General features: G+C 40.0%; 2 protein-coding genes and 1 pseudogene across 6 annotated transcripts; 2 read left to right on the top strand and 1 right to left on the bottom strand.

Moving 5' to 3' along the window:
- Positions 1–1,098, top strand: part of LOC131487283 (bifunctional purine biosynthesis protein ATIC-like) — a 1,981-nt pseudogene extending 883 nt beyond the window's left edge.
- A 14,507-nt stretch (positions 1,099–15,605) lies between these two features.
- On the top strand, positions 15,606–31,108 carry PLEKHB1 (pleckstrin homology domain containing B1). 4 transcript variants are annotated; one of them, XM_058687834.1, is made up of 8 exons: positions 15,606–15,722; positions 18,426–18,501; positions 19,653–19,805; positions 20,386–20,488; positions 21,591–21,630; positions 24,254–24,358; positions 29,103–29,202; positions 29,774–31,108. In XM_058687834.1, exons 1-8 carry the CDS (start codon positions 15,705–15,707, stop codon positions 29,908–29,910), a joined length of 732 nt encoding a protein of 243 aa, XP_058543817.1. In that variant the 5' UTR covers positions 15,606–15,704; the 3' UTR covers positions 29,911–31,108. The 4 variants fall into 4 exon arrangements, with proteins under 4 accessions (XP_058543817.1, XP_058543819.1, XP_058543818.1 ...); XM_058687835.1 differs by lacking the exon at positions 15,606–15,722 and adding an exon at positions 17,041–17,189; XM_058687833.1 differs by lacking the exon at positions 15,606–15,722 and adding an exon at positions 18,266–18,285.
- Positions 31,109–41,934: 10,826 nt separating this feature from the next.
- On the bottom strand, positions 41,935–135,968 carry RAB6A (RAB6A, member RAS oncogene family). 2 transcript variants are annotated; one of them, XM_058687829.1, is made up of 8 exons: positions 135,310–135,968; positions 90,507–90,565; positions 81,794–81,847; positions 80,307–80,412; positions 78,217–78,328; positions 66,405–66,498; positions 45,447–45,513; positions 41,935–43,999 (listed from the first exon to the last, which is right to left on the bottom strand). In XM_058687829.1, exons 1-8 carry the CDS (start codon positions 135,377–135,379, stop codon positions 43,935–43,937), a joined length of 627 nt encoding a protein of 208 aa, XP_058543812.1. In that variant the 5' UTR covers positions 135,380–135,968; the 3' UTR covers positions 41,935–43,934. The 2 variants fall into 2 exon arrangements, with proteins under 2 accessions (XP_058543812.1, XP_058543811.1); XM_058687828.1 differs by lacking the exon at positions 80,307–80,412 and adding an exon at positions 80,135–80,240 and having other exon boundaries at positions 135,310–135,961.
- Positions 135,969–143,126: the final 7,158 nt, after the last annotated feature.

Below are 143,126 nucleotides of genomic sequence, written 5' to 3'. Positions count from 1 at the left end.
CCCTTACACTCTGGGGCGCCTGGGTGGCTCAGTCGGTTAAGCATCCGACTTCAGCTCAGGTCATGATCTCACAGTTTGTGGGTTCAAGCCCCGTGTTGGGCTCTGTGCTGACAGTGCGGAGCCTGCATGGGATTCTCTCTCTCTCTCGGTCTCTCTCTCTCTCAAAAATATTTTAAAAAACAACAACAACCCTTACGCTCATATCAACTGCATATGCAAGAGCAAGAGGGGCTGACGGGATGTCTTCATTTGGTGACTTTGTTGCATTATCTGATATTTGTGATGTCCCTACTGCCAAAATTATCTCCGGAGAGGTATCGGATGGTATTGTTGCCCTAGGATATGAAGATGAAGCTCTGAAAATACTTTCCGAAAAGAAAAGTGGGAACTACTGTGTTCTTCAGCTGGACCCGTCTCACAGTCCAGATGAAAACGAAGTTCCAACTCTCTTGGGTTTTCGTTTAAGTCAGAAGAGAAATAATGGCGTCATCGACAGGTCATTGTTTAGCAATGTTGTGATCAAGAATAAAGATTTGCCAGCGTCTGCGCTCAGAGACTTCATTGTAGCCACCAATGCTGTGAAGTACACACAGTCTAACTCCGTGTGCTATGCCAGGAATGGTCAGGTTATCGGTATTGGAGCAGGACAGCAGTCCCGAATACACTGCACGACCTTGCAGTGGATAAGGCAAACTATTGGTGGCTTAGACATTATCCACAAGTGTTTTCAATGAAGTTTAAAACTGGAGTGAAGAGAGCAGAAATCTCCAATGCCATTGATCAGTGTGTTACCAGAACCATAGGCGAGGATGAAGATTTGGTAAAGTGGAAGGTACTGTTTGAGGAAGTCCCTGAACTACTACTAACTGAAGCAGAGAAGAAGGAATGGGTTGAGAAACCTAATGAAGTTTCTATCAGCTCCGATGCCTTCTTTCCTTTCAGGGGTAACGTAGACAGAGCTAACAGGAGTGCTGTGGCATAGCTGCTCCTCCCGACTCCGCTGCTGACAAAGTTGTGATTGAGGCTTGTGATGAACTGGGAATCATTCTTGCACATACGAATCTTCGGCTCTTTCATCATTGATTTCATTGCACAGCATTTTATGGTTTGTTCCATAAATCGCATGTGACATTTTGACAAATACATTTTTAAAAAATTAAAATATTAAGTCTTAGTCAAAACAAATAAATAAACATTTAAAAAAATCCCTTCTTTTTTAATCACTCATGCCAGCCAAGTGTGTTCCTCCTCCATCTCAACATTACTGGAACAGGGCCCTTTCTACTGTGACTCTGGCGACAGGGCAGTGAGAAGTGCGTTCCAGGGGCTGCTTGTCCCCTACTCTCTGCCTGTATGGTTCCCCTTTTCATGTCCTATTTAATATCTGCCCTGCTGAGTAGGGCTAGTGGTAAGTGTCCCATAACCTTTTTGTATGACAAAATATCACACAAGGAGGAAACGGAAAGATAGCGACAGTAAAGCAGACATAACCTAAAATTGACCGATGTCACTATTTACAGATTGCAACCGGTTCTGTCCTCTGGACCAGCCTGCTCCTCAACTTGCATGTTGATTAAGCGCCAGGTGTGAGAGGTGAGAGTCAAGGTCTTTAGAGCAGTGGCCAGGTCTACTTATGGAGACCTCCCCAGTGGGCCCACTCCTCATGGCCCTTCTTTTACCAGGTCTTCTTTCAAGAAATCACCAGTTCCTTCCATCTCCCCAAAGAGTGAACATTTTTTTTTTATTTTATTTATTTTGAGAGAGAGAGGGTACATACAAGTGGGGGAGGGGCAGAGAGAGGAAGAGAGGATCCCAAGCAGGCTCGGGGCCAGGAGCCAGAGCCAGATGTGGGGCTCCATCCCATCAACCATGAGACCATGACCTGAGCCAGAACCAAGAGTCGGGAGTTTAACCGACTGAATCACCCAGGTGCCCCAAGAGTGAACTTTTAAAAACAGAAATCACATCACACCATTTCCTTGTCAGAAGCTCTCCACAGCTTTCTATGGGACTTGGTATGTGTTCGTTCCTTTCTGTTCACCTGGGTGGCAGGTACCCCAGAAATCTGAGGATCCGGGACGAGCCCCCAGTTTTTATTGAAGCCTCCTACACACCTCGCCTTCTCCCACAGGACCTGAGAGGAGGGAGAAGCTCCAGAGAAATGGGGCTTCATGGCTTCAGCCACGTAGACACGTCTAGTGTCCTCCCAAATACTGTGTTCTGAGAATTCCAAGGCCACAATCTTTAACACCGGTTGTTCTTTAGGAGGAACCTTCAGTTGCCCCTCCCCACTCCCCATCCTAACTATCTCCTCCCCATGAAGGACAGACTGCTAGTGGAAATCATCTACCAACCACAGGGCTAACTTTACAGGTACTACCCATGCTGGGGACGGTCAGGTCACGTTGGCTATAAGGAGTGCTCTAAAAATGCCAGCCCAGAACAGAGGCCAGTTTATCAGGTTCTGCACCTTGGCTTAAGCTTTGGAAAAGTCCTGCACTGACTGCACCCCGCCCCCCTCGTGCCCAGCTTCGGTGCAGTAACCAAATATGGCCACAAGAGGGAAGTAATGCATCTTCCCAACTGCAGGGGTTTGGCTTCCACCAGGAACAGCTCAGATGTGTTCACGCTGCTAAAGCAGAAGGGCCAGATGGAGATCTGCGGGTGTTCCTGTGAAGGCAGATAACCTGATGTGTCTTTAAAATGACATTCTTTAAATACTTGCTCAAATGTATTTCATGGGGAAGAAAAGAAACTGCTTTTCTAAATAAATAAAAAACTAAAAAATTATATATGTAAATACATATGTAAGTATGTAAATACAATATAGTTTTTTTAATGTTTATTTATTTACTTTTGAGAGAGACAGAGTGTGAGCCGGGGAGGGGCAGAGAGAGAGGGAGACACAGAATCTGAAGCAGGCTCCAGGCTCTGAATGTCAGCACACAGCCCAGTGCAGGGCTCGAGCTCACAAACTGTGAGATCGTGACCTAAGCCAAAGTCAGACGCTCAACTTACTGAGCCACCAGGTACCCCCAGTATGTAAATACAATATAAATAAACATATATACACATACTCCTTGTGGGTAGCAACTAGGAGGGTCATAAAGGAGACTGGTGGTGTTTCTTGATCTGCGTGCCAGTTACACAGGTAGGGTTCATTTTGTGAAAGTCCATCAAACTGTACTATGATTTGTGTACTTATCTGTAAGTATGCTGTGCCTCAAGAAAAGTTTATTAAAAAATCAATGGTCAGGGGCATCTGGGTGACTCCATCGGTTAAGCATCCAACTTCGGCTCAGGTCATGATCTCATAGTCCGGTTTAAGCCTTGAGTCAGGCACTCTGGTGACAGCTCAGAGCCTGGAGCCTGCTTTGGATTCTGTGTCTCCCTCTCTCTCTCTCTGCCCTCCTCAGCTCGCTCTGTTTCCATCTCTCTCTCTCTCAAAAATAAATAAACATTTTTAAAAAATCAACGATCAATTAAAAACTATACTCTTTATGTTCAAAATAAGAGGCTTATGCAAAAATGACAAAAAGTTTTTGAGAATTAATAGGTAATCTATTCACAAGTTTCAAAAATCAAATGATACCAAAGGGTGAATGAAAATCTCCCCTACTCCTGTTCTTTAGGCACTCAGTTCCCAGCTATAACACTTATCTATTATTGTGCAATAAATTGGTCCAAACTCAGTGGCTTAAAGCAACAACCACTGTATTTGCTCACGACTCTGTGGGTCAGTGATTTGGGCTGGACCCAGCTGGGCAGGGCTTCTGCTGGCCTTGCCTGGGGTGAATCATGCTGCTTCAGTTTTTTGGCTGATGGATTGAGGCTACAGGCCTAAGATGGCCTCACTCACAGGTGTGACTGTTCAGGCTGGCTGTCTGGGGGCCTCTCTTTCCCTGTGATCGCTCTCATCTTCAAGGAAGCTTCTTTGTGTGGTGGTAAGAATGGAAACTGCAAGGCTTCCTAGGCCCAGAGCTCTGACATCACTTCAGTGGCATTCTATTGGTTAAAGCAGGTAACCGGCCAGACAGCTTTGAGAGTGGGCAAAAACAGACTCCACCTCTTGATGGGAGAACAGCACAGTCACATTGCAAAAGGCCACACACACAAGGACTGGGAGGAATTTGTGACCATTTTTTTTGCAATCTACCACATCTCCCATGGAAATTCTTATATAGCCCTCTAGAAATATTTTGTCCGTGTTTAAACAAATGCATATGTACATAAGTATATGTGTTTAATATTTATGTAAAATTCATATATATGCAAATGCCTCCACTTCAAGTTAGACACCTAAGAGCCTTTCCTAAATTCTCCCTTTCCCTCAGGATCTACACCCAGTCCATCAACCAGCTAATTAAAAACTCCAAAGTGCATGCAAAATTTATCCACTTCTCGCCATCTTGTTCTAGTGCTTGTGAAAGCACCCTTGATTGTTGCTCGCATGACACTTGTGCTGATTCAGATCCTTGCACAGGCCACAGGGAGCTCCCAAGGGGTCAGGCCCTCCTCCTGTGGGCGTCATTCTGAACTTGATGGGCACTGAGTTCTTTGCATTCTCTCCTTGTGTTCAGTTACTGTTCTCGAAACATAAATATTTTCTATATGGAGAGGTGGAGTACAGAGCTCTAACTCCAGCCACGAGCTGTGGCAGAACCGTGCCCTGTGTTCTGGTATTGCTCGTGTGAGGGAACTGGGGCCTTGGTGTCTTTTCCTGCAGGCAGAGTTCACTCAGTAAGATTCCACCAACCAAGAATGTTGTAACAGTGTGACCTCACTGCTTCTGGGAGGGTCTAGCAAATTTTCCCACTTCCTCCCCAGAAACCAGATCAAGGGGTGTGAAGATGGGATGTCTTTTTCAAGACACCAGAGTCCAGTGTCATCCTTTACTTAGAATATTGGTATCTATTTACCCTACATTTACTTCATCAAAGGAGCCATTCAAGCGACTTCTTCCTAAATAAAGTTCTGTTCCCAGGAGTCTTGTTGTCTAAACCCAAATGTATTGGCTATTGTTCCCAGCAGCCCTTCCTCCCCTCCTACCCCTTCATTTTGGAAACAGAACTTGCCCTATATGGGCACATGACAGAAGCTGGGCCAGTCAGAATCCTTCCCTGGGATTTTTTCCTCCTGGAGCTGGCGGGTAGGAAAGAATGCAATAGACACAGAGCCTGGAGCAAAGAGTGAGAACGTACTTTTTGCTTAAGCTAGAGCCAGCTTTCTGCGTGTACAACCAGAAACTGCCTAATACAGGCCATTTCTGAAAGTTCCTCCTGACCAGGCACACTTATCTGTAAAGGACTAGGATGTATGCCATTTTTTATGACCAGAAGACAAATGTGTTAGAGTTCATATTGAAAGTACCCGTACCCCTACTGCTAAAGCATAACACTAAAATGTAATCCCCAAAATACTTTCTGTTATCATCAGGCTTTCTTCCCCTTTGGAAGTGGAATGGGTTGCCTAGACAGGATATGTGTGTAAAAGGGCCATGGTACAATGCATTGCAAGCCACTGCCTTGCACAGTCAGGTCTTAGGGATATTCAGTCTGACGGCACCAGGTCCATGAGTCCTAACCTCTGCACACTGTCTAACCAGTGTATTGGAAATGTCGATGGCAGGGAAAAATCCAACCAGACTGACCAAGGAAGTTGGTGCAGCCAAGATACACATCACTGGAATCAGCAACAGGGACAGATGTGGAAACTTCTGGAGTCCTTCAAAAGGCCCTCACTGAGGAGACATAGCTGTGGATGATGAGTCTGAGCGAGTACAGGTCCTACCAGGCCTTCTAGATTCTCAGCTGCCTCTCCTTTCCCTCACAACTGCATCCCAGCACTAACCCAATATCTGACACAAAGAAGCATTTGGTAAAACTTGGTTAAACTAATAGGTAAATCAGTAGCCCTCCTTTAATTCCTAGATAGGCCACATTTCTGAGAAGTAGCATACAAGCGCAAGGCTGGAGAGCCATATCCATGAAGAACATAAGACAACACACCTTTTTTGAAAAATTCAGTCATCCAAGTCCACTTCCTGCTGGTGCAGGTTCAAGGGTCCAAGGAGTATTGTGAGGGGTGAGCAATCAGAGGCTTCTGCAGGCTGGGTTTGGGGTTTCCTTGACAGCACAATTCCTTAAAAAATTTAGTAGACCTTTGGTCTATTTGGTTCTGGTCAGTTTCAGTGTGAGTAACCACAGCCAAAGACCTCATCTAGGCACGGTTTTCGAGCCTGAAGACTCTGATCTTTTCCTTATCACTCATTCCTCCAGCTGGATGATGGCTCTCTTCAGACCATTTGAAACAATACGCATGGGTGGGAAAGCACCATCCTTCCTTGCCAACAGGCTCACTGCTTTTCTGAAGAGGGTACTTGTCTTATCTCCTCCTAAAGCTGCCACTGTGCAGTTAACAAACTGAAGTGCTTCAGTGCAGAAGCAATTGGCTTTTTAAACTCTACAATACTCAAAATTAAAGGATTCTTGGTCCACCCAGATTATAGGTAATAGCAAAGTGTTCCTCCCTTAGTAAAGCTGTACAGAGTGGCTAGCTCTAGTTTGAGTTTCGTTATTTCTTTCTCTCCAGCAGGATTTTGCTAGAAGTAGCAAGAAAGAGCTGGAAAACATCAACATTCTAAATTTCCCTACCTTTCTACATTATTACAATGCATTGCCACAACCTCAGGTAGCCTATGATCTGCCTTTCAAGATGGGGTAGCTAGAATTTGAAGCTTACCACTCAATGAATCATCCCTTCCAGTATTCACAACCTGTGTAGTACCCTCCCTTGAAATCTGGGCTGGTCCTGTGACTAACTTTAAGGCCTTAAGAAGGTCTGGCAGCTTTCACTTTTGTCTACTTGGGATCCAGCTGCCATGTAAAGAAGCCCAAGCTAAGTCACATGGGTGGAGAAAGAGGTCACAGCCCTTCCAGCCATCCCACCCACACACATAAGTGAAGGCATCTTGGATATTCCCTCCCCAGCCACCATCTGACTCATCAAAGACCCTTGTGAGACCGGCAGAAGAGCCACCCAGTTGGAACCATCACCCTTCAATGCACAGAATTGTGAGAGGTAGTAAAATGTTCGTTGTCTTAACCCTTTAAGTTCGGGGATGGTTTGCCACACAGTAATAGGCAACTAACGCAATTTTTGGATCAAATGTTTTACTACTGTATAACAAGAGTCACAAGCTTTCCAGTCTGCAGTGCCTGAGTCCTTGCCATCTGCAACCCAATGCACTCATCAATTAAGCACCTCAGTTTTGTTACTTGCAGTGATCTATTTCTAGATACCAAATTCAACATTAATTAGAAATAGGTTTACCTATGACAGAAAAATTAACGTGATGGTGGCTTAAACTAAATAAAAATCTATTTCTCTCTCACATAGATTTAGTCCAGAGATAAGTAATCTAGAGCTGGCTTGACCCTCCACAATTTCAGGGACCCAGGCTCTTTTTCTCCTGTTCCACCATCCTCAACACATGACTTTCCTCTCATGGTCCAAGACGGCCACTCAAGCTTCAGCCATATGGCTGCCTTTCAATCAACAGAAGGTGAAAGGGACGAAGAAAGATATGTCTCTCCCTCAAAGGCCATTTCCTGAAGTTGCACAGGACACCTCTTATATCTCATTTGCCAGAACTTACTCACATGGCCACAATAAGTTGGAAGATAGGCTGAGAGAGGTGGTCCTAATTCCAAGTGGCTATGTGTCCCAATGTAAATCTAGGATTCTACTAAGGAAGGAGAAGAAGAGTGAATTTGGGGGATAAACTAGTAATCAGTGCTCTGATTACACTGGCTTTCTAGTCAATTCTGTTTTCTAGAGAGCAAGCCTCCTCCTCTGTTCTCATTTTTCATACTTCCTTTTGTCAACTCTGAAAGAAGAATAAAATGGAGAAAGAAAAGGGGGAGGTGAAGGGGAGGGGAGGGGAAAGGGATGGGGAGGGGAGCGGCAGGAGCAGGGGGAAGGAGGAGAAGGAGAACAAAGAAAGAGAAAGAGGATGAGAAGGGGGAAAGAAAGAAATTTGTTAGTGTTACAGTTGGAATTAAATTAAATTTACATAGTAATTTTGGAGAATTGACAATTTTATGAATTTCTATCTTCCTCTCCAAGAACATGGCATGTCTTTTCATTCATTCAAATCTCATTTTATATTTTTTAATACAATTTTATGGTTTTCTCTTTATAGATTCTATACTTTTCTTAAGTGTATTCTGAAGTATTTCATAGTTTTGGTTGCTCTAGAGGTAGTTTTCCTCCCAATTTTGTTTCTGAGTCCTCACTCGAAGAGTAGAAGAAAAGACTAACACCTTTGCGTCCAAGTATGAGACAGCAGCTTTTAGCAGTGGGTGCTCCCGCGGAGAACAACTGGAAAATCTAGATGAAATAGCCTCCCTGTCCACTCAAGAACAAATGTGTAAAGGGGGTGAAGAACTTCTCAACCAACCAGGCCTGGGCACTAAGCTTCCGGAGGAGGAGGGACCAGCGGAAAGGGGAGCCAAAACTCTGCTGCTGTTTTTTACACCTTGACATAAAGGTTTTTTTGTTCTTTTTTGTTTTAAGGTTTTATTTTTTATTTTTATTTTTTAATATTTATTTATTTTTGAGAGAGAGAGAAAGAGAGCATGAGCGGGGGAAGAACAGAGAGAGAGGGAGACACAGAATCCAAAGCAGGCTCCAGGCTCTGAGCTGTCAGCACACAGCCTGATGCGGGACTTGAACTCAAGAGCCATGAGATCATGACCTGAGCTAAAGTCAGACGCTTAACTGACTGAGCCATCCAGGCACCCCAGGGTTTTATTTTTTAAAGTAATCTCTACACCTAACGCGGGGCTCGAATTCACAACTCCAAGATCAGGAGTCATGCTCTTCTGAGTCAGCCAGGTGCCCCTCAACATAAAATGTTCTTAAAAAATATTTTTCTTTTTGCTTTCTATGTTTATCTTATATGCTGTCACTTTTTCCAATTCTCTCATTACTTCTAGTAGTTTTTACTAGAGTCTCTTATGTTTACTCGGTATATAATCTTAACAGTAAAGAGAATTTTATCTCTTTTTTTCTTAAGTTTATAAGCTATTTTACCATGAGGCTCTTGCTAAACCTGCATGGAATAACTGAATACTTGAAGAATGGAAAGAGTTGCTAAATACCTTGATAATGGAATCAAAAAGTTCACTAAAATGTTTTGAACTCCTTACTTGCAGGGCTTTCTATCCGCCCTTGTGTTAATCCTCATAACATGGCAGGAGGCAGGCTTTGCTCTCCCCGCTTACAGATGAGGAAAGGACACTCAGAGAGGTTAGCTAACCTGTTCAAAGTCTCTTACTGGGGGTGGCAGGGGGAATGGGGAGCCAGGGCAGGGCTGCCACCTCCTCCCCTTCTCTCCACCATCTGGCACTTGGTTCTGAAAGGAGTTTTAAGCTCTCCTAAGGGAACCATCTGCTGAGGCAACACAGTGAGTGTTATGTGTAAATCTGCAGGGAGAGCAAATGATGGCTTTGTCCCTCTTTCAACCGTTCACCCATTCATTCTCTTCATGAACATGTGTGGAGCACTGAGCACTTATTCTGTGCCAGGCCCTGCACTGGGCACTGGGGACACAGGGATGATTAGGCCCAGTGACTACAGGATGGGCAGCAAGAGAAAGTGCTTTCAGGCGGAGGGAGCAGTGTGCACAGAGAATAGAATGAGTCCTCCTGGGGGCCACAGTGGAAAAGGAAGCAGGAGAAAAGAAGGAGCCCTGCATAAGGTTGAGGGTATCAGGGTATTTGACACAGGGGTGTGCCCCCTTGACCCTCTCACTCTGGTCTGCCCAGTTGCCAGATAGGTTTGGTTCTGGAAGGAACCTTGCTCAGTGTTCTCCACAATGTGGCACAGCAGGACTCGGTGACAGCAGGGGGCTCTGTGCAGCCTTGGTGCCATGGAGGGGTTTCATCCTGCCTTGAATCTGCGCTGTTGGCAAACTGGGAGATGCTGTAGAGTTCTATGCAGAACGAGACCAGTGTCGCTCTCCCAGAGTCAAGGGAGAGAGTCATGTGTGCAGTGATGGTAGGTATGTTAACAGTTCTCTTGGTTTTAGGCAGAATTTTTCAGTCAATGAAAAAATTTTTTTTCTATACCAAGAGTCAAGGAGCATACCATTAACAATTCAGCATAGTTCTCATAAAGTGAAAGTTCCCGTCAGTTTCACCCTGAGGTGAAAGAAGATAAAAGCCCAGAAGTGACTGACAACCTGATACATCAAACCCCATGATTTGGATCATCTTCTGCTTAACAGCAAACCAGCCAGGAAAAGAAAATCCTCAATATTTAGATCAAGATAAGCCCATCTCTTTTTTCATGAGAAAGATCCAAAATCCATAAAAAAATCAAATCTGTGGGGTGCCTGGGTGGCTCGGTTGGTTGAGTGTCTGACTCTTGATTTCGGCTCAGGTCACGGTCCCAGGGTCATGGGATCGAGCCCCACGTGGGGCTCCACACTGAGTGTGGAGCCTGCTTGGCATTCTCACTCTCTCTGCCCTTCTCCCCTGCTCATGCTCTCTGTCTCTCTCTCAAATAAATAAAAAAAGAAAAAAAACCCCACAAATCCATAAAAAGAAACCAAATCTATAAAAGTACAAGTGGAAAAAGCAAAAGCAAATTTAAAACCATACGGGTAACAAAAGCACCTTTTGTTTAGGGGCTTCATACAGAACTCCATGGCCTGTGTGAAGAGTCAGATCAAGTCTCTGGAGGAATGTTGGCTAAAGATGAAAGACCTAACGGCTTCCCTTGGGGAAGGCAACATACATAATAAGTTGGAATCAGGAGGTGGAGACAGTATTTATGACCAGACAAGAAGAGCCAGGAGGACACTGGCTGATATTGAAAAGTCGAGTGCGCATTTAAAAATCCAAGATGGAGAGAGACATCAATTCTACATCAACACTGCTAAAGAAGGGAACAGAAAAGCCAACAGGACAGATCATCTTAAAAGCCTTCAGGCTGAGGGGCATCTGGGTGGTTCAGTCGGTTGAGCGTCCAGCTTCGGCTCAGGTCATGATCTCGCGGTCTGTGAGTTCGAGCCCCGCGTCGGGCTCTGTGCTGACAGCTCAGAGCCTGGAGCCTGCTTTGGATTCTGTGTCTCCCTCTCTCTTTGCCCCTCCCCTGTTCGCACTCTGCCTCTCTCTCTCTCTCAAAAGTAAATAAACATTAAAAATAATATTTTTAAGTAAAAATTAAAAAGTCTTCAGGTTGAACAAACCTCCACTGAAAAAGTACAGACCAAAATCTCCAGGGGAGAGGATGTGAAGTGATAAACTTTATCAAGAGAAAGAAATGGAGTCTCTTGCGAAATTATCTGTCCAGAAAGATTATCACTTGGAGCAAGAAAAGGAAAGTTCTGAAGCAAATGACAAGATGAGCATGCAAATGAAGAGCTGAAGACCTTCAGAGTGCAAGTCAAAGACCTTGAAGGGGCGCCTGGGTGGCTCAGTCAGTTGAGCGTCCGACTTTGGCTCAGGTCATGATCTTACAGCTCGTGAGTTCAAGCCCCGCGTCGGGCTCTGTGCTGACAGCTTGGAGACTGCTTCAAATTCTGTGTCTCCCTCTCTCTCTGCCCCTCCCCTGCTCATGCTCTGTCTCTCTCTCAGAAAGAAATAAACATTAAAAAAAGACCTTGAAGAAAATCTGGAAAGCATCATTTATCCTTTTATTGCCTTGAACTAAAAGATCATGACCATTGGACAAGAGCACAGGAGGCTGAAAGGAACCTTTTTATCTCAAGAAAAGAGATTGTAAACATGAAACAAAGAACAATGGGAGCCATAATTAAACTTGAGCTTCTAGATGATGATCCAGATGGAGCAGTTTTCAGGGAGCAGTTGCACTGTCCCCCATCTCTGGTATGGGGTGCTGTTTCTTCTGAGATAGGAGGGTCTCAGTTCCCCTTCTGTCAGACACATCTGGTGTTTTCAATAGATTCAAACGGGAAGTTCATGACAAGACATCTACCTCCCCCCTGTATCGGTAAGGGTTCTCCGGAGAAACAGAACCAGTAGGCTACATATTCATATATAAAGAGTTATCTCAAGGAATTGGCTTATGTGACAGTGCAGGCTGGCCAGTCTGACATCAGTAAGGCAGGCCAGCAGGCTGAAAACTCAGGCAGGGGCTGAGACTATAGTCTATAGACTGACTAGTCTTCTTCCTCAGGAAAATCTCGGTTTTGTTCTTAAGGCCCTTCAATTAATTGGATGATTATTGAGAATAACCTCCTTTACTTAAATTCAGCTGGTTGTAGAGGTTAACCACATCTACAAAATACCTTCACAGCAACACCTAGATTAGCTTTCGATGGAAAAGCTGGGTACTATAACCTAGCCAGGTTGACACAGAAAATTGATTCCCTATGCCCCAGGAAGCCTGGATACTGGTCATCCCTCACCCCATCCCAAACCCACGGCTTTCCACCAAGAAGTTGTGCTCTTTATACTCCCTCATGGGCTGGGTTTTTCTCTGGACACTCCCAACCAGGAAATGGAAGTATGTCACCTTCCGGGTCCATTGAGCCTCCACATAACCCTTCTACTCAAACTCCTGAAACACAAGAAGGGCCCTATACCATTTCACTTAATTTTCTTCAAAGTTATTTTTGAATTATCTATAACTTTTTAGCTTAAAAGCTTTTCACAACCCAACAATAAAAAACAAATAACCCAATTAAAAATGGACAAAAGATTAGAATAGGCATTTCTCCAAAGAAGATGTACAAATGGCTAATAAGCACATGAAAAGATGCTCAACATCATTGGCTATTTAAGGAAATGCAAATCAAAACCATAACAAGATAATACTTTTCACCTACTTAGGACAGCTATAATAAAAAAGATGGACAATGACAAAGTTGATGAGGATATGGAAAAATTGGAACTCTCATACACTGTTGGTGGGAAAGTAAAGCGGTGTAGCCCCTTTGAAAAACAGGTTGATAGCATGAAATGTTAAACATAGAGTTACCATATGATCCAGCAATATCACACCCAAAAGAAATAAAAACACATATCCACACAAAAGTTCTCACACACATGTTCATAGCAGCACTGTTTACAATAGCTAAAGAGTGGAAACCACCCAAATGTCTATCAACTGATGGATAAATAAAATATGGTATATCCATACAGTGGAATAGTATTTGTCAGTAAAAAGGAATGAAGTACCCTGGGATGCCTGGGTGGCTCAGTCGGTTAAGTGTCTGACTCTTGATTTCAGCTCAGGTCATAATCTCACAGTTCATGAAGCTGAGCCCCACATAGGGCTCTGTGCTGACAGCACGGAGCCTGCTTGGGATTCTCTCTCTCCCTCTCTCTCTCTCTGCCCCTTCCCTGTGTGCATGCTCTCTCTCTCTTAAAATAAGTAAATAAACTTAAAAAAAAAAAAAAGGATGAAATACACATACAGATACATGCCACAACGTGGACAAACCTTGAAAACATCATGTTAAGTGAAAGAATTCCATCACAAAAGGCCACATGTTGCATGATTCCACTCAAACAAAATGTCCAGAAGAGGCAAATCCATAGAGACCAAGTAGGTAGTGGTTGTTGCCAGGGGTTGGGGGAAAGGAATGACCACTAGAGGGTATAGAGTTTCTCTTTGGGGTGATGAAAATGTTCTGAAATTATTTAGCGATGGTGGTTGCACAAGTCTGCATATATTAGAACACTGAATTGTACACTTTTTTTTTAATGTTTATTTACTTTTGAGAGACAGAGAGTGACAGAGAATGAACAGGGGAGGGGCAGAGAGAGAGGGAAACACAGAATCCGAAGCAGAATCCAGGCTCTCAGCTGTCCGCACAGAGCCCGACGTGGGGCTCGAAACTACAAGCCGTGAGATCATGGCCTGAGCTGAAGTCTGACACTTAACTGACTGAGCTACCCAGATGCCTCTGAATTGTACACTTTAAAAGACTGAATTTTATGGTATATATGTCACTAGATTATTATGAAAAACCTTTCACATAACTTTTTACTTTCGATCAAATTGCACCTTAAAATAAATTTCAGAATTTTAAAACAGAGCTAGTGTGTTATTCGCATTATATCATACTGTCTTGAAAATATGAGTGGTAAATTTTAACTTGATGAGCTAGTTCACTATTCTCTAAACAATATATTATATGAACTGTTCACCCACTAGAGACATTTTAAATAGCCAAATACTTGTTCTCTGCCAATGGTTCTATGCACCACAGTTACAAGAGAAACCTGAAAGTTACTTGTTAGCTTGTTGGTCTCAATACATTTCAGTTGATTAAACAGTCTCTCAAAGCCAAGACTTTTGAGCTGGGACTCCTGCTATGCTTTCAGCATCTCTCACCTGTTGACCCACACTCTTTCCAACAGTCTACACAGCTCTGGAAATTAAATCTCAGCGGTAATCGTCATGGCTTCAGGGTCTATGAACTCCCAGGAATTACATGCAAAATGTGATATGTGTGTGCATTTTCTCCCGCGAGCAGAATCTACACCCTTTATCAGCTTCTCAAAGAGGGTCATTGACCAACATTTTAGACACATATGCCAGATGAGGCTGCATTTAGATTCTGTACAGGTACCCGTGGTTTTAGTTTGCCACTCACCATTCTCCTTTTTCTTGTCATAGCATCCCCTCTTTGGGAGGGTGGTGGAGGACTCGTCCCCCTGAATCACACACTGTTGCAGGAGAATCTTCCCTTTTCATATAGTTGCTAAATCCAGAGTATGTAATCTAGGAGCTGTCTGCCCTGTTCCCCCACTCCTCTATGAAGGACACTAAACAGCTCCTCACAGAGGGGAGCAAGGAGAGTTGGGGAGAGGGGCAGAATCCAGGTCTAGATTTCCTGAGGCCAGCTCCACCCTTTCCTTCCTTCCTTCCGTTCATCTTTCCTTTCTGCTTCTCCTTCCCTTCTCTACCACCTTTCTACCTTCCTTCCCTCTCTTCCTACGTTCTTCCTGCCTTCCTTTCTTCCTCCACTTCCTTCTCTTCCTTCCCCTCCTTGCCGTCTGTATTCCCTCCCTTACTCTCTCCCTTCCTTCCTTGCACTGTGAGGCGGATATTTAATTAGGAGAAGGCAGGGGTGGGACGTTTCAGGGTCAGAAAGGCACTGTGGTTTGGTAAAGCTGGTTCCTGGGGATGCACGGAGACGTAGGAGCTCAGCGGCTAATAGGATTGGTCATGGCGAATCCTTCAGCAAGGCGCGCACAGCACGAAGGGGCGAAGCGCCGGGGTGGCTCAAGGTCAGGATTACAGAAATTCAGAAGCGAGAGAAAGCTTAAAGAGCCAGGCTGTGCAGCCAGGGCTGGGGTGATGGCACTGTCCGGCCAGGCTGGAGAAAGCAGATTTAGCCACGCCCCGACCGTGGGAGGAGGCCCGGCCCGCCCCTGCTTCGGGAATCTTAGAGATACTAGGCCAAGACCACAACCAAATTACCGATGATTTGTTACCCAATGAGCTGAATGAAGGTCAGCAGCTGAGATCAGTCCGGGAGGTTGGGGAGTGACTGGAGAGGGAGGACGATTTTTCTCTAGGATCTGTATGCCTCCTCTTACCTCCCCCTTCCGGCTCCCACTTGGTAGCATCTTCCTGATCCCTTTATCTCTTAAGGCGCTCAGGAAAATGACCCCCTGCAGGAACCTTCTGGGAAATGCTGCCCTGGCCGCCCAGGAACCATGAGTCCTGCAGCCCCGGTAAGGAACAGGTCTCTGGGACAGGAAGAAGGGTCCAGGGCAGGGTGGGTGCCCCTCTCAGACAGGGTTTAGGACCAAGAGCCCTTCAGGCCCTGACATCCCTGTTCTCTGAATGACATCCTGGATCTGCTCTTAGTTGGGGTTTGGTGGGGTTAAGCTATTTAGGAAATGATCCTGGAAGAGGAGCCCAGGTTGTAGATACAGAAACAATATTCTTTCTCCAGTTGGGCCTCCTTCATTTTTGACTATGCCCTAGAGAGATCTTTTCTACCCACAAATCAAACCACCTAACTCTCCATCTTGAAACCCCCACCCCCAAAGCTCCAGTCACTATGTCATAATACCCAAGTAAGTCTTGAGCCTGTCATCCCAGGCTTCATGTTATGTCCTTGCAAAACCTGTAGCTTCATCCCTTTCCACTCCCCATGCCCTCCCCACCCCTGCACTGTACTTTCCAAACACACTGAAATACTGCATATTCTTTTGAACTTTCCTTTAAAAAAAATTTTTTTTAATGTTTATTCATTTTTGAGAGACAGAGAGAGACAGATAATGAGCTGAGGAGGGGCAGAGAGAGAGGGAGACACAGAATCCAAAGCAGGCTCCAGGCTCTGAGCTGTCAGGAGAACCCAACACAAGGCTTGAACCCATGAACCGTGAGATAGTGACCTGAGCTGAAGTTAGACATTTAACTGCCTGAGGCACCCAGCTGCCCCATCTTTTGAACTTTCTGATCAGTGCTCATATGATTCTCTTAGGTCTACCCCCTGGGAAACTACTCATCCCTCAAGAACCCTTTTTAGCCTCCTTGGGAGGCCTTCCTGAACCTCCTGGGCAAAGTCAGACTCTTTTCTCCCATTGTTAAATCATACCCTGTGCTCTACTTGTGTTTCCATTTAGTCTATCCCACCAGACTGGAAGCTGGGGAAGGAAGGAGGGAAGGCCTTGTCAGGTGCTCCTTTGTGCCCTCCACTAGCATCCAGAACAGTGCCAGGCACAAACCGAGTATTGAAAAAACGTGACAAGACTAGGAGCCTGGCTTACTTACTTACTACCTTACTTTTTTCTACAGAATGAGTTAATGATTCTTAGGAAATGTATTTCATGATAAATGAGCGCACAGATGTCTTGGCAAAATAAAATTGCAGGTGCATCTGCTCACCTGTGCTCCAGGTCAACACAGGGTTTCCACCCAGGACAGGCCTTGTGCAATCCAGCTCTAGGGCTTCAGACTACAAGTCCCAGAATGCCTCGTGATCGCGCATCTCTCCCCGCCCCATCCCCTCCCAGGAGATGGGGCGGGACCTGGGGGCGGGGCCCAGGGGCAGCCAGGCCCGGGGCGCAGCCCGGGTATTGAAATGCCCCAGGCTCTCTGGGGCACACAAAGCGCAGGCGCAGCAGGTTGGGTAACAGCAAGCATCAAGTAGCGGCCGTTTTGGCAGCAGCATCCGCCACAGGTGTAGACAGGTGGGTGCATCAAGGGGAGGCTGGAGAGGGAGTTTGCACCTGACCCTCTTTGTCTGACCAGTGTAGGGCTTGGAGAGGGGAGGGAGTGGCAGGAGAAGTAGGGACAAAGCCAGGCGTTCCAGCTTAGGTGTTCCAGCTCTTGCTACGTACGCAGCAACAGGTGTAAGCAGGTGGGGGAGGGGCAGAGCCACCTATTCGCAAGTAAGTCGCCCTCAGGAACAGAGGGAACCTGGATTCCAGTCCAAGCTCCATCACATACACGGACAAGTCGTTTGCTGTCCCTCAGTTTGTCCATCTGTAAAATAGGAGTCAAGATTCTACCCATCCAACAGAGTTACAGTGGGGACAAGGTGACGTGGTATAGTACATGCAGTGGTTTCAGAACTTGGCTGCACATTAGAATCATCTGGGATCTTTAAAAACTATCAGTGCTTGCCTCCCAGCCCCAGACCTTCTGATTTAATTGTTATGGGGTATGACCTGGGTATTGAGAGTTTTAAAAGCTCCTACTGTTGTAATGGTTAGAAGTTGGGACTGCTGGGTGTGAATGCTGGCTCCTCTGTTTACTAATCGAGGGGATCTGCATAAGTGGTTGAACTTCTCCAGGCCTGTTTTCTGGGAGTAACAAGGATTTTCATGAGGTTTCAATGAGATAATAGACAAAAGCACTGAGAAGCATATCCAGCATATAATGCTCAGTCAATAATAGAAGCTATTGAACTATTATTTTACACACTTTGTAAACAGCTCAGGTGAGATTCAAATGGGAGGGAAGCTTTTTTTTTTTTTTATCATGAAAGTCCCTCATTCATTGTCATGATTCTAATATTCTGTGCCGACAGCATTTCAAATTCCCAGGGTTTCCAACATTGTTAACTGTTCCCCACTCCAGCCTCTACTTGCCTCATAGACACAAATCTAGAAACAGAAGCCAGAGAGAAGGGACATGACAAAGGTTTTGGAGCTGAGATTGGAATCCAGGCTCCTGACCCCCACCCCCGCACAACGGGTGGCTGCCCTGCTGACCCCACGAGGACAGTGCTCCCATTATCTTTCTAGAGCAGAGAAGGAGAAGGAGACCAGCAGGCTTGCCCTTGTTTGTTTACTAACACTCTCTTAAACGTTTCCACGTTTCCTCGGTGGCTTCCCCAGGGAGGGCAGGGCTGGGGGCTTCTCTTTGGGGAGCTGCCCCGGAGCTGCTGATGAGGCTTGTGTGTCCTGTGAATCCTCCGACAGGTTCCACCTGACTCCACCCTGGAAAGTCCTTTTGAAGAAATGGCCCTGGTGAGGGGTGGCTGGCTGTGGAGACAGAGTAAGTAACCTTGGGCCAAATCCTTGTCCATTGTGTACCTTGTCCAGGGACAGGGGTGAAGGAAGTAGCTTGTTAGGTGTGCCACAGTGAACCCTTCTCCCAAGAAACAAGACCCTTTTTACCCTTTCTCTTTTGTTTATACTCTTTCCTCTGCTTGGAGTGTCCTTCCTATTCCTGACTGCTTGGAAAATGTCCCCTTCTGGGAGAAGCCTTCTCTGACTTTTCCTCTAACCTCCACTCCGCCTCTGCTGTAGCACCAAGCTGGGTTAGAGGCTCCCTACACTGTTCCCAGTGCGTTATGCATACCTCTGTTATAGCACGGATCCCCCTATAATGTAACTGCCTTCATCTATGGGTCTTACCACTCTCCCACTCCATACTGACCCCAGACTGTGAGCTCCTCGAGGGCATGGACTGGGTTTGATGCTCTGCATATCCACAGCACTAGCCCAGGGCTGGCCATGGAACGAGGCTCAGAATAATATGAAAACGCCTCTATGCTTTGGGATCTGTAAAGCCTTAAGAAGCTTCTTTATGACTTTGCCTTTTATGTTAAGATTTTCAGTCGTAAAATGTCCAAAGGTAGGGCTCAGGCTTCCAGACCCACCTCTGACCAGAATCATGATCTGAAGAAGAGCTCTCCTGGGTTAGGGGTTCTCCAACACCCCATGACCCATTCTCAGTTCATTCAATTCAGCAAACACTGAACCCAGGTCCTGCTGGGTGCCAAGTCCAGGGTGGGGAGCTGTGGACACCCCAGTCCGGTAGAAGAGGCTGACACTACAGAAACAACTGTCATACAAGTGCAAGATAAGGGATTAGATGGAGGCTCAGGGTAGGAAGAGGCCTTTGCCCTTGAAACTTGGGGCTTGGCCTTGGAAGCCCCCAAGAAAGGAATCTGGTCATTCATTTACCATTCAACACATTTATGGAGCCTCTGCTATGTGTTAGGCCCATAGGCACATAGGGAGGCACTGGGTGAGCAAGGCAGAAAGAGGTTCTGCCATCATTTCAGGGGGTAGATAGACAAGAAAGGCATGGTTATAACACTGGGGGCTGCGGGTGAGGGGATTCTGGGAGCCCGTCCAGGGCTCCTGCCCCCTAGCAGGCTCTGAAATCAGCCTGCCTAGCAAATGTGAACTATTGCACAGGCTCCATCCTCCGCCGCTGGAAGCGAAACTGGTTTGCCTTGTGGCTGGATGGGACCCTGGGCTACTACCATGATGAGACTGCACAGGACGAGGAGGATCGTGTGCTCATCCAGTTCAATGTCCGCAGCATAAAGATCGGCCAAGAGTGCCACGGTGAGAAGCCCTTTTCCCTCTGGCACTGTGACTATGTCCATGGCCCTCCCATTGTGTCTGTCTGATAACATCTGCATGAGGCTCTTGCCAGCTTCAGAGGGCTTCCATAGACATTGCTTCTGGGTCTCTCAACTCCAACTCATGTGGGTTTGAATTAAGATAGCGGTTCCTTATTGAGTTCCTACCCTGTGCTGGGCCTGGGTCCTGTGCTGGGGTCACAGAGGTAAGTCAGACAAGGTTCCTGCCCTCTGGGTGCTAGAAACTGGATAAAGATGAAAAGAGATAAGGAGGATCAGAGAGGTTAAGTGACTGGCCCAGAGTCACAGAGCAAATCTCCTCAACCAGGGCTCAGGCCACAGTTATAACAGGGTAACTGATAGATGTCTAACTATGGCAATAGGCAACGTGGAAAGGTTGAAAGGCTCTGAAGAGTAAAGCAGAATCCCAGAGAAAGTGTGTGAGATCAGAGGAGGTTGGCAATGGCCAATAAACAGGACCTGGAGGTCCGTCCCTATTCTTGTTTCTGGTTTACTGGGGCCTGTGCCCCGTGGAAACCCCATATGTTTGTGTCTGTCTCTAGATGTGCAGCCCCCAGAGGGCCGGAGCCGAGATGGCCTGCTGATTGTGAACCTCCGGGAGGGCTCCCGCCTGTATCTGTGCGCAGAGACCAAGGACGATGCCGTGTAAGTCCTCTCAGGAGAGGATAGGGAGAGATCTTGGGGAACATAACCGGATGCCTCCTCCTCACTGGGCCTTCTGATTCCCAAAGTGTAGGAAGAGGGGACAAAGATCAGTCAACAGGGAAGAGGTTGGGCAGAGTGGATTTGAATGGCTCGTGGTGATTGGTGTGGTACCCAGAAAAGTCCTCACATCACCCTGTGATGGAACCTGGGACTATGGAGGGAGGAGTGGGCACACTGGCCTCTCCTCAGGTGTGTGGTCCTTGATCATACAGGGTCGTGTATTTAGCAGGCTCTGAGATGAGCCCTCACTTGGGGGGTGATACAAAGGAACAGACAACCCTGTGGCATCCGTAAAGGACCTCCCTTCCCACTGCCTCCTGAGGAGATGCCTTAGTGGGTGGCCTTTGATCTGAGGTGGAGACCCTGCCCCGCCTCACAGAGGCAGCCCACTGTGTTGCAGAGACATGCCAGTGTCCGATGCAGATCCACCGTGTGAGGCCGGGTGTGTCTGCTTACTCACATTCTTTCCCTTCCTACCCTTGGGCTGAGGGGTCAGTAGGCCTTTGCATTGTAGGAGAGTGAAAGAGATGGGGTGTGTGGGAGTGGGGGAAGCTGAGCTCTGGCCCGACAAAGCACAGAGCCGCCTTGTCCACCCTAGCCAGGTGCCATGGCAACCAACAAAGGCCTGATTGTCCTGTGTCCACTCGGCCCTCACGGGGCTCTGGGGTCAGAGCGTTGGGGAACTGTGTGTGTGTAGGTTTGGGGTGTGGAGGTGAGCTGCAGCTAGAGAACCAGCCCAAGCATGCCAGAATCCGAAGGCCCCGAAGAGACCACCCAAACCCAGCTGTCTAGTGTCTAGACGGGGAAACTGGAAGAGGGGAAGACTGTGGACTAAGAATGAATTAGGAGGCTCCAGCTCAAACGAGGGCTCTGTCTGTGTGACTGGGGTGGGAGAGGGGTTTTGTCTACCCAAGGGGGTCAAGGGGACCTCCCCCCTTTACAGGAGACCGGGGCTGAGGCTGTGTTGAGGACGAAAGTCTTAACAGCTAGGGGCCCAATCTCCCAAACTCCCTCCTCAAGGTCTGATGGGTTTGCTTTGCAGAGCGTGGAAGACGGCGTTACTGGAGGCGAATTCTACCCCGGTGAGCCCCCCATTCCCTCCTTTTCCCCTCCCCACCCCTTCCTGCCATGGAATCATGGGTGACTCAGACTCGGTCTCCACCTGCCAGGAATTCTCAATTCCCATAAATGTGAGTGAATAGGCTTGTGTGGACTCAGAGACTGTGAGTCCAAGTGTAAAAGGACAGAAGACAGACAACTGGTGCTTGGAGAAGAGAGAGAGACTGTAGGGGGTGGCATGTAAGCTGGGGCAAAGGAACTATCTTTTATTGAGCAACTATTATGTGCTAGGTGTGACACAGGTGCGGTTCCACCTACTCCTGACAACAGTCCTGTGAGGCTGGGATTATTATTACCTCTCTGAAAAGGATAAGATTGAGCTTCATTCATCCACACAACAAATATTTACTGAGTTCCTACTATATTCAGGCACTCTGAAAAAGGGCAGGGATCAGAGGTGAACTAAGTAAAGAGATGTTGGCCCTGTTCTCCTGGGTTCAATCTAGTGGGCAGCCGGGTGTGAGGAAGCAACTACTCACACAGTTAATGATTCTATTGCAACGGTGGTAACTGCTTTGACAGAGATGTGCACCGTGCATTCAATGTGTGACCACCTTGGTGGCCTGGTCCAGATGGGAGTTCAGACAAGGCTAAAGATGAGACCCTGAAGGATAAACAGAAATTGACTGTGTAGAAGGGGTGGGGTGGGGTAAAGGGAACAGCTTTCCAGGCAGAGGAACTGCATGTGCAAAGGCCCTGAGAAAGGGTAAGACTTCAGTAAGTTTAAGAACAGAATGAAGGCTGGGGCAGCTGGAGCTTAGGAAGGGAGAGCAAAGGGAGTAGGAGGGTTGGCAGGGCCAGGCATTATGGGATGTGTTAAGATGTTGGTTTCTGCTAAGAACACCAGGAAGTCATTGAAAGCTTTTAAGCAGTGGGATGATATGAACAGATCAGACCAGATTTGTGTTTTAAAAATATAGTCTGGCTGGTCAGTACGGAATGGCCTGTAGAGGGTAAGAGTGGATGCCAGGAGACCAGTTAGAAGGCTGGGACAGAGTCCTGGTGACTGGCTGGAGGTCTGGTCTAAGGCCTTGCTAATGAGGATAAGACATATTTAGGAGGTAGAGTCAACAGAGCCTAGTGATTGATGGAGGTGTGGGTTTGAGGAGCTGCCCTAGGCCCCCAGCTCAATGATAGCCCAGCTTGGCCTTGACCCCATCTGTCTGACTCCACATTGTGTGCTTGCTCCTTCTATGTGTGGTGCAGTGGAGCCCAATCTCACTCAGAGAGACTCTGCTGGAAAGTAGCAGAGAAGACTGGATTGTATTTAGAACCCTTCTTAGACATGCACCTGCTGAGGGCTGAGCATTGTGCTCAGTACCTGCCATCAGTTATATCATTTAATCTTCCAACAGCTCCGGTAGGGCTGTACTTTTAGTTCCATTTTACAGATAGGGAAGTTGAGGTTCAGAGAGGAAGTGACTTGTCCAAAGCCTCATGGTCTTAAGTCAGCGGAAGAGCCTGTATTGGAGCCTAGGTCAGTGAGATTTGGAGGGAAGGGCATTACTGGTAGAAAGAACTGCATGAGCAGAGGTGAGGGGTGAGATGTGCACGTGTGTGTGTGTGTATGTGTGTGTAAGTGCCAGGAGTCTGTCCTGGCTGGACAATAATACATGGAGGGAAAGAAATGGGGGAAATGACTTCTGAGGAGCGTTGTGGGAAATGACAAAGGGCATTAAGAAGGGGGGACTTGGCCAGACTTTGGGGAGCAGATTCAGGCTTCTGGGTGGAGACTGGATTAGAAAAAGCTGGAAGTGAGGAGGCTGGAACAGTAGTCTACAAGGCGGAGACACCCCTGTTGGCTAACCTGGCTCTGAGCTCCAAATTCCCCATATGCAGAGCAAACGAGTCCCACCCAAAAGAGGCAGAAGGAGGTGAGGGCTGACCGTTCTGTTCTGCACTCTGTGACTCTATGAAGCTGCCTTGTCCCTCCTCTGCCTGTGCACCTTCCTGCTGCTCTGTTTACCATAGTCTCTGCTCTGACCCTCTACTCCCCCTCCCACTGTCCGCCGTCACACACACCTGTCTGATCCCAGGGCTTGCTTGAGTGGAATGTGTTTGTGCCTCAGTCTTTGTACCAGTGTCTGCCTGTCTCTGAGTGTTCATGCCTGTGTCCGTGACTTCTCTCTGTTCTGTGCCTATGTAGGAGTGACCTGCGCTTTGTCCCTCCATGTCCTGCAGATTTATACCCCACTCTGGACAGAGGCTCTTCCAGGGAATATAGGGCCAGGGTCACAGCCAAGGACAAGGCTGGGAGGCCAGTGAAGGGGAGGACAGGTGGGTGGGAGGGCAGATCAGAGTTGTTCTGTCCTTTCTGGAGACTGAGAGCCCCAGCAGCCTAAAACCGGTGAAGGTGGGCTAATTATGGAGGGACACTACTGATCCTTCTCTGGGTAACTTTGGCAAAGTGTCCCCCTCTGAGCCTCCCTCCATTACCATGGGCTGAGGAGGAAGAGGACCACTCTTTCCCCTGCCCAGCTGGCAGAGGGCTCAGGTTGGGCCTGTTAAAAACTGAGTTTCTCCAGATATAGAGGGCCACTGACACTTCCCTCCCTCCCCCTTCTTGGGTTTCTGTGGCTTGAGCAGGCCCCAACCGGAGCCACCGTCCCTCCCAGGAGCCGCCGGGTTTGCCCCAAGGTCAGGTGTGTGACCCGCTCGTGGAGCCCCTGTAAGGTTGAGAGGCGGATCTGGGTAAGTGCTGGCTCAGCCCTCCCTGCCTCCATTCTGGCCACAAAGATGTGCCTCCAAAACTGGGCCTAGTCACATCCCTTCTCTGCTCACAAACATTCCATGGCTACCTATCACTCACAGAACACCAACCACAGTCCCATTCTCAAGGATCCAGCCTGAGATCTCAAGGATCTCAAGTCCCATTCTCTCAGGATCCAGCCTGAGCCAATCTCACCTACCACATCCCCTCATCCCCTTTGCTGTAGCTGCTCCTCCAGCTTCCCAGCTGCACCAGACCTCTTGCCTCTTCCCAGACTTTGCACATGCCGTTCTCTCTGCCGTGAAGACTCTTAGTTTCCTTATTCCTCTGACAAACTGATGCTTAGCCTCTAAGAGCCACTTCAAAGGCTACCACCTCCTCAGGGAGGACTTCCCAGACCTCCAGGTATTGTCACTCCATTCACAGCCTGCTGCATTAATGCTTAGTATCATCTTATTAGGCCTCGTTTCAAGTCCCTTTATTTCGGTCTCTATTCTCCCATGAGACCTGGGACTTCCTCCAAGGCAAGGACTGGGTCTGATCAGCTCTGCCCCTATGGAGCCTGGCTCAGTGCTGGGTATACAGCAGGTGCTCAATGAGTACTCGGTGATAGGGACAGTCTGTTTTGTTTTTTTTTTTAATTTTTTTTTAACGTTTATTTTATTTTTGAGACAGAGAGAGACAGAGCATGAACGGGGGAGGGGCAGAGAGAGAGGGAGACACAGAATCCGAAACAGGCTCCGGGCTCTGAGCCATCAGCCCAGAGCCTGACACGGGGCTCGAACTCACGGACCGTGAGATCGTGACCTGAGCTAAAGTCGGACGCTCAACCGACTGAGCCACCCAGGCGCCCCAAGGGACAGTCTGTTTTGACCCTCCTTCTTCCCGGTGCACGGAGCTGGGGCACAAGTGGGCCTCAGGCAGTGTTCACCGAATGAGCGAATGAGTGAATGACTAAAGGGAGGAAGGAGGAGTGAAAAACCTCTGTTAATGGCATCACTATCACATATCATAATTTAGTCCACATCTGTCTCCCTTCCTCCTACCCCAGAATTTCTGGAAAGCAGGATTGGGGGATGAATCCTATCTCTGTCCCCAGTGCTCAGCAGGGCATGGGGTGGGTACAGTGGGGGCCTATCTTCGAGTGCTGGTGGTCTTATAGTCAACTGTGAACTCCTTTTCTAGTACAGTGGTGTTTGATGTGGCTGTGAGTTAGAATCACTTCAGGACTTAAAAAAAAAATCTAAACGTTCATATCCTACCTCTGGATGCTCTAATTTTGTAGGTCTGGAGTGGGGCCTTGGAAATCTGTGGTTTAAAAAAGTTATTCAGGTAATTCTGATGTCCAGAACCACTGAACCCAGAAGGCTAGGTCTACCTAGGTTCAGGTGCATAGATGTGGCTCAGTTGGATTCTCACTGTGCCTTGGGAGTGGGCATTGTAGGAAAGACATTGTAGGAAAGACTATCCCTATTAACAGATGTAAAAACTGAAGCTCTGAGAGGCTACATAACTTGACCGGGACACTTGATTCTTCAGTGGCAGGACTAGGATTCCCATCCCAGCATTCTGAGACATCCCCCCTACCCAAATGAGGATGTAAGTTTGTTTAAAGATTTTTTTAAAATGTTTATTTGAGAGAGAGAGAGAGAAAGAGAGAGAGAGAGAGAGAGAGAGAGAGAGAGAAAACACAAGTGGGGGAGGGACAGAAAGAGAGGGAGACACAGAATCCAAAGCAGACTCCAGGCTCTGAGCTGTTGGCACAGACCCAGATGCGGGGTTCAAACACACAAACAGTGGGATCATGACCTGAGCTGAAGCCAGACGCTTAACCGACTGAGCCGCCCAGGCACTCCAAAGATGTAAGTTTGTTTAAAGTGGGGATGCCTAAAAATGGGGTTTAAAAAGCTGTAAACCTTATAACAACAGCTTTTCTGAGGGAAGGGAACTTATTTGTATGTGGCCTCCTGATTGGCTGACCCTGCACTTGCAAAAGGGGCTGGGCTTGCAGAAAGGGAGAGGATCAGGGATCAAGCCCTTACGTTCTGTCCCTGAGGTCCCTGGAGGATCCCCTGCCTCGTTGCCAGGTGACCCATATGAGTTTACCTCTGGGCCTCCCAGAGCGAGAGGGTAGAAACAGGTGCCGCCAAGGGGCATGAGTTGGTGTTTTCCATTCTCTCTGAGGCCAGATGAGGCCACAGGCTCACTGTGCAGCTGCCGTGCAGATACAGGCTCTAGATCCTAAAGTCTCTACAAATAAAAATGGGGATCTGAGTGCTTGGATCTCTCTAGACCCTTCCAGGCATGGAGCTTAGATCCTGGCTACCCACCACCAGAAAGCTCTATTGGATCACTTTTAGGGAAGAGCACAGTGAGGGAAGTCACTTGAGACTGAGCATTGTTTGAGCCTACTGTGTTACCCTGGAACTGGTCATTGTCCCTAAATTGAGGCTGGACTTAGAGCTGGGTGACCTTAGTTCAGTCTGGCTCTGTATTTGACTCACTTGAGATAAATTCAGTACATTAGGCAGCTATCGTGTTCCAATGAGGCCTAATTAGACCCCCTTGTGGGTCTCAAGTCTGATGGGAGAGACACACTCACAGGGATACAAACAATGACACTGCAGAGTGACTGGTGCTATGATAAGGAGAGTCTAAGGGCTAAGTCTGTTCTCCCAACAGAACCTGAGGTTCAAGGAGAGTAATACTTGGGTTCAGTCTGAAAGATAAGTTAGGTAATTGAATGAAAAATGAAGAAAGGCATCCTCATCAAAGAGAAATGGCATGGAGGGGTGCCTGGGTGGCTCAGGAGGTTCAGGATCAGGCTTTGGCTCAGGTCGTGATCTCATGGTTTGTGAGTTCAAGCCCCGTGTCAGGTTCTGTGCTGACAGCTCAGAGCCTGGAGCCTGCTCTGGATTCTGTCTCCCTCTTTCTCTGCCCCTCCCCTGCTTGTGCTCTGCCTCCCTCTCTCAAAAATAAATAAACATTAAAAAAAAAAAAAAAAAAAGAAATGGCATGGGGATTTGAAATCACAGGTATGTATTTAGAGAAACCCCCTTTACAACCAAATTTCTTGAAAGGGATGTCATGACATGTTGATTCCATGCCTTATTTCTCAACCATTCTTCAACTCTCCATAGTCTGGATTCTCCCCCCAACCACTCCTCTGAAAAATGTTTTTTCAAGGTCATCCACAACTTCCAAGTTGCCAAATCAATGGCTTATTATTCTCTTGGCACTGGCCAAAAGGATGGACAGAAGAGCATAGTTAGAGGATAAAATCATGAGACATGGTGGCTGGTGTGATATGGAAGACAAGCATGTGAAGATGAGAGTGCCAATCTGATGCCTTGGTTTGAGTATGTGGTAGTGGCATTTAGAGAAAAGCGTTTGTGGAAGAGCAGGTTCAGGAGATAGAAAGGTGATGAAATCCCTTCGAGATAGGTGGAGTTTAAGACACCTGACTTCTAAGAGGAGTTGGACCATTCAGGGGTGACACCTAGTTTGAGAGAGATATAGAGTAGAAGAGGGCTAAGAAGAAGGAGCCAGGAGACTAGGGGATCTTGCTCCCTCTCTAGGTCTACTCCCTTATGGGTAAAATGAGGGGCATGGATTAGGAGTTTCTATTTAATTCAGCGTATATTTATTGGTTCTTGCTATTCACTAGATCCCGTATGTAACAGAAATTAATCAGAGTCCATGTCTATAAATAGCTCACATTTGGGGTATAGGCAGGAAAGTCCAGGAGGAAAGATAGCCCATAGAGAACTTAGGAAGAAAGAATTCTTTCTGAAACCAAAAGGGCTTCCTGGAGTGGATGATTTCTGAGTTAGGCTTTGAGGGGTTGATTCTAATGGAGAGACTGCTTTCCTCCCTCAGAGAGAGAAAAATGACCATTCTTCTCTGAGCCTCCCACCCCCAGTTCTGTGGTAATGTGGAGATAATAATGCCTGCAGTAAGGATTAGAGGAAGTAATACATATGAACACCTCCCTCAGAACCTGGTACATGGTGGATGCTTGATAATACTTTAGTTACTTTCCATCCATCCCCTCCTTTCTTTTCCTTCCTCCCCAACCTGCTTTTACTTCCGGGCCTGGGGGCTGGCCAGGTGCTCTACCCAGTGACTAGGAGAGTAGAAAAATCCATTGGCTTTCTCCAAATGGGACCATTGGAGAGCAGCTAGCAAATATTAGATTACATAGGGAAGTTGGGAGCCATGGGGAATTTAAAAATCTATATATTTTTAATGTTTATGTGGAGAGAGTGCATGAGCAGGGGAGGGGCAGAGAGAGAGAGACAGAGACAGAGACAGACAGAGAGAGAGAATCCCAGGCTGACAGCACAGATCCTGACTCGGGCTCGGGGCTCAAGCTCACAAATTATGAGATCATGACCTGTATGGAAATCAAGGGTCCCACACTTAAACAACTGTGCCACCAAGGTGCCCCGCTGTGGAGGATTTTTGACCAGGGGAGTGATAGGTAGGAGGGTAGGGTGAGAAAATGGGATCTGGATGTAAGGGCTACAGTTTTAGAGGACAAGGACCATGGACCATGTGGGGAGGCAGGGCCTTTCTCCAGGAGCTTGCTGGTTCCTGGGGATCCATTTCTAACCTTGAAGAAGTGGTTTTGTAGGCCCAGAAGAACCTAAGCAGGGTGTGGTGGGTAGGGGTCCAAACCTGGGCCAGGGAGTTTCTGGGCAGTAACCCAGTGGGGCTCCCCAGGTGCGTGTCTACAGCCCGTACCAGGACTACTATGAGGTGGTAACTCCCAATGCTCATGAAGCCACATACGTACGCAGCTACTACGGACCGCCCTATGCAGGTAAGTCTCCAGCCTGGCCTGCCCCCTGCCCAGATGCAGCCCCAGGCCCCTGCAGCTGGGACAGAAACCACTCTTGTGGGGACCACGGATTTTTCCGGGCGGTACCCACCACTGGGCCCTCCCCATCCCGAGACTCGGAATATCTCTTGAACCAGTGTACCTCCACACTCCAGAACTGACTTCACTTCTCTAGGCTGTCTGACCAGCAATACCCGTTTCTGAGCTGCTGGCGACCCCTGGTGGCTAACGCGGGAGCGGCCGCCTCCTTCCGCCCCAGGGGCTGGCGGTTGGGAACGCCCATCCTCTGGTGTGGCCTGGAGGTTCTTAGAGATACTGAGTTTCCTCGCTGTTCCACTCTAGCCCCATGGTCCCAGCAGATCCAAGGCCTGTAAGCCCTGGAGAAGGAGTGCAAGTCCTTTCCGCATCAAGGCCTCAGTTTCTCCGATTGAGGTGCAGAAGAGTGGGCTCAGCTCTTTACCCTGGGTTGGGCATGAGTCTAGTGGGAGGGGAGGAGTGAAGATCTCTCTGCTCCCTACTCTGAAGTTCCCGTCCCTCACCGCTCTCTCCACAGGCCCCGGCGTGACGCACGTAGTAGTGCGGGAGGATCCCTGCTACAGTGCGGGCGCTCCGCTGGCCATGGGCATGCTCGCGGGGGCCGCCACAGGTGCCGCGCTCGGCTCGCTCATGTGGTCTCCCTGTTGGTTCTGAGCCCTGGGACTGGGAGTGTGGACCCTGCGCCTAGACCAACAGACCCCTTTTCCTCCTTGACCCCACCCTCCACGATTTAAGTCCTGCTGTACTTTGGCTCCTTCTTCTCCACTAGTCCCCCTGGACTTGGATCATCCATATCCCACTCCCCCACTCTCACCCCTTGCGTTGCAAGAAGCTATCATCCCAGGCACAAACATAGCTCAAAATCCTTGTATCTATTGCCAGACACCCCAGACTTTTGTTATAGACACATATAGACATGGTTCCCTCCAATACACCAGGACACAGAAAACGACTCATGTGACTTAAAGTTCCCAGGTACTGGAGACCGAGGAGTCAGGTTTTTTCCTCCAGGACCTCCATGGTTGCTGGGAAAAACAGAAGTAAACACTTGACAGGACAGTTATCAATCCTTTGACACATGAGGGTAAAGAACAGAAGGTAGGCTAGGAGTAGGGTTGTTGCAAGAGTGCAGAGCAATGATTATCATGGACATGTCCAAGGAATTAAAAGTTCATTTAGGCTGGGGTGGGGACTGGGATAAGATCATGATGGCCCTCCAGGCTAAAGAGCTTGCTGGGTAAAGGGGAGATGTGAGCTTTTTGGAGGGAAGTTTCATGATTGCGCCTATAATGAATATATTGCCTGTTAATACTGACACATACTGAAATCCAAAACACTCTCTGAGGTTAGCCCCATCCTTCCCACTATCAGCTTCCAGGGTCCCCTGTTCCTTCAGTGCTCAGAAAACACTTGTTCCCCATGTTAGGGGTGCCTGGGGCAGCAATTGAGTTGAACCTGGGGTCCCCTTGCTGGGGGGCAGATAAGCTCTGTTCAGGACCTCCAGCCCTAGGATGGTGCTTCCATCAGGAAATGCATTCCTGGTCCCCAGGAACTTGGCCCTCAGACCATAACTGTGGCTGTCACCACCTTACGCTTTGTCTCTTCCTTCACTCTGGGGGAGATGGCAGTGTTCACCTCTAGGGCCTGATCCAGTGGGAAGCCCCATGTGTGCCTCCCTGTATGTGGCCCAGCACTCTCTCCATTTGGCTCCTTTACAATTTCCTCTCCCACCCTGTCCTAACAGAAGTGCTAACATTCCTACCCAGTAGCCAGAGTAGCCTGCTAAAGTCCCTTGTAGGTATGGGCTCTAGTGGCCCTGCTGCAGAGACTAATAAAGATATGGTTGGCTCTAGCCCTGGCTCTGGCTCTGGCTCTTTTGTCCACCTCCCCTCCCCGCCACAGTACTTGTCTCCCTGGGATTCAGCACCTACTTGTGCCTTCTTTGGTATAGTAAGAAGAGTGTGTGGATTCTGAGGGCAACTAGAACTGGAGACAGCATCTTAGCTGAGCAATTTGGGGCAATTCACTTAACCTGTCTGGATCTTGCTTTTCCCATCCATAAGGTGGTGGTAGGTTGAAGTTGGCCATGCCTGAGGGCTCATAAGGAGAGGCTGCCTCAGCATAAAAAGATGGTCAACATTGCTCCTCATCAGGGAAATACAAATCAAAACCACACTCAGATATCACCTCACGCCAGTCAGAGTGGCCAAAATGAACAAATCAGGAGACTATAGATGCTGGCGAGGATGTAGAGAAACAGGACCCTCTTGCACTGTTGGTGGGAATGCAAACTGGTGCAGCCACTCTGGAAAACAGTGTGGAGGTTCCTCAAAAAAATTAAAAATAGATCTACCCTATGACCCAGCAATAGCACTACTAGGAATTTACCCAAGGGATACAGGAGTGCTGACGCATAGGGGCACATGTACCCCAATGTTTATAGCAGCACTCTCAACAATAGCCAAATTATGGAAAGAGCCTAAATGTCCATCAACTGATGAATGGATAAAGAAATTGTGGTTTATATACACAATGGAATACTACATGGCAATGAGAAAGAATGAAGTATGGCCTTTTGTAGCAACGTGAATGGAACTGGAGAGTGTTATGCTAAGTGAAATAAGTCATACAGAGAAAGACACCATATGTTTTCACTGTTATGTGGATCCTAGGAAACTTAACAGAAGACCATGGGGGAGAGGAAGGAGAAAAAAAAAAAAAAAGGTTAGAGAGGGAGGGAGCCAAAACATAAGAGACTCTTAAAAACTGGGAATAAACTGAGGGTTGATGGGGGGTGGGAGGGAGGGTGTGGGGGGGTGGGTGATGGGTATTGAGGAGGGCACCTGTTGGGATGAACACTGGGTGTTGTATAGAAACCAATTTGACAATAAATTTCATATTAAAAAAAAATTAAATAACTATAAAAAAAAAAAAGATGCTGCCTCAGGGTGTCTGTCATCTGAACTAATGAGTGATCCAGGCTGTGCCCTGTCTGCTGAGAGTCCAGTGGTGTTGAGGTCTTTTCCAGTAGGTTCTTATCCTTCTAGAGTTGAATCAATGAGTTGGTCTCAGAAAGCAGGTGGTCAGGGAAGGAAACAACCATCTTGCATCAGACCTTTTGAGGCTGCAAGTGACAGAGACCCCCTGCTCAAACTGATTCAAGCTAAAGAAGGGAAAGCATTGGGTCATATAACTGAGAAATCCAGAAACTGCTTGGTGCAGAAATTCAGTGTCCCTTAGACTTTGTTTTCATCTTTATAGCCACTGGGCTTGCCCTTTCAGAGGCTTCAGTGATACTCAGCAGCTCCAGACCAAATGCCCTTCTGGGTTCAAGTCTAGCCAAGAGAGCTTTTCTTCTCCTCATAGTATGAATAAAAGTCCTGGGACTGAAGAGCATTATCCCAAATTGGGTCCTGTGGTCATCCATGAGTCCATGGTGATCTGGAAAAGATGGATCTAAAACAACAGGGCTTACAACAGGGGTGGAGTGGTGTCCCAAAGAACATTTAGGGCACTGTTGCCCAGAAGTAGGATGGATAAGTGGCAAAAACATCAGGTGTCTGCCCCAGCCACATTCCCAGAGACACCAACTTAGAAGGAGACATAAACAAACACCAGTGATTCAATGAGATGAGGTAAGTGAGGAACATGGTACAGTGCGAGCTCTGAGAAGAGGTATTCAACTCTGCCAAAGGAAGTGGGGAAAGATCTGGGGCAGGGATGAACCTTGAAGGCCAAGCAGGGAAGGGAGGGAGAGCTTTCCACACAAAGAACACATGGAAGAAATAGCATGAGCAATGGCCTCAGAGGACTTTGGTCTTGAGAGCACAATGAAGTTCAGCCTGATGTCACAGTCTATTTCATGGTGAGGAGGGATGGTAGATGAGGCAATATTATAGAGAACCTCCCACAGCTGGGTTAAGTGCTCTTCTCTGTGCCCCTACAGCCTCAGGACTACCATTTATCACCCTGATGAGACCTGGTTCTTTCCACTCACCCCATTGAACAGGGCAAGACAAATGGATGTTTCAGATGTAGTTTGCTTCAAAATCTCTCCACTAATAGGATTGTGGCATGAATTTTTTATCTTCCAGCTGTCCAGTAGACAATTGTTCACACATACATTAAAACAAACATTCTCAGAAAACAGTCTGACCTGGAGTTGACTTATGGACCATATCTGGCTCACACATTCTTTGTTTGGTCAGTACAGTGGTTTTAAAAAGTTTTCAATTAAGGGGTACCTGGATGGCTCAGTTGGTTGAGTCTCGGCTCAGGTCGTGATCTCGCGGTTCATGAGTTCGAGCCCTGCATCCGGCTCCCTGATGTCAGCGCAGAGCCCGCTTCAGATCCTCCGTCCCCCTCTCTCTCTCTGCCCCCTTCCCCGCTTGTGCTCTCTTGCTCTCAAAAATAAATAAACATTTAAAATAAAATTAAAAAGTTTTGAATTAAAATGTGATACCACTACACACCACCTAAAAGGCTAAAGGTGAAAAAGACTGACAACATTAAGCAAATGGAAATCTCACATGACTGTAAATTGGGACAACTGCTTTGGAAACTAATTGGTAAAGACAAATATATGCATACCTTATAACCCATCAATTATACTCCTAGGGTACACCAAGGAGAAATGCGTACATATGTTTACCAAAAAATAATAGGTATAAAAGTATCACAGAAGTAGTGGAAAAAACTTAAATTCTAGAATAGGTGGATCTATGGTATATTCCACTCACAAAATGGAATACTGTTCATTGAAAATTACCCATAAGTATATGTAAAATTGAGAGTGAATTAAAAAAATAAGGAGTGAAGGGAAAGTGGGAAAATAGAGTTATACTATGCAAAGTTTTCTGTACTTTATGGGAAGTAGTACAATATTGACTTAAGTGTATGCTGATAAGTCAAAGATGCACAAGGGAAGAAATAAGTGTTGGCGAGGTTGTGGAGAAAAAGGAACCCCTGTGCACTGCTGGTGGGAATGCAAACTGGTGCAGCCACTGTGGAAAATAGTTATGAGGTTCTTCAAAAAGTTAAAAATAGAAATACCCTATGACCCAGTAGGCCCACTATTGGCTATTTACCCAAAGAATACAAAAACACTAATTCAAAGGAATAGATGCACCCACCCCTATGTTTGTTGCAGCACTATTTACAATAGCCAAACTATGGACGCAGCTCAAGTGTCCATCGACAGATGAATGGATAAAGATGTGGTACATACACACAATGGAATATTACTCAGCTATAAAAAAGAATGAAATCTTGCCATTTGCAACAACATGAATGGAGCTAGAGAGTATACTGCTAAGTGAAATAAGTTGGCCAGAGAAAGACAAATAACATGATTTCACTCATATGTGGAATTCAAGAAACAAAACAAATGAACAAAGAAAAAAGACAAACCAAGAAGCAGACTCTTTAATTACAGAGAACAAACTGATGCTTACCAAAGGGGAGGTGGGTAGGAAGATGGGTGAAATAGGTAAGGGATTCAAGAGGACACTTATCAAGATGAGCACCGGGTGATGTATGGAATTGCTGAATCACTATATTGTACACCTGACACTGATATAACACTGTATTAACTATACCAGATTAAAAAAAAAAAAAAAACACTTGAAGAATTAACAATCAGTCCTTCTCAAACTTTTCTCAAAAAAAAAAAAAATTAAGAGGAAGCACTTCCTAACTCATTCCATGACAGCAGCATTACACTGATACCAAAGCCAAAGATAATACAAGAAAACTACAGACCAATATTGATTTTAAAATCCTCAAAAAACCACTAGCAAACTGAATTCAGCAGCATATTGAGAAGAATATACACAATGACCAGAAAATACACACAATGATTTATTCTCAGAATGCAAGGATGGTTCTACACATGAAAACTGATCAATATACTATACTAATTAGTAGAATAAAAGGGGAAAAAACCCATGATCTTCCTAATTGATGCAGAAAAAGCATTTGACAAAATTTAACACGTTTTTATGATAAAAACACTCAATAAACTAGGAATAGAATTTCCTTAACATGATAAATACTACATTTAAAAATCTATGGTAAATATACTCAATGGTAAAAGACTCAAAGGTTTCCCTTAAGATCCGAAAGAAGACAGAATGCCCACTTTTGTCACTTATATTCAACATATACTGGAAGTTGTAGCCAGAGGAATTAGTTTAGAAAAAAATAAAAGGCATCCATATTGGAATGGAAGTAAAATCAGCTGTTTACAGATATCTTATTGCCGTTGACCCTGAACAACACAGGTTTGAACTGGGTCCACTTATATGCAGATTTTTTTTTTCAAGAAATACAGTATGGTACTGTAAAGATACGTTCTCTTCTTTATGATTTTAAATCTTTTCTCTTGCTTACTTTATTGTAAGAATACAGTATATAATACAAATAACATACAAAATATGTGTTAATTGACTGTTTATGTTATTGGTATGGCTTCTGGTCAATAGTATTTGTAAAGTTTTGGGGGACTAAACAGTTATATGCAGGGGCACCAGGATGGTGTTCAGTCACTTGAATGGCAGGCTCTATTATTTTGGCTTAGGTCATGATCTCATGGTTCATGGGATCAAGCCCTGTGTTAGGCTGCACGCTGGCAGTGCCAGAGCCTGCTTGGGATTCTCTCTCTCTCTTTATGCCCCACCCTCTCATGCACTCTCTCTAAAAAATTAAACATTAAAAAAACAAAAAACCAGTTATACATTTGTTTTCATTTTAATTCTGGTATAGTTAACATACAGTGTAATATTAGTTTCAGATGTACGATATAGTGATTCAACAATTCCATACATCACCCAGTGCTCATCACAAATGCACTCCTTAATCCCCATCATCTATTTCACCCATTCCCTTACCCACCTCCCCTCTGGTAACCATCAGTTTGTTCTCTATAGTCTATTTTTGTTTTGTCTCATTTTTTTCCTCTTTGTTAGTTTTGTTTCTTAAATTCCACATATGAATGAAATCATACGTTATTTGTCTTTCTCTGACCGACTTATTTCACTTAGCAGTATACTCTCTCTAGCTCCATCCATGTTGTTGCAAATGGCAAGGTTTCATTCTTTTTTTAGAGCGGACTAATATTCCATTGTGTATATGTACCACATCTTTATCCATTCATCTGTTGATGGACACTTGAACTGCTTCCATAGTTTGGCTATTGTAAATAATACTGCAATAAACATAGGGGTGCATATATCCCTTTGAATTAGTGTTTTTGTATTCTTTGGCTAAATAGCTAGTATTGTGATTACTGGATTGTAGGGTAGTTTTATTTTTAACTTTTTGAAGAAACCTTTTACTGTTTTCCACAGTGGCTGCATCAATTTGCATCCTCCACAAAAGGGCTCCTTTTCCTCCACATCCTTGCCAACCCTTATTGTATCTTATATGCAGATTTTTGACTGCACAGGGTCAGTGCTCCTAACCCCAGCATTGTTCAAGGGTCAATTATATGTTAAAAACCCTAAACATTTCATACAAAAATCATTAGATCTAATAAATTTAGCAAAGTTGCAGGATACAAAATCAATGTAAAAATCAGTTGCATTTTATAAACTAGCACTGAACAATCCAAAAAAGAAATTAAGAAAAAAGATTCCACCTTCCATAGCATCAAAAAGAATAAAATATTTAGGAATAAACCTAACAACCAAGGAGGTGAAAGACTTGTATGCTGAAAACTAAGACATTGCTGACAGAAATTAAAGGCGTAAATAAATGCAATGTGCTTCAAAACTTACTACAAAGCTACAGTAATAAACACAGTAGAGTACTAGCATTAAGGAGAGACATACAGACCAATGGAATAGAATAAACAACCCAGAAATAAACTCTTACATATGGAGAATTGATTTTCAACAAGGGTGCGAAGACCATTCATTCAATGGGGGAAGGACAGTCTTTTTGACAAATGCTGCTGGGGAAAATATGTCCACATGCAAAAGAATGAAGCTTGGCCCTTATCATACACAGTATACAAAATTAACTCAAAATGGATCAAAGACTTAAACATCAGAGCTAAAACTATAAAACTCATTGAATAAAAACATAGGAGAAAATCTTTGTGATATTGGATTTGGCAATGATTTCTTACATATGACACCAAAAGCACAGGCCCAAAAAAAAAGGTAATTGAACTTCATCAAAATTTAAAACTTTTGGGCATCAAAGGACACAATAAGTGAACACGCAACCCACAGAATGAGAGGAAATAGTTGTAAATCCATGTATCTATTACAGGATTAATATCTAGAATATATAAAGAACTCCTGTAATTCAACAACACAATAAACAACTCCATTTAAAAATGGGCAAAGGACTTAAATAGACATTTCTCTAAATAAATTATATAAACAGCCAGTAAGCAAGATGTTTAACATTACTAGTCATTAGGGAAATGCAGATCAAAATCACCATGAGATAGGTACCACTATACACCCACAAGGATGGCTATTATCAGAAACATCAGAACATAAAAAGTGTTGATGAAGATGTGTAAAAATTGGAACCCTCATAGGGGCGCCTGGGTGGCGCAGTCGGTTAAGCGTCCGACTTCAGCCAGGTCACAATCTCGCGGTCCGTGAGTTCGAGCCCCGCGTCAGGCTCTGGGCTGATGGCTCGGAGCCTGGAGCCTGTTTCCGATTCTGTGTCTCCCTCTCTCTCTGCCCCTCCCCCGTTCATGCTCTGTCTCTCTCTGTCCCAAAAAAATAAATAAAAAACGTTGGAAAAAAAAAAAAATTGGAACCCTCATATAGTCATTGCTGCTGGGAATGTAAAATGGTGCGGCTGCTGTGGAAAGCAGTTTGGTATTTCCCCAAAACGTTAATATAGTTAAACAGAATTGTAAGACCCACCAATTCTACTCCCAGGTATACACTAAAAAGAACTGAAAACAGGGATTCAAACAGGTACTTATACACCAATTTTCTTGGCAGCATTATTTTAAATAGCCATGGGGCGCCTTGGTGGCTCAGTTGGGTTAAACATCCAACTCTTGATTTTGGCTCAGGTCATAATCCCAGGGTCTGGGATCGAGTCCTCTGTCAGGCTCCATGCTATGCATAGAGCCTGCTTAAGATTTTCTCTCCCTCTCTCTCCCCCCTTCTCCCCTGCTCACACACTCTTTCTCTCAAAAAATAAAATAAATAAAAATTGAAAATGCTAGGCTTATAAAAAAATAAAACGTAAAATAGCCAGGGGCGCCTGGGTGGCTCAGTCCATTAAGCAACCAACTTCAGTCAGGATCTCACGGTTCATGAGTTCAAGCCCCATGTAGGGCTCTGTGCTGACACTTCAGAGCCTGGAGCCTGCTTTGGATTCTGTGTCTCCCTCTTCCTCTGCCCCTCCCCCATTTACCCTGTCTCTCTCAAAAATAAACAAACATTAAAAAAATAAAATAGCCAAAAGGTGGGAACAATCCAAGTGTCCACCAACAGATGAATGAGTAAACAAAATGTGGTATATACATAACTTGGGCTTTTATTCAGCCATGAAAAGGAATAAAAGTCTGATACAAGCTACAACATGGGTGGACACTAGGACAAATATTGTATAATTCCACTTACACAGTTATCTAGAATAGGCAAATTTAGAGACAGAAAGCAGAATGGAAAAACTGAGAGTTGTTAAAATAGTTTGCATTCTAGGGGCCCCTGGGTGGCTCAGTTGGTTAAGTGTCTGACTTCAGCTCAGGTAATGATCTCACGGTTCCTGGGTTCAAGTCCTGTGTCAGGCTCTGTGCTGACAGCTCAGAGCCTAGAGCCTGCTTCAGGTTCTGTGTCTCCCTCTCTCTTTGCCCCTCCCTTGCTGACATTCTCTCTCTCTCAAAAATAAACATTAAAAAATTTTTTACTAACATTTTGCATAAAAGAAAACATAAAATATGTACTTTTTTTTCAACTTTTTTCACTTAGGCTATATTGAGATTTATCTATATTGTGGGTATCAAGTTTATTCTGCTTCACTGCATATTATATTACATAGTATGCATGTTTCATAATTTATTTATACGGTATATTCACCTCTTGATGGACATTTGGGTTGTTTCCAGTTCTTGGACATGTAAAGCTATGAATATTTGTGTGCAAGCCTTCATATAGACACATGGCTTTCATTTCTTGTGAGTAAATACTTGAGCATGAAATGGCTAAGTTAAATAAATGTTTAACTTCTTTAGAAACTGCCAGTTTTTCCAAAATCTCAGACTACAGTGTATGAGAGTTCCAATTGCTCATCTCCACCTACACTTGATATGGTGTCTTTTAAAGTTTTAGCCTTTCTAATATGTGTGTAGTGGTGTCTCGCTGTGGTTTTAATTTGCATTTCCCCAGTGACTAATGATGTCAAGCATTTTTCATGTCTTTTTTTTTTTTTTTGCCCTTTATATATCTTCTTTAGTGAAGCGTCTGGTCAAATCTTTCACCTTTTTATTGGCTTGCTTTCCTATTAAGAGAGTTCTTCATATATTCTGAATACTGGTCCTTTATGAAGCATGAATGAAATTCACAAGTATATTCTGTCTGTGGCTTGTTTTTTATTCAGTTCCTTGCAGTCTGTTTTACTGAGGACCTCGGTTCCTCACTGGCTGCTGGTTGGAGGCTGCTGTCAGCTCCTTACAAAGTGGGCCTCTCCATAGGAGCTCATAACAAACAGACTGCTGCACAGAGGCAAATGAGAGGAGTCAGAGAGATTGGCAAAAGTATTTTTCATAATCTAATCTTCAAAGTGGTATCTTATCACTTTTGCTGTATTCTGTTCCTTAGAAGCAACTTACCAGGTCCAGTCTATACTTAGAGGAAAAGGATCCTACAAAGGCATGAATACCAGGAGGCAGGGATCAGGAACTATTTTAGAAGCTGCATTCTATGCAGATGCTTATCATAAATACTGTCTTCATTTTCAGTACTTTAGTTCTTGCTTTTTTAGCTTTCTGGAATTGCTACTAGAAGTTGCTATGTGTACTATTATCCTCTTAATCTTTTCTATTTCTTTGCTTTCTAGTGAAGGAGTTCCTCAATTCAATGTTCTCACTAATCAGTGGAATGCAGTGTATGTACCATTTATCTAATGTGTTCCTTACTTCAACTATTTTTCACACTTAATAGTTGTATTTGGTTATTTTATGATTCTTGCTCCATATTGCTAGTATCTCCACTCTTCAATATTTATCACACCATTTTAGTCTTTTTGAGTATTTCTACTCCAGATGGTATTCACTTTTTCTAAACTTATTTATTTATTTATCTATCTATTTATTTATTTATTTTTAAGACAGAGAGAGAGAGTGTGAATGGGGTAGGGGCAGAGAGAGGGGACAGAGGATCTGAAGCAGGCTCTGCACTGACAGCAGAGAGCCTGACATGGGGCTCAAACTCACAAACCGTGAGATCATGACCTGAGCTGAAGGCAGATGCTTCACCGTCTTGATTCACCCAGGCGCCCCAGTATTCACTTTTTCTTTTGAGGCAGTTTCAGGTATCCAACTACTCTGGCTTGTGGCTCCAAATTCTCCTGGGGGTATGTGTTACAAGTCTGGGAAGGTATACTGGGCAAGGGACAAAGACCAGAATGTCGTGTTTAAGGGGAGGAGACAAACTGTGGGACAGAGTTCCAGGAACCACAAGACCATACATGTAGCTGCTCCCATTCAGTAACATCCCACTAAACCACACATTATTTCAGAGTCTTACCTTTAAACTAGTTTAGGAAGAAGCAGCTTTGCAGGGGGCAGTCACCTAGATTACAGCTCATTAATGCAAGTTTTGAAAGGGAAAGGCTAGAGAGTGAGTGAAAGGCCTAAGGCAGGCAGGTCATTCTCCACCTATTTTCATCAACTCCTCACTTAGTTTACACTGCCCTGATATTACCCCTGTGGACACCTGTACCCGTAGTCTGGCCTGTAGCCTCCCTTTCTGTAGTAAGGGAAATAGCTATCATTTGTGCCAAGGCAAGGGCCAGCTCTTTTTTCTGTAAAGGGCCAGACAGTAAATATTTTTGGCTTTTGGGGCCATTCTGCCACAACTACTCAACCCCACCTTTGCAGTGAATTCCAAAAAAAATTTAATTTAAAAACAGGTAGCAGGCTGCATGTGGTGGGAGGGCAGGAGTTTGCTGTCCCTGTCCCTAGGCAAAGGTGGGGTAAGGAGGAGTCAAAAGCAGAATGTAAATTACTTTTCTTAATATATTATTGCCTCTACCAGTGGCCCTGACTTTCAAGTTGTAGCTACTCACCCCCACTTGTAACAGCTGAAAAGTCTTCTGACTCCCTAGGCGTTTCTTAGTGCTGTTTTTTTATTTTTCTGGATTTCAAGTTCCCTTTATAATTCTAAGGAGGAAGTAAGAAATTCTTACTAACTTACTACCTTGGCAGGAATAGAAACCAAGTCAATAGTTGTTTTTGTTTGTGTTTTATTTATATATTTTTGGCAGCAAAATTGTTTATTAAAAAAAAAATCTAGACTATGAACACACTTCACTGCTTCAGTTGAAGAACCCCAGGCCAAATAAAAAGACCGATATTAAAAAGCAGCATAACTGATTACTGTTTTAAAGATACATAAAAAGAATCATACACTACAGTGTAGGAAGACAATCACCCCCATGTCAGAAATCACAACTTCTTCTAAATAAAGAATATGACCCATCTGCCATATTGAATTGATATTTATTTCAGGACATGCCATGTCAAAATAAAAACAAAAGAGTCAACCCTTGCCTTTAACAATAATATTGTATTATAAAAGCACTTTACAACTCCATCCCATCTTTGAGTATAAGTTACTGGTATGTGGGCTAATGATTATCTGAAAGCATTTCTCTATTCAGACCCATAATCCAAGTGCTCTCTGAATATTACAAGGTGACAATAAGTGGGAACTGGAGAAGGAAGAGGAAAGAGAGGGGAATAAGGTTCCCAGTTAAGGGTTTTGTTGCAATGAGGGGATGAGGAAGTATGAAGATATTTTTTGTTGTCTTTTCATCTTTATACTGTGTTAAGTAATGCTTACAACGTAAATTCAGCAGGCTTTTCCTGAGCTGTAACTCAGAAATTTTCGTCCTGCAAATAATGTATTTACAAATGTGTTTATTAACTTACACAGCAATCTCACAATAACTAGTAAAGATTAAAATGGTGCACTCCTAGTATATTTGTTTACAGTGTTTTAAGGGAAATATATATTGCCATGGTGATGAAGCTCTAAATAGATCAGACAAAACATCTAAAAACTGAAAGTAGTTTAAAAAAAAAGGCAAAGAAATAAATATCAACAAAGAAAAAAGATTAATTGTAGCTTAAATATAAAACTAAATCACTAGTTAATTAACCAAACTATACAGATCTAATAAAAAGCAAAACCAGCCTGAAAGACCCAACATTAAAAAAAAAAAATGCTAAAAAATAAGGCATAAATCTGCATAATATTAAGTTTTACTTCCATTCTCTCCTTTCCCTCTTCTATGTATGCTTTTCCAGATCTGCCGCTAGGGGCTTATAAGAAACCTGTTTCCATTTTCAATTTGACCTCAAATGTCCTGAGCAAAGTATTTGCTATTCTGTTGAGGATTCTTTTGTTGTTAAGCTTTAGATATCATTGTTTCTACAATGATAGCTTTAGATATCTTGTTTATCGTAGTTTTGATCACGGTACCAAGTTTAAATTCTTCCGCTGGTTCTTCTTAAAAGAATTTGATTTCTGTAGTGCCTTGCCTGCATAGCATTTTTTGAAACAAGAAAGAAAAACCCAAGAGAAATCTATTGCTTACAAAAGTTTTCTTCTTTTTTTAAACAAACAGAATAACTCTATGTTGAGAATTTTAAAATCCTGGGAGAAATAGTTCACTGGGAGAATTCAGTATTAAAAACATGTTCTGAAGCACTGTTAACTTTTCTCTCCCAGGGACTAACATGTGAAAGGGTCATTTGTTTTGGTCTGAAATACATTTTATGCTCATTTAATTTGTAAGTACTCACTGTGTTCATTAGGACTCATTTTGAAGATGCATCAGAACCCTTTTCTTATTCAAGCACTGCCTACCATGATAGTTGAGTTTTGACCTCAAATAAAGTCTAAATAATTTATATCAGCGCTCAAGAATAATTTTGGACATCTTGGCCCAAGGCCTAGAGCAAGTGGTATCACTAAATTTGAAGGATAACTCCATTGGGCTTGGTCTGACTCCTGCTTTGTCATACCTCATTTGTTTTGAGGGAGAGATGGTAAGAATAGGGAATGCAATAAGGGAGAGGTGAGAAAAGCAGAGAGAGATCAAGTAGGTAGGCAAGTGCTGCTGTGAACAACTGCTCCTTAACCTAGCCACAGACTGTTGGAATTTCCATCATTTTGAAGTACGTTATCCTAACATTGAAAAGGAAAAAAAAATTGAGAAAACGTATCTTTTAAAGTTATCACTGGAATATGTTGGAATCATTTGGCTTTTTGTAAAATATAAATAATGAAGACACTGACTTTTTTGTGCTTGTGAAGCTAATAGATCATCTCCACGAGACAGGCAGCAATGATGAATTGCAATACGTTATTACTGAAGGGAAAAGGTTCAAGCCAATATTCACACTGCAGTCAATGAAAGAGTAAGGGGGCCAAAGCAGTGAGCTTCTGAAGAAAAGTTGAAGATGCCATGGAAGATTAGCAGGAACAGCCTCCTTCACTGACTGGTTGCTCCTGAGGCTTTTCCAGTTTTATGTCAATCACTGAAACAAAAGTTAAGGAGCTATAAATGGGAAAGTACAATTCCAATTCTGCTGAACATTGACATCTCTTGCAAGCTCCTTCTATTCCTACTGGCTTCAGAACTGATACAGCCATTATTTTCTAGTATAGCTAGCTCACTATAACGAGATGCTCAAAGGGAATAAACTTGTTTATATCTACTATATGCAACAAGGGTCAGAATAAAGTTAAGCCCTATTCATAAGAATTTGTTTTAAGGATATTATAGGAGCAAGAAACCATGTAAAGATTATGTTCCTTATGAGATTATCTGAAACTCTGAAAATAGCTTACAAAAGAGTTCAGGGAGAGAATTTAATAAATAATGGGACTTCAACTCCATAGAACACATTATGCTATTAGAAGTAATAAAGGCTTAGGGGCACCTGGATGGCTCAGTCAGTTAAGCATCCGACTCTTGATTTTAGCTCAGGTCATGATCTCACGGTTCATGAGATCAATTCCCATGCCAGGCTCCATTGCTGATAGTAGAGCCTGCTTGGGATTCTCTCTCTCTCCCTCTCTCTCTGTCCCTTCCCCACTTGTGCATACTCTTTCTCAAAATAAATAAACTTAAAAAAAACAACAACCTTAAAAAAATAAAGGCTTAGAAAACATAAAACATCTAGCAGTGGGAAAAGCTGAACACAAAGTGCTATGAATTCTATGGCTTAATAAAATTGCATATGGAAAAACGCTAAATATAAAACAATTAAAATATTAAGATTCAAAATCCTTTGAAATAACTATTATTACATGTACTTCATTATGTCCTGTTTCTGAAAGCAGAGGCCACAATAACACTCAAGACTGAATTATTTCTTGCCTGTGCCAAGCAGAAAGCTCAAGAAAAAGCAAGGGAGGAAAATATGATATATACTGTAGGGAAAAGGCCCAGAGCCAATGGGACTCAAAATTAAGAGGCAGAGGGCGGTGATTCTAAGTTTCCTGCTCATTAAAAAGCAAGTAAACACAAACCCTCTCACTGATTAATTGCAGTGAGAAGCGGGCTACAAAGGATGCCCTTGAACCACCAGATCTCATGTGCTACAGAAAACCTTGGAGCTTCAGGGTCCCTAGGTGGCTCAGTCACTTAGGCATCTTGACTTCGACTCAGGTCATGATCTCACAGTTCGTGGGTTTGAGGCCTGCATCAGGCTCTAGGCTGACAGTTCACAGCCTGAAGCCTCCTTCAGATTCTGTGTCTCCCTCTCTGCCCCTCCTTTGCTCGCTTGCTCTCTCTCTCAAAAAATAATAAAATGTTAAAAAAATGTTAAAAAGAAAAAAAAAAGAAAATCTTGGAGCTTCTACATTCCTAAGTCATCAATTCCTGGTTGTAAACGGTGATGGCATATTCCTTAGCCAACCAAGTGGAGCTCTAAAGACTGATGTTAACAATACAATTTTCTGATGAAACAAAAAGGATACTGTCTTCTCTGCTTCTGTCCTGTGTGCTTTCCATTCCAGGCAAAGCTGCTGCAACACGTCGGAAGAGCTGTGGAAGAAAGAAATGTGATAATTGGAAGGGAAAATTTAGCAAATGGTATCAAGTGAAAGTGGATGACCACTGGATGGTGAATTAAAAGATATGGCTTCTGGGTTATTTCTCATTTAGACCTTAGCATAATGAAAACATATAAAAATGTCTATTTATTCTATAAATGAGTACTATGTGCGGTATCCCACATACAAAGAGATACAAAGATATGATCCTTACTTTCCAACTGGTGATATCAGACATGAACAAAGAGCTAAGAAGCAAGCAGCAAAAATGCCATTTGAGTCATAAAAACAAACTTCTATAACAACTCCGAGAAAGGATAGATTGCTCATTTAGGAAAACTGGATAGTGGTATTCCTGTCTTTTATAAAGGGTTAGCTTCTAAAGCCAGTGAATATATAGTAAAAGTCTAGTCAAAATTACCCTGGATAATTCCTTAGGAAAGCACTATGTTAGAGACTAACATACCACTTCTCATATCCAACACAGATGGCTTTTCTTCCATCACTAGAAAAAGCACCAGTGGAAGTGGTTGGCTTGTGTCTGAGGTATGATGTTATGAAAAATCTCTTCAAAACAATCACACTCAAGCCAATGAGGTGGTCACTTTGAGAGACATGTGGGAACAACAGATTCATACCTCCTATCATATGCCCAATACTAGGCATCAACTCATTGGGTAGAATGGCAGGTGAAACTGCCTGATTATTTCATTCTTTTTGGGGTTTTTTTTGGTACGCAGTGTAAAATTCCTAGAAGTTAAATACGCATGTGATATAACTCCCTTGTACAAAATACCTGCTTGCTTGAGGCATTGTCTCAGGTTCTTTGAGGACATAGAAATGAACAAAATGTAGTTTTTTAATTCAAGGAGCTCACAGTCTAGTGAAAGAGATAGATGCAAACAATTCTTTATGTCACAATGTGGTAAGTACTACAAACCAATGAAGTACAGGGAAACCTGGGTGGCTCAGTCAGTGCGTCTGACTTTTTTTTTTTTTTTTAATGTTTATTTATTTTGGGGAGAGAGCATGTGCGTACAGAGAGGGGTACAAAGGATCCAAAGGGAGCTCTGTGCTGACAGCAGATAGCAGAGAGAGCCCGATGTGGGGCTCGAACTCAAGAACCCCGAGATCATGACCTGAAGTCTGATGCTTAAAACTGACTAAACTACCTAGGCGCTCCAAGCGTCTGACTCTTGATTTCAGCTCGGGTCATGATCTCATGGTTCACAAGCCCACATTGGGATCCACACTGACAGTATGAAGCCCGCTTGAGATTCTTGCTCTCTTCCTCATTTTCTGCCCCTCCCCCATTTGTGGGTGCGCATGCGCATGCTCTCTCTCTCAAAAAGAAAAACAAAAAACAAAAAACAAAAAACAAAACCAAGGAAGTACAAAATGATATGAGAACACAGATATAAGAAAAGAAGGCTCTGGGGCGCCTGGGTTGCTCAGTCGGTTGAGCATTTGACTTCCGCCTGGGTCATGATCTCACGGTTTGTGGGTTTGGGCCCTGCATCGGGCTCTGTGCTGATAGCTCAGAGCCTGGAGCCTGCTTCAGGTTCTGTGTCTCCCTCTCTCTCTGCTCCTCCTCTGTTAGTGCTCTGTATCTCTCTGTCTCTCAAAAATGAATAAAAATATTAAAAAACATTAAAAAAAAAAAAAAAAAAAAAGAAGGCCCGTCTCAGGATACTGGGAAAAATCTTTAGGTGGTAACATTTCGGTTGGGATTTAAAGGCAGTTAAAAGTTTTTATTGGCCAGAGTGCCTAGGTGGCTCAGTTGGTTGAGTGTCTGACTCTTGATTTTGATTCAGGTCATGATCCCAGGGCTGTGGCACTTGCCCCTGCATGGGGCTCCATGCTAAGCATGCAGCCTGCTTAAGATTCTCTCTCCCTCTGCCCCTCTCCCTTGCTCTCTCTTAAAAAAAAAAAAAAAAAAAAAAAAATCACTTGGTTGTATTTCACTATGCCAAGTACTCAGAGTTTAAGTGTTCCACAAATGTTGCTGAATTAAAGTGAGAAGGAACAGAAACAATAGAAGGCCAGCAAAGGGATGAAAGACTGGAACTCTAATCTGTTTAGGGAAAGGAATACAGAAAAGGACAAAATTTTCATCTGTAGGCAACAGTCTGGTGGGATAGGATTAGGGAAGACTTGAGAAAAAGTATAATTGTTTTGGTTCTGTAAGGTTTAGTGGCATTTTAGAGATGTACTAAAGTAAGGGCTAGCCTCAATATTCCCACTTGTGCCTGAATCTACTGAAATCAGAAATGTGGGGACTATACATTATGGCTACACAGCTAAGTATGAAAATCACTGAGGCCAAGACTGAATATCACCATTATAGAATGAATTTCCAGGATGCACAGTTTGATCTAGCACCACATTTGTCTGCTGCTAGACAATCAAATCCGTGAACCATGTTCAGAGAAAAGCACAAGGTATATTCAAGAGTATTTAGGTAGTCCAGACTGGCTACAGCACAGAATATATAAAAGAATTAGAAAGAAGCTGTATATATTAAAGACCAGACTAAGAATGTTCTGGCAAGCATATTAACTTTGTCCTGCAGGTAAAAGTAGGCACTAAAAACTGCAGTTTGCATAAGGAATTTTATCAGGGGTTCTATTTATTTTACTATGGCTACAAAGATCTACAAAGCACATGTTGAAAGTGAAAGGGAGGAATGGCAAAACCCTGAAAGCTAAAAGTTCACGTGAAGTTCAAAGTTTCTATTGTGGGCAGGCCACTTAGGGGACAGGTCTTTTTTCTGTTCCTCAGTTTTCTCATCCGTAAAACGGGCTTAAAATAATAGTATACTTAACTGACTAGATTATTGTGGAAATTAAGGGAAATCATTAGGTAAATTGCTGAGAACCAATATGTTATACAGAAAATCTATAATAAACAGTAGCTCTATTTCTACTAGAGACTAGCCTAGCCCTGTGGGCTAGGGAAAAAAAATTTTTCCACATTATGAAATCTGGCAGTGAATTCTAGGACTACAGCAAAACACTAACAGGTGTAAAATTCTGCTTTAAGAAGCTATTTAAAACTGGTGGGAAAGGTGTGGGAGTTGGGAAAGACCTTCTGAAAATATCAGGGCAGAAATGAAATATTCTTACTTAGGAATATCTAGAAATCTTTCCTAAGATCTCATAGTTCGCTTCTGACATGAAATATTTATTAAACTGTTTATGTGTTCAAAATGTACAACCTTTTCAGCTCTTAAAGATGTCAGTTTATTACAGGCTAGCTTAAAAATGGATTTTTTGTGGGGGATGCCTGGGTGGCTCAGTCAGTTAAGGGTCTGACTTCAGCTCAGGTCATGATCTTGGAGTTTGCAAATTCGAGTCCTGCATCAAGCTCTCGACTGTCAGTGTGGAGCCTGCTTTGGATCCTCTGTACTCTTTCTCTCTGCCCCTCCCCAACTTGTGTACATGTTCTCTCTCAAAAATAAACAAACATTAAAAAAAAATCATTTAAAAAATGGATTTTTTTTGTGTGTGGAGGAGACATTGGGAAGGTTTATTTACTTTCTGTGTAAATGGAATAAAATGGTCTTTAAGTTTTGATGCTTAAAAGTACTTATCTAATGAGGTCTTTCAGAGAGGGTATTATTATATTCTTACCTGTCTACCTATTCTCATAATATAACACAGTTTTTAATGTGTTTCTAGAAAGAGTATAAAATTTGAGCCAAGAAACTATACTAACTTCCCCGTTATTATAGCTTTGTGACCTCAAGGATATTAATTTCTCTAATCCTTAGGTTCTTTCTAATAAAAACGGGGCTACAGTTGTGAAGTTCAACTTATTATTATACCTTTGAAAATAATTAGAAAAAAGTTATGTTAGGAATTTCCTTGAAAGGTTATGTGTGAAATCATTCCCTCTAGACCAGTGGTTCTTGATACCTACCATGCATCAGAATTACCTGGGAAACTAAAAAAAAAACCAGATGTTTGGGTCCTACCGCCAAAAATAGATTTAACTAATTTGGGGTTGGACTGGGCCCTTACCATTCATTAAAAGATCTCTGGATGATTCTAATGTGCAGCCATGGTTAAAGACCAATGCTGTAATACTAATTTGTAAGGAGTGTGAAGTAATCATCAAATAAAGCAAGAAAGAAGCTAATACTGAGTGGCTACTTTGTAGAATCTTCATGTTTTCTCATTTTAATATCTTCCTATGAGGAACATATTAGTGTCCTCATTTTATAGAAATCTAAGGCTGAAGAGAGAATTTACAATACACCAAATAAAATAGCAGAGCCAAGACTCCGAAATTCATATTTTTTCTACTACCTTATGTTGCCTAGTATAAATAGAAGTCTCTTCTATATGGAAAAGCATTGTAGAAAGGCCTGTGTGAAGAAACAGCTAACAATCCTGAGTAAGAGGAGTTTGCTTTGTGAAATACTATTATTACACACAAATCACAGACATAAAAACTTAATCCATTTTCAAGGACTTAAAATTTTTAGGGGTGCCCAGATGGCTCAGTCAGTTAAGCATCTGACTTAGGCTCAGGTCATGATCTCGCAGTCTGTGAGTTTGAGCCCCATATCAGGCTCTGTGCTGACAGCTCAGAGCCTGGAGCCTGCTTCAGATTCTGTGTCTCCCTCTCTCTCTGCCCCTCCCCTGCTCACTCTTGCTCAAAAATAAATACACAGTAAAAAAAAATTTCTTTTAATTTATCTATAGTTTTAACCAGTGTATTTGAAAATTTTAGTGTTCCCTCAAAATATTTCAATTAGATTAAAAGAATTGATGCCATTAACCTAAACTTAACTCAGGACATCCTTAAAATGAGCCAAGAAAAAGCTTTTTACAAAAGCAAAGTTCTATCCTTACAGAAATATATGTAAGACAGGAAGGAAAAAAACCTTAGAGGATTAAGTTGTCTTAAATAATCATTAAAGGAAAATCCATTTTTTAAATGTCAATGATATGCTAACAGAGCTCTTGCTTTATTAGGAATCACAGATGACTAAGCATGGGGCCTTCCTTGATCATCCTATCTGTATGTGATCTTATTCATTTCTTCAACAAATACACCTCCTTGTGCCAGAACTGATTTTACAACTCAATAATTACTGTGGATCTTACTGTCTCTGTAGCATTGGCTAGGCATTTATCATGTACTACTTACCCTTCACTATATAGTTTTCATGAGAATGTGACTCTTCTCAACTGTATTATAAGTTTTTTAGAAATCAAGAATCATATTTTACATAACTTTAAGTTCTCCAAGGAACCTACGATGGTCTTACATACTGTAGGTAATTGATACTTGTGGCTTAAGGTACATGATAAAAGTAGAAGATAAAAGTTCTGATCAAGAACTAAGGCAGACATGGAATAGACTGGTATAGAAAATACACTATCCCTACCAATGCTTAAAGTAAGGTAAATATAATTTACACACACACGTGCATGTGCGCAACCCCCCTGTACACATGCAAGCTTTCATTGATCTGTTAGCACTGATGCATATCAGCTATCACTAATTTTTCACGAAGTCCTTACTTTCTTTCATATAAGATGTTTTTCTTCTGACAAGCACTGATGAGTTTAGAAGTTAAAGATCAAGAAATACTTCAAAGTATTTTGCAGAAGTACTGCAAAATTATAGAATATAATAAGAATTATAGAATATAATAAGAAAGGTGACACCCACACACTTAATACTCCACTAAAAGAATGTACTAATTCTCAGATGAAAAGTCAGGTGAAGCCTTAAATAATTACTTTCTCATTACCATTTCCTTCAGCAATTTAAACACCATACCACTTTCATAAAAGAAAGCAATATTACTGCATTTTAAAAAACAGAAAAAAGAGGGATAAAATTTTTTTCATAGACTATCTTTTTATGAAATATTGAATGCAATGAAAAATATTACTTAAATATCTTATATAATACAAATCATTGTATGAGGTATTATTAGTTATTATAGTTCTAGCCCTGATAGTATTTTTATTAAAAAAAAAAAAACAACTATGACAATATTCTTTAAGACATAAACAGGATCTTAGAGTTGAATGCTTAAACCAGATTAAAGAGCAAAGGGCTGGGGCACCTGGGTGACTCAAGTCGGTTAAGTGGCCGACTCTGGCCCAGAGCATGATCTCACAGTTCCTAAGTTTGAACCCCACATCAGGCTCTGTGCTGGCAGCTCAGAGCCTCAAGCCTGCTTCGGATTCTGTGTATCCCTCTCTCTGCCCTTCTGCCACTCACGTGCTCTCTCTGTCAAAAATAAACATAAAAAAAAAAAAAAAAAAAAAGCAAAGGCTTATGCACAGAAGAGCAGTACTGTGCAGGAATAAATTTGCTTTATTTTAAGCCAGAATTCACAGGCATTAAGGCCCAATCACTTGAACCATGGTCAGACACTAATGATGCATTAATAAAATCTCTCCCAGAATTATTTATAATTTTTTTACATTTATGAGAGAGACAGACAGAGCACAAGTGGGGGAGGGGTAGAGAGGGAGGGAGAAAGGCAGAGAAAGAGAGAGAGAGAAACAGAATCTGAAGCAGGCTCCAGGCTCTGAGCTGTCAGCACAGAGCCTGACACAGGGCTCGAACTCACAAACCATGAGATCGTGAGCTGAGCTGAAGTTGGACACTTAACCAAATGAACCACCCAGGTGCCCAAATTATTTAAAAAGTAAATGGAGCAACAGAGAAAGCCCATTTTCAGCTTTTATTATGTATATTATAACCCAGTATATAAGGGAGTAGGGAGAAGGAATCCAATTAGCAGATGAGCAGAAAGCTAGAAAACATCTCTGTGCATGGAAAATACAACCAAGATGGTACCTTTAATACTGATAAACATATCCTCTATATGGTAAGACTACTACGTACCTTCCAGTGAAAACACATGATGATTTTGTCAAAATCAGTACAATGCACAATCATCAAAAGTAACTGTGCTTTTGAAAACATATACAGCTGAACAAACACACACAATGCTTACTCAACAGGCATGTAAGACTGTGATCCCCAGTGTTTTCCAAGATAGTGACTGAACTGTGAAATTTACCTGGTGAATTTCTGACCACCAGGACCAATTCTGAGTTGTGACTGACCTACAACAAAAACTCAGGAGTCTGAGATTATTTCTTCATAGTAATTTCTGCCAATATGTGTTACTTATTGAATATATAATTTAAGTAATAAATCTATTTATTTTGTTATTAGATAACATACAGAATTCAGGAATAAACTAGCTTTCCATGTTAAAAAAACAAAACAAAACTAAGCATGTACATGCTAAATAGTTGTTACAGTGATCAGATATATTAAGTTTTACCCCCATAAATTTAATATTAACTCCAGTTTTGGCAATAGCAGTCTAGCTTGTATAGGACTAACACTCTTGCAGATAGCAATTATTAACTCTGGAGAAACTATAAAAAAAAACCCAACTATTTAAAGGTTCTTAAGAGCAACAAAAAGCAGATACAAATTAGGGGGAATTCAACCCTGGGAAGAAGGGAACTCACATTCACTGGGTAGGATCCATGTTTATACAGGTTTTCCCAAGAGCTATTCCTACTGGGCATGTACAAAATGGGGTGGTGAGAGCTCATGCAGAAAACTAGAATTTTAAAGGTTTGAGGTGCCAGTGGACTGCTAGTGTGGCTGGACTGAGAAAAGAAATAACAAAAAGGAACAAGCCAAGAGGAGGAACCCTAAAGTCTACATATAAATTTCCTGCAGATCTCAGTTGACTCTTTAATGGTACATATGTAGGAGAGACTACAAGGAGTCCATCTGAAAACAACAGCTAGAAGGCAGGAAGAAATGAGCAGACTTTAGTTACTGCCTGCTTCAGGGATAAAGTTTAGAGTCTGAATCCCACAAAAACAGAAAAAGCTTGATAAATACTACAGGCTTTCTACAGATCCATCAAAGCAAAACATAACATTAAGATCCCACAAGTTCAAGGTGATCAGTCAGCAATTAAAACACTGCCATAATAAAACTCAGCATTTTGCAGAGAAAAGTAACAGAAAGCAGAGTCTCTATGTATTATACACAATGCTGAGCATACGACCAAAACTTACTAGACACATAAAGAAACAGGACAATTTAACCTAAAGGCAAGAGAAAAACTGCCAGTAGAAACAGACTCAGAGATGACTCATATGTTGGATTAGACAATAATTTCAAAGCAACTACTATAGGTATGTTCAAGGACTTGAAGGTAACAATGCCACAATTATCAAACATTGGGGTATTCCAAAAGAGATATAGAAATGTAAAGAAATAAAGGACAAATCTATGACTGAGTACGGAATCTGAAACGATAAATTCACTGGGTGCTGCTCAATAGCAGCAGCAAAAGGATTGGTGAACTTGAAGACACATCAAGAATATTATCCAAGCTGAAAGAGTAAAAACAAGATAAAAACAATGAGCAAATGGGGCGCCTGGGTGGCGCAGTCGGTTAAGTGTCCGACTTCAGCCAGGTCACGATCTCGCAGTCTGTGAGTTCGAGCCCCGCGTCAGGCTCTGGGCTGATGGCTCGGAGCCTGGAGCCTGTTTCCGATTCTGTGTCTCCCTCTCTCTCTGCCCCTCCCCCGTTCATGCTCTGTCTCTCTCTGTCCCAAAAATAAATAAAAAAAAAAACGTTGAAAAAAAAAAATTTAAAAAAAAAAAAAAAAAAAACAATGAGCAAAAGCCTCAGTGACCAGTGGGATGATATCAAGGCATTTAACAGATGTGCCATTGGAATTCCAGAAGAAGAGGAAAGAAGAAAATGGAGGAAAAATACTTAAAAATGACACATTACCTATAGAATTATTCTTAAAGTGGCCTTTTAGACTAAGTGAAAGCTGAGCAAATTCATCACCAGGAGACCTTAACAAAAAACAGTAAGGTTGGGGTGCCTGAGTTGGTTAAGCATCTGACTTCGGCTCAGGTCATGATCTCATGGTTCATGGGTTTGAGTCCCATGTCGGGCTCTGTGCTGACAGCTCAGAGCTTAGAGCCTCCTTTGAATTCTGTATCTCCTTCTCTCTCTCTGTCCCTCCCCTGCTTGTGCTCTGTCTCTCAAAAATAAATAAGTGTTAAAAAAAAGAAAACCCACAAAAACCATAAGGTTAAGTTTCCTTGATTTTGGCTCAGGTATGAACTCATGGATTATGACATCAATCCCCATGTTGGGCTCTGAAATGGCAGCGTAGAGCCTGCATGGGATTCTCTCTCCCTCTCTCTCTGCCCCTCCACTCACACTCTCTCAAAATAAATAAATAAACATTAAAAGAAAAAACAGTAAAGACAGTTATATATGCTAAAGGGAAGTGATACCAGGTGAAATTTCTATCTGTAAGAAGGAATGAGGAGCACTAGAAATGGTAAATATATGGGTAAACAGAAAAAGCTGTCCTTTTCTTCTCTTAATTACTGTTTATTTACTTAAAAATTTTTTAGGGGCGCCTGGGTGGCTCAGTCAGTTGAGCATCCGACTTCAGCTCAGGTCATGATCTCACAGCCTGTGAGTTCAAGCCCCTCGTCAGGCTCTGTGCTGACAGCTCAGAGCCTGGAGCTTGCTTCAGATTCTGTCTCCCTCACTCTCTGCCCCTCCCCTACTCATGCTCTGTCTCTATCTCAAAAATAAATAAACATTAAAAAAATTAAAAAATTTTTAGCGTTTTTATTTATTTTTGAGAGACAGAGAGACACAGAGTTCAAGAGGGGGAGGGGCAGAGAGAGAGAGGGAGACACAGAATCCCAAGCAGGCTCCATGCTCTGAGTGGTTACCACAGAGCCTGATGCGTGGCTGGAACCTACAAACTGTGAGATCATGACCTGAGCTGAAGTCAGACACTTAACCAACAGAGCCACCTAGATGCCCCTCTTAATTATCGTTTAAAACAAAAATTAAGACATTTATTATGGGGGCCATGATGTATGTAAATATAAAATGTGTGGTGGGGCGCCTGGGTGGCGCAGTCGGTTAAGCGTCCGACTTCAGCCAGGTCACGATCTCGCGGTCCGTGAGTTCGAGCCCCGCGTCGGGCTCTGGGCTGATGGCTCGGAGCCTGGAGCCTGTTTCCGATTCTGTGTCTCCCTCTCTCTCTGCCCCTCCCCCGTTCATGCTCTGTCTCTCTCTGTCCCAAAAATAAAAAATAAAAAACGTTGAAAAAAAAAAAATAATAAAAAATAAAAAATAAAATGTGTGGTGGGGTGCCTGGGTGGCTCAGTCGGTTAAGCGTCCGACTTCAGCTCAGGTCACGATCTCGCGGTCCGTGAGTTCGAGCCCCGCGATGGGCTCTGGGTTGATGGCTCAGAGCCTGGAGCCTGCTTCCGATTCTGTGTCTCCCTCTCTCTCTGCCCCTCCCCCGTTCATGCTCTGTCTCTGTCTCAAAAATAAATAAACGTTAAAAAAAAAAATTAAAATGTGTGGCAAGAATAACACAAAGGATAGGTGCATAGGTGCAAAGGATGTAATGGTATATACACTCTAGTATAATCCCTAATGCAACCACTAAAAAAAAGTTATGAAAGGTTTAGCTAAAAATAAAGAGGAATTAAATTACAATATAAAAATATTTGATTAAACTAAAAATGACAGAGGGGCAAGCAGATAACAAAGAGCAAATGACAGACATAAACCCAACTATTTATTAAATCTAAATAAACCAAATACTCCAATTAAAAAGTAGAGATTTTTCAGACTGGATTTTTTAAAAAAGTGAGATGCAACTATATGCCATTTAAAAGAAATCCACTTTACAAGGAAAAAGATATACCAAGCAAACAATAGCAATAAGAGAGCTACTGTGGCTATATTAAGATCAGATAAAAAATTGGAGACAAGGGAGTATTATCAGAGATAAAGAGGAACATTTGTGAAGACTTAAAAAGTCAAAGCATTAGGAAGACGATAATAATCCTAAATATGTATGCACCGAATAACAGAACTTCAAAACACATGAAATAAAAGCTGACAGAACTAAGTGGCAAAACAGGCAAATACAAATGTTGTACATTTAATACCTCCCCCTTCAGTAACTGATAGAACTACAGACAAAAATTAGTAAACTCTTCAAGATTTGAACAATGCTATCAACCATCTTGATATAACTGAGATCTAAAAACATTATACCTGACAACTGTACAGAAACATTATTTTCCAGTATACATGGAACCTTCACCAAGACAGGCCATATGGTAGGCCATAATACAAATATCAATAAATTATGAATGACTGAAATGTTACATAGTATATTCTCTGACCACAACAGAATTAAATCAGAAGCTGGAATAGTATAGGTATCTAGAAATGCTTCAAATTTTTGCAAATTAAATAACATATTTCTGTATCTTCATTGATGTAGTCATTACATCCACATATACACTTATCAAAATTCATCTAATTGTAAACTTAAGATATGTGTATTTCACTGTATACAAGTGTTTAGCTCAATAAAAAAATTAATGGGAAAAAAGTTTAATATATGTTTACCTGAATTCAAAAAAACTCAAGATGTAGGAGTATCTACATCTAAGTTGCAGTCAAAATACTGAATGAAGGACAATTTCTCATGTAACCTAGATTCTCTACACTTGTTCAGTCTATGAAAATTCTTAAGACAGAGTCAAGCTCATTAAGTAGATCTTTTTCTTATGGCATAATATGGCAGCTCTAAGCATCTGTTAAAAAAATACAGCATATTATTCTCTTACTCAATGAACATTTATTGAGTTCATTATGGTGGGAGACAGAATTGACAAAAAAACTTCTATATTAAAAGGAGTGCTACTTCAATTATTAGGAAAGGCATTTAATCTAAATTTGATTATGTCTGAACTGACTTTTTAAATTACAAATAGCAGGTAGAGAAGAAATAGTATTTTACAGAGGGACAGTAACATACAATGCAATATGGGAACACAGTAAACCCAGGAGACTTTGAGCAGTGTAGTATGGGTATATAGTGGCCAAAGATGAAGATAGCAATGTATACGGGGGCCAAGATTTTGAATAGCAGGGCATAGCATACTAAGGACTTTGCTTAAAATTCAGGATACAATTCATAAGTAACCTGTTCAAATGTGTATTTTTTTTTTAATTTTTATGTTTATTTCTGAGACAGAGAGAGACAGAGCATGAGTGGGGGAGGGGCAGAGAGAGAGGGAGACACAGAATCAGAAGCAGGCTCCAAGCTCTGAGCTGTCAGCACAGAGCCTGACACGGGGCTCGAACTCACAAACCGTGAGATCATGACTGGAGCCAAAGTCGGTTGCTCAACCGACTGAGCCACCCAGGCACCCCTCAAATGTGTATTTCAAAACGAAGACCGTGATAGCAGGATGGAGAGTAATCTCAAGTAGGGCAAGACTGAAGGCAGATGTCAGTTAATAAGCTATGGCAGCAGGCAAGGCAATAGACAACAGGGCCTTAATACAGGAGAATCAACAAGAGTAGGTATCTAAATGACTGCTTGTAAGACTTGAATACAAATGAGTCAAAAGAAATGAGTTTCTAGTTTCAAGAAGAATGCTGGTGCAATTTTGATTGGGATTGCATTGAATGTGTAGATAGCTTTGGGTAGTATTGACATTTTGACAATATTTATTCTTCCAATCCATGAGCAGGGAATGTCTTTCCATTTCTTTATATCTTCTTCAATTACCTGCATAAGCTTTCTATAGTTTTCAGCATACAGATCTTTTACATCTTTGGTTAGATTTATCCCTAGGTATTTTATGCTTCTTGGTGCAATTGTGAATGGGATCAGTTTCTTTATTTGTCTTTCTGTTGCTTCATTGTTAGTGTATAAGAATGCAACTGATTTCTGTACATTGATTTTGTATCCTGCAACTTTGCTGAATTCATGTATCAGTTCTAGCAGACTTTTGGTGGAGTCTATCGGATTTTCCATGTATAATATCATGTCATCTGCAAAAAGCGAAAGCTTGACTTCATCTTTGCCAATTTGGATGCCTTTGATTTCCTTTTGTTGTCTGATTGCTGATGCTAGAACTTCCAGCACTATATTAAACAACAGCGGTGAGAGTGGGCATCCCTGTCGTGTTCCTGATCTCAGGGAAAAAGCTCTCAGTTTTTCCCCATTGAGGATGATGTTAGCTGTGGGCTTTTCATAAATGGCTTTTATGATCTTTAAGTATGTTCCTTCTATCCCGACTTTCTCAAGGGTTTTTATTAAGAAAGGGTGCTGGATTTTGTCAAAGGCCTTTTCTGCATCGATTGACAGGATCATATGGTTCTTCTCTTTTTTTTTGTTAATGTGATGTATCACGTTGATCGATTTGCGAATGTTGAACCAGCCCTGCATCCCAGGAATGAATCCCACTTGATCATGGTGAATAATTCTTTTTATATGCAGTTGAATTCGATTTGCTAGTATCTTATTGAGAATTTTTGCATCCATATTCATCAGGGATATTGGCCTGTAGTTCTCTTTTTTTACTGGGTCTCTGTCTGGTTTAGGAATCAAAGTAATACTGGCTTCATAGAATGAGTCTGGAAGTTTTCCTTCCCTTTCTATTTCTTGGAATAGCTTGAGAAGGATAGGTATTATCTCTGATTTAAACGTCTGGTAGAACTCCCCTGGGAAGCCATCTGGTCCTGGACTCTTATTTGTTGGGAGATTTTTGATAACCGATTCAATTTCTTCACTGGTTATGGGTCTGTTCAAGCTTTCTATTTCCTCCTGATTGAGTTTTGGAAGAGTGTGGGTGTTTAGGAATTTGTCCATTTCTTCCAGGTTGTCCAATTTGTTGGCATATAATTTTTCATAGTATTCCCTGATAATTGTTTGTATCTCTGAGGGATTGGTTGTAATCATTCCATTTTCATTCATGATTTTATCTATTTGGGTCATCTCCCTTTTCTTTTTGAGAAGCCTGGCTAGAGGTTTGTCAATTTTGTTTATTTTTTCAAAAAACCAACTCTTGGTTTCGTTGATCTGCTCTACAGTTTTTTTAGATTCTATATTGTTTATTTCTGCTCTGATCTTTATGATTTCTCTTCTTCTGCTGGGTTTAGGCTGCCTTTGCTGTTCTGCTTCTATTTCCTTTAGGTGTGCTCCTAAAATTCATATGGAACCACAAAAGGCCCCGAATAGCCAAAGTAATTTTGAAGAAGAAGACCAAAGCAGGAGGCATCACAATCCCAGACTTTAGCCTCTACTACAAAGCTGTCATCATCAAGACAGCATGGTATTGGCATAAAAACAGACACATAGACCAATGGAATCGAATAGAAACCCCAGAACTAGACCCACAAACGTATGGCCAACTCATTTTTGACAAAGCAGGAAAGAACATCCAATGGAAAAAAGACAGTCTCTTTAACAAATGGTGCTGGGAGAACTGGACAGCAACATGCAGAAGGTTGAAACTAGACCACTTTCTCACACCATTCACAAAAATAAACTCAAAATGGATAAAGGACCTGAATGTGAGACAGGAAACCATCAAAACCTTAGAGGAGAAAGCAGGAAAAGACCTCTCTGACCTCAGCCGTAGCAATCTCTTACTCGGCACATCCCCAAAGGCAAGGGAATTAAAAGCAAAAGTGAATTACTGGGACCTTATGAAGATAAAAAGCTTCTGCACAGCAAAGGAAACAACCAACAAAACTAAAAGGCAACCAACGGAATGGGAAAAGATATTTGCAAATGACACATCGGACAAAGGGCTAGTATCCAAAATCTATAAAGAGCTCATCAAACTCCACACCCGAAAAACAAATAACCCAGTGAAGAAATGGGCAGAAAACATGAATAGACACTTCTCTAAAGAAGACATCCGGATGGCCAACAGGCACATGAAAAGATGTTCAACGTCGCTCCTCATCAGGGAAATACAAATCAAAACCACACTCAGGGGGCGCCTGGGTGGCGCAGTCGGTTAAGCGTCCGACTTCAGCCAGGTCACGATCTCGCGGTCCGTGAGTTCGAGCCCCGCATCAGGCTCTGGGCTGATGGCTCGGAGCCTGGAGCCTGTTTCCGATTCTGTGTCTCCCTCTCTCTCTGCCCCTCCCCCGTTCATGCTCTGTCTCTCTCTGTCCCAAAAATAAATAAAAAACGTTGAAAAAAAAATTTAAAAAAAAAAAAAAAAAAAAAAAAAAACCACACTCAGATACCACCTCACGCCAGTCAGAGTGGCCAAAATGAAGAAATCAGGAGACTATAGATGCTGGAGAGGATGTGGAGAGACGGGAACCCTCTTGCACTGTTGGTGGGAATGCAAATTGGTGCAGCCGCTCTGGAAAGCAGTGTGGAGGTTCCTCAGAAAATTAAAAATAGACCTACCCTATGACCCAGCAATAGCACTGCTAGGAATTTATCCAAGGGATACAGGAGTACTGATGCATAGGGGCACTTGTACCCCAATGTTTATAGCAGCACTCTCAACAATAGCCAAATTATGGAAAGAGCCTAAATGTCCATCAACTGATGAATGGATAAAGAAATTGTGGTTTATATACACAATGGAATACTACGTGGCAATGAGAAAAAATGAAATATGGCCTTTTGTAGCAACGTGGATGGAACTGGAGAGTGTGATGCTAAGTGAAATAAGCCATACAGAGAAAGACAGATACCATATGGTTTCACTCTTATGTGGATCCTGAGAAACATAACAGAAACCCATGGGGGAGGGGAAGGAAAAAAAAAAAAAAAAAAGAGGTTAGAGTGGGAGAGAGCCAAAGCATAAGAGACTGTTAAAAACTGAGAACAAGCTGAGGGTTGATGGGGGGTGGGAGGGAGGGCAGCGTGGGTGATGGGTATTGAGGAGGGCACCTTTTGGGATGAGCACTGGGTGTTGTATGGAAACCAATTTGACAGTAAATTTCATATATTAAAAAATAAATAAATAAAAAAAAAAGAAAAAAAAAGAAAATCCTAAAGATTGGAGAAAAAAAGCTTAAAATTAACAAATTCAATAAAGTTAGAAAATATAAAACCAAAAAAAAAAAAAAAATGAGTTTCACAGGTTTGTTCTCCTACTGCATGGAGACACATTTTGGCACCGGGATATGTATTTAATTCCTTATTTTGGCTGTACACAAGACAGGGCCTTTTAAGTGTAGGAAATCTGTCTTTTGTATCTAGCAAGGGTTAGAGAATCAATATTTGTCCTATCAAAATGAATACATTTGACATACTTGTTGAACCATCTCCATGGCTTAATAGATCTTCTTACAAAGTATAGTTTGCATGAGAAACTTCTTGAAATTCGTGTTAAAAATGTAGATTTTTAGGGCACTATCCTAGACTTACTGAATCAATACCCAGAAGTTGTGCCCCAGGAACCTGTTATTTTATATAGGTTTCCAGGAAACTACTATCCACATTAAAGTTTAAAACCATTAAGCAATTCTTTAATGGTAGGAGATCTTCCTGGGGACAATGTGCCATTCTAAAAACCTCTGTACTTTCTTACCTTTGTTTGGATATCAGGTATTCTACTCTCTACCAAAGATAATAGGATGGAGGAAAAACACATTCCTAATCTCAATAGTATGCTATATGAGTTTCAAAAATATCTGTCTTAGGGAAAACGTCACTAAGGTTTTTTCCCCTACTGCCAACATTTCCAAAGGCATGATAAACATTAGATTTGCAAAATAGGCACTGAACTCCAGCCACACAAAGTTTACTGCCCAAAGTCAGGAGTAAGCAGATTTGACTTAGGCTTTATTTTTTAAAAATCTGAATATTTCAGGGCTGTCTGGGTGGCTCAGTTGGTTAAGCATCTCACTCACTCTTGAATTTGGCTCAGGTCATGATCTCATGGTTTGTGAGTTTGAACCCCACATAGTGCTCTGTGCTGACAGTGCGGAGCCTCCTTGGTATTCTCTCTTTCCTTCTCCCTCTGGCCCTCCCCTGCCTTCACTCTCTCTCTCTCTCTCTCAAAATAAATAAAATTTAAAAAAAATTTTTTTTAAATATTTCCATATGGCCAATATATTAAGTGATATCAAAGGATATGTTTTTTGACTTTTAAACTTTGGGGTAGTTTGTGAGGGCAACCACAAGAAAAAAAACACATTTCTTCCATTTCTAGTCATTTAAATAATTAACACTTTAAATGATACCCTATTTGTTTAGTTTTAAGGTCCTTTATAAAAACGAATTCAAGGAAAAGACAACCCATTATAATGAGATGTATTTTTTAGCTAAAATTTAAAATCAACCAGTAATTTTCCCACATGACAGAAATATACTCCATATGATTAATCACTGACAAAGGGGAAGATCTGAACCTATTATTTAAATGTGCTTATTAACGTAAGATTCAAATTCATTTTTTGGTTTCATTGTCTTAATTGGTGGGGGAGAGGGAGAGTGGTTCCAGGATTTTTGTCTTAACTAAATTATGCAAGATTACAAAGCAAAGGTCTATAAATATTGAAATAAAATTCTATTACTATGGTAGTCCCTATAAAATGCAAAGTAATGGTTTTCATGAGTTAAGAAAGAAGCTACAAAAAAAAAAAAAAACAAAAACAAAAACCGAAGGCAGCTAGCTCTCTTCCAAATTTGAAAACATTAATTTAATCATATTTGTATTTAAAGACAATAAAATCAAGTCCCAGTAGAATTAGGCACTTCAGCAAGATCACACATTCAGGTATATCTAAATAAGGAGAAATAGGGGCACCTGCGTGGCTCCGTCAGTTGAGCATCTGACTCCTGATTTTGGCTCAGGTCATGACCTTGCGGTTTGTGGAATCGATCCCCAGGTCAGGCTCCTTACTGACAGTATGGAGCCTGCTTGGGATTCTCTCTCTCCCTCTCTTTCTCTCTGCCCCTTCCCTGTTCATGCTTGTGCATTCTTTCTCTCTTTCTCAAAATAAGTAAATAAACATTAAAATAAAACAAATAAATAAGGAGAAATAATAAAGTAGCAAATAGGTTTTGAATTCAGAGTAAGATTGTTTTGTAAAAGAATTCTCCCTTCGTTATCACTGGCTAGCTATATCTAGTGTTTGTATGGGTCAGGCTTTTAGAAAAAATTATGTGCCAAATGCTGAAAAAGTTCTAAAATCAAATTGAGGTAATGGTTGCACAATTCTATAAATTCCCTAAAAAACCCCCTAGATGTTCAACATCGTTCATCATCAAGGAAATACAAATCAAAACCACAATGAGATACCACCTCACACCTATTAAAATTAACTATTCTACAACCCAGCAACTGCACTACTAGGTATTTATTCAAAGGATACAACAATGCTAATTTGAAGGGGCACATGCACCTCAATGTTTATAGCAGCACTATCAACAATAGCCAAATTATACAAAGAGCCCAAATGTCCATCAATTGATAAATGGATAAAGAAGATGTGGTGTATGAGCACGTGTGCGCACGCGCGCACGCACACATACACAGGAATATTACTCGGCAATCAAAAAGAATGAAATCTTGCCATTTGCAACAACACGGATGGAACCAGAATGTATTATGCTAAGTAAAATAAGTCAGTCAGAGAAAGATAAATATATGGTTTCACTCATATGTGGAATTTAAGAAATAAAACAGATGAACACAGGGGAAGGGAAAGGAAAATAAGATAAAGAGAGGGAGGCAAACCATAAGAGACTCTTAAATACAGAGAACAAACAGGGTTGCTGGAGGGTTGCTGGGTGGAGGGATGGGCTAAATGAGTGGTGGGCATTAAGAAGGGCACTTGTTGAGATGAGCACTGGGTAAGTAAATGATGAATCACTAAATACTACTCCTGAAATCATTATTACACTATATGTTAACTAACTTGGATTTAAATAAAATTTTAAAAACTATTAGAAAAAAAAAGCAAGAAAACCCTGAGTTATTCATTTAAAACAAGTAATTCTGTGGTAAGGAAATTATGCTTCAATACAACTATTAACAAATAATGTGCTTATAAAATAGCAAATGAATGACATACCTCATTTTCTCAACATCCTGAGAGTTATCTAAACTTAGAAGCAATTAAATATCATCAAGATGCTAGCTGTCACTAGTGACCACTGTATGCTGAGGACTTTAGACCTCCATACCTATGAGACTTCTCAGGGTCAGGACTAGAGGGCCACAGCAATCCCTTTAGACATTAACCCAGCCTGAAAGATGTCCCAAAGGCCATACTTTGACATATAAGCAACTAGCTCATATCCTTATCAAAATGTCTGTAATAGAAAAAGCTAGATGAGGCTACCTACTGCTTTGTCCTAGAACAGTGACAGATGATAATAATTGTGCTAATTACTTCTATTACTCAAAAAATTTTTTGAAGTTTTATTTATTTTTGAGAAAGAAAGAGCATGAGTGGGGGAGGGGCAGAGACAGAGAGGGAGACAGAATCTCAAGCAGGCTCCAGGTTCTGTGCTGTCAGCACAGAGCCTGATGCAGGGCTCAAACCCACAGACTGCAAGATCATGACCTGAGTCGAAGTTGGATGCGTAACTGACTGAGCCAAACAGGCACCCAAATATTACTCAAAATGTTAAATTATCTGTGGTTCCAATGGGTTCATTTACTTATCATTTTCTTTCTTTTTTTTTTTTTTATAACATTTTTTAATGTTTATTTGTGTGAGAGAGAGAGAAACAGAGACAAAGCATGAGTGGGGGAGGGGGACAGAGAGAAAGGGAGACACAGAATCTGAAGCAGGCTCCAGGCTCTGAGCTGTCAGCACAGAGCCCAACATGGTGATGGAATCCATGAACCACGAGATCATGATCTGAGCTGAAGTCAGACACTTAACCAACTGAACCACCCAGGTGCCCCTACATATCATTTTCTAAATTCCATAGACATTGGTAGGCTCTGGGAGTACATAATTTTGATGGGAGAAATATTTCCAGTATAACATGGTAACTTCTATGACAGTGGTTTCACAAAGGTCAGGGGCCTGAGAAAACACAGAAAACTCATTTACTGCTAAACAGAATAGCATGTAGATACAGTATGGTAAAGAATGTCAGGAAAAAAAATGTCTTTGAAGAGCTGACATCTAAAATGAAACTTAAAAGGATGAATACGTTATCAGTCAAGAAAGAAACTGAACATTCTAATCAAAGAGAACACCATGAACAAAGATTTAGAGCCATGGAAGAGTATGCTACAAGGAGGGAATTAGTAACAGTTCAAAATTACTTAAATATATCTCAAGACAAGGAGAGATGGGAAAGAAAGTGTCAAAACTGAAAATAATATACAAAATTTTTCTTAAAGCTCAACTTATTCAGTTTATAGGATTTTATTTTAACCTACTGATCACCTAGAAATAAAAAAAATAATTTATTCGTTTGAAAATCCTATAAATCTGGGACCACTACTCTATATGATATGCAGCCCTAGAAAATTAAGCAGTTCAGTTTTTGGCTACTCCATCTTTTAGAGAAGTTTGATAATGTGAGGTCTCTTCATATTTTCCAGCTCCCCCAAAACACTGCTGTTATAAACACTGTTAAAACAGCAGCAGTTATTAAGGATAAAGTAACCAGAATATACTTTCACAACCACAAGCAAAATACCATTCTCATGGCATTTTCTCATGGTACTTTCTTTTGTCATTAAACTCTAAAATTTAAAAAAAAAAAAGTTTTACCTTGAAACAATGCAATAGGAGGCAGGGTATGGTTAAGTTTACAACCTTGCGATCATAATGAAATAGCTGTCCTGTGCACAATCTGAAAAGTTTGGCAAGCCTTTTCTCTTTTTCCAAAAACTGTGTCACATTTATCTTTTTTTCACTGTTTATCATGTTACTAGTTCATGAGGTCTGCTGTTACCAACCAAAAGAAAATCTTGCACTAGAGAATACTCCCACAATTATTTTATAACATCTCTTTTCAATTTGATAACCTCTATCCATACTCTAAGGACACTCACCTGTTTTACATTGTATCCTGCTTTTGCACTTGTTTCAATAAACATAACATTCAGCTCTTTGGCTTTCCTCTCTCCTTCCTCAATTGATACTTGCCTGTAAAACAAATTCAAAAAATAAATTCCTCTTTTTGCAAGATGGTATTGTAAAGAGTATAAACAAGATTCTGAAAATAACTTTTCTTTTTGTTAAGTTTATTTATTTGAGAGAGACAGCAAGAGTGGGGGACGGACAGAGAGAGAGCGAGACAGAGAATCACAAGCAGACTCCATGCCATCAGCATGGAGCCTGATGTAGGGCTCGAACCCATGAAACTGCAAGGTCATGACTTGAGCTGAAACCAACAGCTGGATGCTTAACCAACTGAACCACCAAGATGCCTATGAAAATAACTTTCCTCGTATGTGTGCTGGTTATACAGGTAAGAATAGTTTGAAAATTCATCAAGCTGCAGTACACTTAAAATTTGGGTACTTCTGTGTGTATGTTATACCTAACCAAAATTTTTTAAAAAGGCATTTTTTAATGATTTGCTTTTATTTGGCTGACCTCATCCTGTAATTTATTTTTAAAATCTTAATAGCCTGCTATTTTCTCTTAATATTAGATCATAAGCATTTAGTCTTATGATTAAAAACTTCATATAATTTTTTATTACTGGACAATTTGTCAATTTGCTACTATAATTTATGTAACCACCCCCAAACTGTTAAAAATGCTAAAAAATTTTTTTTCAAATTTCATACTACTGTGAAAAATGTTGCTATAAATATCTTTGTGCATAATATTTTATGCACTGTGGATCTTTTCTTTAGGATAGATTTTGTGGATTTCTCTAAGTGGAGTCAAAAGGCATGTATATTAAATTCTCTTGATACATTTTATAGGGCATTTGGTGACACATTATAATTAGCAGCAATGTGTCTCAAATTGTAATATGTTCTTTAAGTACAAGATTATGTCACTTATCTTGGTGTTCCTAGTGCCTAGCTGGCATATAGATATTTAATAAATATGCAAATATTCTAATTAAATGGATCTAAAATATCAGCTGACAAACTCAGCTTCCTACAACACAGAAAACCAAAGCAATGCAAGAGAATTTCCACAAGCTCTCACCACATCTATCCACCAATCTATGTTGTGTACACTTATATTCTACTTCTAGTCCTGCTACTATGGAGGAAACTGTCCTTACGCCCCAAACTTCACCTTTGTACTAGATTCCACTCTCTTCTTGCCTACAAGATATTATTCTATAAATTCTCCACTCTCTAGAAAAGTTAGGAAAGAAGAAAATGAGTATTCTAAGCAAAGAGAACAACAGCACAGAAATTCTTATATAGCAATCCACCTGTTAATAATGTTTTACTACATCTGCTTGTTTTATCCTCTCATTTCTATGTATTTATGTATGTGTGTGTGTGTGTGTGTGTGTGTGTGTGTGTGTGTGTGTGTGTATAAATTAAAAAAAACACACACTGGAGAGTAAGTTGACAATTTGCAGACCTTTAGCCCTGAATATATCAACGATGTGTTTTTTTTTTAATGTTTACTTATTTTGAGAGAGTGGGGGAGGGAGAGAATCCCAAGCAGGCTCCATGCTGTCAGGGCAGAGCCCAACATGGGGCTCAATCTCACATACCATGAGATCATGACCTGAACCAAAATCAAGTCAGATGCTTAACTGATTGAGCTATGTAGGTGTCCCAACAGTGTGCATTTCTTTAAAACACTTCTATCAGACGCCCTAAAATTTACTCTTTGGACCTCTTCTCTATTTATAATTACTCCCTTGGTGATCCCAAGCAGTATTATGGTTTTAAATACCCATCTACATGTTGATTAATCCCAAACTTATTTATCTAGCCTGGACTGCTGCTCTGAACTCCAGGCTCATATATCCAATTGCCTACCTGACATCTAATTACATATTAGAATATCTAATAGCAATTCTAAATTTAAAATGACCAAAACTGAAGTCATAATATTCCATCCTAAACCACCTCTTTATGAAGTGTCTCCCTATCTCAGTTAATGACAGTTAATCAGGCCAAGAATCTAGGCATCATTCTTGACTCCTCCTTTTCCCACACCCCATATTCTGTCCATCATTATGTATTCTATCCATTGCATGAGTATATCTTCAACAGTTCTATCTTCAAAATGTATCTGAATTTGACCACTGATCACTACACATGCTACCACTATCCTGGTCCAAGTCATCATCATTTCTTGCTTCGATTTCAGCCTGGATTACTCTCTTCACTTCTACTCTTACATATTTTCCACAGAACAAACAGTGATTTATGAAAAGTTACTCTTCTGCTTGAATCCTCCAATTTCTTTTTTTCTTTTTATGTTTATTTATTTCTGAGACAGAGAGAGACAGAGCATGAGTGGGGAGGGGCAGAGAGAGAGGGAGACACAGAATGTGAAGTAGGCTCCAGGCTCTGAGCTGTCAGCACAGAGCCTGATGCGGGGCTTGAACCCACAAACCATGAGATCATGACCTGAGCCGAAGTCAGTTGCTCAACTGACTGAGCCACCCAGGCACCCCATGAATCCTCCAATTTCATACAGAGTCTTTACTTTGCCCTACTTAACCTGGTCTTTATGGTCTTTTTCAAAAACTATTATTTTTTAACCTCATTGCCTACTACACTTTCCATTATTCTCCTCACCAGCTATATACGATTCCTTGCTGTTCTTCAAATAAACTAAATGTATTCCCAACTCAAGGATTTTGCACTTTCTGGGCCATCAGCTTAGAACCTTTTCCTCCTCAGGATATCTGCATAGTTGACTCCCTTGCTTCCTTAGCATATTTACTCAAAACTCACCATTTTCTCAATGAAGTCTTCCATTTCTATTCCATCTAATATTTTTTAATTTTTTTTTTCAATGTTTTTAATTTATTTTTGGGACAGAGAGAGACAGAGCATGAACGGGGGAGGGGCAGAGAGAGAGGGAGACACAGAATCGGAAACAGGCTCCAGGCTCTGAGCCATCAGCCCAGAGCCTGACGCGGGGCTCCAACTCACGGACCGCGAGATCGTGACCTGGCTGAAGTCGAACGCTTAACCGACTGCGCCACCCAGGCGCCCCTATTCCATCTAATATTTTAAACTCACACCTGACATTTCATATTTCTTTTCCCTGCTTTCTTTTGTACTTTTAGCATGTTATCATTATCAAACATACCATGCTTTTTTTTTTTTACACTATGTGTTTTTTTGACTTATTTATTTGCCTGGTTCATTTTCTGAAATAAAAGTTCCTTGAAGACTTGGCTTTTTTTGTTTACTATTCTACCCTAGAGTAGCATCTTCTGAAACATAAGTGGTACTCAATAAATACTTCTGAATGAATGATTATTATGAGTGAATGACTATCCTACATGTAAAGGATTCCAGAGAAATTCTTCCTAGTTTTAAAACTAGGAGTCACCCTAATCAAATGGTTGAAGGTCAGCTATAGCAATGGTCCCAACTGTGGTTTGATTTTGTCGGAATCATGGGAATGCAAGCTGGTGCAGCCACTCTGGAAATCAGTATGGAGGTTCCTCAAAAAACTAAAAACAGAACTACCCTACGACCCAGCAATTGCACTAGCAGGCATTTATCCACGGGATACAGGTGTGCTGTTTCGAAGGGACACACGCACCCCCATGTTTATAGCAGCACTATCAACAATAGCCAAAGTATGGAAAGAGCCTAAATGTCCATCGATGGATGAATCGATAAAGAAAATGTGGTATACATATACAATGATTTTGTCAGAATCAGCTAGAAGATTCATTAAAATACAGATTTAAGGATACCATTCTAAACTCATTGAATCACAGCATCTAAAAGTAGGATCTAAATGGATAGATCATCTAGACACACGGTCAATAAAGAAACAAGGGCCCTGAATGATACATTGGATCAGATGGACTTGACAGATATATTTAGAACTCTGCATCCCAAAGCAACAGAATATACTTTCTTCTCGAGTGCACATGGAACATTCTCCAAGATAGATCATATACTGGGTCACAAAACAGCCCTTCATAAGTTTACAAGAATTGAAATTATACCATGCATACTTTCAGACCACAATGCTATGAAGCTTGAAATCAACCACAGGAAAAAGTCTGGAAAACCTCCAAAAGCATGGAGGTTAAAGAACACCCTACTAACGAATGAGTGGGTCAACCAGGCAATTAGAGAAGAAATTAAAAAATATATGGAAACAAACGAAAATGAAAATACAACAATCCAAACGCTTTGGGACGCAGCGAAGGCAGTCCTGAGAGGAAAATACATTGCAATCCAGGCCTATCTCAAGAAACAAGAAAAATCCCAAATACAAAATCTAACAGCACACCTAAAGGAAATAGAAGCAGAACAGCAAAGGCAGCCTAAACCCAGCAGAAGAAGAGAAATCATAAAGATCAGAGCAGAAATAAACAATATAGAATCTAAAAAAACTGTAGAGCAGATCAACGAAACCAAGAGTTGGTTTTTTGAAAAAATAAACAAAATTGACAAACCTCTAGCCAGGCTTCTCAAAAAGAAAAGGGAGATGACCCAAATAGATAAAATCATGAATGAAAATGGAATGATTACAACCAATCCCTCAGAGATACAAACAATTATCAGGGAATACTATGAAAAATTATATGCCAACAAATTGGACAACCTGGAAGAAATGGACAAATTCCTAAACACCCACACTCTTCCAAAACTCAATCAGGAGGAAATAGAAAGCTTGAACAGACCCATAACCAGCGAAGAAATTGAATCGGTTATCAAAAATCTCCCAACAAATAAGAGTCCAGGACCAGATGGCTTCCCAGGGGAGTTCTACCAGACGTTTAAGGCAGAGATAATACCTATCCTTCTCAAGCTATTCCAAGAAATAGAAAGGGAAGGAAAACTTCCAGACTCATTCTATGAAGCCAGTATTACTTTGATTCCTAAACCAGACAGAGACCCAGTAAAAAAAGAGAACTACAGGCCAATATCCCTGATGAATATGGATGCAAAAATTCTCAATAAGATACTAGCAAATCGAATTCAACAGCATATAAAAAGAATTATTCACTATGATCAAGTGGGATTCATTCCTGGGATGCAGGGCTGGTTCAACATTCGCAAATCGATCAACGTGATATATCACATTAACAAAAAAAAAGAGAAGAACCATATGATCCTGTCAATCGATGCAGAAAAGGCCTTTGACAAAATCCAGCACCCTTTCTTAATAAAAACCCTTGAGAAAGTCGGGATAGAAGGAACATACTTAAAGATCATAAAAGCCATTTATGAAAAGCCCACAGCTAACATCATCCTCAATGGGGAAAAACTGAGAGCTTTTTCCCTGAGATCAGGAACACGACAGGGATGCCCACTCTCACCGCTGTTGTTTAATATAGTGCTGGAAGTTCTAGCATCAGCAATCAGACAACAAAAGGAAATCAAAGGCATCAAAATTGGCAAAGATGAAATCAAGCTTTCGCTTTTTGCAGATGACATGATATTATACATGGAAAATCCGATAGACTCCACCAAAAGTCTGCTAGAACTGATACATGAATTCAGCAAAGTTGCAGGATACAAAATCAATGTACAGAAATCAGTTGCATTCTTATACACTAACAATGAAGCAACAGAAAGACAAATAAAGAAACTGATCCCATTCACAATTGCACCAAGAAGCATAAAATACCTAGGGATAAATCTAACCAAAGATGTAAAAGATCTGTATGCTGAAAACTATAGAAAGCTTATGCAGGTAATTGAAGAAGATATAAAGAAATGGAAAGACATTCCCTGCTCATGGATTGGAAGAATAAATATTGTCAAAATGTCAATACTACCCAAAGCTATCTACACATTCAATGCAATCCCAATCAAAATTGCACCAGCATTCTTCTTGAAACTAGAACAAGCAATCCTAAAATTCATATGGAACCACAAAAGGCCCCGAATAGCCAAAGTAATTTTGAAGAAGAAGACCAAAGCAGGAGGCATCACAATCCCAGACTTTAGCCTCTACTACAAAGCTGTCATCATCAAGACAGCATGGTATTGGCATAAAAACAGACACATAGACCAATGGAATCGAATAGAAACCCCAGAACTAGACCCACAAACGTATGGCCAACTCATTTTTGACAAAGCAGGAAAGAACATCCAATGGAAAAAAGACAGTCTCTTTAACAAGTGGTGCTGGGAGAACTGGACAGCAACATGCAGAAGGTTGAAACTAGACCACTTTCTCACACCATTCACAAAAATAAACTCAAAATGGATAAAGGACCTGAATGTGAGACAGGAAACCATCAAAACCTTAGAGGAGAAAGCAGGAAAAGACCTCTCTGACCTCAGCCGTAGCAATCTCTTACTCGGCACATCCCCAAAGGCAAGGGAATTAAAAGCAAAAGTGAATTACTGGGACCTTATGAAGATAAAAAGCTTCTGCACAGCAAAGGAAACAACCAACAAAACTAAAAGGCAACCAACGGAATGGGAAAAGATATTTGCAAATGACACATCGGACAAAGGGCTAGTATCCAAAATCTATAAAGAGCTCATCAAACTCCACACCCGAAAAACAAATAACCCAGTGAAGAAATGGGCAGAAAACATGAATAGACACTTCTCTAAAGAAGACATCCGGATGGCCAACAGGCACATGAAAAGATGTTCAACGTCGCTCCTCATCAGGGAAATACAAATCAAAACCACACTCAGATACCACCTCACGCCAGTCAGAGTGGCCAAAATGAAGAAATCAGGAGACTATAGATGCTGGAGAGGATGTGGAGAGACGGGAACCCTCTTGCACTGTTGGTGGGAATGCAAATTGGTGCAGCCGCTCTGGAAAGCAGTGTGGAGGTTCCTCAGAAAATTAAAAATAGACCTACCCTATGACCCAGCAATAGCACTGCTAGGAATTTATCCAAGGGATACAGGAGTACTGATGCATAGGGGCACTTGTACCCCAATGTTTATAGCAGCACTCTCAACAATAGCCAAATTATGGAAAGAGCCTAAATGTCCATCAACTGATGAATGGATAAAGAAATTGTGGTTTATATACACAATGGAATACTACGTGGCAATGAGAAAAAATGAAATATGGCCTTTTGTAGCAACGTGGATGGAACTGGAGAGTGTGATGCTAAGTGAAATAAGCCATACAGAGAAAGACAGATACCATATGGTTTCACTCTTATGTGGATCCTGAGAAACGTAACAGAAAACCATGGGGGAGGGGAAGGGAAAAAAAAAAAAAAGAGGTTAGAGTGGGAGAGAGCCAAAGCATAAGAGACTGTTAAAAACTGAGAACAAACTGAGGGTTGATGGGGGGTGGGAGGGAGGGCAGGGTGGGTGATGGGTATTGAGGAGGGCACCTTTTGGGATGAGCACTGGGTGTTGTATGGAAACCAATTTGACAGTAAATTTCATATATTAAAAAATAAAAAAAAAAAAATAAATAAAAAAAAAAATAAAAAAAAAAATAAAAGTAGGATCTAAAACCCCCAAATTTAACCGCTGGAACAACTACAGCACCGTAAGTTAACTAAAATTTAAATAAAACAAAAAACAAAAAACAAAAATTGAAAAAGTTGACCATGATCCTTTATAGCCAGAATCTTAAAAGAGGGTCTAATAAGCCAATTTACCCACTGATTCTCAAAATTTAAACATCTGGGAATCACTGGGCTACAGGGGACAGAAAGTATTGAGCAACAGGGCGCTTATTTTGAAACACTGAAACAGATATACTCTGGTCTTTTCTACAAGTTTTTACACACAACAAATTGTAATTCTCAATGTGATAAAGACATTTAACTTTGAATCATTTTTATTAAAACTTTTTCTCCTAATTACCAAAGTAATTTTTAAAAAGGGCAATCATTAGGGGTGCCTGGGTGGCTCAGCTGGGTGATCACTGGACTTCGGCTCAGGTCATAGTCTTATGGTTCGTGAGCTCAAGACCTGCGTCGGGTTCTGGGCTGACAGTTCAAAGCCTGGAGCCTGCCTCAGATTCTGTGTCTCCCTCTCTCTCTGCCCCTCCTCCACTTGTTCTCTCTCTCTCTCAAAAATAAACGAACCTTTAAAAAAAAAAAGAAAGGGGCACTCATTAACATTAGAGTCCTCCATAATCCTACTCCTTCTCAAAGATGTAGAGACAGTTAAGTCCCATGTATGCTTATACAGATTTATTCTAAAAAATAAAAGAAATATATATATATATACATCTACCATCAATTTTCTTAAAAAATTTTTTTTAATGTTTATTTATTTTTGAGAGAGACAGAGACAGAATGCGAATGGGTTAGGGGCAGAGAGAGAGGGAGACACAGAATCCAAAGCAGGCTCCAGGCTCTGAGCTGTCAGCACAGAGCCTGACATGGGGCTTGAACTCACGAGTGAGATCATGACCTGAGCCGAAGTCGGGAAGCTCAACCGAAGTCGGAAGCTCAACCGACTAAGTCACCCAGGCACCCCTACCATTGATTTTTTTTTTTTAACACAAAGAATATCATGCTATACATACTGATCAAATCATTTTTTAAGCTTCATGTGTTAGACATCAATAAATTCCTCTCATTCTTTTTAGTAGCTACGTGTACTTCATTTATAAAATGCTACTGCTACTGGATGGACATTTAGATTGATTTTAATTTTTAATATTACAAATAATGTTGAAATAAACATTCTTTTTTTTTTTTAATGTTTATTTATTCTTGAGAAAGAGAGCGTGAACAGGGGAGGGGCAGAGAGAGAGGGAGACACAGAATCTGAAACAGGCTCCAGGCTCTGAGCTGTCAGCACACAGCCCAACGTGGGGCTCGAACCCACAAACTGTGAGATCATGACCTGAGCCGAAGTCGGACACTTAACTGACTGAGCCACCCAGGCACCCCTGAAATAAACATTCTTGTATGTTCATTTTTTCCCCCACATTTGTGCAGGTGTATCTGTGCAATTACTGGAGGTGGGTTTGAGTCAGTGAGTATTTTATTTATTTTTTTTAATTTTTTTTTTTTAACGTTTATTTATTTTTGGGACAGAGAGAAACAGAGCATGAACGGGGGAGGGGCAGAGAGAGAGGGAGACACAGAATCGGAAGCAGGCTCCAGGCTCTGAGCCATCAGCCCAGAGCCTGACGCAGGGCTCGAACTCACGAACCGTGAGATCGTGACCTGAGCCGAAGTCGGACGCTCAACCGACTGAGCCACCCAGGCGCCCAAGTCCATGAGTATTTTAAATTCTGATACTGTTAAACTGCTTCATCCCAATATATTAGTTACATTTTCAGTATATGAAGAGTTCTTGTTTATTAAATTCTTGTCAATACTATGTATTATCAATCTTCTGAATAACGGCTGATCTAACAGGTAAATATGATCTTCATATCGATAATATTCAGACTTAACCAATCTTTGTCTTTATGGCTTTAGGGTTTCATGTCATGATTCTAAGAAAAAATTTTTATTAAAAACAATATTTTTTATTTTTTAAATTTTTTTTATGTATATTTATTTTTGAGACAGAGAGAGACAGATCATGAGCAGGGGAGGGGCAGAGAGAGGGAGACATAGAATCCGAAGCAGGCTCCAGGCTCCGAGTTGTCAGCACAGAGCCTGACGCAGGGCTTGAACTCACAAACCATGAGATCATGACCTGAGCCGAAGTCAGACGCTCAACCGACTGAGCTACCCAGGCTCCCCTTATTAAAAACAATATTTTTTAATGTTTGTTTTTGAGACAGAGAGAGATAGAATGTGAGTGGGGGAGGGGCAAAGAGAGGGAGACACAGAATCTGAAGCAGGCTCCAGGCTCTGAGCTGTCAGTACAGAGCTCAATGTGGGGCTCAAACTATTGAACAGTGAGATCATGGCCTGAACCAAAGTTAGACACTTAACCCACTGAGCCACCCAGGCGCTCTTCATGTCATGCTTATAAAAGGTCACCCACTCACTACCAAAACATTTTTCTTCTAATTCTTTTTTAACAAACATTTAAATATTTTACTCATTTTAAAATTAATTTAGTGGAATGAACAAGGCTTTAATTTTTAAAAAATGTTAACAGTTGAAGGGTGATAGTCTGGCAAAAATTGCTGAGAAAGGCAGTAATTCCAAACCAATGGACATACATTACCTTGAAGAAAAAATTACTTCAAGTATAATATTCTAGCATTTGTGTACTCAACTGAAATATTACACAATAAAAGAATAGATGATATACTCATCCATTTGGCTAACTCTACCTGTTAAAACAAAACAATTCAGACACACAATTTTTCTATTTAAAAATTAAAGTATTGGCGGGGGGGCGCTCAGTCACTTAAGCATCCTTTTTTTTTTTTTTTAATTTTTTTTTTTAACGTTTATTTATTTTTGAGACAGAGAGAGACAGAGCATGAACGGGGGAGGGTCACAGAGAGAGGGAGACATAGAATCTGAAGCAGGCTCCAGGCTCTGAGCTGTCAGCACAGAGCCCAACGCGGGGCTCGAACCCACGGACCGTGAGATCATGACCTGAGCCGAAGTCGGACGCTCAACCAACTGAGCCACCCAGGCGCCCCTAAGCATCCAATTCTTGATTTCAGCTCAGGTCATGATCTCACAGTTCATGGGATCAAGCCCTGCATTGGGCTCCATGATGACAGTGTGGAACCTGCTTGGGATTTTCTCTCCCTCTTTCTCTCTGCCCCTGCCCTGCACACACGCGCACGCACTCTCTCTCTCTCTCTCAAAATAAACATTAAAAAAGAAAATAAAAGAACTAGAGACTCTCTACTAGAAGAATATATACCTATATCATCTTGAAATTCTCATAGTGTAGATAAATAAAATAGTGAAAATTTATGATGCCAATTGATGTCCAAACAATTATTTTCATAAAGGAAAGATGATTATACTCTGAGTTTACTTTTAAATCAAGAAAAACTTTTGTCAGTGTACTACCAATTCCAAATGAAGTACCATGGGAAGAAATGGGCTTAACATTTGCACAAGCCTTGGAACATATTGGATTTCTTTGCAACATTTTAATTAATAGTACAAATTCAATACCTGAATTTCAATATCCATCTCATGAATAAACAAACAGCAATAGTAAAAGCTTCTACTATTAAGTGAAATGGTCAAGACTATTTAAAGCAGAAAGACTATCCAGTAGATTGCTTAGGATGCTGAAGGCAGATATTCAAACCATGGGCTCTACAGTGAATGTTAATAATTTTGCATCCTGTGACTTGAATATGGCTTTGCTCATTTGACTAAGGTATTACAATCAAGCTATTCAGTTCAACTACACAGTCTGGTTCAACCATACAACTTATAAAAAGAAAAGAAAAACTACACCACTGAATTATAATGAATATTTATAAGAAGTCTACCAAAAGAGTGTGCATTTAATCATTATGAATAATTTTTAAAGATAGGATTTGTTTCTTCAAACATTTTGTCCTTTAACAGAATACTGCTCATGTTTATGAGGCCTAAAAAATGCAAAATAGTTACCAGCTTCGTGTGTAAACAATCTTTGTTTCCCCCCCACATGTAAACAATCTTGCACAAGAACTATTTACACATGGGCTTACACAAAACAAAAAAACTCATTTTCCTTTAAGGAAATGTTCAATGTTTACATTTATATTTCAGGTTCTCACACTGAAGAAAAGGGGGGTATAAACTTAAGAATTAAACATGTCTCCTTTCAAAACAATTCTTCAGTAATAAAAATAACAGGTTGTTTAAGGAAGAAATCAAACATTCAATACACATACAAAATCACTCTATACCTCTTGTCAGCAAGATCTGTTTTATTTCCTACTAGCATGATGATAACATCACTTCCTCTTTCTGTTCTGACATCATCAATCCATTTTGTAGTTTGCTGGAATGAGTTAACATCTGGTATAGGAGGGTGGACAGAGAGATTAGTGTTACCGCAAAGTCTCCCCAAGTGACAGACTAAAAAAACAAAAACAAACGAAAACAAACCCTGGAAGTTGGGGGGGGGGGGGTGGCACATTAGGACCCACTTTTAATGTGCCTGCAACATAACTCCATTTTATCTGAGTACAACTGTCAGTGACAAATCACAAAAATAAAGTCCTCAAGGTTCCTTTTATAGTATAAAAATTTTGAACATGACCAAATGAATGCAATGTACCATATATAATAAAAATTAAAAAAAAAAAATCTTTTTTAAAATTTAAGGACAGCTACGGCAGATAACATGGTGTCACATTGCCACAACATTTTTTTGATTACTTACACATACCCAACATGACAAAGAAAGCATCTCCAAAAGTATGTCAGCCAGTAAATCCCAACACATCCAGAAAATTTGTAAAGCTTTAAATAGCTTTAAACACCACTCTGTTTGCACTGCTTATTCAGTTTGTGATCACTTTAACTTGAAGTTTATTAGTTTAATGCACCAGAATCACTTGTAACAAAATCCATCTTTCCTAGCACCCAATTCTAAGTAGAATACTTAAACACTTTTTATAGCAGCTCCAGAAAACAGTTTACTAATATTTTAACCACATGTGCATTTTTAAAGAAAAAGACACCAGGTTTCACTTGATTTGGTTAAAGTAAGCACAAACATTTTAAAGCTGCAAAACTTGTCAATGCACAATGAACATACATTGTTTTAAACAAGTAGCAACCCAAAGTAAAGCTTCAAGAAAAGAAAGATTGCATATAGCACATACCCCACACCCCCCAAAGGTCTCTGAATGCAAACTTATAACTTATAATTCTGCCATTGCAATTATTAAGTAGTTATGACTTCTAGCAGATATACAAAAATGTATAGTATCACTAACGCAAATCAATAGTTTGTATATGTAACACTCTTTTTGAAATAAGTCTAAGATGGGACACTATTCTGGTTTTCCTACAAATTATGGACTACTATATGGAATGATGGCTTAATATTGCCTGATATATATAATAAACCAATTTACAAAGACAATTTTAATCAGAGAGCATTTCCCTGTCAGTCACCATGTTCTGTGGGAAATTTACAGGCACTTAAAATGCCAAAGACATTGTTCAGTCTTTAGGGAAAAGAAAAAGGAAGATCATCACTTGTTTTAGTCTCCTATTTAAAATTTCTTTTTGGAGAGAAATGAAAGTGTAATTTGTTAGCAAAAAAGTCAGTCACAGAATCCAGATGTGATTCAAATGAAAATGATTAATAGAAAACTGCACATTACATGTTTTCTCTGCCTTCTCTAGAGAGAGGATGGCTGGAAGTGGAAAGCAGAGAAAAGTTGGCTAGCAGAAGCTTTTAATAGCCTCAACAGAGAGCCTTGGAGAATCTGAAAATGTTGGCAAGAGGCTTAAATGCAGATTATTTTATTTTAGAGAAATCTGAGATCAAGTTAAATGAAAAAGGAGACATTCTTCCAACCATAATTATGGTGTGACTTAGGGATAACAGGATGCTAAGAAAGCCTTGGAGAGAATTCATGATTAGATCTGAAGGAAAATTTCCATGGCAAAAAAACCTGGCACAGTGGAAATAAAGCATATTGGTACATACACAAAAGCAAATATTTCTGACCTAGCTGGTCTATAAGGTTTGCTATGACAAAACTCATTTTACATGCTAGTATAGAAAACAAGCACAAGACAAGAACATGCATGCAGCTAAGCTAAAGGTTGAAAGAAGATTAGAAATGCATAATTCCCCCCACTCACTTGTGATATCATAAACAACAACTGCCACAGTGGAGTCACGAATGTAGCTAGGAATCAAGCTCCTGAACCGCTCTTGACCTGCTGTGTCCCATAATTGCAATCGTACCTAACAACAAAATCAGTCAAACAAGCAAGAAAAATAAGAAAGGTCAACCCGTTGCAAAATACCTACTTGTGATATCGTAAACTACTACGGCTGCAGCAGAATCACGGATGTAACTGGGAATGAGGCTACGGAAACGTTCCTGACCCGCAGTATCCCACAGCTGCAGCCTGATCTGTGGGATGGGAAAAAATAAATAAAAAAAAAAAAAAAAACCAAACTCATACCAAAAATAAAAAAGAAATAATGTTTTTAAAGGGGAGAAGGTGGGAAGGAGGTAAAAAGCAGACTCATGCAAAAGGTTGCAGGGATGTGAAGAATGAAAATAACACAAAACTCCTTTCCTTTTTCAAAAGAGAATAATATTAAAAATTTGCTCTGTAGGTACATGACTTAAAAATGGCAATAGGGGAATATTTCACAGAATCAGAAATACAGCTCCCTTTTTTTCACTCCCTATAACCTCTCTTTGAATCTTATGCCTTCCAGACAGCAAAAAGTAGATTCTGTTGACGTTCAGTGAGCATAAAAGGGAAAAATGAAAGTAAATGTCAACAAGCAGCCCTGGCTATCAGAGTAAAGGAGTGAGTGCTTCTCTGAAAGCCTCTCTGAAGTTAAAAGCATCTCTTTTCTATTGAGTCCAGAAATTGGGTCTTTGACTACTGTGCTTATGTTTCTCCCACATGTTTCTTCCCAGAACACTGTACATAACCCAACAAAAAAGGAAAAATATCTTTTTGCAACTCTACATAAAAATTTCTTTATTTTCTTACTTTTTCACATCTACATTTGAGGAAGAAAAGCCTGAAAACAAGTAGTACTGTACTATTATAAAGCAATTTCTAAGCTTTCAAAATTTAAGAAATGGCATGCTAAACATTAAAACATAAAAGAAAAACCCACACACTTCTAGGAAATAACATTAGAAGCACAATAATGTTTTTTTGGGTCTAGGTCCTGAAATAATGCATTTAAGACAGTCACTGCTTAGTTGATAGGAATCTCTTCCAGAGACAATAGGCTGGAATACACTGTGCTTAAAGGGAGCATTCCAAAAGACAGGTGTCTAAATCCAACAAATAAATACATATTACTTCTTCTATTCACAGTCACTTCGGTATACATCATATTCTGACAAATAAAATCTCGAAATTCACAAATGATGTGATATTCAAATGAAATATTTCTGAATGCTTCAAGAGTAGCACTCAAAAAGTCTTTAACAGCTCTAATTTCTTGATGAAAATACTCTTCATTATCTCAATGCTATCTGTTATCATTTTTCCAAATCAGGATGACATATTTTATTTAGCAAGCCTAGGGCCTTCAGGGCTTTCCAATAACTTGGCCTTCTCTCCCCTTTGCATTTTACTTGGGGATTAAGTCAGAATGCTAAGTACTACCACTCTGTAATAACAGTTTTTCTCAAAGCTTATACACTAACTTTGTCAACTTTACTAAGACCTTCTTACGATGACAATTACTGATTACAGCTCTGATCACAGTTTTCTATCCTGGAGTGCTGCAGAAAATTGCACACTGAAAACATTACTCACTGTTCGATCCTCCAAGTACATTGTTTTTGATAAAAAGTCAATACCAATTGTTGCCTGTAAAACAAAATAAAACAAAAAAATTAAATAATAATAATAGTTTAATGGCAGTCAGCAGTTTAGGGTTCAAATGATAATTATGACTTCTATAATTAGAAGAAATAATTAATAAACATATCATAGCTAAGTATAAATGACCAAAATTTTTAGTGATAATGGCTTCCACCACTGAACATGTGCTGTGTAGTAAGGGATTCTTTAAGGCCCTTTACATGACCATCTCTAATCCTCATACATCTCTGCAAGGGTAGCTATTGTCATCCCTATTTTAATCTTTTATAGTTAATAATATTGGGGTTCAGAGAAGTTAAAAAACTTGTCTAGGGAAACAAAGCTTTTGCTATGGAGCTGAGAGTAAAAGCCCAGCTTTTTCCAATATATAATGATTTATATATATTTATACTTATATACACACACACACACACACACATATATATATATATATAAAATTTTAAACTGTGGTAAAATACACATAACAAAATCAATCATCTTAACCATTTTTAAAAATACTACTTTTTGGGAGTAGTTTTAGGTTGACAGCAAAACTGAAAGGTACAGAGATTTTCCATATACCCCCACCCCCACATATGCATAAAACCCCCTACTATCAACATCCCCCACCAAAGCAGTACCATTGTTACAGCTGATGAACCTACTGACACCGATTTTATACATATACATAAGTATATATAAAATATAAACATTATATATTATACAAATAATATATATAAAATATATAAACTTAAAATTATATATACATATAATTACACACATACATATATATATACATATATATAATTTCTTTTAAGTTTATTTATATATTTTGAGATAGAAAGCACAAATGCGCCGGGGGGGGGGGGGAGGTGGGCAGCAGAGAGAGAGAGAGAGAGAGAGAGAGAGAGAGAGAGAGAGAGAGAAGAGAGAGAGAATGAGAGAATGAATCCCAAGCAGACTCTGCACTGTCAGAGCAGAGCCTGATGCAGGACTCAAACACACAAACCGTGAAATCATGACCTGAGCCTAAGTAGGACACTTAAAAGACTGAGCCACCCAGGCGTCCCTGACACTCATGTATTTTTTTAAGACAGATTTTACTTCTAAATTGTGGTAAAATACGTATCATAAAATGTGACATTTTGACCATGTTAAGTGTACAATTCCACGGCAGTGAATGCATCCACAATGATGTACCACTGTCAACACTATCTGTTTTTAACACTTTTTTATAACCCCAAACAAAAACTCTGTGCCCATTAAGCAATAACTTATTATAATGTATGGATATATCAAAATTTCTTTATCCATTCATCTACTGTCGGACATGGGTTGTTTCCATCCTTTGGCTACTGTGAGTTCCTATTTTCAATTCCTCAGTATATATTTAACAGTGGAATTGCTAAGCCATATGACAATTCTATTTAAACTTTGTGAGGAAATGCTAGACTGTCTTCCCACAGTAGGAGCATCATTTTAAATTTCCAATAGCAATGTATGAAGATTCCAATGTTTCCACATCCTTGTCAGCATCTGTTAGTTTCTCTTTTTAAATATATAATACTCAACCTAGAAGGTAGGAAATGGAATCTTTTTGTGGTTTTGATTGACAGTTCTCTAGTGACTAATAATGTTGAGCATCTTTTCATGTGCTTACTGGTCATATGTACATCCTCTCTGAAGAAATGTCTATTCAAGTCCCTTGCCCATTTTTATTTTTATTTTTTTTTTACATTTATTTATTTTTGAGAGACAGAGCACAAGTGGAAGAGGGGCAGAGAGACAAGACACAGAATCCGAAGCAGGCTCCAGGCTCTGAGCTGTCAGCACAGAGCCCAACGTGGGGCTCCAATTCACAAACCATGAAATCATGACCTGAGCTGAAGTCCGATGCCCAACCAATTGAGCCACCCAGGTGCCCCTCCCTTGCCCATTTTAAAATTAAGTGTGTCATTTTATTATTGATTTATAGTTCTTTATATATTTTAGATATCAAGGCCTTATCAGATATGTAATTTTCAAATATTTCCTCCCATTCTATAGGTTGGGCCTGGTGCTTTAATTGAAAACCAGTTGTCAATAGATATATGCATTTATTCATGAACTCTTAATTCTATTCCACTGGCCTATATGTCTATCTTTATTTTGATTACTGTAGCTTTGCAGTAAATTTTGAAATTGGGGGTGGGGGAGCCTGGGTGGCTCAGTTGGTTAAGCACCAACTTTGGCTCACGTCATGATCTCACAGCTCATGAGCCTGCTTTGGATTCTGTGTCTCCCTCTCTCTCTCTGCCCCTTCCCTGCTTCCACTCTGTCTCTCTGTCTCTCTCTCTCAAAAATAAAATAACTGTTAAAAATTTTTTTTGAAATCAGTATTAGTCTTCCAATTATTATTTTCCTTTTTCAAGACTATTTTGGCTTCTGTAAATTAGAATTGACTCTTTCATTTCTACACAAATGGCAGTAGAAATCTGACAGGGATTGCACTGATTCTGTAGACTGCTTTGAGTAGTTAGTATTGACATCTTAATATTAAGTCTTGCAATCCCTTTGCCTGGGATGTCTCTCCACTTACTTAAGTCATCTTTAACGTGTGTGTGTGTGTGTGTGTGTGTGTGTGTGTGTGCAGTGCTTTGTAGATTTCAATTATATACTGACTTTTATTAAGAAAGCAAACAAGCATACAAGCAAGCAAGCAAGCAAGCTAGCGTTCTCCTTTATCCTAAACTATGTGACTACATATTACAAGTATATCTCTCTCTATATATAATTCCATCATATGACATTTAATCTGAAAATGTGTATCCTATTCTGTTATAGGCTGGGAATAATGGGCTTATAAATTCGAATTATTGTGCAAAAGCATCTAATTGACAAACCTGAAAAATATACAGGAATGGTATAGGGCTACATTTAAGAAATCTCATTAGTAGAACCTCATTTAATCAGATAATGTGGTAGAGGCAGCTAATTGTCTAGACAAAGATCCCATTTTCCCCTTCTTCCTTATTAAAAAAATCAAACATTTATTTAAATCCATACTTTTCCCATTAAAAAGACTACATTTTCCAGTCTTCTTTGTGCTTTAAATGGGGTTGACTCAGTTGAGAGGTGCACTGTTGGTATTTTTCCTTTTCTCCTTCTTCCTGCCTGGATATGGATACCACACCCAGAACTCCAGGAACCATTCAGTAACCATGAAGCAACCTTCACAAGGAAGTCATATATGAATGAGATCTGATTAAATTTAGAAGGCATCTTAGTCCCAGAGGACCATGGAGCTGCCACACAAGCCCGGGACTACTTTACCTCTAAACTTCTTTTACATGAAAAAAATTCTCATATCACTTACTAATGTTATTTTATGTTTATTATAAACAGCCAAAAGTAATTTTAATAGCTACAAACAAAAATATGCATTCTCAGATCTCACAGTCAACACATATAAATGTTTTTAAAATTAGTACAAAGTAAGACTTTATGATAAAATGTATAATAATCCCCTCCTTCCACTGCACTGTCCTAGTTTTGGGACATCATTCATACACTGAACTCATAAAGGTCAAAATTAACCTGAAAAGCATAGCCTGTTCCTGCCTGCTCTTCTTTTCAGTTAATTTTATTCCAAGCAGAGCTACAATGGCAAAGAAGTCGATCAGCCACAGGAATTAAGCCAACAGCAGGAAAAATAGAAAGAATGGCTAGGAAACTAAACATTATCAGCTATTCTAGGATCTTAAATGTTACTGATGTGGAACTAATTCAAACTTTCATAAAAGAGGGATGAGACATCAGTGCTGCCTCTTGCTCATCTTCTTTATAGAAATGCAGAAGGCAATAATTGTAGAAGAAACCAAAGGTTAGAGAAAATTCTCCCACATATCTTAATTTATAGCTTCACATTATTTTGTGTTAATTAATTCACTGGGTAAGGAAAGTCTACTTTGTAAAAGACAAAAAATTAAACTGAGTACTTTTATTGTGGGAGCACACAATTCAAGATTGAATAATGACTTACCTAAATACATCAGCATCAAGATAATAATGATAACTGTAGTTTGGATATTTATACTTGGATGCTCTCCACTCAGAACAGTGTTTATTTGCCCCAATAGCAATTTTATAAAATACTGCAGATGTAAACTACTATTTTGTCTGACTTCTTTCCTACATAACTGTTTATCACCTTTTCTGATGCCATACACAGTCGAGACCCCTCAACATCATGATTTTAAGGAACATGAGTTTTCCTACACAAAAGTAATTAAGTAAGGAAAACAAGTTTTCCTCTGTACCAAGCAATGATAATCAGCTTCCTTTGTGGTCCAAACAAAGTTCTGTTGCCTAGCTGCTGCTTTCCCTAGCAGGAGAAGATAAATCAAGAGTAAGTGTTGAGAAAGACAAAGACTAGAATAAAGAAAGAAAAGAGTGGACAAGTTAAAGAAGAGTCTATCTAACATTGACTAATAGAGATAAGTAAAAACAATGAAGAAAGGCAAAGGATCCCAGAAGCAAGACACTGATATGGGTTCCATTTTAGAAAGGTAACCATCCCATTACTACACATGTTTATGTATATTTATGTATGTGTATATTTATGTATGTATGTATACTTTTCTCTTAGATATCTTTGTGCCACATTACTTAGAACAGAAACTATGTAGAATCTATTTCAGAAATGAGTCGCTATAATAGGCATAAAATTTTACTTATGCAAGGTGAACAAATTCTAGAGATCATTGTGCATATATTTAATACTGTATTGTATACTTAAAAATCTGATTAGGAGGTAGATTTTATATTAAGTGTTCTTAGCACAGTTTGAAAAAGAAAGGAACTGTTCTCCCCCTACCTCCCATAAAATGACAATACTTCTGATAGGAGAAAAAAGAGTCCTTAAAAATTAAAGAAAATTTAAAAATAAGAAATCAAACACTGGATGAGAAAAGTAGTCCCATTAGTGGGGCGGGGGGGTGGGGGTTGGGTGCAGATTTTATTTCCATATAACAAAGTATAATTTTGTGTAGAATAATTTAAAGCTTTAACTTAAAGAGGTTAAGGATGTATTTGATCACCACCATCTTCCTAGAAAAACTCACTTAAGCTGTTTTAAACATTTCAGTATTTTAAACTATACAACCCTGAATTTATGGGTTTTTTTTTTCCAATTAAGACAAATACTTTATTCAAATCCATCAGAGAAATGGACAGCGTGGGTTGTAACAAAGCATTATGCTTTAAAGCACAGATCAGTAATTGTATATAAAGAGTATACACTGCTACATACAAATTAAATTGATCAGAGCACAACTTTAAAGCAGCACCTTTGTGATATTTTTAACTTTAGTACTCCTCTCCTCCTTCATGTTCTCCTTCAACTGAATCCACACCAACCTCTTCATATCCTTCTCAAGGGCAGCCATGTCCTCAGAGGCTTCAGAAAACTCTTCTTCATCCATGCCCTCACCCACATACCAGTGAACAAAGGCATGCTTAGCACACATCAGGACATCAGGTCCAGGTGAGCCCAGGCCTCAGCAATGGCTGTGGTGTTGCTCAGCATGGCTGTACTTTGGCCAGGTCTCCACCAGACACCACAATGGGAGACTGATAATTAATGCCAACTTTGAAGCCAGTGGGGCACCAGTCCATAAACTGAATGGTACCCTTGGTCTTGATGGTGGAAATGGCAGCACTGACATCTTTGGAAACCATGTTGCCACAGTACAACATGCAGCAAGCCATGTATTTTTTTTTATTTCTTTTAAATGTTTATTTTTGAGAGAGAGAGAGGACGAGTGGGGGAGGGCAGAGAGGGAGACAAAGAATCTAAAGTGGGCTCCAGGCTCTGAGCTGTCTGCACAGTGACTGATGCGGGGCTCAAACCCCCAAACCGTGAGATCATGGCCTGAGCTGAAGTTGGACACTTAATAAACTGAGCCACCCAGGTGCACAGCAAGCCATGTATTTACCATGGTGAGAATCATATTTCACCATCTGGCTGGCTGGCTCAAAGCATGCATTAATGATCTCTGCTACAGAAAGCTGTTCATGGTAGCCTTTCTCAGCAGAGATAACAGGAACATATGTGGCCAGAGAGAAGTGGATGTGGGGATAAGGCACCAGGATAGTCTGGAATTCTGTCAGATCGACATTCAGGGCTCCATCGAATCTGAGGGAAGCAGTGATGGAGAACACAATTTGACCTATCAACCTATTTAGTTTAGTGTTGGCTGGGCATTCAATATTGAGGTTTCCACAACAGATAGCATAGATGGCCTCATTGTCTACCATGAAGGTGAATTTATGTTGATTGCCACTTTGTAACAGCCTTTGGAATAAGAAACCCTCTAAATTCAAAGTAATCTCAGAAGTTAGTCTGAGCAATATAATCTTTCTCAAATAAACGAATGAATCTAAAACAGAAATAAACAAAAAAAGAAAAATCTGTGGGTTTATAACTGGATAAAGAAAATAAGTGGTGAATAAGAAGAGCAACTTTAAGAGAATCAATTCCAGATGCTCTACTTAAAAAGAACAGGTTTTTTTCTTTTTCACTTTGACATACTGCCCAAATTTTAGTCAATTAAGGACTCTTTTGGCCAGTTTCCTTCTTTTTAAATGAAATGAATTCAGTGCAAAGGAATCATACAGAGAACGTGAATTATTAACTAAAGTTTATCATTTTTGTAAAATAAAACTTAACTTAAACTAAGTTTGATACATACATTACACATGGCTCCTATAAGCCCAATAATAAATTTCTAGCAATGAGACTAGCTCTTTAATTAGTCATTTCAGAAGTCTTTCTGATGTGTGTGTGATGGGGTGTATATAGGGAATCTTCAAATGATTCAATGAAGAACTCTTCACCTGATAACTAAATTGGCAGCTAACTACAGAAGGTCAATTCTTCATATTCAAAGATAATACTTAATATATTGTCAAGCTGATTTCATTAAATAAGGACCTAGGGTACTACATTGTCCAAATTTTCCTGTTAGAGCTAAACTAAAAGAATATCTAGGACTGTACTTAATTGTTATAAAAACCTGTAACTCACATTGTTAATAAACGTCTCCTGTTAATGCCAAAGCACAATATTTTAGCTTCATTAGCAACAACTTTTCCACAAAGAACCAAAATCCTTCCCTATCTGTCAAATTCTATCAATATCACTATATTTATGTCAACATCACTACCCTTATATATGTCTGATTGAACAGCAACCTGAAGAAACAGCAATAGCACTTTAATATATGCTTGAAAGATCTACTTAATTTCACTGAGGCCATGAGTGTAACAAAATCCTTTAGAAACACCCAGAGAACTCTAAATAGGCTCTAGCTAGTGAGTCTTTAGCCCAAGACTCTGACCCTAGTTCAGATTTTTTAGCCTATGGTATTTGGGTCTACTCCCAAACAGTTAAGCTTACACTTTTCAGGAATTTTCCACATATGGCTCAATGACATCAATATTTTTGTTAGTCTCTAAGACTTGTATTTGTAGTTTTTCTGATGAGAAGAGACAGAGCATTGCTCAGAATCAAGATACTGTACAAAAGACAAGGTCATCTAGGTAAGGCCTATAAGCCATAGAGTTGTAGGGACCCAGAAAATTGGGGATATATGATATAAAGGAGTCCAAAAGAAACTGAAGCACTCTTGTTGATTGAGCTATTTTTCATTTTTAAACTCGCTTTTCTCAGGTCTTATGAAGTAGCTAAACCATTCCTGAGATATTCAAAAGAATAATAAAATATATACAGTACATATTAACTGGTTTTTTATTTAAGAGACTTTTCTAAAATGTCAGATTTATGGATGAGTCATTTCTGTTCTATGATATTTATGGTTGTTAATAAAATGCTTAATTAAAAACAAATTCCTTCTTAGGATGATGGAAATGTTCTTAATCTTGACTGTGGTGGTAGCTTCATAGGTATACACATCTATCAAAACATGTCAAAATATAAAGAGTTAATTCTTTACTACTATGAGATTTTAACAGTTCTGTATGTTTGGGATAACAGTTCTTTACCATGTGTCCTTTGCTTGTTTTAGGTTTAGTTTACTTTTCTAATTTCTTAAAGTAGAAGGTTAAATTACTGATTTAATGTACTTCTTCTTTTCCTTACAGCACTGCTTTAGCTGTATCATATAAATTTTGGTATGTTGTGGTTTCGGGTTTTTTTTTCCATTTGTCTCAAAGTATTTTCTAATTTCTTTTGTGATTTTTTTTCTTTGACTCACTGGTTATTTGGGAATTTGCTATTTAATTTCCACATATTTGTGGATTTCCAAAATCTCCTTCTGTTAATGATTTCTAATTACACTACTCATTTATTCTTGACTTTAAGTGTAGATCAAAAGGTCAGATAATCCTAGGCTTGAACCACATAACAGAGTATCTACAATCACTCCTACCTCTGTCCCAAATGGTAATTACCAATAATCTTTTGGAAAGGACTTTGGAAGAGGAGATAAAGAAATCAAGTGAAAAGACTGAGGACAATGAGCAAAATCAGTTATACTCTGTATTTATAAAGCATTTTACAGATTACAGAAAGTGCTTTTATGTAAATGTGAACTTTTAAAAAGTCCTTAAATATTACTTCTAACACAAAATAGAGACAATCAGTAAGTTGGCAAAAATAAAATACCTGGTAGGTGTTGTCAAAACTGTCATACATGAATCTGGTGATCAAGGATGTCTTTCCAACTGAAATGAAAAGGAAAAAGATTCACTTAGTTAACATATTACACTGGGTTCTCAAGCCATTCTTCTACAGAGGACTGCAATTACAGTCAGTGGGAAATATCTGCAATGGTTCTACTAATAATAATTTTAAGATATATAGCCCCTATTTGTTGAAACACCTTTCTCTAATAACAGATAACAATCTCTCAAATTAGGAGCACAGGTAAAGAGTATATAGTTAAGAATTGAGGAAAATGAAAAGATGGAGGAAAACAATCAATTATGTTGACATTTCTAATTCACAAAAGGGCAAGCAGATATTCACTTGGGCCCTAACAAACAGAACTAGGATTAGACTCTGAAGAAATTATAATTCACTTACTGGACAGTAACCTGGAAAAATTGAGGTTCACATTCACTTCATTTAATGAATCAAACTCCTGAGAATATAAAGACTAAAGATGGAGAATCCTAGGAGAAATAGGAGGGCCACAAGAACTACAATGTTTTAAGAGTAACAAAGAAGTGACAAGGAAAACTGTATTGAAACTCATCTCAGGATCACATCTCTCCACTTCTCTGGCAAGGCAATCCCAAAAATTCATAATACTACTTTGTGCTGGTATTTTCAGGTTAATCCACAGGAAAGTGTCACTAAATAAAAAATAGTGGAATACTGGCAATTTCCTTACCAATGGGCATACTCTCCAAGGGCAAGAGCCATATCTAATTTTCCTATTTTTCCAGTAGCTTGACACAGATCCAACAAATACTAAATTAATACAAGTAAGTGTATTAATTATGTCAATTAAAGAGTGCAAATAAGTATCTCAAATGCTCCCCCAAATGTAAAAGAGGTGTGATCCTGGCCTCTATATTATATTCTCTAATCTTATATCATATGAAAACCTGAGGAGAAAAAATGGGCCAAAGAAGGAAGAATCCCACTAAATCATGTACCCCAAATGTCTTATTTCAGAAAGCCTAAAACAGCATGTTGAAGAGAAAAGCTATAGCTAGTCCCCAGACCCTAGTCAAAAGCAAATTGATGTTTGAGAAGAAGTCTCTTTATAAAGCAACAGTGGAACTATGTACTTCTTCATTAGTAAATAGTACATATAGTTTCCATTTTTTAAAAAAAAAACACCCACCACCTCTTTCACATAAAAGAGTAAAATGTATATTTGTAAAGCAGGCAGCACAGAAAATAACAAGAACAAAGTGAAAATTATGTATATCATACCACCCATATACAACTAATGTTAGTATATGTTTTTCTGAAATATTTTTTATATTTAAAAATACATACTTAAAGGTAAATGCTAGAACCATTCAAAGGAAAGCCAGAAACAATATACACAGTACTATTTTGAACACTGATTGGACTCTATAAAGTAAATGTAGGGCACCTGGGTGGCTCAGTTGGTTGAGTGCCTGACTCTTGATTTCAGCTTAGGTCATCATCTCATGGTTCATGAGATCAAGCCCCATATTGGGCTCCAAACAGAACCTGCTGGGGATTCTCCCTCCCTCTCTTTCTACCCCTCTCCACCCCCTCAAAATAAGTAAGTAAACTTAAAAAAACAAAAAAAGGTAACATGGCCATAATGGCAGAAGAAATTATGTTGCACTACCTACCCAGCCTCCAGGTTTTAAAGAACCTGAACACAGACCATAAGAAAATACAAAATGAAAGATACTATATCCTTGAATGAAAAATAGCAAAGTGAGGTTTTCCAGTCTGTAATTTTTTGCGTGAAACACGACCATACTCAGGTTTCTGGCAGCCCACAACCTAACTGACTTGAGTTGGAGGACAAAGTTCAGGGCACAGAACAATTAGAAAGATTAGGGAAAGGAAGCTACAAAGAAAGTGAATTGGAAAATCTGCATTTAAAACATAAAACATCTCCAAATCCTTAGCTGATTTCCTAAACTACCTATTAGGATTGATGGGAAGACTTCAGGATTCCCAGTGAAAAGTAGCAGCTGGGTTTTGAAACAATTGAGCTACTACAGGACACGGGGAGTTTAGAGTTTGAATCAAGCCAAGGTAACTGCCTTCTCAGCCACAAAAAACTCTTTGGAGGAACAACAAAATCCAGAGTCTCTGTATACTTTCTCCAACATGTCTACTATATAATAAAAAAAATAGTAAATGCAAAGAAATAAAAACACATAATTCATACTCAAAAAAAGAAAGAAAGAAAACAGGCTCCAATCCAAGATGACCCAGATGTTACAGTTAGAAAACAAGGATTTAAGGCTGCGATTATAGATATATTCTCTGTGCCCCCATATACAATATATACACACACACACACACACATATACTGAATGACCTGAGCCGAATATATATTTGAACATGTACACACACACACATACACACACACACACACACACACACACACACACACACACACAAAGGGACAGAGAGAGAATCTTAAGCAGGCTCCATGCTCATCACTGAACCCAACTTCCTATGACCCTGGGATCATGACCAGAGCCAAAATTAAGAGACGAATGCTCAACTGAATGAGCCACCCAGGCGCCCCAAACTCTTTTTTTTTTTTTTTAAAGTGACTCTTGATTTTGGCTCAGGTCTGATCTCGTGGTTCATGGGTTTGAGCCCTGCATCAGGCTCTATGCTCACAGTGCAGAGCCTGCTTAGGATTCTCTGTCTCCCTCTCTCTCTGCTCTTCACCCCCGGCTCAAAAAAAAAATAGACATTTTTTTTTTTAAGTGACAAAGAAGACTTTGCAACTCATGACATGAGATGAGCATAACCCTAACAAAGACATTACAATAAAGTGAACATTATGGATCAATTATCTCTCATCAACACAGACTCAAAATTCCTTAACAAAGTATTAGCAAATCAAATCCCTGTATATATAAAAATATCTTCATAAGTAGGTGGGGATTATCCCAGGAATAAAAGGTTAGATCATACAAAATAAATAAAATAATGTAATCCAGAATATTAACAGAATAAAAGAAATCCGTAAGTTTATCTCAATATATATATAAACATAGTATATGACAAAATTCAACAGATTCATGATGAAAACTCTAAGGAAACTAGTAAACCCGAAATGGAAGGAAAATGTAGCAATCAGATAAACAGTATGTACAATGAAATCTATAGTCACCATTGTAATGGTAAACTAAACGGTTTCCTCCAAAGAATGGGGGGGGGGGGGGGAAGCAAGGATGTCCAACCCACCACTTCTTTTTTACTTTTTACTTTTGTTTTTAGAGGGAGAGAGTGTGTGTGTAAGTGAGTGGGGGTGAGGGGCAGAGATACAGGAAGAGAGACTCTTAGGCTCTCAGTGCAGAACCCAACTCAGGGCTCAATTCCATGACCCTGGGATCATGACCTGAGCCAAAATCTAGAGTTGGACGCTCACCTGACTGAGCCACCCTGATGCCCTCAATCCACCACTTCTATTCAGTATGGTATTGGTGGTCTTAGCCAGTGCAATACTGATAAGAAAAATAAATAAAAGGCACACAAAACAATGTTCTCTTTTACTGATGACACGACTTCTCATGTAGAAGAATCCTAAGAAACGAAATTTTTAAAATCTACTAGGACTATAAACAAACAAAAATCTACTAGAACTAGTATATTTGGCAAGGTCTCAGTACAGAAGGTCGATATACAAAAATCAACTGTGTTTCTAAATACCAGAAGCAAACAAAACCAAAAATGTTAAATTCCACATATGGTGAATAAACTTAACAAGATGTGTAAGAACTCTACATTGAAACCAAAACACTCTATATTTAAGAATATTAAGAAAATCTAAATAAATATAAAAATATACCATATACTAAATTAAGAGGAATCAATATTAAGATACCAATTTTCTCCAATTTACACGTTAAACATAATCTCAATCATAATCCCAACAGCCTTTAAAAAATGGAAAATGAGAAGCTGATTCTAAAGTTTACAAGAAAATGCAAAGGATCTAAAATAGTTAAAACAATCTTGAAAACAGTGAGCAACTAGGCTGTTGAATAACCACCTCTATCTCTGTGAGACCAAAACTTTTTCTCCTACCCAATGTCCCTAACAAAAGGAACTGAAAATCAACAATTTTAATTTTCTTCCACATTAGCATCTCAAGGATATTATAAGAAAATTAACAATTTATTTTAAATCTTAAACAACTTTCCAATATGAAATTAACATTTTATTCCCAAGCAAACATCTCCACTATAATGACACTGTTGTATCACAAGGAATTTTAGATAACAAATGTTTTCATCCTAATCCTTAACCTTTCCAAAATTTGGTAGAGATCTAATTTTTTTCTGCCAACTCTTGTTTAAGGAAAAGATTTAATTTTGCTAGCAACAGAGAAAAGTAGCACTGGGATGAAACTAATGAAACACAGTTAATGCGAAAAAGTGAAATTTTCTAAGTGATACGTTAGGAAAGAAGATTTCAGAGAAATCTCAAGGTGGCTCTATTTCTTTCCTACCAACCCTTACAAAAATACTCTTCATTGATGAAAGCCATACCTTCAATTAATCCTAATTCTGCAAATTTGTCTCTAAAACTGTCATTAGATCTAAGGTCTAAGTAAGTTTATTTTATAGACATAATTTAAGATGAATTTAGGAACGTGTGGGTAAAAGGTCTTTTTTTTTTTAAAGGGGGATTTAAAAACTTAAATGAAGGGTCTCTATGGAGCAAGCAAAAATAAAACAGTGCTCTCAATATATACTAAAAAAAGAGGCATTTATACTTAGTCCAGGGCTCTTTTTTCATTATGTTATTTATACCGTGCCAGACACTGCACAATGTTTCAGGACCATTTTTTCAATCTCAAAGCCATTTAAACAGCCACTGCAGCCTTAAGAAGACTATTCCACTTTTTAGAATGTTCTTTCTTATAAAAAGAGCAAATCAATTCCAAAAATCAGTAACCCCAGTCTAATCATAACAAAAAGATCAAATTCCAGCAGAGGAGCATCTCACAAAATACTTGACCAGTACTCCTCCAACTGTCAAGTTTATTAAAATAAAAAATCTGGGGCGTCTGGGTGGCTCAGTCGGTTAAGCGGCCGACTTCAGCTCAGGTCATGATTTTGCAGTCCGTGAGTTCAAGCCCTGCGTCAGGCTCTGTGCTGACAGCTCAGAGCCTGGAGCCTGTTTCAGATTCTTTGTCTCCCTCTCTCTGACCCTCCCCCGTTCATGCTCTGTCTCTCTCTGTCTCAAAAATAAATAAACGTTAAAAAAATAATAATAAAATAAAATAAAATAAAATAAAATAAAATAAAATAAAATATCTGATGGGTGCCTGGGTGGCTCTGTCGGTTAAGTTTCCAACTTCAGCTCAGGTCATGATCTCACAGTTTGTGAGTTGGAGCCCCCCCACCGGGTTCTCTACTGATAGCGCAGAGCTTGCTTTGGATCCTCTTTCTCTCTGCCCTTCCCCTGCTCACGCTCTCTCTCTCTCTCAAAAATCAACATTAAAAAAAAAAAAGTCTGAGAAACTGTTACAGCCAAGAGGAGCCTAAAGAGACATGAAAACTAATGTAATAGGATATCTGACAGAATCCTGGAACAGATAAAGGACACTGGGGAAAAAAGTAAGAAAACCTAAATAAATTATGGATTTTACATAATAATAATAATGTATAATATTGGTTCATTACTTATGAAAAATGTACCATATTAATGAAAGATGTCAATAATAGGAGAAACTGGGTACAGGTTTATGGGAACTATAGTTATCTTCTCAGTTTTTCTGTAAATCTAAAACTATTCTAAAAATTATAGCTTATTTTAAAATTGTTTAATTCGTTATTCATTTATCCTTAAAACAAAATAAAGCAAACAAAAAAGGTAGATAAGTGGTTTCTTAGGGCTAGTAGGTAAAGTATAGAATCTTTCATGCATGATGGAGATGTTCTTTATTTTGTGATTATTGCACTGTCAAGCCTCAAAGAATTGTAGTTTTTAAGAGCGTGAGAGTATGAGTGGGGGAGGGGCAGAGGAAGAAGGAAGGAGAATCTTTTTTTTTAAGTTTATTTATTTATTTTGAGAGAGAGAGTGAGTGAACACATGCAAGGTTGAGGGACAGGTGGGGGGGGAGGAGAGAGGGGGAGAAGGAGAGAGAGGGAAAGAAAAAGAAAAAGAGGGAGAGAGAGGGAAGGGGGGGAGAGAGAGAGAAAGAGAGAGAGAGAGAGAATGAATGAATGAATGAATGAATCTTAAGCAGGCTCCATATCCAGAGAGCCCAATGCGGGGCTCAATCTCACGAAACAGGACATCATGACCTGAGCCAAAACCAAGAGTCAGACACTTAACTGACTGAGACACCCAGTTGCCCCTTTTTTTGTTCAAATATTTACTTAGAGAGAGAGAGAGAGAGAGAGAGAGAGAGAGAGAGAGAGAGAAAACACATGAGCCAGCGGGGGAGGGGCAAAGAGACGGAGAGAGAAAATCCCAAGCAGGATCGGCAAAACCTGACGTGGGGCTCAATCTCAACCCCACTAGATCAAGACCTGAGCCAAAATCTAGAGTAGGGCACTTAACCAACTGAGCCACCCAGGTGCCCCTGAAGTGCAGTTTATTGTTTATAAATTAGACAACAGCCTTCCTCAGTAAAACTAATAAGGAAAAATAATTTGTCACAAAGCAGCCTCAATAAAACAAACTGCAAAAGTTTCATTTAAGTGAAGTTTCAAGCAATCGGTAGATTTCTCAAAGATTCAATATTCTAGGACAGTGGGCTCCTAAGTATTCTGACTATAAAAGCACATTAACATATACATTTAAAATTCCAATCCAGTATACAATTACATTACTGAAGTAAAAGTTTTATGAAACTGTATGGACTATGCATTCTGATATTTTCTCTCCATTGTTTTGTAGGCTAATTGCCAGAACTATTGATAGGATGATTAGATTTCTGGGGCTGGCTTTAAAATATTCCTATGTAGGGGCTCCTGGGTGGCTCAGTTAGTTGAGCGTCCAGCTTCGGCTCAGGTCATGATCTCACGGTTTGTGAGTTTGAGCCCCACATCGGGCTCTGTGCTGACAGCTCAGAGCCTGGAGCCTGTTTTGGATTCTGTGTCTCCCTCTCTCTCTGCTCCTTCCCCTTGTGCTCTGTCTCTCTCTGTCTCTCTCAAAAATAAACATTAAAAAAGATTTTAAAATATTCCTATGGACATCAGTCTTCTGCCCAAACTCAAAAGAAATGAGGTCGGTATTTTTATCAAGTATGATGTTATTTGTAGGGTATTTTGGGGGAAGGGGGTTCCTGGTAAATATCCTTTATCAGATTTAGGATGTTCACTTCTGTTCTTAATTAAAAGCATACTGAGGGGCGCCTAGGTGGCTCAGTTGGTTGAGTGTCTGATTTCGGCTCAGGTCATGATCTCACAGTTCAAGCCCCACATCAGGCTTTGTGCTGACAGCTCAGAGCCTGGAGCCTGCTTCGGATTCTGTGTCTCCCTCTCTCTCTCTGCCCCTTCCCCACTAGTGCTCTGTCTCTCTCTCAAAAATAAACATTAAAAAATGTTTTAAGTGTAACTAATTACAAATAGGTTTTTAATTTTGTGATATGCTTTTTCTACATCTACTGAAATGACTATATGGTTTTACTCCTTTAAGTTAATGGAATGAATTAGAATAGCTGACTTTCAAATATGAAATCAATCATGCCTATATAACTGATTTATTTTTTTTAAAGTGATGAGATTATTAAAAAGGAAAATTACAGGCCAATATCATTCATGACCAAAGATACAAAATAATCTACAAAATTTTTAAATAAGTAAATTTAGCAACAAGGCCCTGCATACAAAGTCATTATACAAAAATCAACTGTATTTCTACACACTAGCCACAAATGAAAACTGAAATTTAAAAATACTATTTATGCAGTACCAAAAACAAGATACCTAGGTATCTAATAAAATATGCAAGATTTCTACACTGAAAATTGTGAAACACTGCTGAGAGAACTTAAGGAAGAACTAAATAGATGGAGAAATATACCATGTCCAAGGATTGGAAAACTCAGTATTGTCTCAATATTGTTAAATTCAATGCAATCCCAGGGCGCCTGGGTGGCTCAGTCAGTTAAGCATCTGAATCTGGCTCAGGTCATGATCTCGCAGTCCATGAGTTCCAGCCCTGCACTGGCTCTGTGCTGACAGCTTAGAGCCTGGAGCCTGCTTGGGATTCTGCGTCTCCCCTTCCCTCTGCTCCTACCCCGCTCATGCTTGCTTGCTTGCTCTCTCTCTCTCTCTCAAAAATAAATAAACATAGGGGCGCCTGGGTGGCGCAGTCGGTTAAGCGTCCGACTTCAGCCAGGTCACGATCTCGCGGTCCGTGAGTTCGAGCCCCGCGTCAGGCTCTGGGCTGATGGCTCGGAGCCTGGAGCCTGTTTCCGATTCTGTGTCTCCCTCTCTCTCTGCCCCTCCCCCGTTCATGCTCTGTCTCTCTCTGTCCCAAAAATAAATAAAAAATGTTGAAAAAAAAAATTTAAAAAAAAATAAAACTCCTGCTTAGCTTTAAAAAAAAAAATAAATAAATAAATAAATAAATAAACATAAAAAAATAAAAATAAAAAAATAAATTCAATGCAATCCCAATTTAAAGAGCAGGGTCTAGGTTAGTTTGGTATAAATTGACAAAGTGATTCAAAAACTTATTCATAAAAGCAAATAACTTAGAAGAGCCAAGACAATCTTTTTTTTTTTTCTAATTTAAATCTAAGTTAGCTAACATACAGTGTTATAATGATTTCAGGAATAGAATTTAGTGATTCATCACTTACATATAACACCTAGCGCTCATCCCAACAAGTGTCCTCCTTAATGCCCCTTGCCCATTTAGCCCATGCCCCCACCCAACACCTGACCAGCAACCCTCAGTTTGTTCTCTGTATTTAAGAGTCTCTTATGGTTTGTCTCCCTGTTTTTGTATTATTTTTGCTTCCCTTCCCTTATTTTCATCTGTTTTGTATCTTAAATTTCACATATGAGTGAAATCATAGGGTATTATCATTCTCTTATTTTGCTTAGCATAATACACTCTAGCTCCATCCACATTGCTGCAAATGGCAAGATTTCATTCTTTTTCATTGCGGAGTAATATTCCATCGTATATATATACACATCTTCTTTATCTATCCGTCAATGGACATTTCGGCTCTCTCCACAGTTTGGCTGTTGTAGACAGTGCTGCTATAAACATTGGGGTGCATGTGCCCCTTCAAATCAGCACTCCTGTATCCTTTGGATAAATACTAATTGTTTTTATTGTTGGATCACAGGATAGTTCTATTTTTAATTTTTTGAGGAACCTCCATACTGTTGTCCAGAGTGGCTGCACTAGTTTGCATTCTTACCAACAGTGCAAAAGGGTTCCTCTTTCTCCACGTCCTCAAGGACATGTTGCTGTGCCAAGACAATCGTGAAGAGTAACACTGAGGAATCTACGCTACCAGAGGAACCTACACTACCAGATTTCAAGATTTACTATAAAGCTATAGTTATAAATAAGACAATATGATATTAATGTACACACAAACAGGCCAATAGAGTACGGTCCAGAAATGAACCCACATAAGTATGGCTACTTAATTTATTACAAAGGTGTAAACAGAATTCAGTGGGGAAAAAAAGGGACACTGGACATCTAAACATAAAATATAAAAGAATCTTAATCCCTACAACACTTTACACCATATACAAAAAATTACTTTGAGATGGATCACAGCCCTAATTTTAAGTTTAAACCCTAAAGCTTCAGAAGTACAGGATACTATCTTCATGTGCTGGGGGAGGCAGAGATTTCTTAAATAGGGCTCAAAAAGCAGTATAAAAGAAAAATATTTAAAAGTTGGACTTCAGGGGCATCTGGGTGGCTCAGTCAGTTAAATTTTCGACTTTGGCTCAGGTTGTGATGTCGTGGTTCGTGAGTTCAAGCCTCACGCTGGGCTCTGTGCTGACGGCTCAGAGCGTGGAGCCTGCTTCAGATTCTGTGTCTTCCTCTCTCTCTGTTCCTACCCGCTCGCACTCTGTCTCTCTCTGTCTCTCTCTCTCAAAAATAAACATTAAAATTAATTAATTAATTAAAGGTCTATGTATCATTTTTCGTTATTCCCCATTATATGACTTTTGGTTAACTGATTACCAACACTAATGTCTACTGAATTTCTTTACAAAGAAGCAGTAGTTTTAAACACAAAAAGGTATACATTTACTCAAAAGATAATTCTCTAAATAGCTCATTTTAGATTAGCAAACTGGAATGAAAAGTTAAAAAATCCCATTCATGCAAATATTTGTAAGTGATCTCTAACACTTATAACATCACTTACAATGCTGTCTTAATGCTCCCTCCATATAAAATAGAAATTCTAGCTCAAATCCAACACTTATAATAACATTTCTGAAATGACACCATCTGCAAAATACTATGTACTCTTTTGTAATTCGCTAAAGACCAGGCATGACAATGATTTCAGTGAAATTCCAATTCTATTTTACTATAATGACAACCACTGGCAAACAATTTAGGTATGAAATCTAATCCAAATGGTAGGGCTGTATCTTTTAAAGATTTGTAGCCCAAAGCAAATGTAAGAAAAGATCCTACTCCTATTTCTTCATTTTAATGAACACACACACTAAATGCCAAGGATAATGTGAATGCTAAGATTAAAACAAAAACAAAAACAAAACCATAGTCCCTATTTGGTTTAAATAGGGGAGACAGAAAAAATTAATTATTGAGTGTGATAAAAAGTACAGAAGTGGGACACCTGCCTGGTTCAGTCGGTAGGGCATGCAACTCCCAGTCTTTAGTCATGAGTTTGAGCCCCCCGTTGGGGAAAGAGGTTACTTTACGCACAGGATGTTGTGGGCAGGAACAGTCTTCTATAAGGCTGGAAGATTAGAAAAAACTTCCCAGAAAAAAATGACTTTAAAGTTGAGGTTGGAAGGTGAAGTTAGCTAAAAGAGAGAGGGCAGATGGCATCACAGGCCTTTAACAAGCACCATGAGCTATCCTATATTTGAGGGCCTACTTGCAGAGCTTTATTTAACTTTCTAATCTTATCTGGAATATACCCAAAATGAAATAAATTTAAATATGTAATTCCATTTATACATGGGAGTACCTGAATTACTGAAAAACCAGAACATTTGCAATAGGCCATATAAAGGATATATCTCTAAATTATAGTCTTTCTGATGAGATTTTACTTCTAATACTGAACCTGTTCCAACCTCAAAGGTCTACTGAATGAAAAAGGAATATATGAAGCAGTTTCTGGGTTAGAATCTCAGTTTTTTTGTTTTTTGTTTTTTTTGAGAAATAATTCACAGACCATAAAATTCACCCCTCTACAGAACAAAATTTAGTGGTTTTTAGTATATTCACAAAGTTGTACAACCATTACCACTAATTCCAAAACATTTTCATTACTCCAAAAAAATCCCATACCTATTAGTGGCCAATCCCTATAATCCTCATCCCTGACAACCATTAATCTACTTTCTATCGCTATGGATTTTTTTCTGTTTTCCAGCCCACCTTTACCATCTATGTAACTTGGAGTTTAATTAATCTTTCTGTGCCCCAGTTTCATCTATATAAAATAAGTATAATAATAAATCTTATGTCACAGAACGGTTGCTTATACATATAAATGTGGTTAGTGTGATTCGATATGCTCAGTGAACATAAGCAATTCTTAGCATTTTAGAAGACAGTCCTCTTTGTAACAATCTAAGACTTCAATGGTAGAGTAAAGGTAATTCTAGATGAATCTAGAATTTAAGTATTCCCTAACTGAAAACAAGTGCTGGGTCATAAGACAAGTCTCAACAAATTTAAAGGTATGAAATCATACAGGATATGTTTTCTGCCCTCAGTGAAACTAAACAAGAACTTTATAACTCAAAGGTATCTAGAAAGTCCCAGTGTAGGAGCCAAGATGGCAGAACAGCATGGAAGTTTTTTTGTGTTTTGCATCCATGAAATACAGCCAGATCAACACTAAACCATCCTGCACACCTAGAAAACTGATCTGAAGATTAACACAACAATCTGCACAAACTGAACCACAGAACTCAGCAGGTACGTGGCGTGGAGAGGTTAACTAGGGGAGAGAGAAGTGATGGAGGGCAGGGAGCTGTTTTTGCTTGCGGAGAGAACATGGAGACATGGGGAGAGTATGGGAAAAGCACCTCTCACAAAAGCAGCTAGAGAGAAAGTGGAAAAGTGGAAACAGCCACAGGGACTGAAAAAAAAAAGGGAGAAAGGAGAGGGTTTAAATTCCATTAAGACTCTATAAACAGAGGGAGTGCGGAGTCTAAAACTTTGCAGCTCGGTACCTGGCAGTGCTCTGGTGGGAAGGGTGAAACCCCAGGAGCAGAGTAAAGTCTGGGGAGTCTTCGGGCCACACAGGGAGAGTCAGTTCCCCTGCTGGGAGGACATTTGGTAGAGTCTGTGCAACCACCCCAGCAGACCCCAGGGGTCCCAGCAGACCCCAGAGAACAACCACATTCACTGATGCTGGAACAAGGTCATTAAGGGTGAAGCCTGGTGCCAGACGTGTGTTGTGATTTTCCATAATCCCTGAAACGCTGCTGCTACACAATCGCGTTAACTTTTTCTGGGGCGGGCTGGCACCCAGCCACAGTCTCTGGGCATCAGCAGCAGCACAATCCCGCGAACGTTCCTGGGTGCAGCCGGCACCCAACAATTGCTTGGTGAGACCCTCCTGCGGAGGGTCAGAATGGGTCAAAAAGGCAGTCCCTCAGAAGTGAGGGGTCGGGAAACACAGCAGTATCTGAGAATACACTCAGGAGGGAGGTGCCGTGTGGCAACCTGATGGCTTGGTCACAGACAGTGTAAAAGCGGGGAGCGGACAGAAGCTGGAGACAAAGGACGGGTGCGTGATTGCTGACTGGGGAGAAAAGAGTTCTGATATTAGAGACTGGGTAGGTGGATGACACCATTTTCACCCTTCCCACGCATGCGCATACATACCTAAAAGCACCACAACAATCCACCCCAGTAAGCTAAGCAGTGCCATTTAGTGGAGAACGGAGCTGTTAAACTGAGCCCCGCCCAACTGGGCCAACCTTGCTCTTCAGGAACAATACAAGTCTCTCTGCCTGCTTAGTTTATGCACTATAAAGTGCTTCATAGTTTGACTTCTAGGGGAAAACAGTGTAATTTCAATCATATTTCAGGATGTTCACTGGTCCATCTATTCAATTTTCTTTTTTTTGTTTGTTTGTTTCTTTTCTTTTGCTTGAATAAAGAAAAAAATTTATTTTTATTTTCAATTTTTCTTAAAAATATTTTAATTTCTTTCTACTATATTTTTTACTTTTTTGTTAATTTTTCAAATTCTACTTTACTTCCATCATTTCATTTTATTCTATTTCATTGTATTCATTTTTTTCAAATTTTCAAACGTTTTCTTTTTATTCTTTTTCCCTTTTTTCTCTAATCTATCAAGCCCCTTTCAACACCCAGACCAAAACACATCTAGGATCTAGCATCATTTATTTGATTTGTGTGTGTGTGTGTTGTTTTTAATTTTAATTTTTTTTCCTTACTACTTCCTTTGCTTCCTTCAAAATGACAAAACGAAGGAATTCACCCCAAAAGAAAGCACAAAGAAACGACAAGCAGGGATTTAGCACAGATACAAGCAAGATGTCTGAACCAGAATTTAGAATCACAATTATAAGAATACTAGTTGGGGTCAAAATAGATTAGAATCCCTTTCTGTGGAGATAAAAGAAGTTTTTACTTCTAGCTTTTGCTAGTCAGGATGAGATAAAAAATGCTATAACTGAGATGCAATCTGAAATGGATGCCACAGCGGTAAGGATGGATGAGGTAAAGCAGCATATCAGCACGATTTAAGAATTAGAAAATTCAGTGAGTCATTAAAAAGAACATCAGAATCATAAGGGTCCCAGAAGACGAAGAGAGAGAAAAAAGGGTAGGAGGGTTATGTGAGCAAATCATATTGGAAAACTGTCCTAACCTGGGGAAAGATACAGACATCAAAATCCAGGAAGCACAGAGGACTCCCATTAGATTCAACAAAAACTGACCATCAACAAGGCATATCATAATCAAATTCGCAAAATACTCAGGTAAGGAAAGAATTATGAAAGCAGCAAGGGAAAAAAAAGTCATTAACCTACAAGGGAAGACAGATCAGGTTTGCAGTAGACCTATTCACTGAAACTTGGAAGGCCAGAAAGGAGTGGCAGGATATATTTAATGTGCTGAATCGGAAAAATATGCAGCCAAGAATTCTTTATCCAGCAAGGATGTCATTTAAAATAGAAGGGGAGAGGGGCGTCTGGGTGGCTCAGTCGGTTAAGCGTCCGACTTCGGCTCAGGTCACGATCTCGCGGTCCGTGGGTTCGAGCCCCGCGTCGGACTCTGGGCTGATGGCTCGGAGCCTGGAACCTGCTTCCGATTCTGTGTCTCCCTTTCTCTCTGACCCTACCCCGTTCATGCTCTGTCTCTCTCTGTCTCAAAAATAAATAAACTTAAAAAAAAAAAATTAAAAATAAATAAAATAGAAGTGGAGATTAAAAGTTTCCCAGACACATAAAAATTAAAGGAGTTTGTGAACACTAAACCAGCCCTGCAAGAAATTTTAAGGGGGACTCTCAGAGGGGAGAAAAGATGAAGGAAAAAAAAAAAAAAGCAGAAGAAGAAGATCAAAAGCAACACAGACTAGAAACAACCAGAGAACACCACCAGAAACTCCAACTCTACAAGAAATATAATGGCAATAAATTCATATCTTTCAGTACTCACTCTAAACGTCAATGGACTAAATGCTCCACTCAAAAGACACGGGGTAACAGAATGAATAAGAAAACAAGATCCATCTATATGTTGTTTACAAGAGACCCACTTTATTTTTTTTTGTTTGTTTGTTTTTGGTTGGTTGTTTGTTTATTTTATTTATTTATTTTTTTTTTAATATATGAAATTTACTGTCAAATTGGTTTCCATACAACACCCAGTGCTCATCCCAAAAGGTGCCCTCCTCAATACCCATCACCCACCCTGCCCTCCCTCCCACCCCCCATCAACCCTCAGTTTGTTCTCAGTTTTTAACAGTCTCTTATGCTTTGGATCTCTCCCACTCTAACCTCTTTTTTTTTTTTTTTTTTTTCCCTTCCCCTCCCCCATGGGTTTCTGTTACGTTTCTCAGGATCCACATAAGAGTGAAACCATATGGTATCTGTCTTTCTCTGTATGGCTTATTTCACTTAGCATCACACTCTCCAGTTCCATCCACGTTGCTACAAAAGGCCATATTTCATTTTTTCTCATTGCCACGTAGTATTCCATTGTGTATATAAACCACAATTTCTTTATCCATTCATCAGTTGATGGACATTTAGGCTCTTTCCATAATTTGGCTATTGTTGAGAGTGCTGCTATAAACATTGGGGTACAAGTGCCCCTATGCGTCAGTACTCCTGTATCCCTTGGATAAATTCCTAGCAGTGCTATTGCTGGGTCATAGGGTAGGTCTATTTTTAATTTTCTGAGGAACCTCCACACTGCTTTCCAGAGCGGCTGCACCAATTTGCATTCCCACCAACAGTGCAAGAGGGTTCCCGTCCAAGAGACCCACTTTAGACCTAAACACACCTTCAGATTGAAAGTAAGAGGATGGAGAACCATCTATCATACTAATGGTCACCAAAAGAAAGCCGGAGTAGCCATACTTATATCAGACAATTTGGACTTTAAAATAAAGACTGTAACAAGAGATGAAGAAGGTCATTATATCATAATTAAGGGGTCTATACACCAAGAAGACCTAACAATGGTAAACATTTATGCTTCAAATGTGGAGGCACCCAAATATATAAATCAATCACAAACATAAAGAAACTCATTGATAATAATACCTAATAGTAGGGGACTTCAACACCCCACTTACAGCAATGGACAGATCATCTAAACAGAAAATCAACAAGGAAACAATGACTTTGAATGACACACTGGACCAGATGACTTAACAGATATATTCAGAACATTTCATCCTAAAGCAGTAGAATACACATTCTTTTCCAGTGCACATAGAATGTTCTCTATAACAGAGCACATACTGGGACACAAATCAGCCCTTGACAAGTACAAAAAGATTGAGATCATACCATGCATATTTTCAGACCACAACGCTATGAAACTCAAAATCAACCACAAGAAAAAATGTGGAAAGGTAACAAATATTTGGAGACTAAAGAACATCCTACTAAAGAATGAATGGGCTAACCAAGAAGTTAAAGAGGAAATTAAAAAGTACATGGAAGCCAATGAAAATGGTAACACCACAGCCCAAAACCTCTGAGACACAGCAAAGGCAGTCATAAGAGGAAAGTATATACCAATCCAGGCCTTCTTAAAGAAGGAAGAAACATCTCAGATACAAAACTAACCCTACACCTTAAAGAGCTGGAAAAAGAACAGCAAATAAAACCCCAAACCAGCAGAAGACAGGAAATAATAAAGATAAGGCCAGAAATCAATGCTACCGAAACCAAAAAAACAGTAGAAAAGATCAATGAAACCAGAAGCTGGTTCTTTGAAAGAATTAACAAAATTGATAACTCCCTGGCCAGTTTGATCAAAAAGAAAAAGAGAAGGACCCAAATAAATAAAAACAAGAATGAAAGAGGAGAGATCACAACCAACACAGCAGAAATACAAACAAGAATAAGAGAATACTACAAGCAATTATATGACAATAAAATGGGCAATCTGGAAGAAATGGACAAATTCCTAGAAACATATACACTACCAAAACTGAAACAGGAAGAAAATTTGAACAGACCCATAACCAGTAAGGAAATCAAATTAGTAATCAAAAATATCCCCAAAAAAACAAGAGTCCAGGGCCAGATGGCTTTCCAGAGGAATTCTACCAAACATTTAAGGAAGAGTTAACACCTGTTCTCTTGAAGCTATTCCAAAAAAACAGAAATGGAAGGAAAACTTCCAAACTCTTTCTATGAAGCACTACCTTGGTTCCAAAACTAGTCAAAGACCCCACTAAAAAGGAGAATTATAGACCAATTTCCCTGATGAACGTGGATGCAAAAATCCTCAACAAGATATTAGCCAACTGGATCCACCAACACATTAAAAAAATTATTCACCACAACTAAGAGGGATTTATACTTTGCAGGCTGGGCTGGTTCAATATCCACAAAACAATCAGTGTGATTCATCACGTCAATAAAAGAAAGGACAAGAACCACATGATCCTCTCAATAGATGCAGAGAAAACATTTGGCAAAATACAGCATCCTTTCTTGATAAAAAACCCTCAAGAAAGTAGGGATAGAAGAATCATACCTGGAGAACATAAAAGCCATATATGAAAATTCCAATGCTAATATCATCCTCAATGGGGAAAAACCGAGAGCTTTCCCCCTAAGGTCAGGAACAAGACAGAGATGTCCACTCTCACCACTGCTATTCAACATAGTATTGACAGTCTTAGCCTCAGCAATCAGACAACACAAAGAAATAAAAGGCCTCCAAATCGGCCAGGAGTAGGTCAAACTTTCACTGTTCACAGATGACATGATACTCTATATGGAAAGATTCCACCAAAAAACTGCTAGAACTGATCCATGAATTCAGCAAAGTGGCAGGATATAAAACCAATGCATAGAAATCAGCTGCATTCCTATACACGAACAATGAAGTGACAGAGAAATCAAGGAATCGATCCCATTGACAATTGTACCAAAAACCATAAAATACCTAGGAATAAATCTAACCAAGGAGGTCAGAAACCTATACACTGAAAACTATTGAAAGCTTATGAAAGAAACTGAAGAAGACACAAAAAAAATGGAAAAATATTTCACGCCCCTAGAAAGGAAGAACAAATATTGTTAAAATGTCAATACTACCCAAAGCAATCTACATATTCAATGCAATACCTATCAAAGTAACATCAGCATTCTTCACAGAGCTAAAACAAACAATCCTAAAATGTGTATGGAAAAGGCCCTGAATAGCCAAAGCAATATTGAAAAAGAAAACCAAAGCAGGAGGCATCACAATCCCAGACTTCAAGCTGTATTACAAAACTGTAAACATCAAGAAAGTATGGTACTGACACAAGAACACTCAGATCAATGGAACAGAATAGAAAACCCAGAAATGGACCCACAAACATATGGCCAACTAAACTTTGACAAAGCAGGAAAGAATATCCAATGGAATAAAGACAGTCTCTTCAGGAAAAGGTGCTGGGAAAACTGGACAGCGACATGCAGAAGAATGAACCTGGACCACTTTCTCACACCATACACAAAAATAAACTCAAAATGGGTGAAAGACCTAAACATAAGACAGGAAGCCATCAAAATCCTTGAGGAGAAAGCAGGCAAAAAACTCTTTGACCTTGGCCACAGCAACTTCTTACTCAACATGTCTCGGGGGGCAAGGAAAACAAAAGCAAAAATGAACTATTGGGACTTCATCAAAATAAAAAGCTTCCGAACAGCAAAGGAAACAATCAGCAAAACTAAAAGGCAACTGATGGGATGGGAGAAGATATTTACATATGACATTATCAGATAAAGGGTTAGTATCCAAAATCTATAAAAAACTTACCAAACTCAACACCCAAAAAACAAATAGTCCAGTGAAGAAAAGGGCAAAAAACATGAATAGACACTTCTCCAAAGAAGACATCCAGATGGCCAACCGACACATAAAAAATGCTCAACATCATTCATCATCAGGGAAATACAAATCAAAACCACAGTGAGATACCACCTCACACCTATCAGAGTGGCTAACAATAACAACTCCGGCAACAACAGATGTTGGCGAGGATGCAGAGAAAGAGGATCTCTATTCACTGCTGGCTAGAATAAAAACTGGTGCAGCCACTATGGAGGTTCCTCAAAAAATTAAAAATAGAACTACCCTACAACCCAACAATTGCACTATTAGGCATTCATCTAAGGGATACACGTATGCTGTTTCAAAGGGGCACATGCACCCCAATGTTTATAGCAGCACTATCAACAATAGCCAAAGTATGGAAAGAGCCCAAATGTCTGTCGATGGATGAATGGATAAAGAAGATGTGGTATACAATGGAGTATTACTAAGCAATCAAAAAACATGAAATCTTGCCATTTGCAATGCGTGGATGGAACAAGAGGGTATCATGCTAAGTGAAATTAGTCAGAGAAAGACAAGTATCATATGACTTCACTCATGTGACGACGTTAAGACACAGAACAGATGAACATAAGGGAAAGGAAGCAAAAATAATATAAAAACAGAGAAGGGGACAAAACACAAGAGACTCTTTCTTAAATATGGAGAACAGAGGGTTCCTGGAGGGGTTGTGGGAGGAGGATGGGCTAAATGGGTAAGAGGCATTAGGGAATCTATTCCTGAAATCATTGTTGCACTATATGCTAACTAATTTGGGTGTACATTAAAAAAATAAAAATAAATTAAAAATTTTTTAAATCTAATAATGGAACACCAAAGATAACTAAAAGGAATGCTTTAAAAGGGGAAGATTATTAAAGATTAGAGAAACTCCTTATTGGACCTCTAGAAAACCAAATTATACTAATTTAGGGCAGAATTTCTATAAGTTGTATAATAATTCCTTATATAATATACTCTTCAAGAATACTTAAGATTCAAAGAAGACAGATGTTTGTATAATAAGAGAAGTCTGAATTATTCTACAACCTATATAATGAAAACATATGAACTGCTTTGTAATTCTTAGCCAATTATACTGGTCAGAAAATACTGAAACGGACCAACTGGTTATTTATATTTTTCTAACTTTTTCCCACAAAAATAAGCCACTATAAAAGATTATTGTGCTATGATACTAATAGTAACTTAAATCAGATGCTGTGATTTTAGTAACAGAGCTAACAAAAAAACCCCTATCTGGAGTCACTATTCCATCATGGTAATGAAAGCAGTTAAAAAAGGGACCATAGGGGGGCGCCTGGGTGGCGCAGTCGGTTAAGCGTCCGACTTCAGCCAGGTCACGATCTCACGATCCGTGAGTTCGAGCCCCGCGTCAGGCTCTGGGCTGATGGCTCGGAGCCTGGAGCCTGCTTCCGGTTCTGTGTCTCCCTCTCTCTCTGCCCCTCCCCCGTTCATGCTCTGTCTCTCTCTGTCCCAAAAATAAATAAAAAACGTTGAAAAAAAAAAAAATTTAAAAAAAAAAAAAAAAAAAAAAAAAGGGACCATAGGAGTAATGCTCAACTGCAAGCAAAATCCAATGCAATATCATGTAAAAGATATCGCTCATAGGTAATGCAATTCTATAGCAAAACAGAAAAGTGGGGCACAGGTGGAATAGCATGTGACTCTTGGTCTCAGGGTGGTGAGTTTGAGCCCCAGGTTGGGGGTAGAGTTTACTTGGGGGGGGGGGGGGGGGGCGGAGAAACTCAGAAAAATCAATTAACCAAGCTAATGCTACTTCAATATAGCTAACCTAGTCAACAGTACTGAAGTTCAATAAATCTAGTGGCCTTTTTCTAAAAACCTAAATTGAATAAAGATTTTGTTCCTCCTAGGGGCACCTGAGTGGCCCACCCAGTTAAGCATGTATCTCTTTTTTTTTTTTTTTTTTTTTTAATGTTTATTTATTTCTGAGACAGAAAGAGACAGAGCATGAGTAGGGGAGGGGCAGAAAGAGAGGGAGACAGAATCAGAAGCAGGCTCCAGGCTCTGAGCTGTCAGCACAGAGCCCAACGCAGAGTTTGAACTCACAGACCGCGAGATCATGACCTGGGCTGAAGTCGGACGCTTAACCGACTGAGCCACCCAGGTACCCCATCATGAATCTAACTCTTGATTTCGGCTCAGGTCATGTTCTCACGGTTCGCGGAATCAAGTCTGCTGCGTTGGTCTCTGTGCCGACAGCATGTGGAGGATGTTTGGGATTCTTTCTCTCCTCCCTCTCTGCCCCTCCTTCTGCCTGCATGCATCCTCTCTCTCTCTCAAAATAAATAAAATTAGGGGCACTTGGGTGGCTCAGTTGGTTAAGCTTCTGACTTCAGCTCAGGTCATGATCTCAGTTTGTGAGTTCAAGCCCCGCGTCAGGCTCTGTGCTGACAGCTCAAGAGCCTGAATCCTGCTTTGGATTCTGTCTCCTTTTCTCTCTGCCCCTCCCCACTTGTGCTCTCTCTGTCTCTCAAAAATAAGTAAATGTTAAAAAAAATTTTTAAATAAACTTAAATAAAATTTTTTGTTTCTCCCAAAGTTAAAAAAAAAAAAAAACTATCCTTATACAATCATATTAAAAAATAGGGATTATGAGTTTGTGTAGAAGATTTGTTGAAATAAGTAATTTGATATGTATGTCTTGAAAGTTCTTTTTAATAAAGGTGCTTTAGCTTTCCAATAATATTTATATGAGAGGCGTAAGACCTTTAGTACGGGTTTCCAGGATGATGAAATTGAGACATCCAGAGGGGGGAAAAAAAAATCAGAACATGAGATGAAGACAGGAGAATTAAAATAAAAACTTAAGGGGTGCCTGGGTGGCTCAGTCGATTAAGTGCCAGACTTCAGCTCAGGTCATGATCTCACAGTTCGTGGGTTCGAGCCCCATGTCAGGCTCTGTGTTGACAGCCTGGAGCCTACTTCAGATTCTGTGTGTGTCTCTCTCTGCCCCTTCTCAGCTCACATTCTGTCTCTCTCTCTCTCAAAAATAAATAAACATTAAAAAAAATTTTTTTTTAAAACTTAAAAAAAAAAACACTGGGTGATATTTGGAATTGTTTAATCACTATATTATACACCTGAAACTAATGTAACATTGTATGTTAACTAACAGGAATTAAAACAAAAACTTAATAAACAAAAAGAGATAAAGATAGGAAAGATACTCACACGAAGCTAAAGACTGACCGGCTAATCTTACCAAAGATAAATAAAAAATAAATATTTGGGGGCACCTAGCTAGGTCAGGCAGTTGAGCGTCGGACTCTTGATTTCAGCTCAGGTCATGATCTCACTGTTTATGGGACTGTGAGCCCTGTGTCAGGCTCTGCTCGGGCAGTGCGAAGCCTGAGTGGGATTCTCTCTCTATCCCTCTCTTCCTGCCCCTCCCCTGTGCATACTGCCTGCTGTATGTCTCTCTCTCTCTCTCAAAATAAATAAGCATTAAAAAAAAGTAAACGGGGCGCCTGGGTGGTTCAGTCGTTTAAGCATCTAACTTAGGCTCAGGTAGTGACTCACAGTTCATGAGTTTGAGGCCAGCATTGGATCCTCTGCCCCTCCCTGATGCTTGCATACTCTCACTCTCTCTCTATAAATAAACATTTTTTTTAAAAAAAGTAAAGAAATATTTTAATTCTATGTTTCTCACTTCATTCCAAAACCAAGTGCTAGAGAACAATGAGGTTGGTGGATGAGAATGAGAAACAAGTGATAAAGCACTTACCACAAAAGAGTTCACAATCCACTGAAAGAGATACGTCTAAGAGAATGAACAAGAGAAGAAAGCACTGGGCAAAGTGTCCAGCCTGTATACTGCTAGAGGAATCTTTTCTCAATTTATAAAACATTCCAGGGGGTTAAACATCTGATTCTGGATTTCGGTTCAGGTCATGATCTCATTGTTCATGAGTTTGAGCCCCTGCACTGGGCTCCAAGCTGACAGTGCGGAGACTGGGATTCTCTCCCTCTCTCTCTGCCCCTCCCCTGTTTGTGCTCTCTTTTTCTCTCTCAAAATAAATAAATAAACTTAAAAATTTTTTCAAGGCTCCCTAGTATCCATAAGATAAAGTTAAAAATCCTTAGCAGGTATTCAAGGACCTTTACAATCAAACTGGAACCTAGCCTTCTAGACTCACCTCTTACTCTTGCCAAACAAACTTCATCTGACAAGAATAGAAAGCTATTAGTTATTCTTCAAGTATAACATGTACCTTAAAGCCTCTGAGATTTTGCTCATGGAACCTAATTTTGTGGAACGTTTCTTTCCTGGTTACATTATGAACTTATAAATTCAGTATCAGCTATGGTTCTGCCTGAAAGAAAGAAAAACTAAATTACCTCTCAAAATTACTTTCAGCCTAAGATTGTATTTCTACAAGTATTTTAGATGGCAGCAAGGCTTTTATGGTATTCCTACAACAAAGTGAACATCCATCTATGGATGTATTTTAAGGATAAAAAAAATGGATTGGAAATCATCTGTACTCTCAAAGAATAGTCCAGTGGAAAGTTCAAAATAAGTACTAGCATAAGATTCATTTTACCAGCATTTTTACTCAAAAATATTAAGTCCAGGTGTAGACATTTAACATAATAAAAAGCATGATCTGCTTTTTCTTATGGGAAAAAATAAGAAATAATAGAAAAAATAAAAAGAAAATAAATAATAGATATATAAAAGATAAAAAGATAAATAAATAGAAGATAAAAAGATAAATAATAAATAACAAGGAAAATAAATGATAAATAAAAGAAAAAGAAAAAAGAAAAATAAGAAAAAAATGGCAATACAAAAAACACTCATCTCAAATTATCTTGTTTGTGCATTTATTTACTAGTTTACCTCTCCCAACTTATGAACTGTAAGCTGCAGAACAGGAACTTCATCTATCTTGTTCATGCTATGTACACTCACAGTATCAGTTCCTGCTGGCACTGAAAAATTAACCAATAAACAGAAACTTCACCAAGTAGACAACATTCATTACGAAGGTGGCCCAGAATGTAGCATACAATAGTCTATGACAGCCTTTCATTCTTGAAAAGATGGAAGTAGATACAGCTCATAAGACATGCTTAATAATAAAGCTCAGGAAATTGAGATTTTAAAATCCGAAGGTCAAATTTACTAATTTACAGTAAGAAATAACTTTCATAAGTATGGCAATATTCAAGTCAATATGACTAGCAAATTTTCTCATTCAAGCTGTACACTTATGATTTGTATGCTTTTTTACCTGTTGTACTTCAAGAAAGTTTTCCTTATTAAAAAAATCTAAATAATCATTATTTAAAACAATAACATCATACGGGGTTTTACATACACACACACTTAAAATACACATAGTAAAGTCAGAGGGAGTGGTAAGTAGAGTTCTAAGGTCCTTACATTGTCCAGAAGGGTAAAGGAATCAATTAGCTGCAAACTTTTGTAAGTCATGGCTACCTGCCACAATTTCTACGGTAATCAATAAATGGAAAAAAATTTATAACTTCCCAATTAATAAAGCAAAGAATATGGAATAACTTTTTAAACTGGGAAAACACAAGCAGGGGAGGGGCAGAGAGAGGAAGAGAGAATCAGAAGCAGGCTCTGCACTGACAGACTGACAGCAGCGAACCTGACGTAGGGTTTGAACTCATGAACCGTGAGGTCATGACCTGAGCCAAAGTCAGATGCTCAACCGGCTGAGTGCCCCAGGAATATTGAATAATTTTTAAAGACTATAAATTCAAGTAACAGAAAAGAAAAAGAAATATCAAGGACAAAAATAAGTACATTAAAATGGTAGATTTACTTTAAATCCAAATATACAATTATATTAAATGTAAATGTAGTAATGCTCCAATTTTATAAACAGATTATCAGCCTGGACAAACACAAAACCTAACTGGATGACCACTAAAACACATCTGAAACCTAAGAATATAAAAAAGTTGAAAGTAAAAAGAAATAAATATAAATGCTATAAAAACATTAAAAGAAAGATGGTATACCTAAATTAACATCAAAGCAAACTTTAGGGCCAAAAGCATTACTAGAAATGAAGTGGAACACTTGAAGATGATAAAAGGTTCAATTCACCAAGAAAGTATAACAATTACACATTTGTATATATCTAATCTCAAAGTCTCAAAAACACATAAAGTAAAAATGAAAAGAACTATAATCACTGGGGGAGATTTTAACATATCTCTTTCAATAGCAGGATAGACAAAAATTCAATAAAGACAGAATATTTGAACCACATGATTAACAAAATTGATCTAGTAATCTTACAAAGAATTCAGCATCTGAAAACTATAAAATACATTCTTTTCAGGGAAACATGGACTATTTATTAAAATTGATATGGGGCACCTGGGTGGCTCAGTCAGTTGGTGTCTGACTCTTGGTTTCAGCTCAGGTCAGGATCTCATGATTCACTGGACAGAGCCCCACATCAGGCTCTGTGCTGACAGCACAGTACCTGCTTGTGATTCTCCCTTTCCCTCTGTCTCTGCCTCTTTCCCACTCGCTCTCTCTCAAAAAATACATAACCTTTAAAAATAAAATAAAATTGATATGACATGGGCCACAAAAAATTCTCAAGAAAATTAAAAATACTAAAAATATATTCTCTGATTACAGTACAATTAAGGTGGAAAATATAAAGAAAACTAGAAAATCCCCAAGTGTTTGGAAATAATATACTTCTAAATAACCAATGTGTCAAAAGAGAAATCACAATACAAATCAGAAAGCATTCTGTACTGAGTAACAAAAGTATTGCATATCAAATTTTCAAAACACAACGGTAACAGTACTTACATGTAGCATATATTAGCTAAAAGTCAGTAAGCTACATGTACTGCTCAAGAAGTTGGAAAAGACCAGAAAAAGAAACCATAATACAGGAATTAAAGAGCAGAAATTAATGAAAAAGAAAACCCACAACTGAGAAGACTGACTAATAATTCTTTGGGGGAAAAAACACTATTAAATTTATAAACCTCTAGCAAGTCTTATCAAGAAGATAGAAGATACAGATAGCCAATATTAGACATTGAAGAAGCATGATTACTTGGGGCACCTGGGTGGTTCGGTCGGTTGAACGTCTGACTTCGGCTCAGGTCATGATCTCACAGTTCATGGGTTTGAGCCCCGCATCAGGCTCTGTGTTGACCGCTTGCTCAGAGCCTGGAGCCTGCTTCGGATTCTGTGTCCCCTTCTCTCTCTGCCCCTCCCCCGATCACACTTTGTCTCACTCTGTTTCTCAAAAATAAATAAGTGTAAAAAATTAAAAAAAAAAAAAAAGCATGATTACAGATCCCACAGACATAAAAGAGCAATATGAATAATTGGTAGTAATAAATTTAAAATCTTAGGTGAAATGATCAAAATCCTAGAAAAACACTAAGAAGGCAAAATATTAATAGTCCTATGACTACTAAAGAAACTGAAGTTCTATTTTTTCTTTAATGTTTTTTATTTATTTTTGAGACAGAGAGAGACAGACAGAGCATGAGCAGGGGAGGGGCAGAGAGAGAGAGGGAGACACAGAATCCGAAGCAGGCTCCAGGCTCTGAGCTGTCAGCACAGAGCCCAATGTGGGGCTGGAACTCATGGACTATGAGATCCTTACCTGAGCTGAAGTCGGATGCTTAACCAACTGAGCCACCTAGGCGCCCCTGAAGTTCTATTTTAACAAACTTCTTCAAGATTGCCAAAGGCCTAGAATTGCCAAGCCACGCCACTCTTAAATAAAAAAAATAAGGTGGAAGGATTTACTCTCCGGGAAATCATTTTTTTAAAAAATACTTATTTATTTATTTTTGAGAGAGCGCACACAAGCAGGGGAGGGGCAGACACACACACACACACACACACACACACACACACACACACACACACACAGAATCCAAAGCAGGCTCCAGGCTCAGAGCTGTCAGCAAGAGGCTGATGCGGGGTTTGAACCCACAAACCATTAGACCATGACCTGGTCCAAAGTTAGACGTTTAACCAACTGAGCCACCCAGGCACCCCTCAGCCAATTTTTTTTTAAGTTTGTTTATTTTGAGAAAGTGCACATGCACACAGATGTGGGAGGGGCAGAGAGAGGAGAGAGAGAATCCCAAGCAGGCTCCATGTTGTCAGCACACAGCACAACATGGACCCAAACCTATGAACATGAGATCGTGACCTACGCTGAAACCAAAAGCAGGCTGTTTAACTGTCTGAGCCACCCAAGTGCCCCAAATTAGCCACTTTAATATAAACTTATGGTAAGTCTGGTATTGTTATAAGGGTAGACAAACCAACTGGCAGAACAGAAATTCCAGAACCAAACTGATTAATTTATACACAGCTGATTATTACAAAATTGGCATGGCAAAGCAGTGAGGAAAAGTACTGTTTTTTTAATACATGTTTGGATAAATATGTACCCATGCTGAAAAAATTTAAACCTGACTGACATATACTTCAGAACACACATCAAAATCAATTTATAATCAATGGATTATAAACCTAAATGTGAAAGGCAAAGCAAACAAACAAACACATAAACCCAAAAACACTTCTAAAACATAATACAGGAATCTATCTTCATTACTCAGTAGATGGAAAAACTTCTTAAAACAGGACGCATCTACCACATTAAAACTAATATTTTCTGCCCATGAAAAAGTTGTCATTATTGTAAAAAAAAAAAAAAAAAAAAGGCAGGGCACCTGGGTGGCTTAATCAGTTGAGTGGTTGAGCATCTGACTTGGGCAAAGGTCATGATCTCACGGTTTGTGAGTTTGAGCCTCGCATCAAGCCAGCTTCAGATTCTCTGTCCCCTTCTCTCTCTGCCCCTCCCCTGCTCACTCTTCTTCTCTTTAAAAAAAAAAAAAAAAAAAAAAAAAAAGGTAAAAAAAAAGGAAGCAAGCTAGGTTGGTCTATTCCGAAAACCAAAAAAAAAACCAACCACACACTTTTTGTTTTTCTTCATGGAGAATGAAGAACACACACTTTGTAGGAGGATGAAACAATACTTTAAGACTACCACACGGTATCTGTATCATGGGTTAAGTCTTTCTTTAAACTGTGACTATAAACTCTCATGTGTACCTTAACTTTTCCCCCGTGGCAAAATTTAAGCAAGAATTTTTGACTTTGGAAAAATGTTTCTGGACATTACAATAATAATCAAAACTAAAACCCCAACAAAGAAAAACAAGGCTTGAAAATATTCTCCTTTCCCAAAACCAAGACCACACTGTATACGCTATGTTAGCCAACTTGACAATAAGTTAAAAACAAAAATTCTTCTTTCAACTCTAATAAAACAAATTTTACAGCCTATCAATGTTTTTTAAGTCCCAAGAAATAAGGAAATGAACATCTTTGCTCACATGAGCTTAAACTAACAATAAGTACACTTTAAAATATGGGTTATATATCACTTAGGTATAGAGGATAAATTGTTTCATATTTTAGTTCAAGTTAGTTTTGTTTTGTTTTAAAGAAGGAATCTCCAAATAGTAGATCAGGATCTCAATCTCTCATGGGGTCAGTGTTCATTTGAGTCATTGCATCCTCCTTATACTGAGGTTACCTCAAAATTCCAGAGAAAGAGGAGTACAGTCCACTTAGGTGGCCCCTTTACATTGTCCAAAGACATATTTTAGTATCTTTTCATATATTCCTACCCATTTATGATCACAAGACTTCTAGAAATTAAAATAGTTCTTTTTCGCATATATTTTAGGCACAATTTTAAATCAGCATTTCTACTATATTTGAATTTCTTCTATATTCTTTCAAAGCTGCTTAAGCTAAGTTTACTCTCTTCTCCAAAACACTTTTCAAAATCCCTAATAGTGCATTTATTATATCCTCCTATAAAAAGCAGTTTATGTGACAATTTCAATCAGAGCCTAACTAATCTTATCCTGAATACTGTGGCTATTCATTTTTTGTTGAACATTTTCACATTTGTACCTAATACTCCAGTGCAACCAAATACACAAAACTTCATTCAGCATTATGCTGAAATGCTCCAAAAAATCATTTTTCCACTTAAAAAAGGAAATATTCTCTAGGTGATTTCATAACCTAGTGTAATCTACAACTTTTTCAGCTTAAGCATTTCTTGTTCAGATCTTATACCTGCAAAGTAATTAGCTATTATCTTTTTTGTATAGTATCATAGCAAACTTAAAGCCTTTTCAGTTGTGTTTTTGCCTTCTTGATGAGACTGAACAATTCCCAGTTGAATGTCACATTTTAATTCCATAACTAAATAGATCTATGGTTTTCCTTGTGTATAAACAGTATTTTGAAATGATTCTGGTAATTCAGTAATATAATCATTAACAAAGCAAATTTTGGAGCGCCTGGGTGGCTCAGTCAGTTAAGCATCCAACTTTGGCTCAGGTCATGATCTCACAGTTTGTGAGTTTGAGCCCCATGTCCGACTCTGTGCTGACAGTTCAGAGCCCGGAGCCTGCACTGGATTCTGTGTCTCCCTCTCTCTCTGCCCTTACCTGGCTGTCTCTCTCTCTCTCTCAAAAACAAATAATATTTAAAAAAAAAAAAAAAAAAGAATTCTGTCATACAAATTACAAAAGTCTGGTAGTGCAAAATACCTGAGAAACACTTAACAGATTTAGTTCATATAGCTCAACTTTCAAGAGATGATTAGTTACTTCACTTCTGTGTTTGGGGGAACACCTAAGTATCCTTTATTTTCTGCACATATTTCACCTATATAAAATTTAACAAGGAAAGGTAATGATAGTTTAGGGTTTTATTACTGGAGTTCTAGAACTAAACTGTTCAGCTGAAATCCCAACTTGGCCATTTACCAACCTTATACAATTGGGTTAAGTTCTTTAACCTCTCTGTGCCTCAGTTTCCTCAAGGTAAAATAGGAATAACAGTAGTACCTATCTTATGGGACTGTTTTAACTTTTTATTTGGAAATAATATTAAATTTACAGAAAAGTTATAAAACTAGTACAGAGAATTCCAGTATACCTTTCACTCAGCTTCTCCTAAGGAGAACATCTTAAATAGCACAATTATCAAAACTGTGAGATGAATATTGATACAATGCTATTAACTAAACTACAGAACTTATTTGCCTTTCACCAGGTTTTCTACCAATGTCCTTTTTCTGTTACAAGATCCAACCGAGGACTATTAGGACACTAGTTGTCATGTTTCCTTAGTCTCCTCTCATTTGTGACATTTCCTGTCTTTCCTTGTTTTCATAACGTTGACACTTTTGAAGAGTACTGGTCAATTATTTTGTGTATGTCCCTCAATTTAGATTTGCCTAATGTCTTCTCATTAGATTGAGATCATGCATTTTTTTGACAAGACTACCAAAAACTGATAAGCATTTCTCACTGCATCGTAACAAGAGGAACATGATATAATGTTAATGTCTTATTCCTGATGTTAACCTTGAAGACTTGGTTATGGTCATCTCTACATAATTTTTCTACTATAAAAGCTACTGTTTTTCCTCTTGTAATAATTATCTTAGGGGAGATACTTTGAGACTAATTAACAAACGTCCTATGTCTTTTCAAACTTTTGCCAACCAATTCTAGCATTCAACAGTGGATCTTGCCAGGGGCACCTAGCTGGCTCAGTCAGTAGATCTTGCAACTCCAGACTCTTTATCTGGGGGCTCTGAATTCAAGCACCATGTTGGGGTACAGATTACTTTAAAAAAATCAATCTTGGGGCGCCTGGGTGGCGCAGTCAGTTAAGCGTCCGACTTCAGCCAGGTCACGATCTCGCGGTCCGTGAGTTCGAGCCCCGCGTCGGGCTCTGGGCTGGTGGCTCAGAGCCTGGAGCCTGTTTCCGATTCTGTGTCTCCCTCTCTCTCTGCCCCTCCCCCGTTCATGCTCTGTCTGTCTCTCTCTGTCCCAAAAATAAATAAAAAACGTTGGAAAAAAAAAATTTAAAAAAAATCAATCTTGGGGCGCCTGGGTGGCTCAGTCGGTTAAACGTCTGACTTCAGCTCAGGTCACGATCTCACACTCCGTGAGTTCGAGCCCCGCGTCAGGCTCTGGGCCGATGGCTCAGAGCCTGGAGCCTGCTTCCGATTCTGTGTCTCCCTCTCTCTCTGCCCCTCACCCATTCATGCTCTGTCTCTCTCTGTCTCAAAAATAAACATTTTTTAAAAAAATTAAAAAAAAAAATCAATCTTGCATACAACAATTACTGCAGTATTCCTTTTTTTTTTTAAGTTTATTTATTTATTTTGAGAGAGAGGGAAAAAGAGAATCCCAAGCAGGCTCCATACTGTCAGCACAGAGACCAATGTGAGGCTCAATCTCACATATCGTGAGATCATGACCTGAGCCAAAATCAAGAGTCGGACACTTAACCAACTGAGCCACACGGGTACACCATTACTGTGGTATTCTAACGGTGATTTTGCATTTCCCTCATTCCATCTATATTTATTAACTGGAATTCTTCTATAAGAAAGAGTGGTTCTTATCTATTTAACTCTGGATTCATGGATATTTAATCTGTGGGTTATAATGTGATATCATCATCATTTATTTTGCTCAAATTATCCCAACTTTCTCTACTGGGTGCTCTTTCACTTTGGTTCCTGTGCCCTTTTAAGAAGCCCCATTCTTTCTTAAACACTTCCTTACTTTGCCACCAGAAGCAGCTCTGGGCTCATCTTGTATTTTCCCTGCCCTAGCCCTGAAATCAACCATTTCTCCAGGAGCTCACAGAGCTGGTTTTAAGGATTAAATCAGTTAGATTGTAAGGTACTTAAACCAGGGCCTCATATGTAGTAAGTAATCAAATGTCAGTCGACATTATTACTTTGTATGCAAAACAAATATATTGATGTCAGGAAACTACAAAACATAAATTTACTCACAAAATTAAGGTATTCTGACTATTGAAAAAATTTAGTGGTTTGATAAGAATTACATATTTTCCAGTACAGTTGTCAGGAGGTGCTACATGGAGTTTTGCATTTAGTTACAAAGGAATACTGAGCACTTTATTGGTCTGCTAGGGCTGCTATAACAAAGCACCACAAACTGGTTTAAACAACAGAAATTTACTGCCTCGTGGTTTTAGAGGCTACAGTTTTAGAGACTAAAAATTCTGAAAAATAAAAATTATCACAGTATTTAAGATAATACCAACCAGACTAAGGTTGAAATAACTATTTAGATTGTTTACATAAAAGACTAAATTATTTCAGGGGCGCCTGGGTTGCTCAGTCAGTTAAGCATCCAACTTTGGCTCAGGTCATGATCTCACGGCTCATGGGTTCGAGCTCTGCATAGGGCCCTGTACTGACAGCTCAGAGCCTAGAGCCTGCTTCAGATTCTGTGTCTCCGTCTCTTTCTGCCCCTCCCCTGCTCACGCTCTGTCTCTCTCTCTCTCTCTCAAAAACAAAATAAAACTTTAAAAGACTTAATCATTTCAGTATCAGAAACTTTGAAAACAAATGTACAATATTTTGGAAAGAAAAAGAAGTTCAATTAAAGAATTTTGAGAGTACAAAAGGAATGCTTTATTTAAAATTGTACTCAATCTTTTGTGGGAAGGAACTACTTTCAATTTCTGGAAGCTTTGTGAATATTAAATATGTAGAAATATATGACAGTGCTAACATGAAGTCCATGGGTAGAGCCTACAAAGAACCATCTATGCAATCCATACCATATATGGGGATGGGAAGATTCTTCTCATCTTACATACAAGGAAACTGAGGCATGGAAAAGTTAAAGTGAACTCTTTAAAAGCACATAATTTATAAAGTGGGAGAGCAAAGACCACAGTTCAGTTCTCCTAACTCTTGCTCTAAGACTTTTCCCCATATCATATTAAGTTTAAAAGTTTTACAGGCCAAAGGAATGTCTCATAATAAACAACTTGATAAATGTGGAAAGTTTACAAATGAGTAGTAACTTTAGTAGTTTTCTACTTTTTTCCTATTTACTCAACATCAATATGATAATGCTTTTGTCACCTTCTTAAAGAAAGACCTCCTCAGGCTGCCTGGGTGGCTCAGCCAGTTGAACATCCAACTCTTGATTTCAGTTCAGGTGATGGTCTCACAGTCATGGATGAGCCTCAAGTTGGGCCCTTGTGCTGGGTGTGGAGCCTGCTTGGGATCCTCTACCTCCCTCTCTACCCCTCCCCCACTCTCTCTTTAGCTCAGGTCATGATCTCACAGTGCGTGAGTCTGTGAGTTCGAGCCCCACGTCAGACTCTGTGCTGACAGCTCAGAGCCTGGAGCCTGCTTCCAGTTCTGTGTCTCCCTCTCTCTGCTGGATCCATCACCAGAAACTGTTCACAATGTCAGAGATTCCTTGGTCTTATCTGTAGGCAATTTCTCCAATAACCTGTTCCCCTGCACTAAGGAGATATACAAATGGGCTAACTCCTTTCTGCAAGACTTAGAAAAGTCCTCTTTAGTATGGGATGGTACCTCACAGAATGTCATCTAAATTCCTCTGATCCCTGTCTTGAAAAGGTCAATCAGGAAATTCCAGCTAAGGGATACCTTACTCCTCTGCACTCTGCCTGGATTCATTTTTGTCTACAGTAGATAGCATTTCCCATGGGCATACAAATGGTTAGATAGCTGGCAAATTGGAGGTCAATGCTTACTGGGACATTTAAGTGTCCCTGTCAACATTCGTAATAAATAAAAAACCTCTCATTGTTCTGCCCCATTAAACATCCATGGCTGCTTTAAATGGAAACTGAAGGAGGCCTATATGACTCCGGGTTTACCTACACAGGGAGAGCTTTCTCCTCAGGTTGGATAAGTGCCAAGGAATGCATGGTCAGAAACTCCCTAACTTTAGGAGAGGTAGCTGATTTCACAGCCAAAGCAGCGGCAGCCCAACAATGATCACTTGAATCATTAGATCAAGTGGTTTTGGATAACTACATAGTCCCTGATTACCTACTTGCTAAACAAGGAGGTATATTTGTGCAATAGCAAATACTACCTGTTGCACATGGATAAATATCTCTGGAGAGGTAGAAATTCAATTAAACAAAATCAGAAAACAAGCCCTCTGGTCACTGCAAATTTCACCTAATGACCCCTGATCTTTTGACCTATTTAATTGATTACCTTCAAGCCTGGGCTCCTGGTTTAGAACCATCAAACTGTATTTTTCACATACTTTTGATTCTGCTTTGCATAATTATTTTGAAGTCTTTTACTTGTCACATGTCAAACTTTTACAAAAATGGCATATACAATAGGATGATGCTAGCTCAGTGCTTCAAGATTTTCTCTAACATTTATGACCCTGAAAAGATATAGACTAGGTAAGAAGTATCTGAGAGTTCTCCCGCCTAAACTTTCTTGTTACTCAAATATGGCCTTAAATGGTTTCCAACTGCTATGTACTTTCCCTCCCATGTGGAACACAACATGGGGGAAAGGTCATCTTTCCTGACACCAAAGGACAAAAGCACTAAATACAGAAAACCTGACTCGACCAGCGAGGCTTTCAGAAGATCTTAATCTAAGGGGGAAAACAACAGAAACCTCATTTAAAATGGAGTCACAAGACCAGAAGGGGGAGTTCTCGGGCCATACCATTCACCGCAGCTCTTTGCAGACCCACCAGGAAGAGATTTACCTTGCATTCCCAACAGGGAGAAATCTACTTTGTAACTACCCCAGAAGGATAGATTCCCTCCTTGCCTAGCAACAGCCCAACCAATAGGAGACTATCACAACTCAGCCAACAAAAAGTCACTAAGCTTCAAACTCCCAGTTTACTCCAAGGGACTTTTTGTTTATAACAGCCCCTCCCAATTTCCCTTCCTCTATAAAAGAGCACATCTCTGATTTGTTCTCCAGACTTGCCAATGGTTCACGAAGGCTTACTTCTCCTGATCTGGCATTCCTCTGCTATTCCAAATAAACCCATTTTGCTGGTGAAATAACTACCTGGCTGTTTTATTTTCAAGGTTGATTTTATTCTGAAAGTGACAAAATAGGGGCACCTGGGTGGCTCAGTTGGGTAAGCACCCGACTTTGGCTCGGGTCATGATCTCCCAGTTTGTGAGTTTGAGTCCCGTGTCAGGCTCTGTGCTGACAATGCAGAGCCTGGAGCCCAGAGCCTGCTTTGAGTTCTGTGTCTCCCTCCCTTTTTGCCCCTCCCCTCCTCACACTCTGTCTCTCTCTCCCAAAAATAAATAAGCATTTAAAAATAAATAAATAAATAAAATTAACATTAAAAATAAAAAAATAAAAATAAATAAAAGTGACCAAATAAACCTACAAATGTGAGGCTTTTGAGTTTTTGAAAATTAATTTTTTATTGTGATAAACTATACATATAAATTTACCATTTTTAAGTGTACAATTCAGTACATTCACAATGTTTTTAAGATAAGAAGTTACTGATTTACATTTTTATAAAATTCATTCTAATAATTTAAAGGATAGACTGAAGAAGAGGTCCAAGAACAGAGACTGGAAGGTCCAGAGCAATGTAAAAGATTTAAATCTACTTTAATGTCAGACTGTAAGCAAGAATAGAGAATATCTGATTTATTAATAACTATATCCCCCAGGACCTAGCTCCATGCCTGGCACACCATGAGCATCTGTTAAATGAATAAATGATCTTTAAGATTCTATTATTCTAAGAATGGAAGACATGTATTCTGCATAGCATGTAACACCCTAATGATTAAAAAAAACTCTTCTGTAATATGCATAACAATAAAGGGTAAAGATGAATATTAGGTATAAGATCAGAGATAGGAGGGTAGAAGCCAGACTATGACAGTCTTTAAACCAAGAAGAAGAGTTTGGACTTCATCTCAAAGAGAAATCTATTGGGGTGTCTGGGCATGGTTTCATACAATCTCACAATGACAGTACTGATAATGCTTATTATCCATTAATTTAAAGAATCCTACAATATTTAGCCCTTTAGTGACTGACTTATTTCACTTAGCATAATGTCATCAATATTCACCCATGTTGTAGCATGTATCAGAGTTTCCTTCCTTTTTAAGGCTGAATAATATATTTCATTTTATGTATATAACACATTTTGTTTATCCATGTATCCATTGACACACACTTGGGTTGCTTCTATCTTTTGGCTACTGTGAATGCTACTATAAACATGGGTACAAATGAGTTGGTTTTAATTTTATAAAATGAAAAAGGAAAAGGAAAAAAAGAGAAACTGAAAACCCTAAGCAATTTTAAACATCTAAAAGTACTGGTTCTCAGAAAATCTAACTCATCCAGGTTGAAGGTAGAAAGTAAATGGAAAAGTGGTAATTGACCTAATAGGTTCTATAAAGATCAACTTTAGACTGACAATGGAGAAAGCTGAGAAACAATCTGATTTGTGCCAGAGAACCCCCAAATGGCTCAGGAATTGCAGGCACCAAGCGTATCTAGAAATAAGTATTAAGGTGGTGCTAAAAACAAAACGAACAAATGAAAGTCCCCTCCACTGTTCCATACAGCCAGGTCCCTCTCCCACTTCACCAGAAGATTAGAGAGTTATTCTATGAGAAAGGAAAATAGAGAGCTTCTGGACTGGGAAATAAAAGAAACAAGTGAGGGCTAAAATACAAACAGTATTAAAAACAAGGAAATTAAATCCATTACTCTATGTTATCATCAAACTCTGTCTGCATTCAGCACTAAGAAAACTGGGAACTAAGCTTACTCCCTCCAGCAAGACACTGGATAATTCTTTATGAATCTGATGGGTAAAAGAATTAAAGGAGCTAACTCCCCCCAAAAGAACTCAGCCAGATCATTCTACAGAGAAGCTCCCTAAACCCGCACGAGTGCTTAAAATCAAGCTTTTAGTGCTCAACTTTTTTAAACATAGGAGGATAGCCAAGAATTACTTGTTTTTTGAGGACCACATCAAGCAAGTAAGAATAATCAAAATAAACAGAGGTACTAACAATATACAAAAAACTGAGTATTAGGAAGAGGAAATACATCTCAATAATATCCTCAAAATAATAAAAGATACTGGAGGGGCTCCTCTGTGGTTCAGTCAGTTAAGCAAATGTCTCTTGATTTTGGCACAGGTCATGATTTCACAGTTCATGGGATCGAGGCCTGGGCTGGGCTCTGCACTCATAGTACAGAGCCTGCTTGGGTTTCTCTTTCTCCCTCTCTCTCTACCTGTCCCTTGTTCACTCGCACACATGTACACATGTGTTCTCTCTCTCTCAATATCAATAAATAGAAACTTTATTTTTTTTTTTTTTTTTTTTTTTTTTTTTTATTTATTTTTGGGACAGAGAGAGACAGAGCATGAACGGGTGAGGGGCAGAGAGAGAGGGAGACACAGAATCGGAAACAGGCTCCAGGCTCTGAGCCATCAGCCCAGAGCCTGACGCGGGGCTCGAACTCACGGACCGCGAGATCGTGACCTGGTTGAAGTCGGACGCTTAACCGACTGCGCCACCCAGGCGCCCCAATAAATAGAAACTTTAAAAACCAAAGATACTAGAATCAAAAAGATGCTACAGACAAGGAACATTCAGAAAACAAAAAAAAAAAAACCTCTTTGTAATGAAAATGATAGAAATAAAATAGGATGGAAGAAAGCTGAAAAAATCTTTTGAGAATTAAAACAGAAACATGAAGAAAAAGAAAAGACATAAAATAAGACAAAATCAGAAGATCAATCCAGGTCTAATAATTCAAGAGGGAACGAAAAATGGAGAAGAGGATATCATACTAGTTAAGAAAATTTCCTAAAAACTAAGAACATAAGTTTCCAGTTTGAAAGAAATTATATCTATTATTCAGCACACAAAATGATAATCGAACATCAGTATGAAAGATCAAAAGACCAAGAGTCAGAAAGGTAACACTAAGAATCTACAAGGCTATACATTAATGTTTTTGAACTTCTTTAGGAATGTATCCAACTTAAAATTCTAAACTCCATCAAATTTCCAGTGTAAAAGTTGTCCAAATACATTTTCAGAAACACAGGTCTCAAAAAACTTTCTCCCATGTTTCATTTATTAGGAAACTACCAACTGGAGAGTACGTTCAACCTCATGATAGAGTAAACCAATAAAAAAAAGGAAAATGTAATCTGAGAAACAATGGATCCATCTAACACAAGAGAAAAGGAAATCCTCAAAATGATGACAAAGGTAGATCCCAGGTTGACAGTTGAGCACCCATCATGGGGGTGGTAACTAGTATATATTAGAATAGGTCAGAAGGTTCTGGAAGAGAGGTCTTCAAGAGGTCTTCAAATTAAATGAATTTCTTCTGAGGAAAAACCTGATGCATTCTTATACACAGAGACGTGATTTACATTGTGGATAAAAAGCTGGGAGATAAATTCAGGAATGTATATAAATTAAACAAAGGAAAACAAAAAAAATATGCAAAAAAGTATAAGTAATCAGTATACTACATGACTCAGCTGTGAATATCATTTACCTAATTACAATACTGTATAAATGAAATACCGACCTAACCAAAATGTATGATAACTAGAGGGTAGGAAAAAACACTACTACTAGGTTAGTGTTGCCATATAAGAAATGGAAAAAATGCTTAGCAAAGTTAAATAAACTTTCCAAGATAACACTGAAATACTGGGTCAGGATTAGCGCCAAAGTCTGATTGTCTCTGGAGCTGTCTATATCAATATATGTTGCCTCCCCAAGGACAAGAGCTTAACAATATAGCACAGGAATAGATTTGAAAATTTCAAAACAGGGAAATTTGATATTAAAAATTACAGGGGCACTTGGGGGGCTCAGTCGGTTAAGCATCCGACTTTGGCTCAGGTCATGATCTCTTGGTTCCTGAGTTCAAGCCCCGCATTGGACTCTGCACTGGCAGTTTGGAGCTTGCTTGAGATTCTCTCTCTCCCCCTCTCTCTGCCCTTCTCCTGCTCATGTGCCCACTCTCTTTCTCTCTTAAATAAATTTAAAAAAAAATAAAAAATGTGTTATCTTGGAGATTTCTATAAATGAAGTAACTTAAGAGTGATCCAATTTAACTGTCATAACTAAAAACAGCATAAGGAGAGCTAATAACAAATCAAATGTGGTATCCTTGATGGAATCCTGGAACAGAAAAAACACTAGATAAAACTAAAGAAATTTAAATAAAATATGGAATTTGGTTAATAATGTATCAATACTGGTTCATTAATTGTGAAAATGTACAAATGAATTATCTTTGCAGTTTTTCTGTCAATATAAAACTACTCTATTTCTTTAAGTATTTATTTATTTATTTTGGGGGGGGGGGAGAAAGAGACAGAACAAGCCGGGGAGGGGCAGAGAGAGAGAGAATCCCAATAGGCTCTGCACTGGTAGCAGAGCCTGATGTGGGGCTCAATCTCACAAACTGTGAGATCATGACCTGAGCCAAAATCAAGAGATAGATGCTTAACGGACTGAGCCACCCAGACACCCCTAAAACTATTATAAAATAAAAAATATTTTTTAAAGTTTTATTTAAGTTATTTCTACACCCAATGTGGGGCTTGAACTTATGACCCTGAGATGAACTGAGAGTCCCTATGCTCCTCTGACTGACCCAGCCAGGTGCCCCTTACAAAAATTTTATTGGAAAACAAAAAACAGAAATGGAAAGCTGTTTTTGTATGTACAAATAATATGGAAAGATCTCTAGGATGTATTGTTAAGTAAAAAAAGAAAGGTGTGGAGTAAAGTCTGATACATCTTATATAAGAGAAAATAAGAAATTATATTCGTATTTGCTTGTATTTGCATAAAGAAATCCCAGAGTATACACAAGAAAACAATATATGCAAACAATACATAAGGCAGGAGGGGGTGGAGTAGAGAAAGGAGCTACCAGAACAAGGGTAGTAGTAAGTTTTCTCAGAGTACACCTTTTTATGTTTGTATTACCTATTAAAAATAGAGGGGGGGAAAGTTATCCAGTTTAAAGCCCTGAGAGAAATGGATTAGATGAATTCTGAAAGTCTCCTCCAATTCTGTAATGTTCTAATTCAAGAATTTCAGCTCAAAGTACTTAAATTATTAGTCATTTATAATGTGTCTTCCCTGAAACCCCATGCTCCTGTCACTTCTTTATACCTTTTAACTCTATTTTTCTAAGCAGCTGCACTTATTACACTGTATTGTTTTAGATATTATATGCAATATTTCTTTTATGATAAAATGTAAATTTAAGCTTATGTTCTATCAAATCACTTGACAGCATAGTTTTACATGCACATGTGTTAAATTAAAATAGTTACCAAGCATGGAGTGCCTGGGTGGCTCAGTAGGTTAAGCACCCAACTTCAGCTCTTGCAGTTCATGGGTTTGGTTCATGGGTTCGAGGTCAGGCTCTGTGCTGACAGCTCAGAGGCTGAAGCTACTTCAGATTCTGTTTCCCTCTATCTCTGCCCCTCCCCTGCTCGCGTTCTGTCTCTCTCTCAAAAATAAACATTAAAAAAAATTTTTTTTTTAAATAGTTTGAGCACTTCCCACATGCCAGGCACTCTTGTAAATGCTTCACATTTATTAACTAATTTAATCTTCACAATAACTCTGTATTATAGTTCCTATTACCTTTAGAGAAGGAAATTGAAGCACAAAGAAGTCAAATAATTTGCCCAAAGCCAGTGGCCAGTGCTAAAATATGAAACCCAGACTCTGCTCTTAATCACTAGCTCTACTGTTTAGTTTTAAGGCTCCAAAACCAGATCTGGAAAACATTCTCTTTGACTGCCCTAACTTGCAGTATGAAGCTCCATGGTACAAATGGCTTAATATCATCTAATCCAGCAGTTCTCAAAGTGTGGTCTATTGACCACCAGGATCCCCAGGACTCTTCAGTAGAGGGTCCAATACCCTCCTGGGAGTCAAACCATTTTCATAATATTGTTATTTGGCTTTTTTCACTCTCGTTCTCTCATGAGTGTACAGTGGAGTTTCCCAGAGCCTATATGACACGTGACATTACAATAGATTGAATGGAGAAGGATCTGAGAATCCAGATATTTTCTCATGAGTCAAAGACATTAAAGAGATTTGCAAATTTGTAAAACAATGCCATTCTCTCACTAAATTTTTGTTTGCAAAATAGTTCTTTCATGTAATGGGTTTAATTATTTTTATTTTTAAATGAATTAAGTATTTTTAAATTTTGTTTAATTTTCAATAAATATTGATATAAACCATATGAACAGTTCTTCAGGGGCCTCAACAATTTGTAAAAGCATAACAGGTAACGGTATCTTGAGAAGAAAAGTTTAAGATCACTGATCTAGCCAATCTAAACTGTTCAGTACTCCTGATCCCTGATGGAAAGACACATTTTCCCTATCTAGCATGTTATAATTCAAAAGACCTGATGTAAAAAGAGTAACATAGAATGAAAAAATAAGCAGCACTAGGCCAAATATGTGCTTCTACCTGAGATATTTCCTAATTTGTAACCCTATTTGTAACATTTGTTTGTAGTAGTATCTTCCACTATAAACCATGAATGCATTCCTAAAAGTGCCTCAGCATTTCAAGACAGCAGCCAGAGGTAGCAATAAAAGAGATTTCTTAAGGAAACTTCGGCTGTAAATTGTATACTTCAACATTCCTTCATTAAATCATGTATACTACTGAAATATAAACGCTAAGACTTGTTAGAAAGATTACCAAGACTAGTATCATTAACTTGCTCTGACACTTCATATACTGAAACAACTCATCTTCATTACAAAGCACAGAAGCTTTATTTTTGATAAGCTAAACAGAAGTCTACTTAACTCCAAATCAGTTCCATGAACACATCTTTAATAACATTTGACATACTTTTAGGTTCTACGCTAATAGCAAACAATTTAACAATAGCTTTAACTAAACAAAACTAATTCTTCTCAACCTACCCCCCAAAAAACGCAAAATCCTGGTCTCATTATTATTATTTTTTTTAGCAAAATGGCAAGAGTTATATATTAAAAAAAAAAAAAAAGCAGGTTCCCTGCTTCCCAACCCCAAGAATCTAAAGTATCCCAGCATACAATCAACTAATGTAAGTATAAAATGTTATTGTTAAACTACTAAGTGCCTATGGGAAAAATAAAACATAGATTCCACCACAGCAAAGACTAATACAGGCTACTAGCTTTGATTCCTAGTAGATTCAACCATCATTCATTTACCAAATATTTCTGGTACCTACGAGCCTGGTGCTATGCTAGGCACTGGGGATACAATGAACAAAATAAGTTGTAATCTTCATGGGACTTACGTTCTGCTGTGGGTAACACACACACACACACACACACATACAAATAAGAATTATAAATGTGGTAAATGCTTTGCCACAGATTAGTTTTTGAAAGCTGAATTGTGGAACTGTAAAACCTAAAAATAAATAATTCATGAAGAGTTACATCAAGATGACATGGGCTCCAAAGACCTTTACTAATGCATAAGAAAACTACAGACACTGCCCAGGAAAACAGAGATCAATCTTTCACTGTCAAAGCTATCGGATGGCATTACTTAGCATTATAGCACCCTTAAAAGATAATTAACCCCACAGTTCCAGAGTTAAAAAGCATGTAAATACAATACTTTAGAAAATATCTAAGAGGAGCCTAAAGAAACACTGACATCTAAACGTAATGTGGTATCCTGAACTGAATCCTGAAACAAAAAAAGATGAAAAGAAATCTGAATAAACTATGGACTTAGTTAATAATAATACATCAATATTGGTTCATTCATTATAAAAAAGTACCATACTAATTTAAGATGTTAAGAACACCGAGGAATACTGGGGAAACTGGGTGGGGCTCTATGGGAACCTTCTGCACAATCTTCTCAATTTTTCTGTAAATCTAAAATTGTTCTAAAAAATAGTCTATTAAAAAAAATCTAAGATGACTTCAGGAACTACAGGGAGGTCATTGTCAAGACTTAAATAAAGTAAAAAATGAGAAGCCACGGAACTCTGCAATGTCATTTAGAACATAAATACTCAAGGAATTCAAAGGAAACCTTCAAATACCGAACTTATGATCTCTACTCATACTAAAACCTTCCTAGGGCAGAGATTAAAGGTTTCTTCATGCAAACTAAATAGTTCTTCATCACAACATAAGGCCGGCAATAACATCCCTAGAGTGCACAATAAGCACTTTAGATCCTATTTATCAATAATGACGAATACACTATATTTTACACATGGCATTGTCCTAAAAGTGCCATAAAACACCTAGACTGGGTTCACACTCACAGGTCTTACCAAGTTACTTAAAGAAACAAGTTTATACATGCTTCAGGAATATTCATAAGCAAAGAGGAGACTATCCTTTTCCTTGATAAGGAAGGAAGAGGCAAAGATTATATATGAAAAGAGAGAAGTGATTTCTCAGCTCCAACTAGAAGCAATTTTGCAACTAACGTTAATCTACTTCAATGCCATATATATTAGTATAAACAGTTCAAGGTAGTTGTAAAAGCTCTGAATTTATATCAGTTATCTGCTTTCCAATCAAAAGAAATTTTCTTCCCTACAGCCTAATCTAAGGTACCTAGCAGGTAACTCAATGATGATTTAGAAGGAACTAACCCCTCAATGTGTGAATTTTAAAGATGGTCATGAAAAATGTAAGAAAAACAAAAAAGGATGATAATCTCTAAATTGTCGAGTGCCAAGTTTCATAATTCAGCATAAAATTGGAATCACCACAAGAAGTTATTTTGGAGAAAGCCATCACAAAACTATGATCCTGTATGTAATACAAAGTAAGCGACAGCAGAAGCCTGACCAGGTAAGTAAGATCACGCTACTCATCATATACTGTGGAATATTAAGCATAAAAGGGTCATTTAGCTGAAACGGCATTACATATTGAAATCTAATTTAGATAACCAGATGATGAATCTATTCTACTCTACTCCATTACTCCCTAGCCCCTAAGGAAATCCTACAAAACAAAGATGTTCGTTATTCTCAGGCCTTCTCTCACAGGAATCCTAAATATATTTATATGTTGAAAACACTCAGAAGAAATGAAATAATTAACATTTCCCCGGTAATCCCCGTTTGCACCACCATAAAGAGAATCAGACACTGCTTCATGTTGAAAGGAGGAGAGGTGAGATGTGAAAAATTCCAAGTAAAACGATCATGACATAGCATCTGGCAGAGATCGGCAAAGCATCAACAGTGCCAGAAGAATTGTCAGGGCTCAAAGTCATGAGAAGAAAATGAGGTTTTCCAACAAGCCTCAGCCTAACCCAAGAAACAAAAATCACCACTGCCGCCACCACCCCTCTTACTCCCCAACCACTCCATCCTCAAGTCGCCTCCAATTCAGACATATATCTTCCAAACTAATTCCCCACCCAAGGGAAAACAATCCAAGAATTTCTACGACCCCCCATTTCCCACCTCCCATAAGATCCGCATATCCCAGGGCCAAGCCTCTAAGGAAAACAACGCCCTAATCCCCCCACCCTCCTAGTCCAAGGTTGAAGAGGGTCGGCTCCCGGGAGCGGGGCTTCCCGGAGTGGGGCTTCCCAGGGTGGGCCATCACAGAGCTGACGAACTGGAATAAAAGCAAAGATAAGGGTGGGGCTCAAGGAAGGGGGCTACGGTTGGTGAGACGACGGAGACGGGAGGAATAAAGGGATGGACAGCAGGCTGGGGCTGGGCGGGGTGAGGACTGGGGGGAGGGGGCAGACCGACGGGAGAGGCCCGGGCTGCGGCGGGGGGGTGGGGGGGGCTGGGGGGAGGTGGTGGAAGGAGACGTCTGAACCGGGGACGGAAGGGTCAAAAATCTGACCGACGGATCCAGACGAAGAGGAGCCGGTGGCTAACAGAGGTCAGCAAACACCGGGCAGGGCTGGGGGTTACCACCGAGCGTAAACGCGAGGCCGGTAGAGAGAGCCTTCGCGGACAGAAGGGCCGCACTGGGGGCGGTGCGGGGAAGCCGCGGCCAGCTGCCAGGAGTGGGGGAGCCGCGCACTCACCGCTCTGCTCCCCCAGGAACACCAGCTTGAATTTCCTCAGCGGATTCCCGAAGTCTCCGCCCGCGGACATGATGAAGCCGAAGGAGCTGCCGCCGCCTCAGCCCAGAGACCTCTCGGACCGACGCTGCACCAATCGGCTGACGAAAAAGGTGAGAGGAAGGACCGGCGCCGAGCTCTCTTGGACCCTGCAGGGCCCGGCGGCGGAGCAAGACTGGAGGGCAGGACTCCTCCCCACAGACAGGCAGCCGTCGCCGCCGCCTCCCCGCAGAGTCGCCTTAGCACCGAGAGGCCCGCGGCTGGGAAAGGAAGGATGGCGGTGTCGGAAGCAGCCAAGGGTGGGCTCTAAGTTACCAAGGCTAGCGCCGTTCCCTTCTCAGCACCCGGCCCCGAGACTGGGGTGAGAGAAGAGGAAGGTGGAGGAACCGGAGCCGCAGACGCGTCTGGGACCTCTCACGCGCTGCGCCTCAGCTCCCACAGCTGCCGCCGCCGCAGCCCAACCTGCTGAGTGCGCGAGCCTCTGGCGCGGCGCGCGGCGAGCCCGGGCGCGAGCGTGCCGCCCCTCCGGCCGCCGGCGTGCGTGCGTGCGCGTGCGCGCCACAAGCCAGCGCCTTCCTGGTTTAGCCTGCTCTCCCGGCTTCTCCTTCACAGCGGAGACCAGGGCAGGTTAGGTTGCCACGCCAATCGGGAGAAGTAAGGGGGAGGCGGGGCGGAACCCTGGGGAAGTGACGGGGGTAGAATAAGGAGCATATACGTCACTAACGTGAGAGCCAATCGGAAGGGGCCAAAGGCGGGCAGAGATGGCAGTGAGGTGGCGGCGCGAGAACGCGCGCGGCCCTAGCGCGATGGAAAGCGACTCACGGTGACTACCATGCGAAGTGTGGCGCGTCGCAGCCGGAGGGGAGGGGAAGAGTGGGGAGGGAGGAAGCGGGGCCGGCACCTAGGTTGAATTGACCCCAGCACAGTGCGCGTGTGGGTGTGGTGTGAGATCCCTAAGGTGTCTACTGTGTTTCTCTTCTCCAGAACCCTCAGCCGTGCCTCGTATTCCTTAAATCTGCCCTTCACCCGTGCACCCACCCACCTACTCCATTTTTTTTTTCTTATCATAATTCCTCACTGTTGCTCCCAGGAGTTTCATAACTACCAGAAGCAGAGCCTCTACATTTTTGCAGATGAGGAAATTGAACCTCAAAGGAAGGAAATGACTTACAAAATCCACGAAGCCATAAAGTGGAACCTAGGTTATGTCTTTTTCCCCCATTGAACCTCTGCGACCTCATTATTGATAAGCCATTCCACTTCCCTGACCTGGCTTGGTGTGTTAACAGCCTTTGTTCCTTTGTGGGTGACACCCACCTTCCACTGTGCTAGAAAAGGATTTAGACATCATGTAAATCAAACCCTTCATTTCACAGATGGTGAAACTGAGGTCCAAGTAGGAAAACAGCTATGCAAAAAGGTCACACAACAAATTAGAGGTAGAGCCTGACCTTGAGCCTGAGTGTGAGGGAAGAAATATTTTAAAGATCACCTTTTCCTCCTGAGGCTAGGTTTCTGAATCAGTTATGGGTGGACCTCCCTTAAATTATACCTCTGAAGCAGGTGCATTTTTCTGTGGAGAGGATCCATAGCTTTCATCAGATTTTCAATCCAGTTTATGACTCAAAAAATGAAGGTTAATGTGACAGCCAAGAAGAACCTCAGGAGACCCGACAACTAGGTATAATGTAGATGTAAGTAACAGGACAACTCAGCATAGGCTTTTAAGCTGAATGGGATCCTGGGAGAGAAAAAGGACTTTAGGCAAAAACTAAAATAAATCTGAATAAATATGGACTTTGGTTAATTACAGTGTATCAATACTGGTTCATTAATTATAACAAATGTTTCATACTAACATAAGATATTAATAATAAAGGTAACTGGGGAAGGAGAGTTCATATGGGGACTGCTCGGTTTTTCTGTAAATTAAAAACCTAAAAAAATAAAGTATATTAATAAAACATAAACAAAAAGTTAAGAATCACCAAATTAAAGAATTCAGCATCCACACCTCACCACACTATGGGACAGCATCCAAAAATGTAATCTCTATCCTCGAGGAGGACACTTTTAAAAAACTAGTATCAAAAAAACGTGGAAGGAGCGCTGAGGTGGCTCACTTGGTTAAGCGTCTGACTTCGGCTCAGGTCATGATCTCATGGTTCGTGAGTTCAAGCCCCACGTCAGGCTTTGTGCTGACAGCTCAGAGCCTGGAGCCTGTTTCGGATTCTGTGTCTCCCTTTCTCTCTTCTCCTCCCCTGCTCGCACTCTGTCTGTCTCTCTCTGTCTCTCAAAATAAATACACATTTAAAAAAAAAATGGGGAGTGACAACCTGGCTGATTCATTCAATAAAGCATGCAACTTTTGATCTCGAGCTGTGAGCTCAAGCCCAATGTTGGGAGTAGAGATTACTTTAAAGAAAAAACTATCAAAAATACTTCCCAAGTTAACAACGAAATAAAATCTTACAGGATCAAACAAGCACCATCTCAAACTCAGTGATGAATTGCTGAACTAGAATTAAGGAGAGACATAAATTAAGGCGGGCTTTCTATGAGAACTCAAAATACTGTCTATTCTGGCCTATCAAGACAATAGCTGTATCTCCAAACCTCCTTCCCTATCAAAATTTACTCACTTTTGGTTCCTCACAGCCAAGTGGCAAAAGGATTTTGGAACACACCTCTAAAATGAAGTGGATGGGGCGCCTGGGTGGCGCAGTCGGTTGGGCGTCCGACTTCAGCCAGGTCACGATCTCGCGGTCAGTGAGTTCGAGCCCCGCGTCAGGCTCTGGGCTGATGGCTCAGAGCCTGGAGCCTGTTTCCGATTCTGTGTCTCCCTCTCTCTCTGCCCCTCCCCCGTTCATGCTCTGTCTCTCTCTGTCCCAAAAATAAATAAACGTTGAAAAAAAAAATTTTAAATGAAGTGGAAAATTGGGTGCCTGGGTGGCTCAGTTGGTTAAGCATCCGACTTCGGCTCAGGTCATGATCTCACAGTCTGTGATTTTAAGCCCTGCATCAGGCTCTGTGCCGACAGCTCAGAGCCTGGAGCCTGCTTCAGATTCTGTGTCTCCCCATCTCTAGGCCCCTCCCCTGCTCATGCTCTGTCTTTCTGTGTCTGTCAATAATAAACGTTAAAAAAATGTTTTTAATGAAGTGGAAAATAAACAAATAAATGATAAAAACCCAAGTCATGATATGGACATTTATGTTTTGTGTGTTGTTGGGTTTTTTTAATATTTGATTTAAAAGTAGCTTGTCAGGTCTGGTTGGGCCCTCCCCACCAGTAACCCAGAACCGTGGCACACACCAAGAGCAGCCCACGCCAAGAGAATATTCAAAAAGAAAACCTCTTGCAAACATAAGTGAGTGGCTATTTTTTCTTCCTGATGGGTACCAGGTTTTCATTATATTTCCTGAAATAGCTTTTAAAGTAACATCTGAGGATTGGAGCTATAATTACTTTGTACTTCCTCCAGAACTTTATGAATCAATTCCTCCCTGTTGTCTCCCTGGTCCCTGTAGTCACCTAGACAGGTGATGCTTTTCTTATTTTGAAGAGAGATGTGGTATAATCCACCTTTTCCCTTAGCTGTTTCAATATTTAAGCTAGCATTTTGCATTGACACATACACAGCCCCACTCTTCTCCGAAGTTGCACTCATATTTATCCAGTACTGTGTATAAGTCATATGTATTGCCTTCAGAGATCTTATGGTCTAAAAATTGTATATCAAGTGCATGGGGTTCATCAAATGGAAAGTTACTTGCGGGGGTGGGCAGGGAGGAGGAATTAAAGAGGCCTTTTTCCAGAGTGCTTTCACCAACACTTTCTGCTCCATGATTTTTTTTTTTTTAATTTTTTTTTCAACGTTTTTTATTTATTTTTGGGACAGAGAGAGACAGAGCATGGACGGGGGAGGGGCAGAGAGAGAGGGAGGCACAGAAGTGGAAACAGGCTCCAGGCTCTGAGCCATCAGCCCAGAGCCTGACACGGGGCTCGAACTCACGGACCGCGAGATCGTGACCTGGCTGAAGTCGGACGCTTAACCGACTGCGCCACCCAGGCGCCCCTCTGCTCCATGATTTCTTACGCACTCTTCTCCTTACCATAAACACTTTCCCCTCCCTTTCTCTCTCCAATTCCTACTCATCCTTTAGGTATCATCTTTCAAGTCTTCAAGAAGAATTCTCTGTCTGCTCCATCCCCACCAACAGTGTAAATACTTCTACCTGTCCTCTGCTTGTACCTTATTCTTCCCTATCGCTTAATTATTATTGTTAATTGTCAGTGTTCCACACCTGACTGTAAGCTCCATGAGGTCAGAGCTCATGTCTTGTATACCCAACACTTGCAGAGTGCTTGACATAGTAAGCACGCGACAGTTATTTGCTGAATAAATGAAATAAATGGGAGGCATTATTTTTAGCTTTCATTAAAGGATGAATGAGATTTGGGCATGTGAAGATGGAAGGGCGAGAGCATTTTGGAGGAAGAGAACATCACCTAAAATCACATTATGTAAGGACGCCTAAGTGGCTCAGTTGGTTAAGTGTCTGACTCTTGATCTCAGCTCAAGTCTTGATCTCCAGGTTGTGAGTTCAAGCCCGGCGATGGACTCCATGCTGGGTGTGGCGCCGACTTGAAAAAAAAAAATCACACTATGTAAATTGATACTACATTCCTTAACACCACTTAAGAAAAAGATGCTCAGAACAGATTTGTGACTAAAAATTTGGGACAACGAGAGAGGACAGCTTTGGCAGCTCCAAATCAAAAGTATCTGGAACAGTTTTCTTTAAACAATTTTAAAGGGATCACTAGAGGCACCTGGATGGCTCAGTCAGTGAAGTTTTCCACTCAGATCACGATCTCATGGTTCGGTCCATAGGTTCCAGCCTGGAGTTGGGCTCTGAGCTGACAGCGCCGAGACTGCTTGGGATTCTCCTCTCCCTGTTTCTCTGTCCCTCCCCCATGCTCTCTCTCAAAATAAATAAATAAACTTTAAAAAAAGTCCTCAAAAAAAGAAAAAGAGGTAGATGAGGAAAAACTGCCGTTCTTCTGCCATTAGATGTGATTATATAAGGACATGATATCTAGAGCATTAAGAAAAAACCCAACCCATTGTTGATGACTGAGCTAAAAGCATCATTGAGCCATTGTACCAATCCAGGAAATGGCCTTCCTCTGGATATCTTTTTAGCAAAACAATAAATGTCTTTGTATTTAATAATGTCTTCAGATGTCTTCATCATTGTTACTTGCAGCTGAAAGCATCTGACATTCTCACCTTCGGATCCCTTAAAACATCTCACACAATTCCTTGAGCATCAGTTATGCAATACTGTGTGTGTGTATACATAATACAGTGATAGTTATCAAAAGGAACTGCCCTTTTCTGTTTACTACTCCCTAAAAAGAATTTATTAATCTTGGAGAGGCAGGAAATCAATAGAAGTAGAAAACTGCCCAGGTAAAAGGACTGTAATCATATTGTTCATATTTGAAACAAATAATAGCTCTGGCAGGAATTCAAATTCCATCAAATGTGAAGCCCTTCTAGCCCACTCTGCAGGTTATCATAATCATCACTGCTAAAAATAATAGTGGGTCAATATAGAAAGCATAAAAATGAAAAATTCTCAATAATTCAAGGTGACCAATGAAACGAGTAGAATTAACACAAGATATGTTTTAAGTGAGTCTCATTTTTTTTTTTTAAAGACTATGAGAAAAAAAAAAGAGGAGGGAGGCGTCATGTCAAAATCAGTTTTCCAAATACCCTGACCTACAAAGATGTGCCATGGGAGAAGTATAAAGGTTATTCAGTCAAGGTGGAGGAGAAGGTGGTAAAACCTCAATGGAATCATCCTTCCTGTGATTATAGCCAATTCATAAGCTAAGTCAGAAGATATTTTTGCTACAGACTAATCTACAGAATCTATTTTTGATAATTCCATTTTGTTCCGTTCATGTGAATCATGGTCCTTGTTATGAATAATGTGATTTCTCACAGCCTTAGATGTGGGGTGTTACTTCCAGGATTTAAAATTGCAGTGGGGGAAGAGGTTGCTTCTTTTTATGCCAGGTCAGCATGTGTAATACCTGACACATTGCTAGAGCTCTCCTCTCCCCACACTGTATCCCCCACAGATAATAAAGTCTCCTCTAAGATGTATAGGAGAATGAATCACTCCACTTACCACTAAGAGATAATCACTCTCAGAGTAGAAGAGAACAACTGCTTCTACTGCTGTTTATGTAAAGAACAGAGCATCTTAGGACAGAAAAGTGGGACCAATACTGTTTGCACTAAAATGCCAACAGACTGTACAGCCAAATTGTAACTTGCCTAAGAAGCCAAGAGAAGCCATCTTTTTGTGAACATTCCTGCCGATTTTTGAATAGCACAAAGTGACTAGGACTTATTTTTATTTAATTTAATTAATTTATTTAATTTATGTATTTATTATCTATTCAGTTTATTTATTTTACGAAGTCATTACATCCAACGATGTGGCTGATATAGCTAGCTGAAACTATCCAGTGAGATAAGAAGCCACAACATCACTTGGGAAAATTAAATTAACTTCCAGTTACAGGATGAGAGATTAAAGATGTTTCTGCCTCCTTCCTTTTCTGGAATTGTTCTAAAACAAAAATAAAAAATAAAAATGCAAACTCTGGCTCTCTGTAACCCAGAGCCATAATATTTTAAGTTGGGAGACAAAGATAGAACAGCAGTAACTGACTAAACAGAGCGTAGAAAGGGCTCCTTGAAGGAGAAAGTAACAAGAAGCAAGGCAGGTAACCAAACAGAACCCCAGAAAGTTTCAAGAATGTGAAGTACCAAGTACTACAGAAGGTAGGGGTAAGGAATGGGGCCAAAACCAAGGGAATTGTATCAAAGACTACATAAATAGTAGTCATGAACCCATCTGCGTCTATGGAAGAATTAAACACAAGGGGCTCTATAACCAGGCACAGTGTACTAGGAGTACTAGGCTCAGATAACCAGGCATAGTGGAGTGCTAGGGTAAGGTGCCACCAGAAGATAGGGGAATTGATAACCAAAGGTCTCTCCCCATGCCCCTTTCATAACACTGGCAGTGTTTTATATGCCCTCCCCAAAAGACTGAAAGATAAGCTGAAACATCCCAAAAAAAAAAGACCTGTAAATTTTGAATATGGGGGTAACTTCGGTAAAAAAAAAAAAAAAAAAAAAAAAAAAAGCCAGGTGAGGGGCACCTGGGTGGCTCAGTCGGTTAAGCGTCCAACTTCAGCTCAGGTCAGATCTCGTGGTTCATGAGTTCAAGGCCCACATCGGGCTGTCTGCTGTCAGCACAGAGCCTGCTTCTGATCCACTGTCTCCCTGTCCCTCTGCCCCTCCCTGCTTGCGTGCTCTCTCTCTCTCTCAAAAATAGATAAACATTAAAAAAATTTTTTAAAAGCTGTTTGACCACTAAATCATTCTATAATGAACCCTTCTAATTAGTAAATGCTACCTCCTCACATTGACCTTCCAATTAGTTTGATGTCTGCTATTAAAACTGAACAAACCTTAAAGGTTTCCCATATACTTGATAAAAGTCTCCAATATGAAACAAAGAAAATAAAACAAATAAACCAGCAAGAAATAAATAAGAAAGTCTATGATGAGAGAAAAGCTATTGCATTTATGAAAGAAGAACAAGATCATATTAAAAAAATTTTTAATGTTTATTCATCTTTGAGAGAGAGACAGAGACAGAGAGACATACAGAGCATGAGTCAGGGA

This window comes from Neofelis nebulosa, chromosome 10, assembly GCF_028018385.1.
Source record: "Neofelis nebulosa isolate mNeoNeb1 chromosome 10, mNeoNeb1.pri, whole genome shotgun sequence".
NCBI lineage: Eukaryota > Metazoa > Chordata > Mammalia > Carnivora > Felidae > Neofelis > Neofelis nebulosa.
The sequence above is the reverse complement of the archived record's forward strand: the minus strand, read 5'-3'. Positions and strand labels throughout refer to the sequence as shown.

Excerpts from the sequence above, each read along its gene's own strand:
- RAB6A (XM_058687829.1), bottom strand. The coding sequence starts at position 135,379 with ATGTCCGCGGGCGGAGACTTCGGGAATCCGCTGAGGAAATTCAAGCTG. Across the intron at positions 81,848-90,506 it reads GTTTTGACAACACCTACCAG|GCAACAATTGGTATTGACTT; the intron begins GTATTTTATTTT and ends TTTGTTTTACAG. Across the intron at positions 66,499-78,216 it reads ACAGATCTTGCTGACAAGAG|GCAAGTATCAATTGAGGAAG; the intron begins GTATAGAGTGAT and ends TTTGTTTTACAG.
- PLEKHB1 (XM_058687834.1), top strand. Across the intron at positions 18,502-19,652 it reads TGGCTGGCTGTGGAGACAGA|GCTCCATCCTCCGCCGCTGG; the intron begins GTAAGTAACCTT and ends ACTATTGCACAG. Across the intron at positions 29,203-29,773 it reads CTACGGACCGCCCTATGCAG|GCCCCGGCGTGACGCACGTA; the intron begins GTAAGTCTCCAG and ends CTCTCTCCACAG.